At 38.9% G+C, this 134,568-nt stretch overlaps 2 protein-coding genes across 4 annotated transcripts; one reads left to right on the top strand and one right to left on the bottom strand.

Moving 5' to 3' along the window:
- The first annotated feature begins 34,959 nt into the window (after positions 1 to 34,959).
- TSPAN13 (tetraspanin 13) lies at positions 34,960 to 66,614 on the top strand. Its single transcript, XM_025379606.1, has 6 exons — positions 34,960 to 35,475; positions 58,590 to 58,757; positions 59,424 to 59,504; positions 60,177 to 60,290; positions 61,401 to 61,514; positions 65,491 to 66,614. Exons 1-6 carry the CDS (start codon positions 35,413 to 35,415, stop codon positions 65,563 to 65,565), a joined length of 615 nt encoding a protein of 204 aa, XP_025235391.1. The 5' UTR covers positions 34,960 to 35,412; the 3' UTR covers positions 65,566 to 66,614.
- Positions 66,615 to 71,830: 5,216 nt separating this feature from the next.
- Positions 71,831 to 85,109, bottom strand: AGR2 (anterior gradient 2, protein disulphide isomerase family member). 3 transcript variants are annotated; one of them, XM_025378691.1, is made up of 8 exons: positions 84,930 to 85,109; positions 81,668 to 81,813; positions 81,330 to 81,393; positions 81,157 to 81,209; positions 79,750 to 79,823; positions 77,647 to 77,710; positions 74,948 to 75,031; positions 71,831 to 72,971 (listed from the first exon to the last, which is right to left on the bottom strand). In XM_025378691.1, exons 2-8 carry the CDS (start codon positions 81,804 to 81,806, stop codon positions 72,922 to 72,924), a joined length of 528 nt encoding a protein of 175 aa, XP_025234476.1. In that variant the 5' UTR covers positions 81,807 to 81,813; positions 84,930 to 85,109; the 3' UTR covers positions 71,831 to 72,921. The 3 variants fall into 3 exon arrangements, with proteins under 3 accessions (XP_025234476.1, XP_025234477.1, XP_025234475.1); XM_025378692.1 differs by having other exon boundaries at positions 72,654 to 72,971; positions 84,948 to 85,101; XM_025378690.1 differs by lacking the exon at positions 71,831 to 72,971 and having other exon boundaries at positions 74,684 to 75,031; positions 84,948 to 84,990.
- Positions 85,110 to 134,568: the final 49,459 nt, after the last annotated feature.

Genomic DNA, 134,568 nt, shown 5'->3' with positions numbered 1-134,568 from the left:
ATTTATTGCACAGAATTGGTTTATGTGTTGTAGGGGTGACTAGGCAAGTCTAAAGTTCACAGAAAAGGCAGGCTAGAAATCTTTAGCAAGAGCTAAGATTGCAGTTCATGGGTGGAATTTCTTCCTGTGAAGACCCAGGAAACCAGAAAAACCTAATTTTTGCTCTTAAAACCTTTCAACTGATTGGATAAGTCCTACTCAGATTATGAGGATAATCTCCCTTACTTAAAGTCATCTTATTGTAGATCTTAACCACATCTACAAAACACCTTAACCAAGTTGACACACAAAGCAAACCATCACATATTTACATATTTAAGAACATTAAGTACTAAATAGGACTAATCATGGAATAACCAAAAAAAAAAAAAAAAAAATACTGTGAGTTACAGACCTGCTGGAAATGGAGAATGTGTAGCCTAGTAGGAAGAAAAATAAGATTTGTTTGTTATGGCAAAAGTCCCAATACTGTTGAAATCCTCCCCTGATAAATTACTCTACTTCTCCCCCTCCACTCTCACTCCCTATGAGGGTCCCAAGAGAACCATACACACAAGAATCAAGAGTAAATAGAAATGATAATATCACAATGTCATATATATTACAATATCTTTTACAGGGTGTGGGTAAAATTAAGAGAACACTAATACATTCTGAACCTACTCCTTCCCTTTGCCTCCCCACATCTGTCTATATCTTGGTTGTAGCATATTTAGAGGCATCTTTAGACAGAAGGAGATTATCAGGCTCCCAGAGAGACCCTGATTCTATTTACCTGACAAGCCACATGGAAAAAGAAGAAGAGATATTACTGGCCAGAGGGCAGGCCCTGCTATCTGTACTTACAGCATGAGGCAGGAAGAGGTTCAATACTGAGATGGTCACTTTCTGACACATACAGTGTTTCTACTCATGAGCAACTATTTCCTCATCCATGGCTTTAAATACAATGGTGAGATCAGCAGCTTCTCTTCTCTGGAAGTAAGGATGAGGCATAAGTAAAATGTGGACAGACACAGGGCTTAGCATAGACAGAGGAAGTTTTACGATCCCCTCCTCCTATTCGACTTTTAGTAAAAATTTAAACAAACAATATCCTTAGAAATCAGGGCAGATTACTAAAATACTTTCTTGGTTTTTAAAAATTCTTATTAATTAATTAATTAATTAAATTTCTTATGAAAATTTCAAATTTCTAACAATCTCATAAAATACTACTAAAATATTTCTTTTAGTGCATAATTAAATTTGGCAAAAGAAATGGATTTTTCACATTTCTCTACATTAGAAGCAAATGTATATTCACAGGTTGTTTTCATTTAAGGTTAAATTCTAGTGCTTAGTAAAAGGAGAATGAGAAGAGGTAGGTAGAAAAACTCAGCAATGACAAGATTTCCATTTTTCTCTTTTTAAATTCCATATATTCTTTTCCCCTTCTCACTACTGTACTTGACCAGTCTTTTAAAAAAATAATAAATTTTTAGGCCGGGCGCGGTGGCTCAAGCCTGTAATCCCAGCACTTTGGGAGGCCGAGAAGGGCGGATCACGAGGTCAGGAGATCGAGACCATCCTGGCTAACACGGTGAAACCCCGTCTCTACTAAAAAATACAAAAAACTAGCCGGGCGAAGTGGCGGGCGCCTGTGGTCCCAGCTACTCGGGAGGCTGAGGCAGGAGAATGGCGTGAACCCGGGAGGCGGAGCTTGCAGTGAGCTGAGATCCGGCCACCGCACTCCAGCCTGGGCGACAGAGCCAGACTCAGTCTCAAAAAAAATAATAATAATAATAATAATAAATTTTTTTTTGAGACAGAGCCACTAGCATCCAGGTAGTGAGGGCTTGCCAAAAGTAGCTCATAGAAGTTACTTATAGCCAACAGCCTGCCTCCCATGTGAAATGTATGTGCCATTTTGAATATCAGAGTCTCTTTTTTTTTCTTTTATTTTGAGATGTAGTGTCTCTCTGTTGCCCAGGCTGGAGTGCAATGGTGTGATCTCGGCTCATTGCAACCTCCACCTCCTGGGTTCAAGGGATTCTCCTGCCTCAGCCTCCTGAGTAGCTGGAATTACAGGCATGCACCACCATGCCTGGCTAATTTTTGTATTTTTAGAGATGTGGTTTTGCCATGTTGGCCAGGCTGGTCTCGAACTCCTGACCTCAAGTGATCCACCCACCTCAGCCTCCCAAAGTGTTGGCATTACAGGTGTGAACCACTGTGCCCCGCCTCACTTGAGTAGTTTTAAAAAAATAAGTTCCACATATTGATGCATACAGATCTTAATTATGGCCAAAGCAAAGAGACTTGGAGACTAGAAATAGCATATTTTAATGCATAAGAACACTGATCCTTATTACGTTGTGTGTGTGTGTGTGTGTATCTATATGAGTATCTTTAGTTATCATCCTTTTAAAAAATTAGTAACCATTGATCTATTAATTCTGTAGTTTACTTTCAGTTCAGATTAGCTTCTTTTTTAGTTCATTTCATCAGGGGTGAGAGTAGATGAATAGCAACAAAGGAAAAAAAACTCATTTTCTCTGACATATCATATCTCTCTAAAGACACATTCTTACTTGATGGCAAAATTAATGTCTTTCTATATTTATTAACAACAATAAAATTAATAGTTTATATTTATTGGGTGACTTCTATATTTCTAGCAATCATGTTCAACATGGTGTATGCCTTATTTTATTTGAGCTTCACAAATTTTTTGAAGTCAATGTGATTGATTATATTTTCACATATTACAAAGATAGAAAAGTTAAGGAACACACCCAAGTTCATACAGATAATAAAAATGGATCCAATGCAATCTTATTTCAGAAACCATGTTCTTAACCATTATGTGGTTATTCCATTTGATATGGTTTAACTCTGTGTCCCCACTTAAATCACTCCTTGAATTGTAATAATTTCCACGTGTCAAGGATGGGACCAGGTGGGAGGTGATTGGATCACGGGGGCGGTTTCCCCCATGCTGTTCTCATGATAATGAGGGAGTCTCACAAGATCTGAGAGTTTTACGAGCATCTGGCATTTCCCCTGCTTGCGCTCACTCCATCCTGCCACCCTGTGAAGAAGTTGCCTGCTTTTCCTTTGCTTCTGCCACGATTGTAAGTTTCCTGAGGCCTCCTCAGCAATGCTGAACTGTGAGTCAATTAAGCCTCTTCCCTTTATAAATTACCCAGTTGTGGGTATTTTTTCATAGCATTATGAGAACAGACTTATACATCATTACATGGGGATAACAAGATTACAGTTTTTAAGTGCTGAAAATATTATGAATTCACGTTTTCTTCAGATCAAAATTATATTTCCCTAAACCGTCCAGAAAAATCTCTAAAATAGATATCACAACCTTTTTATTCTTACAATAGCTTGTGGGGAACCATGTTTGTTTATGTTCAGAGTCCGAATTAGCATAATTTCGGAGACAAGTGCATCGTGTGGGGAGTCAAAAGATCACAGCTTCTCTGTTGTTCATTCTTATCTCCTCTTGTCTTGAGTTCCTTCTCTTGCAATGTCAGAGGTTAGACATGATGACCTCTAGTATTTCTCTGAGTCTTTCTAAGAACTATTCCACACTTCCATAAATAAGACCTGAGACTTGGAGATGATCCAGAACTGCCTTCTGACCTGTTTGAATCAACACTCACAGGATACCCTAAAAAACGATTATAAGAGTAAGATTAGACCGGACATGGTGGCTCATGCCTGTAATCCCAGCACTTTGGGAGGCCAAGGAGGGAGGATTGCTTGAATGCAGGAGTGTGAGACCAGCCTGGGCAACATAGTGAGACTTGTCTCTACAAAAAATAAAAAATTAGCCGGACGTGATGGTGTTTGCCTATAATTCTAGCTACTTGGGAGGCTGAGGCAGGAAGATCGCTTGAGCCCAGGAGTTTGAGGTTACAATGAACGATGATTGTGCTACTGCACTCCAGCCTGGGTGACAGAAAGAGACCCTATCTCAAAAACAAACAAACAAAAAACAAAAACAAAAACAAAAACAAAACACAGAGAGATTGAAAGATTTTCTAATTCCACAAATCACAATTTTTTAACAATTGATGAAATTCATAAAAGCCACTAATATTCGCCCCCTTCTGTTAAAAAAAGTTATTTCTATATACAATGACCAACAAAGTTGGAAGCAAACAAATTAACTCCCCAGAATCTATTATGATTTGTGCATTATGTTAGATATGGGGAAAATATTCTAATTCTTAAAATCATTCTGAAAGTAAAGAATGATTCTAACAGTGAAAGATTTGTAACTGAAGCAATACAGTAGATGCCTTTGAAAATTGGACTGCAACATATGCTAAAAATGTGTGCACTCAGGAAAATTACATAGGACACATGAAAGAATATGCCACTTCTACAAAAAACAAATAGCACCCAGCTAGTGAGGGCTTCCCAAAAGTAACTCATGGAAGTTAGTTATAGCCAATAGCCTGCCTCCCACATGAAATGTATGTGCCATTTTGAATATCAGTCTCTTAACTGAATCTCATTTTTGTCCTGAGGGCTGTTCTTCCTTCTGACATGTTCTCACAATGGAAAAATGAAGAAGAAAGGGGAAAATGCGGTGTGAAGAGTAAGAGAGTTACAGAAAGGAATTGTATGTCAATCGGTGCTGACATAACGAAGTGCCTGCTCCAATGGCCCCTTTCTCCTGTTCACAACTCAGCAATTAGCCTAAGAACACTGCATAATACTGTTTGAGGGGAAAAAGATTTTAAAAAGCAAAAGCCCATGTTCTAAGAAATATGATAACTCAAATTATATTTTTGTTTTTAAAAACTCAGGTAATAGGTCCAGTGCAGTGGTTCACCTGTAATCTCACACTTTGGGAGACTGAGGCAAGCCGATCACTTGAGCCCAGGAATTCAAGACCAGCCTGGGCAACACAGTGAGACCCTGTCTGTACAAAAAATCAAAAAAAATAACCAGGACCTGGTGTGGTGGCTCACGCCTGTAGTCCCAGCACTTTGGGAGGCCCAGGTGGGCAGATCACTTGAGGTCAGGAGTTTGAGACCAGCCTGGCCAATATGGTGAAACCCCATCTCTACCAAAAATATAAAAAATTAGCCAGGTGTGGTGGCTTGTACTTGTAATCCCAGCTGTTCTGGAGGCTGAGGCAGGAGACTGCAGTGAGCCGAGATTGTGCCACTGCACTCCAGCCTGGGCAACAGAGTGGGACTCCATCTCAAAAAAATAAATAAATAAATAACCGGGCATGGTGGCATACACCTGTAGTCCCAGATACTTGGGAGACGGGGTGGAAAGATCACTTGAGCCTGGGAGTTCAATGCTGCAGTAAGCTGTGATTGTACCACTGCACTCCAGCCTGGACAACAAAGCAAGACCCTGTCTCAAAACAAAACAACAACAGCAGCAGCAAAGCTCAGGTAATAAATTTGAATTGTCCTATAATCAATTAAGGATTATGGTCTAGTAGTGTTTCTTTTGGATGCATTCTTCTTTTCTTCCCCTAAACACTGAAAACAAAATTTAAAAAATGAAAAACAGTGTTGAAGATCTCAGTTTTGCAACGTGACTGGCATGGTTAGAGGTGGTGCTAGTTCCCAGGATTGTGATACCCAGAATGAACTAAATTTAACTTTGTGCCTCGCCTTTTTTAAAATGTGAACTCCCACAGCCCATCCTTCAGCAGGATTGTAGCAGAAAGTGCTGGAGGACACACACAGCAGAACAACCCTCCGTTTACTGCCTCAGAACATAAATGAGGCCAGGACGAGAGAGCAAGCACTGAATTTGGCCTAGAGAATGAAGGGGGATGGAATAATATTTTTATTCTACGTGGAGGCAGAAGTAAGCAGTAGACAATCTGGGCTCTGAATCAAATAGGTGAGAGGATAGTTAGAGGAAATTTCCAAGATCAATATTTAATTAAGGAAAATAAAAGTATTGCAGTGGAGAAACATTTTTTATATCAATTTGGTCTGACGGTTCTAGACTTATCTCAAATAATGAAGGTTCAGGGTGAGTTAATTCTACTCAAATTTGCAGGAAACCCAAATTAGATTCAGCAGGGATGAGCAGTTAACATTTCCTGATAAGAGTCACTAACTGAGTCTAGGTACTGGCGTTTCCTTGAATCGTCCTCTAAATTGTCTGTCTTAGATTAATTTGTTAGTGATTTTGTTATAGTGAATAAGCCTTCTAATCTATATCTTAGCCACATGTAGGAGAATCCTAGCTTTTTTTTTTTTTTTTCTTTTGAGATGGAGTCTCACTCTGTCGCCCAGGTTGGAGTGCAGTGGCACGATCTCAGCTCACTATAGCCTCCGCCTCCTGAGTTCAAGCGATTCTCCCACCTTAGCCTCCCAAATAGCTGGGATTACAGGCACCCACCACCACACTCAGCTACTTTTTGTATTTTCAGTAGAGATAGGGTTTCACCATACTGACCAGGCTGACCTCAAACTCCTGACCTCAAGTGATCCGCCCGCCTGGGTCTCCCAAAGTGTTGGGATTACAGGCGTGAGCCACCCTGCACCAGCTTCTAGCTACATTATAAGACAGCTTAGGCAACACAATTCACCTGAGACTTCGACTACCTTTCAGGTTGGTCAGCAAATGGAGGCAGTGACTTGAACAGCATTAATCTCACAAACACAAACCTAAAAGCGACACCACAGACTAAATGTGTAAATCCCACAACAGAGATGACTGATAGCTGATTACATACAGATCATTGCATTTGTTTCCTAATGACATTAAAACAAATTACCACAAATGTAGTGGCTTAAAATCACACAAATGTATTATTTTACAATAGGCAGAGCTGCTGTATTCCTTCTGGATGCTTTAGGGAGGAATCCAGGTCCTTTCCTTTTCTAGCTTCTACAGGCTGCCCACATTGCTTGGCCAGGGGCTCCTTCCTCCAGCCTCAAAGCCAGCAGCATAGCTTCTACCTCTCTGGTCACAGGGCCTACTCCCCTTCTTAGAGGACCCTTGTGATTCTATGGGACCTACCTGGATAATCCAGGATACTCTCCCCATCTCAAAATCCTTTCTTGATCACATCTGTAAATTACACTTTGCCATGTAAAGTAATATATTCACAAGTTCCAGAGATTAGGAAAAGGACATCTTTGGGAGCTATTATTCAACCTACAACAACTGTCAAAATGTGAATCAGAATATAAAGCAGTTTTATTACAATGCTCATTCACAGCGAATAAGGTAAAAGAAATTATAATCCCCAGATACTTTAATGAAGCCTTGATTAAATTAAGGGGAAAGAAAAGGTACTAGACAAAGATTTCTAAAAGCAAACCTGTAAGGAAAAATGGAAAGGTGTCGAAATAATAGACTGAGAATGCAAGGTACTAGGTTAGTCATTACTATGTGCTTAGAGAGGTAAGGGAGAAAGAGAATGAATGAAGATATTTAGACTTTATTTGCCATAAAAAATAAGTTAAATCTACATTTAGTCTGTCCCTTATCATCCTAAAACAGAATATCTTAGTCCATTTACCAAAAAAGGGAAGAGAAATCTCCCTTAATATGTCAATTTTGGGTTTTTTTTTTTTTTACATTTATATTATTTTTATTAGTTATGCTGTAAGGACTATTGACCTTAGAACCCTTTCATCTTATGAAAAACACTGTTTGCGAAAATATTCATTTTAGAGAATTGTTTATTCACTTAAAGTTGCGAACAATGTTTGCTTAGGAGGTTGAATTTACTCACCAGCCTGGTGATCATTATTGACTATGACTTCATTGATACTGTTGTAATCAATTCAGCCAGTTAAAAAAATAGAAGTTCAGTCACATAAGTTAAGAAGGCTATTTACTCATAGCCTTCTTACTTGGAAAACTTTATTTACAAATCAATACTAGTTGATTTTTTAAATTGTCATTTTTAAAACACAACAAAAAAATCTTCCCATTCTCTGTAGCACAATATGTTTGTGTCTTCTGATCCTTCTGACTCTTCTCAATAGACTGCATTTGTGCCTTGCATGTGGATGTCCAATTCTCCCAGCATTTCTTTTTTGTTATAGGTTTGAAATTTTCATAATTATAATTGAAAAAATTTAAACTGTGCTTATGACCATTCAAAAATATACATTTGAAAAGAAACAAAAATATACATTTGAAATTATATTTTAAGAATCTAATGGCACTTCACTTCTTTCATTGCCACATGTGATACTGAAATTTCTGTGATAATGCAAATGGTTTCAAATCCATACAAACTTTGTAAATGTTAAGTATGTCAAAGCAATATGGAAGCTTTGATTTGCAACATGGATTTTAGAGCAATGACACTTCTGCAAACCTAAAGCCCACTAATAGTGCACACCATCTGTTATAAATGGAGAGAAGTCCCAAAGCATAGGATCTTTCAAAAGTCCTGCTGCAGTTTTAAGTTTTAGTAATTTCAGAAGAATAAATCCTTCAAAATTTAAAAAGTGAAATGTAATGATTTAAATATATTACAATCAGGACATTTTGAGAAAGTTTCAATAATACTTTTTTATTGTAGTAAAAAATATGTAACATAAACTTTACCATCTTAACCATTTCTAAATGTATAGTTCAGTAGTGTTAAATATATTAGCATTGCTGTGCAAACAATCTCCAGAACTTTTTCATCTTACAAAACTGAAACTCTGTATCCATTGCAGTGGACTGATATTTGTATCTCCCCAGAATTTATAGGTAGAAATCCCCCAATGTGAAGTATTAGGGGGCAGGGTCTTTGGAAGAGAATTTGAGAGGTGATAAGGGTGAAGCCCTCATGAATGAGATTAGGCCTTATAAAAGAGACCCCCAGAGAGCTCTCTAGCCCTCTTTCCCCTTATGAGGTTACAAAAAAAGTCAACAATCTGCAACCTACAAGATAGCCCCCACTAGAACCTGAGCATGTTGGCATCCTGATCTCAGACTTCCAGCCTCTCTGTGAAATACATTTCTCTTGCTTATACACCACTTAGTCTATGATGTTTTGTTGTAGCAGTCCAAACGAAGACACCATTAAATAATAACTCCCCATTTACCTCTCCCCTCAGCCCCTGGCAACCACCATTCTACTTTCTAAATATTTGACTACCTTAGTTACTTCATATACGTGAAATCATACAGTATTTGTCTTTGTGACTGGCTTATTTCACTTTGCATTATGTCCTCAAAGTTCATTCATGTTGTTGCATGCGTCAGAATTTTTTTCCTTCTGAAAGCTGAGTCATATGCCCTTGTGTGTATATGCCACATTTGCTGATGCACTCATCTGTTGATGGACACTGGGTTTCTTCCACCCCTTGGCTATTGTGAATAATCCTGCTATGAACACGGATGTACAAATAACTCTTCGAGACCTATTTTCAATTCTCTCAGATATATGTGTAGAAGTGGAATTGCTGGATCATACAGTAGTTCTATTATTAGTTTTTTGAGAACCACTGTGTTTTCTAGAGCAGTAGCCCTATTTTACATTCCCACCAATGGTGCAAAGAGTTCCACTTTCTCCATATCAGTGCCAGCACTTGTTCTTTTCTTTTCTTTCCTTTTTTTGATAATAGCCATCCAAATGGGTGTGCGGCGATATCTCATTGTGGTTTTTCTTTGCATTTCTGTAATGATTATTTCATAGACTTAGCCAAATAATACATTTTTAATTTAATCTTTAGTGATGTCAGTGTCTGCCATCTTTAGAGGGATTACAATGTTTTAAAAATTAATTTTTCAAATATCTCAAAACTAAGTACAGATAAATTTAAATAGTCTTCTTCATTTTGTAAGTTTGTAAGCTCATTTTGTACGTTCACAGTATCTGTACTACTAAAGATATTAAAACTGAAAACTGAACTAAGACTTTTGGGACACCATGTATGTAAAATCGGAGATTCAGGTTTGCTGGCTGGAGCCATACCTGGCCTGAGTCCCTACTGAGCCACTGGGTTTCAAGCACTGCCCCAAAACAGTCACACCTGGAACTACTAGACTTGCTTTTGGACACAGGGAATGTAACTCCTACAATTCATCCCTGAGCTCCTTGCCCATGATGGGCAGTGTCAGCCTCTGAAGCTGTCCTGCAGTACATGTCCTGATGGCAGAACACCTCTTGGACACCATCAAGGTATCAAAGAGGAGGGGTGGGTGCCCGTGTTGCTAATTTTGCTCATTGTTTTAGAGGTGCATGGATATCCCCTTAAACTCCTCTCCCTTCAGGCATCCTCAAGGCAGGCAGCTGCCCATGTCTGGAGTTCACCACAATGGGGAAGTCAACACCCTCAGAGCCTACTTAGTCACCACTGAGCTGCAGAGGTCTAGTTGCATTAGATACCTGAGTCTTCTTTCTTTGGCTGTGATCATTAATTAGCTCTTAAAAATCTGTTTGTATGGCTGAGCATGGTGGCTCACACCGGTAATCCCAGCACTTTGGGAGGCCAAGGCAGGCAGATCATGAGGTCAGGAGTTTGAGACCAGCCTGGCCAGCATGGTGAAACCCCATCTCTTATAAAAATACAGAGAAATTAATTAGCCGGGCCTTGTGGCGCATGCCTGTAATCCCAGTTTCTTGGGAGGCTGAGGCAGGAGAATTGCTTGAACACGGGAGGCAGAGGTTGCAGTGAGCCGAGATCACACCATTATACTCTAGCTCTGGGTGACAGAGCAAGACTCCGTCTGAGGAGCGGGTGGGGGGGCGGGGGCGGGGATGATCTGTTTGTATTATCAGCCTAATTGTTCTCTTTTGAGCTAGCAAAATTTTTACAGCTTCGAATTTCTCAGAACTTTTAAAGAAGTATTCAGAATACTTCCAGCATCTCCTTGGCTTTTGATCTCAGCAGAGACTGCATTAGCTGGCAGTGTTCTCTAAAGGCTAATGAATACAAACCCAAAGAAGTAAAGTCACAACAAGACTTTGAATTTACCCTGGAGTTCCTTTATGCCAATGGGCCCAAATCTGTAAAATGTCACTTGCTAGTTCTTCTAAATCATTTGAATACCCTGAGTGGTACATAAATAATTGAGTACTGGCTTTTAATTAAGGCTCTGTAGTGAAAGCTGCTTTATGCAAAATTAAATGCTTTTTAATAGCTAATTTAGAGACCACTTTTTAACACTGGAAGTACCATACCAGGAAACTTAGCACATTGCTAATTTGATCTGGCAGTGTTCCTAGATTACATGTAGGATTCAGTTCCGTTTTATAAATTAATGTTCCTTACACACAGCTCCGAATTTTATTTCAGTATTACCAATACTTCTCACAGAAGAAAGATATCAAGTGAAAAAACTCAGATCACATAATATTTCATAATCGTATGAAAATTAATATAGCCTGTGAACACTTGAGAGCTTAAAAAAACCAGGTTTCATATCCTTATCTAAGCTGTATAGACATGAAAGGTAACTAGGTGTTATGGGTTCAATTGCATCACCTTCCAAATTTATATGTTGGTGGTGTAATCCCCAATACCTTAGAATGTGAACTTATTTGAAACTAGAAACATTGTAGATGTAATTAGTTAAGATGAGGGCATAATGGGCCGGGTGCAGTGGCTCACACTCATAATCCTAGCACTTTGGGAGGCAGAGGCAGGCAGATGGCTTAAGTCTAAGTGTTCGAGACCAGGCTGGGCAACATGGCGAACCCCATCTCTATAAAAAAATTAAAAAGTTGCCTGGCATGGTGGCACGCACCTGTAGTCCCAGCTACTCAGGAGGCTGAGGTGGTAGGATCGCCTGAGTGAGCCCGGGAGGTGGAGGCTGCAGTGAGTCAAGATCACACCACTACACTCCAGCCTCAGAGTGACAGAGCAAGACCTTGTCTCAAAAAAAAAAAGATGAGGTTATAATGGAGTAGGATGGTCGCCTAATCTGACTTGTGTCCTTATAAAGAGGGACAATTTGGGCACAGGCATGCACAGAGGGAGAACAACATGTGCCGATGGAGGCAGAGATTGGGATGATTCAGCAGAAACCAAGGAGCACCAAAGGTTGCCAGCAAACCACCAGAAACCGAGAGAGCAGCATGGAACAGATTCTCCCATGCAGCCCTCAGGAGGAACCCACCCTGCGGCCACATTGATTCCAGACTCCCAGCCTCCGTAACTGTGACACGATAAATTCTATTTATCCCAGCAGCCCTAGCAAAACGTTACTCACTGAATGTTTGTGTCCTGCACAAAATGTAAATGTCGAAGTCTAACTCCCAATGTGATAAAGTCTGGAGATGGGGCTTTGGGAGGTGATTAAGTTTAGATAAGGTCACGAAGATGGGGCCCTGTAGTGAATGCTTATATTTATGCTGCTCCAGTATCTATTTTGAAATACGTTGGGCTTTCCCATACTAAAAGCTTGGCTCAGTCACCCTTGACAGTTTCCAGTTGTATACTTCCTCCCAGTGTCTCTGTGTGGCCGATCCAGACATCTGCCTTACACAACTGCTCCCTGCTGACCACTTGCCTATGGGACTGCTAGAAGCAGCCTAGGTGACTGGCCCGCTGCCCCCAGACCCACTGTGCAGACATGCCACAGTGACCACCTGTCAGTCACTGTGCGACCTCCTGGGAGTCCTGCTTGCTTGCTCTAAACCCACCAATTAAAACTCCCCATGGGAAACCTGTTGGGATAAATGCCCTGGACCCAATAAGGGCACTGGCTCGTAGGTCCCTCTGTCTCTCCTTGCCTGTACTCCCTGACCTCCATGTAGATGGCCTACAGGCATGCGGGAGAATCTGCCTTCCAGAGTCTGTAGGTAGTAAAAACTCTTAAACCTTCACACTGTGGTTGTGTCACTGAAGCCGTGCCCGAAATCCAGCCCCTGATGGCAAGGCCATTGTGAAAGGGCACATGCAGGTGGATCCGCTGCTGGTGATTTTTCCTCTAGACCTCTAGTGGCTGCTGGGGACAGTAGCTACTATCTAGTGTGGCAAAATGGAAGAGAAACTCCAAAAGTTTCATTTCCAACAGGCCTTCATTATGGGACAAGTCTCTCTCTCTCTCTCTCTCTATATATATATATTTATATCTCTATATATTTATATATATATAATATTTATATATATTATATAAATATTTATATATATTATATATATTTATATATATTTATATATATATTTATATATATTATATATATATATATATAGAGAGAGAGAGAGAGAGAGAGAGAGAGATACCAGAGAGATTGTTCTCTCTCTGCCATGTGAGGATATAGCAAGAAGCTGCCCTTGCAAGCTGGGGACGGGGCCCTCACCAAGAACCCAACCACGCTGGGTCCCTGATCCTGGACTTCCCAGCCTCCAGAACTATGAGAAATGAACGTTGGTTGCTTAAGCCACCCAGTCTATGATTTTTTTTTTTAATAGCAGCTGAAGCGAAGATACCAAGATGCCAATTAATACACTATACACTACGAATCCAATAAGGAAGTCCAGATTGAGCATGAAGCACAACAGCTCTGCTAGTATTCTTTTTTCTTTCTTTTCTTTTCCTTTCGTTTTGTTTCTTTTCTTTTCTCTTTCTTTCTTTCTTGAACTGCTGGGTTCAAGTGATACTTCTGCCTTGGCCTCTCAAAGTGCTGGGATTACAACTCTGTAAGCTCGAGCTATTAATCTGACTTTGCAGCTGATGAACCATTTTAGCAAAGCTGAGTAACTCATATAAATCTTTACATAATAAGCCATGGAAACCTGACTTCCAGGCATGGGTACTTAAGTGTATGTTCTATTACCTTAAAGAAAATGCATAACTTTTTTTTTTTTTTGAGACGGAATCTCACACTGCTGCCCAGGCCGGAGTGCAGTGGGGCGAACGGAGTCTTGACCTCCCCGGGCTCAGATGACACTCTCACCTCAACCTCTGGAGTAGCTAGATGGACTACAGGCACATGCCACTACACTGGCTACTTTTTGTGTTTTTTATAGAGATGGAGTTTCACCATGTTGCCCATGCTGGTCTCAAGCTACTGGGCTCAAGCGATCTGCCCACCTTGGCCTCCCAATGTGCCTGGATTACAGGCGTGAGCCACTGCACCCGGCCCATAACTTTCAAAGTACAAATTATAATAAGTTTGTTTTGCAAGCCTATTATTGTACGAATAAAAAACTTAAAAATGGGCCAGTCATGGTGGCTCACGCTTGTAATCCCAGAACTTGGGGGGGCCCACGTGGGAGGATCTCTAGAGCCCAACAATTCAAGACCAGATGGGCAACATGGTGAAACCTCTACAAAAAAAATTTTTTTTAATTAACTGCGTGTGGTGGCATACGCACCTTCAGTCCCAGGTACTCAGGGGGCTGAGGTAGTAGGATCACTTGAACCTGGGAGGTCAAGGGTGCAGTGAGCCACGGCTGTGCCACTGCACTCCAGCTTGGGTAACAAAGTGATACCCTGTCTCAAAAACAAACAAACACAAAATTTAAAAATGAAAATTGTCTTTGAAATTTACCATATCTAACCTGTGATCTCATGGAACTTATATTCTCTTGGGGAAGGTGAACACATAAATGCAGAGGCAACTTTTCCACTGCAATTGTTGGAAATGCTTTGAAGAAAAAATGCAGAGTTAGAGAATTAACTTCAGAACTAAAGGGTAAAAGAAATATAGTCAGGCCTCACTGACAAGAAAGCGGTGTGGGGACCTGGTGTTTAGGGTGGGAGAGGAAGAAGAAGGGTTGAGAGTGGACAATTCTGGTGGAATCAACAATGAATCTGCATGAAGATGCTTTAAGAGACGAGAGATCTGAGGAGGCTTCAGAACAATAAAAGGAAAGGAGGTCAGTGGAGAGACGGAAGCAGGGGAAGTGAGGGCAGTAGACAAGTGGGCTGGGCCTAATCAGTCAAGTTACACAATTTGGATTTTATCCCAGAATTTATAAAGCTCCTGAAAGCTCTTCAGCAAGATTGTATCATACATTTTGTGCTAAGAGAATAAGAGGGGAAGAAGAGAAGCTGGTCAGAGGCCATGCCAGGAACCCAGGTACAATATGAAGGGTGATTGGGCGCCGTGAAGGCAGTGGAGATTTTGTGATACGTTTCTTGAAAGTAAAGCAACAGGACTTGATGACTAAATGTGAGCATGGAGTTAGGTACAGGGACACTCAGGAGGCTTCAGTGAGCTGAGATTGTGCCACTGCACTCTAGCCTGGGCAACAGAGCAAGACTCCGTCTCAGAAGAGAAAAAAGGCTAGGATTCTCCTACATGTGGCTAAGATATAGATCAAAAGGCTTATTCACTATAACAAAATCACTAACCAATTAATCTTAAGATAGACAATTTAGAGGACAATTCAAGGAAATACCAATACCTAAGCTCAATTAGTGACTCTTATCAGGAAATTTTAACTGCTTATTTCTGCTAAATCTAATTTGGGTTTCCTGTAAATTTGAGTAGAATTAACTTACCCTGAACCTTTATTATTTGAGATAAGTTGCAGTGAGCCAAGTTTGTGCCACTGCACTCCAGCCTGGGTGACAGTGCAAGACAAGAATATCTCAAAACAAAACAAAACAAAACAAAACAAAACAAAACAAAACAAAAAACAGCAGTACCCATTCTCTACTAGCTCCTTGTTCTCGAAATTATTCATAAAAACCCTGAACTCTAAACCTTTGGGCAGACTGATTTGAGTGATGACTCCAATTCTTCTGCATTGGCCGGCCTTGTGTCTAGTAAACTCTTTCTCTGCTGAAATGCCCCATTCTCAGTGAACTGATTTTGTCTGTGCAGTGAGCGGGAAGAACTCACCATGCAAATACAACCCCATCATATCATCTTTCCGTGTCAGTTCAACCAAAAGAATAATTTCCCTTTTGGTGAACTGCTGCAGCCAGGCCTTTCAGAAGCCACCTCTAAAAATTTAAGTATACATAATTTGAGGAAAGTCTGTAATCAGTGAGTTAGAATTTCAAGGATCAAAGATAATAGGTCTCTTAAAGTCCCTCTCATCTCTATAGAGCTGTCACCAGGCTAAGAGCTCAGACACTCTTAGTCTCTCTCTTTCCTGTCTTTTTCATTCTCTCTGTTTGTAGCTTTGTGTTCTGTCTCTCTTTCTCTCTTTTCCCCCATCTCTAGTTTTAGGAATATGATATTTGTTTATTTTCCTTTGGTGATTATCCTGTGATTGTCTGTTTCTATTTTCTGTGCCCATCCTGCTGTACTTCCTCCTGTCCCTCCCATTAAACAAATAAACAAATATTTATTGAGCTTCTACTTTGTATTAGGCACTGTGCTAAATTCTGGATATTTAACTAAAAATAGATAAGAATTTTGCCCTCATTTGTAAACATGGTGCTTGCATTTCCCCTTTCCTTCAGTCTGTCTGCTTTCTCTTTCTCTTTTTCTTTTTACTCTTCCAACTTCATTAACTGGGTATAATGTGAAATTAATTTTTTGTATTTTATTTTATTTTATTATATTATATTTTTGAGACAGAGTCTCACTCTGTCACCCAGTCTGGAGTTCTGTGGCATGATCTCGGCTCACTGCAGACTCCACTTCCCAGGTTCAAGCAATTCTCCTGCCTCAGCCTCCGAGTAGCTGGGATTACAGGTGCCTGCCACCACACCCAGCTACTTTTTATATTTTTAATAGAGATGGGGTTTCATCATGTTTGCCAGGCTGGTCTCAAACTCCTGACCTCAGGTGTTCACCCTCCTTGGCCTCCCAAAGTGTTGGGATTACAGGCATAAGCCACTGTGCCTGGCCCCAAATTAAATTTTTTGAAATACCACTTATCTATATTGAATCTAATATTCTACCTCCCACTCCATGTTTTAATGCATTTTTCCTTCAAAAATCAAAGTAAAATGATAAATAAAGCTAATTAAGCAGGATTTGGGGTCTTGCCCAGGATTCAAGAACATTGATAATTCTTAGCAAAATGTATTAAGATTATTTACATCTGGCTGGGCACGGTGGCTCACACCTGTAATCCCAGCACTTTGGGAGGCCAAGGTGGGCAGATCACAAGATCAGGAGATTGAGACCATCCTGGCTAATATGGTGAAACCCCATCTCTACTAAAGATGGAAAAATTGGCTGGTGCCTGTAGTCCCAGCTACTTGGTCGGCTGAGGCAGGAGAATGGTGTGAACCTGGGAGGCGGAGCTTGCAGTGAGCCAAGATCATGCCACTGCACTCCAGCCTGGGCGACAGAGCCAGACTCTGTCTCAAAAAAAAAAAAAAAAAAGATTATTTACATCAAGTGAACTAAATAAAGATTATACTTAATTTCATGTCATTTTAGGTCAAATTTTGCTACCAAAAGAATCTCAGCACTAGATATAAAAATTTGTATAATTTTCGGAGCTTTTTAGTTTAGAATAAGCATAAAGGATTTTTCATTTGCCAAGTGCATGGCTAGTACATAACACAAACTAAAAATAAAATTCTAAGGCTCCCAACTGACTGAACAGACCATGTATTGGCCAAAAGGACCCAGAACTACCTTGAAAACTTGAGTTCTTGGAGATGATGGGACAGGGGTAAGACGTACATCTTATACCCCTTCCCTTGCAACCTATGATTAGATTTTCTTCCACAAGGGCTAAATAGAAACCACCCCTTTCAAAAGATTCCACCACTGATACCAACCAATCACCTGATACTGTCACTCATGTTTTGCCTGATAAGAGAGCACGAACAATCAAGTTGCTTTGGCCAGTCTATACAGAATACACAATAAAGATTTTCAGGTCCTCTGCTTTATCTTTTGATACTCGGATCATGCTAATGCCACCATTTTTTGTACATTGACCCAAGAAGGGGCATGAAGCTCAATTGCACAGGTGCATGTTTCTCCTTTCATAACTATTCATGACGCCTCTTATGGCTTATTGAATATGTATATCTGGGCAGCCTGTTCAACATAAATTCCTGTTCCCCTTGCCCCTCCCTCAAAATATCTGTTTTTGATTTCCGGTTGGAGGTTATGCTTCCCAGCTTGTCAGAATGGCCAACCTGCAGGCTGCAGCCCTTTATGAAAAATAAAGCTCTCCTTTCCAAATTTGTGTATGAACCTCATCATTCTTCAGTTGACAATAGTAAGGAATCTTAGAAATATATGTTGGATGAAATTTCACCTATTTAATTGTCTTGTATACCTAGAGTCAAAATATGTGCATAATGAAAGGACAAATACAAATGAAAACTAAGGGGCTTATTTCTCCCTATTGAAAAGGGAAGCATTTTTTTCTCTCCTCTTATTTTGAGCATTTGCTTTTAAAAAACTTGTAATTGTAGATATTCTCTTCTTCTTTTGAAATGTATATAAATCCTTTTGAAGACTAGATTGAGGTTTCCAGCTTTATGACCTAGGAGTGCCTTTTTCAAGGAACTGGGGGCCATTACTTTGAAATGTAAACATCGAGGGAGATAGCACCCTACATACTGGTTTCAGTGGAGATTATTTAGGTTGGCACCTTGCTTCAAGTTGCACAACTACCTCTTGTCATAAAGATAGGAGAAGTTTGTTTTTCCTCTGTGATTTTTTTTTTTTTTTTTTTTTTTTTTGAGACAGAATCTCACTCTGATGCCCAGGCTGTGATCTCGGCTCAATGCAACCCCCACATCCCGGGTTCAAGTGATTCTCTTGCCTCAGTCTCTTGAGTAGGTGGGATTACAGGTATGTGCCACCACACCCGGCTAATTTTTGTACTTTTAGGAGAGGCAGGGTTTCACCATGTTGGCCAAGCTGGTCTCAAACTCCTGACCTCAAGTCATCTGCCTGCCTTGGCCTCCCAGGGCACTGGGATTACAGGCATGAGCCACCATGCCTGGCCTGCCCCTCTGTGATTTTTTTTTTTTTTTTTTTTTTTTTTAAAGAGGGATTCAAACATCTTGCGATCTGAGACACCAAAACAGATTCCCCTTTATCAGCTAAGAGGAACTCCAGAGTTGAGGAAACAAAATCACCTATAGGAGTTGAGGGTTCAGGGCTCGGCTGGCAAGGCAGATTTCTAAATCTTTATGGCTCTAAACTTCCTAACAATAGGAGCTACTGGACCTCTTCTAACTGTGATTTATAACCCAAACCACTACACTATGACTGGACAAAGGATAGACATCTTTTCTGATGAGCTATTGCAGACTTTAAGCCATTTCAGCCAGTTTATGGAGCCTGCACACACACAATCTATCTCTGTGTTCATCTTTTGAGATAAAGAGCCAAATTTCACTTCATTTTAATGGTAAAACTTCACCACAAGGTGAACATGGAATGTACATGACATATGTGTTTACTCACTGTGCATGCACTCAGCTCCTCCCCTAAATGTGTGTAGCTTTCTCTCCCAACCTGTTGAATATGTATGACTCTATTGTGTGATACAGGCCCTGTGAGGCATAAAATCCAACCTGTCCTTCTCCTTTTCCAAGAGAGAACACCTTTGGCACATGCCAGAGAATGTCTTTTCCGAGTTTGCAAACCAATATTGCCCAAAAAGCTCTCCTTTCTGCCATTTAACCATCCTGGTAGTCTTTTGGATGACATTCTGGATAAAGTCAATTAACTAATATAGATGGTGTGATATGGTAAAATATATATTTGGTTTTCTTCCTTGTTTCCTGGCATACAACTCTTAAAATTCTTAGATACTCCGAAGTGATGTCTTTTTGTGTGCTAGTGAGTTGACTGATGGCCCCTAGGTAGCTTCAGGATGAGGGATGGTCACTGGAAATATTAAGGCAGAACTAGAGGACTGGGACTTTCAGCAACACCCCCGGCCTAAACTCTGGGGAGGAGAGAGGGGCTGAAGGTTAAGTTGATCACCAATGGCCAATGGTTTAATCAATCATGCCTACGTCATGAAGCTTCCACGAACACCCAAAAGGACAGGGTTTGGAAAGCTTGCTGCAGCTGAACAAGTGGAGGCTTACAAGAGGGTGAACAAGAACTCAAGCATGTGCAGGAAGATGTGGCACCCCAAGTCCACGCAGACAGAAGCTCCTGCACTCAGGACACTTCCAGACTTCACCCCATGTGTCTCTTCATCTGGCTCTTCACTTATATCCTTTAAAATATCTTTTGTAATAAACTGGTAAATGCAAGTAAGTTTCCCTGAGTTCTGTGAGCCACTCTAGCAAATTAATTGAACCCAAAGAGGGGGTCATAAGAACCCTAACTTGAAGCTGGTCAATCAGAAGTTCTAGAAGCCTGGACTTGCAACTAGTGGGAAGGAGGGGACAATCTTGGGGACTGAGCTCTCAACCTATGGGATCTGAGGCTATCTCCAGGTAGATAGCATCAGAATTGAATTGGAGGACATAGGGGACACCCTGCTGGTGTCTGCAGCTTGGTGTAGTGGGGAATCCCCTGCCCCATTTTTTCACAGATGTATTTTGTGTTGATTGTTGTATGAGACCAGAGAAAAAACACAGATGGTCACCCCAATTGCTAGGTAAAGCAGGATAAACTATGGTGTGACAAATGGTGTTGGCAGTCCTTTTATTTGAAAACTACTTGGCCAGGCGTGGTGGCTCATCACCATAATCCCAGCACTTTGGGAGGCTAAGGCTAGAGGGTCGCTTGACTGCAGGATTTCGAGACCAACCTGGGCAACATAGCGAGACTTCACCTCTACAAAAGCTAAACAAAATTAGCCGGACATAGTGGCACAGACCTATAGTCCCAGCTACTCTGTAGGCTGAGGTGGGAGGCTCTCTTGAGCCCTGGAGGTTGAGGTTGCTGTGAGCCAAGATCACACCATGGCACTCAAGTCTGGGTGACAGAGTGAGACCCTGTCTCAAAACAAAAGTAGTTATTGCTTATCTTGAAAGCATGTATGTAGTGGATGATATCTGGTTGACGATATAAGAGGGTGAGATTACTTTTTGTTTTTGCAATCTCTTAGAAGATTGCCTATGATGTACATCACATTCTGGTTTAATGTTTATTCAGTAATAAAAGTGTTTGCTTTCTTTCTTTATTATCATTGTGATTATTTCTGGTTTGGGAGAACATTTTTTTACTAAGTTGATTTTTCCCAGTAATTTACACCATGATATAGTAGCCATAGTTTAAAGATAATGTTCAGCTAATTTTAATTCCTTCGTAGTATAATTAGTGGTGCTCACCAATTATTCCATCCATTTGATTCATTCTGGCCAAAGGACTGTGAGCCAAGTTGCATGAATCACTTTTGAGTGGAGGTTTTGACGAGCATGTGTGTGTTCTCCAGGCTCTCTCCCTCTGGTGTGATAAGACAGAAGCTGCTCAGATTGCTGGGTCACTGTACGAAGGAACGCTGCTCTGACTCAATTTTGCACGTGGGAGGAATAAACTTTCTATTACAGCATAGTCTACTGTGTCTGACTAATACAGAGCCTAACCCAGACCTAGGAGTTATAAAGGCCAAGAGTAAAAAGAATATCAGAGAATTAAAAATAGTTTAGTGTGACTGGATCAAAGAGTGCTTGAAGGTCAGTAAGAAGAATTAGGTTGAAATATAGATAAGGTCCAGGTTTTGAAAAACTTTGTAAACTGTTAAGGAATCTTTAAAATGGCAAAGAGCCGTTGAGGATTTTAAGCTAGAGTGACAATCAGGTCAAATTTATTTTTTAGAATGATTTCTTTTGTTGAAGGGTAGAGAATAGATGGAAGCAACTAAAGTCTGAGATAAGAAGACGACTTATAGATGCTATAGTAGCATGTCAGAAGAAAGTGATCCTGAAATAGGCAGAAACTGAGGGTGTAGAACAGGAAGGAATTAAAATATTATAAATAGGTCTCTTCCAAGGCTTTGGGAGGGATTCTGGGAACGTGTTCACACAGTCCTATGCTTTTGTAAAATTTGCAAACTTAAGATACTTAAATTTCAAACCGTTAAGGCTGTTGATTCTACTACAACTTCACCTCTGCCAGGTGGCTTTATTGAGGCCATCAACATATTGGGATTTAGTTAGGGGTAAGTTGAGTTAGGGATATATTTAGTTTGGACTTAGTACAATGTAGTTATATAGCCTGCAGTCACTTCCATATATAGTTAATTTGTCGTTGGTCCCAGGTATGAAGGTGCTTCCACTGTGTCAGTTCATGTGGTGAAACACAATGGTGCCATGCCAGAGATCGTAAAGAAATTTGTCAGGGTGTAGTAACTAGTCTCAAAGATGGCCCCCAATGTTTCCTGGTATTAATGTTGTTGTGTAGTCTTCTGCTCTTGAATCTTGGCTGGCATATTACTTTATTTTGACCCAAAAACTGTGGTAGAAGGATTGGGTGACTTCTGAGACTGAATCCTAAAAAAGTCTTGGAGCTTCTGCCCGGATCTCTTGAAACATGTAGGGGAAGCAAGACATCATATAAGAAGTTGAACTACCCTGAGATTGTCACGCTATGAGGAAGGTTAAGCCAATTATGTAGAGAAGGCCAGTATACCCCAGCTATTTCAGCCATCCCAGCTGAGGCTCCAGAGAAGTGGTAAGAAGGCCATCTTCTATGTCCAGCCCATTAGAGCCTTCAGAGGACTCTAACCCCTGCTTCCAACTAACTGGAGCAGAATGAGGAACCTCAAGTGAGAAACACTGAACTGAGTCCAGGCAATCCACAAAATTGTGAAAGATGATAATAAATTGTAGTTTTAAGATTCTGTGTTTTGAGAGTAGTTTGCTAGGTAGCAGTAGATAACTACAACTGAATCACTGGCCACAAAATCTTTGCTACAACTCCTACCAAGAGGTTGAGTCTATTTCCTCTCTCCTTGGACCTGTGCTGGCCTGTGACTGCTTCGCCCAAAAGAGTACAGCAGAAGTGACCCAATGCCAGTGCTGAGGCCTGTCTTTAAGAGTACTGGCAGCTTCTACTTTGTCTCAGCACAGTGAGCCACTGTGTAAGAAGTCCAACAACCTTGCTGGAGAAACCACATGGAGAGGTCCTGAGGCTGTATGGAGAGGGAGAACATCCCAGTTGAACCCCAGCATGTGAGGCTGGACCCTCCAGACCAGCCTGAGTGTCACCTGAACACCACAGAGTGACCCTGTTGACACCATAGGGGCAGAATTGGCCCTCCAAGCCCTGCTCAAATTCCTTACCTACAAAATCGCAAGGTATAATAATATGGTTAGCATTTTAAGCTGCTAAATTTGGGGGTAATGTATTATATAGTAATAAATAATTGAGACAAAGAATTTCCGCAAAGTTATATAGTATGACTAATAATGAATTGTGACTATAAGTTGTAAAGAAGAAAACAGTTAACGTAAATTATTGATAATAAATAGCTTTAATTAACCATGCTAGAGGAAAGACTTAATTATTTTTCTATTCTCTCTGGAAAATATTACAAAACTATTGTCATACGAAGAAGATATGAAAAAGCAAGCAGCCAAAAAGGTATTAAATGCTGGGTGTGGTGGCTCATGCCTGTAATCCCAGCACTTTGGGAGGCTGAGGAAGGTGGATCGCTTAAGCCCAGGAGTTCGAGACCAACCTGGGCAACGTGGTGAGCAGCCTGGGCAAAATTTCTGAAAAAAAAATCAAAAAATTACCTGGCATTGTGGAACATCCCTGTAGTTCCACTACTCAAGAGGCTGAGCTAGGAGGGTCACTTGAGTCCAGGAGGTTGAGGTTGCAGTGAGCCGTGACCATGATCTTGTCACGGCAGCCTGGGAGACAGAGTGAGACCCTGTCTTAGAAAGAAAAAAAAGAAAAAAAAAAAAGGTAGGAAAAAATGTATTATAGAGCTATTTGCATATTACAAGGCAGTTAATTAGTACAAACTATATAATATTTTTCAGGATTTTGTGAAGGAGGCTGTGGTATATATAATTATATCGTTTGTTTTGAATATTTATAATTTGCTGTTTTTTAAATGTAAATATTCACATTTGTACCAAATTTTGTACTTTGTACTTTGTATTCTTTTTCTGAAAGAGCTTCAGCAAATTTTCAGAACACTGCAATCGAAGTCAAGATTCTACAAACTTCCAAAGGGAAGGAAAAAGATAATAATAATAAAACCAAACCCAAATCACCGCATACAGAGAATCAACATGGCTTTGGACCTTTCTATACCACTGGAAGATAAAATTTAACAGCCAAAAGCCCTCAAACTTCTAGCAAGAAATAATTTCCAACAGTGTAGAATTTAATACACTGTGAAACCCTTGATCAAAAGAGAGAGAATAAAAATATTTTCTGACGGGTGTATATGGCTTTAAACATTTCAACCATTCACCTTATTTCAGGAAAGTACTAAACAATGTGTTCCAGTGTAGTTGCACTTGTGTAAACAGGATATGACTTAACTCTGACACACTTTTATTTCCAAAACCTCTGTGTCTTTGCCATAGGTTGTATCTAGTAGACTTTGTCAGAAATATCATGAACACACAACTGGTACATTTTGACAGTAACAGCCAATATGCAAAGTCCTTTGAAGTGAAATGAGAAACGTCACCTCACCATCTGCATTCTTTAATAAACAGCTACTGTTCTAAAGAAAAATGTGTGTAAGAAATTAAGTTTGAAAAAGTACACAGATGGTTTTACTAATTTTTTCTATGATAACATTATATAATCTAAAACTCAGATTACTGGTACATTAGGCTATAAGTATTTATCTTACATTCTCTGGTCTCTTTTATAGCTTAATCATAAAGTAATCATCTGGGTACATTATCAACATGCAGGGATTCAGACCCTGTGGTCCTTTCCAATTACTATTTTCCCACCCCTGGACCCCTGAAATACGTGACTCCCCTGACTTTTATGATTATCTGGCCCTCATTTTTATTTATAATGTCACTCTTTAACATTCATCCCTAAACACTGTAAGTTTATATGTTTTTGTTCTGTAAAGAGAATCATACAATATATATTTTTGTACTTCTGGTGTCTTTTACTCAACTCTGTCTTTGTAAGGCACATTCATATTGTTGCTGTAGCTGTATTTTGTTTGTTTGTTTGTTTGTTTCTAGTATTGGATAGGTTTCTGTTATGTGAATGTACCATGATTTAGTTATCCATTTCTAGTATTAATGAAGATTTGAGTTGTTTCCATTTTGGAGGATTGCCAGTACACCAGGAGCTGCATTAGACTGATCAATCTCCCTTTTAGGGCTCAGAAATTCTTCATAGATAAGAGACAGAAAGATGTTTTTATAATATTTAAGAACATGTAATCACTCTTATAAACGCCAAGGTTACTTCCATTTTCTTAAACACAATGACAGCTTATTTAAATAAACTCAGCTGGCCACTTGAATTTCACTTTCCCCTGTTCATTCTTACCTATTACTCTCTGATTTATGTGTATTAATTGAGACAGTAATGATGCAGGATTTTTCTTGGCCACTTTGTCAACCAGGGACCTCCACAACTTTTGATGGCCCTCTCCCCTCTTTTTTTTTTTTTTTTTTTTTTTGAGACAGAGACTTGCTCTGTCTCCCAGGCTGGAGTACAGTGGCGCTTTCTTGGCTCACTGCAACCTCTGCCTCTTGGGTTCACGCCGTTCTCCTGCCTCAGCCTCACGAGTAGCTGGGACTACAGGCACCTGCCACCACGCCTGGCTAATTTTTTGCATTTTTAGTAGGGACAGGGTTTCACTGTGTTAGCCAGGCTAGTCTCAATCTCCTGACCTCGTGATCCACCAACCTTGGCCTTCCAAAGTGCTGGGATTACAGGCGTGAGCCACGGGGCCCAGCCCCGCCCCTCTCCCCTCACCTGGGCCTTGTTCAGGCCTAGGCCTGCCACTGGAGGCAACCCACCCACTTGGCCCACCTGTGCTATAGCTTGTACCCATGTTCGGTGGCTCCTGAGCATTTGTCACACGTCCAAGAAGAATGAGGATACACTGACAATTGAAGGGTGAAGATGGGCAGAAAATAATTTTATTGAGCAACGAAACAGCTCCCAGTGGAGAGGGGAAGTGGTGGGGGAGGTGGTCCCACCCCCACAGTCGGGTGATTTCTCTCCCAATGTGGCTGAGGCCAGGACTTCTATGGCCTCAGAATAGGGGAGTGTGTACTGATTGGTTTGTGAGTACGTAGAGAAAGCCTAAAGCAAAGGCACTACTCAAAGGTGGGCACAGCAGGGGAGAAAACAAATTCAGAAAGGGTAGGCATATGTAAAATAGGTGAAGGGTGGAGATCAATCAAAGGAAAGCATGCCAAATAGGAAGACAGGTTCTCAATCTGGTCTGTGGATTTACTCCGGACTTTTAGCTAGGCTTAAACTGTCTTTGGCTTGAAGGTTGGGTTTCACCGGGGACCCTCCCATATCTTCTTAGGCATTTGCCTGCCTCCTGTCACCATCAGCATTATTAGCTTTCAGAGACAAACAACGTGCATCTATTGAAGTGGCCCTTGGACACAACACATTGGCCCACAATATACAAAATGGAAACAGATTCAAGCCTCAGAATCCAAAAGTGAGTAAAAGACCAGTGGAAAGGGAGGATGCAGAGAATAAAGAGGCAAAGAGTAGATGGATTATTCAGTCATTAAAGCTGATTGTCCCCCTCACTGAAGGCAGGTTGTCAGTGGCCAGGCTGGATTTGTCTGGTTTTCGAGCTGGATTTGCTCTTTAGGCTCTGGAATTATATGTAATACTGTAGTAGCTAAATATACCACTAAAAATACTCACTTCTAGAAATTTAGAATTGAGATGTTAGTGCTAATATAATCTAACCAGATGGTCAAATAGATATGTATGTTTTACTCTTGATCATATGAAGGAGAAAGAAAAAAAGAATTTACATTCAACATCTGGCTGGTAAAAGCCAGAAAAACACTTCACATTTAATTTGTGGTTGGAAGAAAAACATTTTCTGAAATTGAATTCTGGTTTGAAGTCCTCTGGTATGAACAGGGATACATCCTACACAGCAAAAGGGAGACTTAATATTATTGTAGGAGCAATGAATGTGTTGCATTTAATTGCTAATGTTTGGCAATACATTAAAAAGAGTAGGATAACACAGAGAAAAGATAGCAAGGGATAGACTTAGAAGGAGAGAGATTTCTGTTGTTGATCAGCTTCTTTGTCTCATTGTCAGCCAAGAAGCTCCCTGCCCATGCTTCGTTCAATCCGAAAGATTGCAAATCATTACAAGGGAACGTTTTCAGTTCTTTTCTTTGTTTGCTTAGGAAGCAGAAGAATCAGAGGAAAAATGGAAAAAAAAAAATGTAATAAAAAATCTATTTGTCATTAGAAATAATTTAACCGAATCAATCCACTTAAAATCATTGACTGATGTTTTTAAAATTGTCACTTAATTTATTTAATAATAATATTTTATTGGCTAAGGAAATATTACACTGAAGTTTAGCGATAGCAATGTGGACTACAATTGAAGCAATTTAAATTAACTATACCACTGATATTTTATGTGACTATAACTTATCTATGATAAACAATTAGATAAGCAATTATAAATTTACCTAATTCATGTTTATATTTCAGAGAAGTCAGGAAAGTATTTTGGTAGGGTAGGTAACAGTGCTGTAAAACAGTTTAGGAGTAATTTTGCTTAGGATTTATTGGGGATGATCAGATCCTAGTGTTCAATTATTATTATTTTTTTTCCTCCTATGGTCTTGTCTGAAAAGGATTGAATAATGTTTGGGATTTTTTTTTGGTTTGTGTTTGTGTTTTAGAGAAAGGGTCTTACTATGTTGCCCAGGCTGGGTTCAAACTTCTGGGCTCAAGTGATCCTCCCACCTCAGCCCTCTGATTAACCAGGACTACAGGCATGTGGCACTGCCCCTAACCGTCATGTTGAATTCTTTAAAAATAAATGTTGACCTTACGTTTGAATAATAAGAATTTCACAAATTCGAGTTAATGTCAAGCTAAACCTTAACCGTGAAAAGAGTTTTACAATAAGAATTGTTAAAATCTGGCCAGGTGTGGTGGCTCATGCCTATAATCCCAGCACTTTGGGAGGCGGAGATGGGCCGATCAACTGAGGTCAGGAGTTCGAGACCGGCCTGGCCAAAGTGGTGATACCTGTCTCTACTAAAAATACAAAAATTAGCTGGGTGTGGTGGCGTGTGCCTATAATCCCAACTAGGCAGGAGGATCCCTTAAACCTGGGAGGCAGAAGTTGCAGTGAGCCGAGATCACACCACTGCTCTCCAGCCTGGGGGACAGGGCAAGACCCTGTTTCAAAAAAAAAAGGAAGAATTGTTAAAATCTGAAATTGATTACCCAGTGAAGTGAGAGAATTTTCTTCCCCGATAAAATGATGAAGACTCCAAAACTGAAAGATGGCTTGAAATGTGACTAGAGAAATCTTTGTAGAATACAGGGAAAAAATGTAATCAGAATTATTTTTCAAGAAAATGTACTTCTAAGATCTATTATGAGGAGCATAAATGAAGCCAGTCCCATGTTATGCTCTGAAATCCATCACAGCATTTGTGCTGATATTTCCAGCCTGTGACAGTGTGGCAGGGACACTAAGACAGGGTCATTCCAGGAGAGCATGTGGGATTTCTCTGACATCTGGCTTGGACTCCCAGTTGGCCTTGCCAAATCTCCTTAAAACTGCACTGCAGTCATAGACCCTTTCTTCCTTCCTCTTTCTCCCCTTCCTTTCTTCTCTTCTCTTCTTCTCTCTCTCCTTCATAGAAGTCAAACCTGCATCGTGGTCTTTTAGCTCTCCCAGCCTCCAAGAGCTCCCTTCCTATTTCTCCTCACGGACATGTCTCCTAATTAACTGCTTGCCCATCTAACCCAGTTTTGGCACCTACTTCTCAGAAGATCTGGACCAATGCACAAGAATTCTCTCATTGCCCTGACTCAAAAACCTGTATATATATGTATATATATTTTTAAAAATGTATATATATATGTATTTTATTATTTTTATATTATTTATTAATTTTTTTTTTGGAGAAGAGTTTTGCTCTTTTTACCCAGGCTGGAGCGCAATGGCACTACCTTGGCTCACTGCAACCTCCACCTCCTGGGTTCAAGCGATTCTCCTGCCTCAGCCTCCTGAGTAGCTGGGATTACAGGTGCCCACCACCACACCCTGCTAATTTTTTGTATTCTTAGTAGAGATGGGTTTTCAGCATGTTGGCCAGGCTGGTCTGGAACTCCTGACCTCAGGCGATCCACCCACCTTGGATCCCTCCCAAAGCGCTGGGATTAAAGGTGTGAATTACCATGCCCAACCTCAAAAACATATTAAATGAGCAGGAAGAAGAAGAAGGAGGAGGAAGAGAAGGAGGAGGGGAGGAAGGGGAGAAGAAGGGGGAAAGGAGGAAGAGGGGGAAAAGAGGAGGAAGGAAGTGTACCGATCTCCTAAATTGCTAGAAGGTCATCTCATATTAAAGATTTATTCAGAGACTAAGAAAGTATATGTAAAATGGATGTTTGTCTTTGTTATTCCTAGTTGAAAATTGTTAGAAATAGTTTGCTTATGTAGTATACGTTATAATTTTATGCTGCCATGGCCTATATTTTGAAGTTGGACTCATATCAGAAGCAGGGCTCAGTTTCCAGTTCTACACATTCCCAGTTTCTCAATGTGGCCGATCCAGACATCTGCCTTATACAACTTCTTCCTGGTGACCACCTCCCAGTGGGACGGCTATTAATAGACGCAGCCTGCCTGACTGGCCCGCTGAGCCTCACACCCTGCATGGACTGTGCAGACATGCCACAGTGACCGCCTGTCAGTCACTGTGTGACCTCCTGGAAATCATGCCTGCTTGTTATGAACTCACTAATTTAAACTCCTCACGGGAAACCCCCGGAACCAATAAGGGCATTTGCCCACAGGCCCCCATCTCTCTCCCTGCTCAGACTCCCGGATATCTCTTTGTGTGGCCTCCAGGCATGCCAGGTACCCAGTAATAAAATCTTTATTTCCATCTTGTATCTCTTCTAATCATTGGAAGGGTACTCTGCATCTTAAAGATCTTAAATTAAAACAGTTTAGAAGACCCAGTTTTTAAGAAATAAATTTCAATTATCCATTCTATTGATTTTGTGGATAAAGACAACTTTATTGTATAAAAATAAAACCTTGGCCAGGCCCGGCATCTCACGCCTGTAATCCCAGCACTTTGGTAGGCCAAGGTGGGTGGATCATCTGGGGTCAGGAGTTCCAGACCAGCCTGGACAACATGGTGAAACCGCATCTCTACTAAAAATACAAAAAATTAGCAGGGCTTGGTGGCACGCATCTGTACTCTCAGCTACTTGGGAGGCTGAGGCAGGAGAATTGCTTGAACCCGGGAGGTGGAGGTTGCAGCGAGCCAAGATAATGCCATTGCAATCCAACCTGGGCAACAAGAGTGAAACTCCATCTCAAAATAAAATAAAATAAAAGCTCTCCTTCCACTCAGAAATATACATAATCTCATAGCTTAGTCTCCAGTATAACTCTAATATAACTGTAGTCCAGTGTCCCGTTCTTTTTTTCCACTTAAAAAAAGCAGTTTTTCATCAAAGGAGCAACATGGAGGCATAATATGAAATAAGGACATTGCCTATGGCAGATTTTATTTTCTAAAGACACCACAGTATGTCTCATCACATACGCTCTTCCAAAATGTGGCCTTTTACCCTTGAAGGAAAATAGAGCCTGAAGTAAATAATATTTACCCCCAGAAGAAAATGGCACATCCCTTATTCTGTCAGGCTGCTGGTGTGGGTGCCTAAGTCCATCTAAACTATAGTTTAGCTGGATTAGGGTTTGCTATAGGTTTAATAGATTCAGTTCATTATTGGCTTCAAATATTCTTGAAGGTGTGATCAAAACTTTCCTTTTACAGAAAGGAAGTCTGTATAGAGATTTCTTTGTGCTTTGCAGCCTAGCCACCAGCAATCTGAGCCTTGGGAGATCTCTGTGTTTTACAACCTTGTTACTTTTTTGTTTGCTGGGGAATAGTCTTTGCTCTCCACTCACATCCTTGGCTTTCTGTATCTTGTGAGATCTCTTGCTGTTCTGCGGTTCTGTTCCAGTCATTGGAGGGCTCTTTCAGTGTATCATAGAGAGAATTTTCTTTTCTGCTGCTATGTTAGCCCTGGAGTTAAAGAACCAGATTGCTTTATTGGAATTTTTCCCATTTTTCCTCACTTAACCCCAGCTTTTAGCCACTATCTTGCATTTGGGGAAGGCCTATGCACGTTGAAATAGCTGGAGATGAAGAATATCTATTAGCACTTGACATGGTTTGGCTATGTCCTCACCCAAATCTCAGCTTGAATTCTACCTTCCAGAATTGCCAGATGTTGTGGGAGGGACCCAGCGGAGGTAACTGAATCATGGGGGCTGGTCTTTCCCATGCTATTCTCGTGATAGTGAATAAGTCTCATGAGATCTAATGAGTTTATCAGGGATTTCTGCTTTTACTTCTTTCTCATTTTTCTCTTGCCACCACTATATAAGAAGTGCCTTTCGCCTCCCGCCATGATTCTGAGGCCTCCCCAGCCATGTGGAATTAGAAGTCCAATTAAACCTCTTTTTCTTCCCAGTTTCGGGTACATCTTTCTCAGCAGCATGAAAATGAACTAATGCAGCACTCTTGCCTGACCACAGCCTTTGTAGCTTATATTTTCGGTTTTAAAAGAAGGCCCATGGGTTACAGCTGGCAAGTAGTTGCAGAGTCATTCTGTAGCTGGGGCTCTGGATTATAAACTGTCACGTAGTCCAGGCAGGGGCATTAGAAGATGGTTAAATAGTCATTTAGTTTCTCCTTATCCCCCTCAAAGGTAGTGTCTCCCTTCCATAGCCAGTCTATAAGAGATGAAAGTGACTATGGGTGTTTTTTCCTCCTCTAATAAAGTCTCATCACTTCTTGGATTTTAGTTCCTTTAGATGCCATTAGCCCCTCAGCTCTTCGATAGTTTTTTTGTTGTAAGTATGATTTGGTAGCTTATCTAGCTCGTTCTTACTTACCTTGAGACGGGGTCTTGGTCTGCACCCCGGCTGGAGTACTGCGGCACCATCACAGCTCACTGCAGCCTTGATCTCCTAGGTTCAAGCAATCCTTCCCCCTCAGGCTCCTGAGTAGCTGGGATAGCTGGGACTATAGGTCTGCACTACCACACCCAGCTAATTTTTTCAATTTTTAGTAGAGATGGGGTCTCACTATATTGTCCAGGCTGCTTGTTCTTATTAGGGTGGGAGCAAATGGTCTTTTGAAAATTTCTATATCCAAATCACGAGAAATCGCAACATATCCATTTGTTTTCTTTTCCTACTTTCAGTAGTTGTTTTGTTTCCTCTATCAAAAGCCGTATCTCCTATCAGACAACTCTCCTACAATTATAGCTCTTGCCTGGCTTCTGTAACTGTTCCCTTAAATCACTTCCTCAGTCTTAGGAGTAATTGGAACTTCCTGCTCTTACCATCTCTGAGCTGCCTCATCATCCTTTGTTGGTTTCCTTTTTTTTTTTTTTTTTTGAGACAGAATTCCACCCTGCTACCCAGGCTGGAGAGCAGTGGCACGATTTTGGCTCACTGCAACCTTCACCTCCTGGGTTCAAGTGATTCTCCTGCCTCAGCCTCCCAAGTAGCTGGGATTACAGGCACCCGCTACCATGCCCAGCTAATTTTTGTATTTTTAGTAGAGACGGGGTTTCACCATGTTGGTCCGTCTGGTCTCAAACTCCTGACCTCACGTGATTCACTACCCTCGGCCTCCCAAAGTGCTGGGATTACAGGTGTGAACCACTGCACCCGGCGGTTTCCTTTAACTTCATCCACACTTTTGAAAATAGTCCCTTATGAAATTCTTCTCAATTATGCTATTTGGATGAGTCATCTCCTTTTTGCTGGGACCCTGACTGATAGGTGGTACTTCTCTGGGAAAAGAAAGTGATTCAGCCTATAGGGAGATAGTGGAGTATTATGCAGAAGGCAAAGACAGAGTTGCAATAGTTGGTTGAGTAATAGTTGAAGTGGTATTTATACTGGTGACACCCAGGAATAGGAAGAGAATGAACAGATCTCACTGCCAATGCCTCATCTTTCGTAAACCTCTGGCTATTAAAAAGGAAAGTTGAGCATCATCAAAGCATTGTTTGTGTTTGAGGATCATTTTCCAGGTTAGTTTTTGGAATATTTCTAGCTGTATATAAAAAGTTAATGTGGGCCGGGCGCGGTGGCTCAAGCCTGTAATCCCAGCACTTTGGGAGGCCGAGACGGGCGGATCACGAGGTCAGGAGATCGAGACCATCCTGGCTAACCCGGTGAAACCCCGTCTCTACTAAAAAATACAAAAAACTAGCCGGGCGAGGTGGTGGGCGCCTGTAGTCCCAGCTACTCGGGAGGCTGAGACAGGAGAATGGCGTAAACCCGGGAGGCGGAGCTTGCAGTGAGCTGAGATCCGGTCACTGCACTCCAGCCTGGGCGACAGAGCGAGACTCCGTCTCAAAAAAAAAAAAAAAAAAAAAAAAAAAAGTTAATGTGGAATACAAAACCTAACAAATCAATGAGGTCTTGTTGGTATGGTGGGGTCGGGGGGGAAGGAGAGGCTGCAAGAGGGAGCAGAGAATTCTAAGAAGACAAATTATTTTATTTTATTTTATTTTATTTTATTATTATTATTTTTTGAGACAGAGTCTCGCTGTGTCGCCCAGGCTGGAGTGCAGTGGCGCAATTTCGGCTCACCGCAAGCTCCGGTTCCCGGGTTCACGCCATTCTCCTGCCTCAGCCTCCCCACTGGGACTACAGGCACCCACCACCACACCTGGCTAATTTTTTGTATTTTTAGTAGAGATGGGGTTTCACCGTGTTAGCCAGGATGGTGTCGATCTCCTGGCCTCGTGATGCGCCCGCCTCGGCCTCCCAAAGTGCTAGGATTACAGGTGTGAGCCACAGCGCCCGGCCGACAAATTATTTTAATCAGCTGCAATGTTTAATACAAATTTAGCATTTACAATTACATAATTTACTCCATATAAACCTTTAGGTTAGATACAGTATTGTAAACTTGCAAATCTCTTTATAAAACCTTTTTCTTTGGTAGAAGCTACTATAAAATAACTAAACCTTTATTGCCTTAGCTTAGTGCCTGGAACACAGTAGGCCTTTACAAAATGTTAGATCTACGAATACCAGCTGACATTTATTGAGGCCTTACCCTGTGCCAGGCACTATGCAAAAAGTGCTTGACATACTTTTAAAATCCCAATTTATAGCTGAAGAATTAAGGATACAAGATGCATTTCTATAGTAGAGAAGCAGTAAACTGATAATGAATTAATTGAGGGGAAGTCTGAGTTATTTGAAGATTTTCACAGTTATTTTTGTGAAAAAGTAAGTTTACCGAAATTCACGACCAGAACACAAAATAATCTCTCTTGATTTTCTTTTTTATTTTTATTTTTAAAAAACTTTTGTTGACACATAGTAGGTGTATATATTTACGGGGTACATGAGATTTTTTGACACAGGCGTGCAAGGCGTGCAATGTGAAATAAGCACATCACGGAGAACGGGGTATCCATCCTCTCAAACATTTATCCTTTGAGTTACAAACAATCCAGTTACATTCTTTAAGTTATTTAAAAATACACAATTAAGTTCTTATTAACGACTGTCTCCTTATTGTGCTGTCAAATAGTGGGTCTTATTCATTGTTTCTATTTTTTTGTACCCATTAACCATCCCCACCTTCTCCCTCTCTTGATTTTCCTTTGCATGCATGTATTCATAACGTTTATTAGTATTCTGCAAATCTTTATAGGATACGTCTGACCTGTCACAGGTCACAATTATAGGGCACATATCTTATTTTCTGAGAGAAGCAGGGATTTTATTCTTTTTTTAAAAAAATTGTTTCACTTATTTTCTCCCTTTCATTTCCCTCTACTTCGTTCTCTTTTAAATCTTTCACATGTTTTCATTCATTACTTGCTTCCTGCCTTCCTTCCTTGAATAAGACCAGGTGCTTAGTTTTGAAATCTCATTCAAAATGGTGCCACGTCATCTGCCAGGACCAAGAATCCAGAGGTGCTGTCATATTTCTCCTTGCCAGCGTGGATCTCCTCCGAGCCCCGCCCTCCCTCCTCACCTGCTCCTGGGGAAACCACGCCGATGTCGCCTACACCAGTTCTGGCCTGGGGCTCCCTCCTACACTGCCTTGGCCCCTTCCCCCTCTCCCGGGGACCGCTCCGCCCCTCCCGGATCCCGGCCGGCGGAGCGCATTTATTTGCATATTTCTACCTTTGTTCCCTGCCAGCGGCCAATCAGCGCGCTGGGCGAGACGAAGGGGCTGGGCGGGGCTAGGGCTCCGGCTCCGACTCCGACTCAGCTGCGGCGGCCGCAGGTTCCAGAGCTGGTCCGAACCGCCGCGCGCGCCCCGCGTATTGCAGCCCCAGGCCCCGGCCCCGGTCCCCCACCCACGTCCGCGCTGCTGCCCCTCCTGGGCCAGGCCCCAAAGGCAAGGACAAAGCGGCTGTCCGGGAACCTCCGCCGGAGTCGAATTTACGTGCAGCTGCCGGCAACCACAGGTTCCAAGATGGTTTGCGGGGGCTTCGCGTGTTCCAAGAACTGCCTGTGCGCCCTCAACCTGCTTTATACCGTGAGTATCCCCAGTCCGTGCCTGCCCGCTTGGGGGTTTTGCACCTGCTTGGGCGCTCTTTGGCTTCCCTGTCTGACCAGCGACTCACTGGTTGCATCCCGCGCCCCCTTCCCGGCTTCCCACGCTCTGCGCGCCCCCGGCCTCACCATCCGTCCCCGCCGGGGACCGGGCGCCGGCGCTTGTCGCAGTCTCTTCCTTTCGTTCATTGTGAAGCCGCCGTCTTTCAGGCTCGCTGGCCGCGTCTCTGCCACATTGCTCCACCCCGCCCCCTCACCCACCGCCTTGTTTTTCAAACATTTAACCGGACCTTCCCGCTTTCCCACCCCGAACCCTTCTGCTGCTCGCTTCTGGCATCCAAACGCGTCCGGGCCAGGCGTGGAGGCGCGAGAGCGGTCCGGGCTTGCGGACAATTTTGCAGAATGGCGTGACCTGAAACTGACGAGGCGGCATATGGCTGGTGTGCCCCTGGGTTAGCTCTACGTGCCCTCCGGATTTTAATTGAGGCCACTGAGTAGGTTCACAGGATGTCCGCTGCTTCCGAAGTTTGTTTCGTGCTCGCAGTAAAGGGATGCCTTTTTGTTGTTGTCAGTTTTGCTCGTACATGGTGCTTTTTCTGCGTGTCTTGTCCATGATCAATATCCTAACTCCATTTTAAACCAAGTCCTCCAGGAAATAAGCGAGCCCCCACCCAAGTCGTTTCTTTCCCTGCCAGCCAGCTTGGGCCTCTTAGTTTTAACGCTGCAGGCTATCTTTGTGATTTTTTGAGGCGCAATTCTGGGTGAACAGAAGGATGGGCAGGACAGATCGACGTTTATTGAATGCCTATCACGTCCCAGGTTTTACGTACACAATGTTCGTTCATCATGCTGCCAACCTGCAGAGGGAATGGGGCATTGTCTACATTTTATACATAAGGTAAACGACCAAAAAGGTTTTAATAAGTTTACATAGCTGGTAGTTGACGAGTCAGGAGTGGAACCTAGGCTGTGGAATCCAGATCTTTCCACAGGCTGCCTCTACCAGGCGGAAGAAACTTCCTCTTCTGTCATCATCCCTCCATTGTAGTCTTGCTCCCTTCTATAAATATACCTGGAGCTTTGCAGCACCCACCCTGAAAACGAACCCAGCACCGCTGCATTAGCAGAGAGCTAGGCCATCTGTGCAAGCTTAGATTACATCCTTGGAATAGAGAGGCTGCCTTGTGGTCACCAACAGGAGAAGGAGGTTGGGTCTTTTTACCATTATTCTTCCTTTGTATATGAACATGATTGCAAGCTTTGAAGGCAAGACAGAAACAGGCATTGAATACGCTTTTATGGCTGGTTAGTAAAGAATATAGTCAACATGGCCATTAATAGTAGACTTGGGGGAAAAAAATTTTAGAACACCTGGTGATACAGTTAGTTCCTTGGAGACACATGTCAAGTTTCAGATCAAAATTCATCTGTATCAACCTGAGGCATGCTTATCACCGTGGCTGTTTATTAAGTAAATGCTGACCAGTTCTCTAGTTTTTTTGTTTTTGTTTTTTTTTAAATCAATTTGAATGGCCTGCTTAGAACTTTAAATTCCTTATTTTGTGCCCTGAGTTCTGTTTTTTTTTTTTTCTGCCAATGATTTAGTCATCTATTTGCCAGACACTTAATCTTGCAGTGTCTGCTTACACAGAGTGGAATGTCTACTTTGCATACTTACTTGACTGAAGGGTCTATATAAATTAATGTATAATATTTTTTAGAAAGGCAAGTTATTTAAAAATGAAGTTCCACTGCTTTCTAGACTTACCATTTTTAGTTGTATTTAGAGTATATCAGGAAAGTGAGGCAAAAGAAAGGTGATTCTAAAGGGACATATTAAGACTATTTAATATCTATTCTAAATCATTGACCTTCAAAGTGTGTATTCTATTGGTTTTAATAGCTGCGCAGTAAAACTTAATGAATTGGAAATTCACGGGACAATAAAAATGGCTAGCTCTTTTAAATCATAGACTTTTTAGACAAAGGGACATTTCTTAAAATGAATTAGTGACTACTTGGTTCTTTTACATTGTAAATAGGCTTAAATAAATGTAGCAATTTAAAGTGGAGGCAAGTGACAGGTAAGGTGGATCAAGTCTTAGATAGATACTGAAAATGTGCTATGGCCGTTATTTAGCTTCTATTTCTCCCCTGATCTCTTTCTCAACATTTTAAGATGAAAAAAATGTGAGGCAGTTGGGGATGGTTTGAGCATGAAGATTTGGGAGATATTTCTTTATAAGTCATGAATAGAAACACTCTTTGTAGGTTCTAATCCCACCCTGGTCACTGTCTCTAAAATGTGCTCCACACTACAGGATTACATTTGAGGTCATTTCTAAAAGTGTTGGTTAAACCAGGATTGCATGTGGGAACAGCTGGTGCAAAAACCATGGCTGCCTGAAGCATCATCAGTGCTGTGTTGAAGCATTTTCTCGAGGAACTTAGGACTCTATCAGCTGAACTGTCCGCATGCTCTGGTAGCTTGCTAATGAGCCTGAGATTTGTGCCACGTTCATGGTCAGCTCAGAAAGCATGTCACTAAAAACAAGTTGCAAGTCCCAAACAAGGAAATTTGATCACTAGGCAGAATTTTTTTTTTTTTTTTTTTAAAGATGGGGTCTGTTCTGTTGCCCAGGCTGGAGTGCAATGGCATGATCTTGGCTCACTGCAACCTCTGCCTTCTGGGTTCAAGCGATTCTCCTGCCTCAGCCTCCTGAGTAACTGGGATCATAGGCGCACACCACCATGCCTAGCTAATTTTTTGATTATTAGTAGAGACAGGCTTTCACAATGTTGACCAGGCTGGTGTTGAATTCCTGACCTCAGGTGATCCACCTGCCTTGGCCCCCCAAAGTGCTGGGATTACAGGCATGAGCCACAGCACCCGGCTGGCAGAATGTTAGCAGTTGGTTTTTGTTGTTGTTTATGGCTTGATTATTTTAGTTAATAGGATCGCCAGTACTGAGCAAGCTTAAATTAGTGTAGTATGTGTTAACAGTTTGTAAATATAGAAGAAAAGGGGGAAGCTACATTCCCGAATTCACCTTCACGGTATTCTAAGAGAGTGACTTGCCTCAGAACTTCCTGCATTTAAAGAAACTTTCAGTTTCTTCATTCAACAAATACTTGAGTGCCTATTGTGTGCCAGGCTCTATTCTCAGTTTGGAAATACAGCAGCAAACCAAACAGGGCTTAAAAATCAATACGCTTTTATGAAGCCTCGTTTTTATTTACTCCCTTTTCTACACATGTTTTCAGGAGTTGTATTCAGTCAATAAATATTTGCCTACTGTGTGCACTCTTTTGAGAACTGTGGGAAATAAATACCTACAAAGGCAAATGCACCCTGAAGACAGGATCTAGATGAGAGATATGGAGTGGGAAAATTAAATGGTGTATAAGGAATATACTGACTTTAGGCACCATAAAATTTAGGAATGTGGGAGATATTTGTGGGTTAGAGAAGTAGGGGGAATAAAGGAGGTGTGATTGAATCAAGGAAATGTAGAAATAGTGTGTGGGTCTTTTTGATACCATTTAGGATATACATAAAAATGAAAATGATTTGGGAAAATGACATTTTTAATAGTTTATAGGAATATTTTAGGCTGAAAAGAGTTTGACAAATAGTGAAAAAACTTTTGAAAATTATGCTTAGCGATATGTGGGAAATTTTAGAAAATATGAAATAAATTTCGTATGAAAATATGTAATATTTTGGAGCTTTATAATATGTCTCTTTGTGCTTCTTAACCAGAGAAGAAAGCTCTATTGAAAACACCCAACCAGAAAAAAGGTAGCTGACTTAGTTAAATAGAACCAAACTGAAAAATATGACCAAGCGTCTATTTACTGGGACTTTTTAAGAGTCGCCCTGCCGGTTTTAAAATCAGGAGGGAAATTTCAGAAGTTACCGTTTTGTTTCTCCTGTGTGTGTTCATTCTTCTAACATCTGTCCATGTTTGTTTCTTTCTCTTTGTCATAATGCTTTTTCCTTATACTTTTGGTTGTTTTGAGAAAAATTCTCATGCAGCATAAAAATTATACCGAATTACATTATTTTGAAAACACATTAATTTATATTTTTATCATCTCTGAAATTGGGATGCATTTTATTGTTTTTATTTTTATTTTTGAGATGGAGTTTCACTCTTGTTGCCCAGGCTAGAGTGCAGTGGTATGATCTTGGCTCACTGCATCCTCCGCCTCCTGGGTTCCAGCGATTCTCCTGCCTCAACCTCCCGAGTAGCTGGGATTACAGGTGCCCGCCACCACGTCCAGCTTATTTTTTCTATTTTTAGTGGAGACAGAGTTTCGCCATGTTGGCCAGGCTGGTCTCGAACTCCTGACCTCAGATGATCCGCCCGCCTCGGTCTCCCAAAGTGCTGGGATTACAGGCATGAGTCACTGCTCCCAGCCTGAGATGCATTTTATAGTAGATAAAGTGTGCAATATCTATTAGATAAAAAAATATGACCATACAATTTATGGGAAGAAAATTCTGTTTTTTAATCTGTTAGATAAAAAATATGTCCATACAAATTATGGGAAGAAAGATCACTGGATTTATGAAGAAAACTGAAACTTTTCTAACTCTATTACTAGACAGACAGCTTACTTTGAGTTTCAGTTTCTTCATGTGTAAATTGGTGATGATATTTTTCAGTCTTCCTTCATGAAGCTGTGTATGGATAAAATCAGATAGTGTATAAATGCTTTAGATGTATAATAGAAATAAGTTGTTACAGCTTCAGGTGGAAAAAGTTGAATTTTGCTGAATTTATAGACTTGGCTGCTTCTTTGCAGCTATTCTTCACAGGTAAAACTTGCGTAAAGAAAATGCATATAAAACAATATTTTGTTTCTTTTAGCCTGTAGTGATCAAGATTAAATGCAGAAGCACAGCTAAATATTTTAAAGCATGAAAGTTAGCATTAGGTTAAAAAGTAGTAATATTAAGTAGGAATTACTTTTACTTATCCACTGTAGAATTGGGTATTTCTTGTAATATCCTTTTTTTTTTCCCCATTATTGGCCAACCTTTCAAACATGTCTGTGGATTTCCTCTACCCTCTCTCTTGAACAAATATATTTCCTGCAAAATTGTATTATAATTGTAACTGGTTGGGGTTATTTGTGAGTCTAATGCAAGTATAAGATGTGCCCAAGTTATTTTCTTTCTGTTCTTTATTGTAATCATGAATATTAATTGAGCATCAATAGCAGTGAATGAAACCCCAATGGCGTGCCTTCATGGACTTTACGTTTATGGGGGCAGACAGATGATAAATAAGTAAGTAAATTATATATCATATTAGAAGGTAAATAAGTGCTATGGAGAAAAATAAAGCAGAGTAAAAGGAACGATGGGTGGGGCAGTGGAGTGGATGTGGGAGGATGGGTACACAGCTTCACGTGTGGTGGTCACGCTTGGCCTGCATAGAAAGAAAACAGTGTAAGAAAGGTGTTAAACTGTTCTTGCATTGCTATAAAGAAATACCTGAGACTGGATAAAGAAAAGAACTTTAATTGGCTCATGGTTCTGCAGGAAACATAGTGCTGGCATCTACTTCTGGTGAGGGCCCCAGGAAGCTTACAATCATGGCGGAAGGGGAATGGAAGCCTCTGTGTCACATGGGGAGGGTGAGGGGGAGGTGCCAAACACTTTTCAAACACTTTAAACAACCAGATCTCATGTGAACTCAGAGGGAGGGTTCACTTATCACTGAGGGGATGGTGCCAAACCATTCATGGCAGATCCACCCCTACGAATCACCTCCCACCAGGCCCTACCTCTAACATTGGGGATTGCATTTCGACATGAGATTTAGAGGAGACAAATATCCAAACTATATCAAAAGGCTTAAAGGAGATGAAGAACAGTTATCTGGGAAAAGTGTTTCAGGTAGAGGAAATGGTCTTTGAAAAGATCCTGATGGAAGAATATTTCTGCTTTTTCTTTTCTTTTCTTTTCTTTTCTTTTCTTTTCTTTTCTTTTCTTTTCTTTTCTTTTCTTTCCTTTCCTTTCCCTTTCTTTCCTTTCCTTCCTTCCTTCCTTCCTTCCTTCCTTCCTTCCTTCCTTCCTTCCTTCCTTCCTTCCCTCCTTCCCTCCTTCCCTCCTTCCCTCCTTCCCTCCTTCCCTCCTTCCCTCCTTCCCTCCTTCCCTCCTTCCCTCCTTCCCTCCTTCCCTCCTTCCCTCCTTCCTTCCTTCCTTCCTTCCTTCCTTCCTTCCTTCCTTCCTTCCTTGTATTGCTCTGTCACACAGTGGCATGATCTCAGCTCACTGCCGGAGAGCTGTCTCCTGGGCTCAAGTGATCCTCCCACATCAACCTACCGAGTATCTGGGACTATAGGCATGTGCCACCATGCCTGGCGAATTTTAAAAACTATTTTGTAGAGACAGGGTCTGTGTTGTCCGGGCTAGCATTGAACACCTGGCCTCAAGCAATCCTCCCACCTTGACCTCCCAAAGTGCTTGGATTACGGGTGTGAGCAACTGTGCCTGGCCAGGAGTAGTATTGCTGGTTTATGCAAGGGACAGATGAGTCAAATATGAGTGTGACAGAGCAAGCAGGCAGTGCAGTGTAGGAAATGAGGTCAGAGAAGTAATGGGTGGACCCAGGAGAGCACTATAGGGACATGAGCTTTTATACCAAGTGAAATAGGGAGCCAATGGTGTGTTTAGGTTTGAGGGCTGATATAGTCTGATTTTTATATAAAAGGCTATATGACTCTTGAGTTAAGAATAGATTATAGATGGCACAGGTGGGAGCATTGAGACTAGTTACAAGGCTATTGCTACAATTTGCGCATGAGATGATGGAGGCTTGGATTAGTATGGTGGCAACAAAATTAAAAGAAATAGATTCTGAGACTGTTTTGGAGGTAGGGCGACCTGATTTACTGAAAGAGACAAGTCACAGATTACTTATGATTTGTGGCTCAAGGAACTGGCAGGATAGATTTGCCATTAACTAGGATGGGGAAAATGGTAGGTGGAGCAGGCTTTGGGATGAATTAGAGGATTCAGTATTAGATGCAATGCCAAAGAAACCCAAGTGGAAATGTCAGGTAGCACTTATAGTAACCACACTGTCTTTCAGGGGAGAGGACTTTCTGGAGATTTAAGTTCAGGGAGCCATTTAAAGAGTTGGGATTGGATGAAATCAACAAGTTAGTGAGAGTAGATAGAGAAGGGCAGTGGTCCATGGATTGAAGCAGTGCCATTCATACATCAAGAGATGCAGGAGATGAGGAACATTCAGCAAGGGAGCCTGAAAAGGACTGGCCAGTCAGGTAGGAGGAAAATTGCAGAGAGGTTGGTGTCTCAGAAGTCAAGTGCAAACCCTTTCAAGGAGATGGGGACCAAGAGTTGGTTCCTGAATTTGTCAGTGAAGAAGGCACTGAAAAGAGCAATTACCGTTTTATTTTTCTTATAATCCTCTGAACAATAAAGGCCATGTCCCAGTCATTCTGGCTTTCCTGCCTGCCCGCCACAGCCCTGGCATGTGGTTGGCATTTAGTTAATTGAATGCAGGAATCAGTACAGGGTTCTTCTACCCATACTTCATTTCTTGACTTCCAGAAATGCTCCAAAGAAGGAGGTGGTAGGGTGGGGTTGGAACTTTGTTGGCAGCTGTGGAAGTCACCTCAATTAGTTGGAAAGTGACAAGTGGAGGTCCCTTACTTTCAGTCACCTTTATATAATTTCCATATACCTTGTATTTTTTGTTTAGTAAGTATAAAAGCAATGGCATCATAGAGAACCATAATGAAGAAAAATATTTGCAAGAGCACTTCAGGCTTTCTGTGTCATTTGAAGAATGATCCTAAAGCAATCAAAGAACTGAGGTTTTGGCTTCAACACTCAATGTCTGGCTATTTAGCAAAATCTAGATTATTTATAGAGTTTTCACATTTCCATCCAGACGTTTGGCATCGTAGAAACACATGCTTGATCTTTTCGGAATTGCTCTTTAGTTTTCCACATTAAGCAGAAGTTCAGAAGAGAGGTCAGTATTCACACATAATTCCTCATTGTGAGTGTTGAGGCACATTGAGGAAGATAGTCTGGGGCTTTGTTTTCTTTTTTTAGGGGCAGGGTCTCACTCTGTCACCAAGGCTGGAGTGCAGTGTGTGATGATAGCTTACTGCAGCCTTGAACCCCTGGCTCAAGCAATTCTCTCACCTTCTCTCCTTCTGAGTAGCTAGAACTACAGGCATACTCTACCCTACCCAGCTAATTTAAAAAATTGTTTTTGTAGAGACAGGTCTTGCTATGTTGCCCAGGGTGATCTTGAACTCCCGACCTCAAGCAATCCTCTCGCATTGGCTTCCCAAAGTACTGAGATTACAGATGTGAGCCATTGAACCTGGCTACCTTTGTTTTCTTTACATGTCTATGGATGCCATATTACATTTTGTTGGTAGAGTCCTTCTGTATCTTACTGCTGTTTTAAATTTGCTTGCCTTCCACTACCGTCATAACTTCTCTCTTGCTTTAGTGCTAACAAAACATTTTTGAATAATTTACAACATCTAATCTGGCTTTTTCAAATGTTTTAAATTCTTTCATCCTCAAAGCAATTCACTTACCTTGGAAGAATTTTGATACTCAAAAAAAAAAAAAGGTAGTTGTTTTCACAATATTAAAATCTGCCTTTTCATCTTGTTTTTGAAATGTGGTGGATATTTGATGAAAGATTGAAGGTTACGTAGACAGAGAATAATATGGAACATCATTAGGCTGACTTTCTTCCCCTCCAAATATTTTATAGATTGGAGAATTAGCATTTCCTTGTCCTGAAAGGGTAATGAGCAATATCATATGCTCTTTCATTCAACAGTATGTTTTGAGCACCTCTTCTGCTTCACAGTCTTGGCCAGGTGCTAGGAATATAAGATAACTTGGGCCTTGATTGTCTGGCGCTTAAAGTGTAGAAGGCCCATCAGAAGAATTCCAAGGATGGCTGGGAGGAGGAATGGTGGCTAATGAATAACCTCGGACGATAATCCAGGCCCTTCACATCTTGGGATTTGTCAGCCTTGGAGTATGGACTTTATCTCGAGATCAGAAACAAAGGACAGCCAGCGTAGAAGTGACCTGATCTGACTGGCTTTAAAACAAAGACCACAATGTTAGGAAAAGAGTTTAGCCCAAAGTAATAGAAACCCATCTATCACTGCTTAAAATGGTAAGGTTTATTATTTTCATGGAAAAAGAAGTCAAGACCCAGGTAACCCAGGGCGTGTGCACAATTCAAGCATATTGTCATGGGCCTAGTCTCCGTCAACTTTCCTGCCCAACTGTCCTTGGCATGCCGCCAAATTACATACAAAACTCTAGGTACCATGAATTGTTCCATGCCAGGCAGAAGATGGTCTAAAATGTCTTTCCTTGTAAAGCTTTGTCTTTTGGGGGAAACAGATCTATTGAAATATTATTGACACAGTAAGGTGAATATACTTAAAGTGTAGCATTTGATAAGTTTTGGCATATGTATACACCTGTGAACCCATGACCACATTCAAGACCTCTGAAAATCTCCTCATCCTTCTTTGAAATCCCTTTTTCCCACCCCTAAACCCCCCTCCTAGTCTGCAGGCAACCATGGACCTGCTCAGTGGTAAAACTTACATTGGTGTTAAATTTAGTAACGCCAAGGAGGGTGTTTGTAGAAAAAAGATGGGACATTCCTCTGGCTCATTGATTCCATTCTTCTTTTGATGGCAGAGTAAGAAGCTTTAGGGATGTCTTTTCAGCTAAAAGGGAGTGCTCATGGTTTTAAAAACTTATTGACAAGGTGAGAATTTAGATTTGGGGTTGGTAAGGAAGGTGGTCTCAATGGTGAAGGTAAATAGGGTCAGTGCAAATTTGCAGGTATTAAAAAATTGTGATAAACACAAGATGAAGCTTATATTAATCAGGTTACTTCATGGGTTATCGATGTTCTTGAAACAATCATATTGGCTCATATAACTGGGACATCCAATAGTTGGGTCATAAGCTTTTGCGGGATCAAGGGACTCAGAAGTCGCTCGCCCCTTTCATCTGCTTTTCAGCTTAGCTTGCCTCTGCTTGGTTTCTTTTGGGGGCTAGATCTTTCCCTGTACATGATGGCCACTGGCAGAATCAATGTCGTCCTTATAGCTTGCTAGGTTAGATGAACCTATTGTTTTTTTCCTTTCAGTATTCCTTTACCGATCTTACAGGACACGCTTATTGACCCTGTTGGCTTATGGACCCATCCCTTGGATCAATCACTGTCGATAGAAGGATGGGCAACCATGGTTGGTAGGCCAGAATTTTGTGTGTCTGCTGCTGATGATGGTCAGAGGGGCCAGTCATTAATGGTTGTACTGGAAATATATGTGTTAGGTTGCAAAAACAACACATGTCTAGGACAGAGGTCATTCTTATTCTGGGCAGCAACTTTCCCAGTTCTTCTATTCTTAATTCTAGCATATCCTAGCAATTTCTTCATCATCTGCAAGGCTTAGTATAGTGGTTTAATATTTCAACACCTGCATATACTGGATTATAAAGAACATTATGCATATATCTTTCTTTGTTCTTTATTTTTCTTTATTTTTTTTTTGAGGCAGAGTCTCGTTCTATTGCCAGGCTGGAATATAGTGGCGTGATCTCAGCTCACTGCAATCTCTGCCTACCAGGTTCAAGCGATTTTCCTGTCTCAGCCTCCTGAGTAGCTGGGATTACAGGCACGCGCCACCATGCCCGGCTAATTTTTTTTTTTCTTTTTGTATTTTTAGTAGAGACAGGGTTTCACCATGCTGGCCAGGCTGGTTTTGAACTACTGACCTCGTGATCTGCCTGCCTCGGCCTCCCAAAGTGCTGGGATTAAAGGTGTGAGTCACCGCTACTGGTTCTCTTTGTTCTTTAATACCATTATTGTATATATCAATCCGAAAGATACATAAACACTTGTTGCTTTATGTTAAAACAATGCTGTTTGCTAGAGTGATCTCAAATATATTAAGTTTCTTAATTCCAAGCAGAATTTCTTGTTCTTCTATTCTAGACAACACACAGTGTGCTCTTCTGCTTGTATGTGAATGTACGTGTATGTGACAAAATTTCTGAATCAGATAAAAGTAAAAAAGCACAAAATGAATAAGCTTAACATTTTGTAGTTAACTAATGGAAAGGTCAAATGAGTGGAGGGCGTTACTGGTCCTTAACACATCACTGTGTGACCAAATCTCATAGGAAGTAAATTAAAGAAATGCTATTCAAATACCTGTTGATATGCCTATAAAGCAGGAACTACAATTTCTTATGCATTATAATAGTGTCTTTAATATTACATCTCAGTGTAAAAAATTTCTTAAATATATTCCTAAGCACTATGATGCAGTTCTATAGGAAGAAAAAAAGTCACATTACTCCTCACCTATAAAATGAAAGGAACAGATTAGGATGTCTAGCCAGGTACTTCAGTGCCGTGGCTCTCTCTCTTTTTTGTTTTTGTTTTGAGACAAGGTCTTGCTGTGTTGCTTAGGCTGGTCTCCAAACCCCTGAGCTCAAGTGATCCTGCCTCAGCCTCCCAAAGTGCTAGGATTATAGATGTGAACCACTGCGCCCCACCTGTGCTGTGGTGTTCTGTGTTTGTGCTGTGAGCCCTGGCTAAAAATTTCTTTCTTTTTGAGACAGGGTCTTGCTCTGTTGCCCAGGCTGGAGTGCAGTGGCATGAGCACAGCTCCCTGCAACCTTGACCTCCTGGGCTGAAGCTATCCTGAGTCAGTCTCCCAAGTAGCTGGGACCACAGTTGGTTGCCACTGCACCTGGCTAATTTTTTTATTCTTTTGGTAGAGACAAGGTCTCGCCATGTTTCCTAGGTTGGTTTCAAACTACCTGGGTTCAAGCAGTCCTCCTTCCCCGGCATCCCAAAGTGCTAGGGTTACAGGCATGAGCCACTGTGCCTGGCCTGGCTGAGAATGTCTGTGTTCCTTGCTGTAACACCTTCCTGTTTATTCACCTTCATTAGACTCTATTCACCTGTACACTTGCAGTTTTGCCATTGCCACTTTCTCTTGGGGTTTACTTGAGGAAGAAATGCTAGTTTTAGACACTTTTTATGACCAGTTTTATGATCTTGCTTTGGTATACCTTTTCCATTACAGCTCCTTTAGTTCTCTTTTTAAAACTCTTTTAATATGATTCATCTTTCTTTGTCTTAAGAGAAAACGGGAAAGGTTGGTGCTTCCTTGCTTATAAAAACATTACTAGCAATGAATTAACAGATGCTGCATAATTCCTTTTTTATCAGCATTCTGTCTCCCAAAGGGAAGGAAACTGTTTGTCATAGGTGTACATTTACTTTCTATTACAGTTGATTTCACAAGAAAACTGTTATTATAATAGAACAAAAGATTCTTTGGAGTCCCTTTGTCTAGCAAGTTCTGGTGACAAACCTAGGCTTTTTAATTATGCAGTTAGAGTTAACTATTTGAATCAACAATTTTTAGATCACTAGTTTGGAAGACCTCATATAGTCTTATTCTCTTCACAGTTACAAACCAACCATAACAAATAATTATCACTACTGAGAAATAAATTGTTTTATTATTATCTTTAAAAGTCTCCTTTTTAGTAAAGTTAAAGATACGCTGATAATCAGATCTTATTAGAGGCATATTATAAATCTTTAGGTGTTATAATTTTAAAAGTTAACTTGGATATTTGGGGGATTTTTGAAATAATGTGTTAGAAACACCAGTCATACACAAGAAAACACATTGTTTTTGACTTTTTAAATGAACAAATCCAACATACTTTTGGTTGTTTATTAGAAAATTGGTTAGCACAAACAAGTTTATGATGTACAGTTTCACTGTTGCTGTAATAAGTGCAAAATTTGTTTTGGATTGGACAGTTGAATCTGTGTTTTCTTTCACCTTTGGGAATGGCCCTTACAAATGAGAATGTGTATTTGCATGTGCATGTGTGTGTGTATGTGCACCTAGGAGTTGGGCATGAAAATGGGGCAGGGCAGTGTGTTGGTTCACATTTGAGACCATCTGAGTGTGATGAACCTAGAGCATTGCCTTCTGTTATAAACATGTGGAGAATCAGCAACTTACTGCCTGTTGCCTTCAGTTGTATACCACCTTCATTCCCAAGCCTCCTCTTTCCTAAATAGGAACAAATTATAGGAGGGAATGTGGACTGCACTTGAATATAAATAGATGGGAATCGATGTGAAATATTTGAGAGAGAAGTGAGAATGTCTAGATTTAAGTAGCTGGGTTTGGGAGATCGTGGGAGCTAAGGCTGGATGAGGAAAAGTTGAACTAATTTACAGAGGAAAGCAAAGCAGAAGAATTTAGAATTGGTGACTTAGTAAGAAGGGGGTTGTTACATTTTTCAAGGCTAGTTTTAATTAGGAAATTTCTTGTGTGCAGGAAATAATGCGGTAGACCCCTCTGAACTCACTGGCTTTATAAATTTCACATATGCCAGTGTTTTTTTTTTTTTCTCTCTCTTTTGAGATGAGGGTTCTCTATGTTGCCCAGGCTGGAGTGCAGTGGCTATTCCCAGGTGCAGTCACAACGCACTACAGCCCAGGACTCCTGGGCTCAAGCGATCTGCCTCAGCCTCCCGAGTCCCAGCTACTGTTGAGACTATAGGCATACCACTGAACCCAGCTAATCTCTCTTTTAAGAAGTTAAATGTTACTCTATAACTAAAGGCCCACTCTCCAGTCCCTTTCCCATTTTCCCCTCTCAAAGGTAGTCACTGTCCTGAAATCAAGATCTGTCATTTGCATGAATATGCATGACAGTGTCATATATTACATACATTAATCATCTACAAACAACATATAGTATTGTTTTTTGTGTTTGAAAATTTATATAAATAATATGTTTTATCTGTATTTATGCAACTTCTTGGATTTTCTTTACATTTTTGAAATTTGTCAATTTAATAGAAATAGATAAAAATCATTTGTATTCTATTGTGTGATCACACTAGAGTCTGTGAATTCCCTAGTCATGATGTTTGCAAATGTTTTTAATTTTTTACTGTAACAAACAAGGCTGTGGCAGAATCCTGGTATATGTCTAGTTGGGGACATAGGTGTTCTCTTGGGGATTAACCTAGAAACAGAATTGCTGGGGTAGTAAATGATACATATCTTTAATTTTCCTAGGTGTTGTTAATTTGTTACATAAAGTGGCTACAACAATTTATATTTCTACTTATACATGAGTTCTAGGTTCTTTACATTCTTGGTGTCATCAGGCTTAATTTTTGCCAGTCTAGTGCATGTGAGATGGTATTTCCTTGTTTTAATTTTTGTTTCCCTGATTTTTGATGCGATTTAACATTTTTCATGTGTTGGTTGACCTTTCGAATTCTTCTTCAGTGAATTCCCTCTTACTGTCTTTGACCACTTTTCAGTTTGCTTTTTGTCTTAAGTTCATTTGTAGGCATTTTTATTTTATTTTTATTTTTATTTTTGAGATGGAGTTTCGCTCTTGTTGCCCAAGCTGGAGTGCAGTGGTGCCATCTTGGCCCACTGCAACTTCCTCCCCCCGGGTTCAAGCAATTCTCCTGCCTCAGCCTCCCAAGTACTTAGGATTACAGGTGGGTGCCACCACACCCAGCTAATTTTTTGTATTTTTAGTAGAAACAGGGTTTCACCATGTTAGCCAGGTTGGTCTTGAACTCCTGACCTCAGGTGATCTACCTGCCTTGGCCTTCCAAAGTGCTGTAATTACAGGCCTGAGCCACCGTGCCTGGCCTTGTAGGCATTTTTAAATATTCATGTGTACTGGAAATATATTCTCCTAGTCCTAGGCTTCTCCCACATTTGTCTTGTATTTTTCACTGTACAGTACAGAAGTTTAAATTTGTAACAGGTAGGATGGTATGGTAGGCAAAAACACAGATCTACAGTCAGGTAGCCTGGGTTCACATCCCAGCTCTATCCCTTCCTTGCTGACTAACCGTGAGCAAGTTACTTAAGATCTCACTCTGTGCACAGCTTTTCCCATCTGGAAAATGGAAGCAGTAGTACCTACCTCTTAGGAATTTTGTGAAGATTAAATTAGTTAATAAATGTAAAATCCTTATAATATTTTCTTAAACAGAGTAAATGCCATGTCAGTGTTATTTTTTTTAATTTTATTTTTTTTTGAGACAGAGTCTTGCTCTGTGCCCCAGGCTGGAGTGCAGTGGCGCTATCTCGGCTCACTGCAAGCTCTGCCCCCCGGGTTCACGCCATTCTCCTGCCTCAGCCTCCCGAGTAGCTGGGACTACAGGTGCCCGCCACCACGCCCGGCTAGATTTTTGTGTTTTTTAGTAGAGATGGGGTTTCACGGTGTTAGCCAGGATGGTCTCGATCTCCTGACCTTGTGATCCGCCCGCCTCGGCCTCCCAAAGTGCTGGGATTACAGGCCTGAGCCACTGCGCCCGGCCATCATGTCAGTGTTATATGTGCGTTTTTTGAAACTTGTTTCAAAGACATTTTTCCTTACCCACAAAGTCATTAAAATTTTTTCTATACTTTTAAGTTGTGCTTTTAAGCCCAGAGTTTATGGTTTGAGGTAGGGATAAATAATATCAGTTTTCAAAATGAGAAGGTGATTGTCACAAGGCTTCTTATTAAAGCCTACTCTTTCTCTACTGACTTAGAATTTTGCCTGTCTCAAAGACTACGCTGCTGGCTTATTTAGATCTGTATCAGTTACCTGCTTTAATGACTGACCATTAAAATGAGGTATTTGTCATATCTCTTATTTTATTTTATTTTTTTGAGACAGAGTCTTGCTCTGTCACCCAGGGTGGAGTGCAGTGGCATGAGTGCAAACTCTGCCCCCCAGGTTCAAGCTATTTCTGGCTAATTTTTGTATTTTTAGTAGGGACGGGGTTTCACTATGTTGGCCAGGCTGGTCTCGAACTCCTGAACTCAAGTAATCTGCCCGCTTTGGCCTCCCAAAGTGCTAGGATTACAAGCATGAGCCACCATGCCCGGTCATTATAATAAGTTCTGATATTTTTAGATGGTTTTTAACTTACTTAGTTTTAAAATTTTATGTATTTAATTTTACTTAAAAAAAAAAAAAGGAAATACATCCAAAATTTGTAGAGTCAGGCTCAAGTTTTACAGACATGGGTGAAAACAACAAGGGTGGCATTCGGGACAGTTAGATTGAATCACTGACAGGACTGATTTGATACCCAGGAGCATTTCTTCTTCATGGTTCTGGTGACAGTGCAGCTGGGCTGAGAAAACGTGCAGCAGATACAAGCTTTTGTCCTTAATCTTTATCTCTGTTTATTTTAGGTCTTTTTTCATATGCTTCAAATACATTTCACAATTTTCTTCATGAAGATCTTGGACTACTTTTGTTGGATTTCTTCATATATACCTTATATTTTGGGGGCATATTACAAATTATAGACTAAAAAGTACATGAAAAAATTTTTTTTGGTGCATTGGCATGTTGTTGATTTTTGTGTATTGATTCTGTTTCTAGCAACTTTGCTGGTTCTTACCAATTTTAATTTTTTTTTTATTTTTTGGATTTTCTTTGTAGATACACCTAATAATTGGTGAATAATGAAAGCTGTGTTTCTCTCCTCCCATTGTTCTTCTGTATTTACACTTAGTTGTCTAAAACCCCACTATAGTGCTGAATAGACGTGGTGAAAGCCCACATCCTGAATTTTGGAGAAAATGTTTACGATTTATTTTTATCTTTACATTGGCTAGAGTAATCTTTCCTGTCTTTTGTCACTGAGTGTGATTTTCGCTTTGGGGTTTTGATAGGTATTTATCAGTTTAAAAATTTGGAAGGATTTATTATTAATCTTTCTGTTAAATAATTTTGCCACGGGCTGTTACTTTTTTCTCCTTTAATGAAGCTTTATGTATTCTTTCTGTTGTAAGTTTCTCTTCTTTCTCCTACCATTGGTTTGTTTTATGTGGCTCTTTTTTAAGTTTGCATTTGTAAAAATATCTTTTTTTTAATAGTTTTTATTCCCCCTTTATCTTTTTATTTTTTTTTTAATATTTTTAAATTTTTTTTATTATTATTTTTGAAACAGAGTCTCACTCTGTCACCCAGGCTGGAGTGCAGTGGCACGATCCCTGCTCACTGCAACCTCTGCCTCTCGGGTTCAAGCGATTCTCCTGCTTCAGCCTCCCAAGTAGCTGGGATTACAGGCGCCCACCATCACACCCGGCTGTTTTTTAAAAATATTTTGGTACAGACGGAGTTTCACTGTGTTAACCAGACTGGTCTTGAACAACTGACCTCAAGTGAGCTGCCTGCTTTGGCCTCCCAAAGTATTGGGATTACAGGCATGAGCCACCACGCCCAGCTCCCTTTGATCTTTTTAGTCAGTTTAAAATGTTTTGTTTTAATCTCCTTCAGTTAGTTCTGTCATCTCAAGTTCCTGGGAGCTTTTATCCTTCTTTTGTTATATTTGTCATATCTCTCTCATGGTAAATTTTTTTCTTAGTCATTTTGTGATTTATTGATTGGCACAATGTTTTTATTTTTTTCTCTGGAAATCCTATAAGGGCTGGGATTTGGAAGGGTCCATCCTGAGCATATTTTGGATATGCTTTTATGAGCTTTTCTCCACCAAGTGCCATCAGCTTTTATTTGAAATGTTTGTCTTGAGGATTCCTGCATGCCTGAGGCAATGCACTCTTAGACTGCAAGCATGGTCATGGTGGGCTCTTGTTTGATAGGCTCGTGTTTCTCTTTCTTGCAGACTTTTTGAAGAGACTGACAAGTCTTTACTGTCTTTCTGGATAGATTGTTGTGGTTTTTCTCCAACCCCTGACACTAAAAAGACAGCTTTCTGGACATCCCAGTTATGCAGGAGTCTCAGTTACACTTCCTAGCTCTGCTACAAAACCTAAATCCATTCCCGTTAGGGACTGTTCTGATGCAGGAACTCCTTGCCCACCTGCTCATGGGACCCCAGAGCATCAGCTGTATGCTTGCAGTTCTAGCTTTCAGTTCTCCTTTCATTTCTGACCTGCAGGAATTTCCCATAGTTTCTCTGTGCTCAGTTACATATTTAAATAAAATGTTACAATCTTTTCAGTGTTTTAAAATATTTATAGCTGTAAGGATTCTATGGTAGCTCAGTTGCCCATGTTCCAATAACCCTCTGTGGTGGGCTAACACACTCCAAAAAGTCGTTCATATCCTAATCCTTGAAACCTACAAACACGTTACTTTATGTAACTGAAAGGGCTTTGAAGATGTGATTAAATGAAGAATCTTGAGATGGGGAGATTATTCTGGATTATCTGGGTGAGCTTTATGGAATCACACAGGTCCTTAGAAGAGGGAGGAAGGAGGGTCAGAGTCAAAAAAGGATGTGCATATTTGAGGGATTTGAACATGGTATGCTGCTGGCTTTGAAGACAGAGGAAGGGGTTATATGCCAAGGAATGCAGTAAACCCCCAAAAACCAGACGAAGCAAGGAAACAGATTCTCCCTCTGCAGTTTTCAGGAGTACAACCTGACCAACACGGCCTCCAGAACTGTAAGGCACTACATTTGTGTTGTTTTAAGCCACTACACTTGTGTTAATTTGGAAAAGCAGCAATAGGAAACTCTCTTTGATGGTTTTAGAGGACTGCCTGGTAGTGGTAATTAGGGTAGATGGAAAATTATATTGAAGACACAGCAGAATCAGCTTGGTGAGGAATGCCCTTGACAGAGGGTTATATAGAAGGAAGCAGCCTCTTTTTTTCCCCTATCTGCAGGAAAAGAAAAAAACAGAACAGAGGTACTTGTGAATATTCTAGATAACATTCTCAATAATAGCATAATGCCTAATCTGAGAATTAAACTAGTGCTCTTTTTCCTCGTTTTGCTTGTAGAGATCTTTTTTTTTTTTTTACATTTACATTAATAGATTCTCATTATTAATGAGCCTATTAGTTGGCAACTGAGTGAGCATTGAAGAGTTTCCTCATTTTGCCAAAACGGTGAGGCAAATAGTGTATTTGCTTTGCTGGGAGGATGCTGATGAGGGCACCAGAACTCTTTACCCCAGCTATATGGTAAGGGTTCCACTGATGGTAAGATTCCAGGCAGGTTCTATAAGAGTGAGAGGTTCCTGATTTGTCAAACTCCAAATAGATGAATTGTTCTGTATTTCTTTTCTAGGACTGCTGTAGCAAATTACCACAAACATGGTGACTCAAAACAACAGAAATTTGTCCCCTCTGGACCTGGAGACCAGGAGTCCAAAATCAAGGTGTCCACAGAGTCAGGCTCTCTCAGGGACCTCAAGGAGAATCTGTTCTTGCGTCGTTCATTTTCTGGTGGCTGCTGGCATTCCTTGTGGCTGCATTAGTCTCTGCCTCTTTTTTTTATGTAACTTTCTACATTGTGTGTCTCTCTCTCTAATTTCCCTGTGCCTCTTTCTTAAGGATACCTGTTATGACATTTAGGGCCCACTTCATAAAAGGATACAACATTTAGGACCCACCTCATAATCTAGGATAAGCACCTCCTTTAAAGATCCTTAATTTAGTTCCATCTTTTACCATATATGATAATATTTATTCTTGGCCAGGCATGGTGGCTCATGCCTATAATCCCAGCACTTTGGGAGGCCGAGGCAGGTGGATCACCTGAGGTCAGGAGTTCAAGACCAGCCTGGCCAACATGGTAAAACCCCGTCTCTACTAAAAATGCAAAAATTAGCTGGGCATGGTGGCATATGCCTGTAATCTCAGCTACTGGAGAGGCTGAGGTGGGAGAATCACTTGAATCTGGGAGGCGGAGGTGGCACTGAGCCAAAATTGCACCATTGCACTCCAGCCTGGGTGAAAGAGCAAAACTCTGTCTCCAAAAAATAAAATAAAATAAAAATAAAATAAAATAAAATAAAAAAATAAAATAAAAATTATTCTTTTACTACTTAAGGTTATATTCACAGAGGGGTCAGCTGGCCTATTCTGTTTTTCCGGATTTTGTGTGTGTGTGTGTGTGGGAGATTATTGTTCTGTACTCTGACTCACCTTATAAAAAATCTCTGGTGTAGCAATTATTTGTCCTATTGTAATTTTTCATTTTCTTCTGTACTGACTTCTAGAGCAAGGGTCCAAAGACTATATAGGTCACAGCCAGATCCATCTCATTGAAACTGTTTTTATACAGCCTGCTAGCTTAGAATGGTTTCACATTTTTGAATGTTAAAAAAAAAAAGGAGGAATGATATTTTGTGATACACTACAATTATATGAATTCAAATTTTGCTATGTATAAATAAAGTGTTATTGGAACACAGCCCTGCCTGCTCATTTGTTCACGTATTGTCTGTCACTGCTTTTGTGTACAGTGGCAGAGTTGAATAGTTGTGGCAGAGACCATGTAATCTGCAAAGCCTGATAATAAATAACTGGTCCTTTGCAGAGAAAGTTTGCCAAGCCCTGTTCTAATAGGGATGTCTTGTCTCTGGCGTTTAACACACAGTCAGCATCAAGTACTTGTTAATGAATAATTAACTTTTAATTTAACATTTAAGCATGTGTAACTTTTAATATTCTCATATTTAAGAATTTCAGTAATATGGTAAGGTTGTAGTATAATTCCCAAAAGGATTTAAAGAATCTTTTAAAGATCTTAAAGAACTATGGGGTTAGAAGAATTTTATTAATAATACCAGGTTGTTCATGCTTCTTATCTTTTTGGCTCTAAGACTTAAAGGATACAGTGTAGTTCTCCCTGTGAATTTAACTGAATTAGGATATGCACCACACCCAGGACTTGGATGTTGGCAAATGTGATGGTTAATTTTATATGTGAACTTGGCTAGGCTATGGTGTCCAGTTGTTTGGTCAAGCACTAGACTAGATGCTAGTATTTTGTAGATGTGACTAACATTTACAATCAGTTGACTTTAAATCGTATTACCTTCCATCATGTGGGTGGGCCTTATCCCATCAGTTGAAGAGCTTAAGAATAGAGATTAAGATTTTCTGAGGAAGAAGGAATTCTGCTTGAGTTTCCAGCCTGCTGGCCAGCCCTACAAATTTCTGACTTGCCAGTCATCACAATCATGTGAGCCAGTTCTTTAAAATCTCTCTGTCTCTGTCTGTTTCACTGTTGGTTTTTCACTCAGTAGATAGATAGATATAGATATAGATATATTTCCTATTGGTTCTGTTTCTCTGGAAACAAATACAGCAAGCTGCTCTGATGTCTTGCACATGTGGACCGTCTTCAGTGTTTGGTACCATGATGCAGCAAGGATGCTAAGCATAGCCCTCCTGCCACGCATCATCCAGCTCTCCTTCTTCCTTCGCACCTCCTTCAGGCTTCTGTCTTGTACAGCTCCCGAAAGGAAATGTGTTAAATTTGAATACCACAGAGTCAGAAATAAGCTCACTTGTGAAGGGGCAGAGGACTTTTCCTCAGTCCAAGACTGTTTGAAGTTGTGAGAAGACTGTCAGTGTGTATGATAAAATGAAACAGAGGCAAATGGGCCTGCTGATGAGGAGCAGTTGGGAAAATGAGAAGGACTAGGTGAATTTCTGAGTGGCAAAATTTGTGAAAATTTTTGCCTCTGCTTGTCCCTCTGAAAAGAAAAGCTTGCTGGGTGTACCAACTGCAGTGGAGCCCACCAAGTCCATATAACGCTCTAATTTGATTCTATTATGCTGTAGATGGTTCCTTTTATTTTCAAGTTTTGTCTCTTTGGCAAAAAAATACAAAAAAAATTTTCTGTAAGAGTACAAATAGACACTCATGTAGCAGTTTTGCTTGTATCTCTACATATGTAAGAAGGTTTACTATACCAGTAGATGTTAAATTTGCCTGATAAACTGTTATATTACATATGAAAATTTATACATTTGAGCAGAAAAAGATCCATTTGAGTAAGTGGTAATTTATGTTTATATTTCTAAGCAAAGTTTATCAGGCTTTTAAATGGTACTAGAAAATAGATATTTTGTGTTTTGATTCTTCCTATTTGGGTATTATGCTGTCAGATTGCTCCAGAAAATGGTTGATCCACGATTGAAGTGAAGATACTGTTTCCTTCCTGTTCAACAACCTGTCCCCCATTCCTCCCCTAATATCTATGGACGCTTCATCTTCTATAAATGAATTATCATCTTTATGTGGCATACTATTTTTAAGTGGGATTTTAAAGAAGTGATGTCATTTTGAGTTTTACAGGTCATAACCACTAGGCATGTGCTCTTCAGCCAGTGTTGTTTTATAAATATATGGATAAAACAATTGGAATATCAAATAATTTCTTTTTGCTCAGAATACTGGTTCCCTTTAAATAGCTAAAGTCTCTTACATTCTTTTTATTCTGCTAAGAGTTTTAATGATCTGTCTATATATGATTTTTAATAAAAGATGATGACATTTAAAGCAATTAATTTCAGCAGCAATTCTATGAGCAGTTTTTGAGTATTCCCCAGGGACCTGGTCTTGTGCTAGATTCTGGGGCTATATAGCCAGGTGAAAAGATGTGGGTCCTTGCTCTCAAGTTGCTGTCAGTCTTCTGGAGAGTCAGGCTTGGAAACACAATGTGTGATGAAGGGAACGAGAGAACCATGTTCCAGGAACAGAGATAGACCAGACAATGGAGGGATTTATTTAGTCTGTTGGGGACTAGGGGGGCTTCCCAGAGAAAATTACAGTGCATTTGGGCTTTGAAGGAAAGATAGGTGATGTCCATTTGAAGAGATCAATATGTTGGACTGAAATTGGCATCTAGAAGTTTTTGCGTGTATGATTTCTTCAAAATCTTAAGTAGCATGCGTTTAGGCTCTACAAACAGATGACTTCTGAGGCTTTGTGAGAATTTTGGGTGTTAGTATGTTAGTCTTTTTTTTTTTTTTTTCTTTTGCAAGAATAAAGCACGACTGGGGATTAATGTAAGTTGTTAAGAAAATACTGCCTACTGAGATCTTCTGTGTGTTCTTGTATTGAGTTTTAGGTGCTTATTTGTAAGAGACTAAGTAGGCGCCTGAAGGACGTTGTTGATATTTAATTAACTGGTGTTTTCCTCATTCTCTCTCTTCTCCTTCATCCTGTACCCCTGTCCCCGGGTGTTTTTGCAGTTGGTTAGTCTGCTGCTAATTGGAATTGCTGCGTGGGGCATTGGCTTTGGGCTGATTTCCAGTCTCCGAGTGGTCGGCGTGGTCATTGCAGTGGGCATCTTCTTGTTCCTGATTGCTTTAGTGGGACTGATTGGAGCTGTAAAACATCATCAGGTGTTGCTATTTTTTGTATCCTTTTTAAAAATCAAGATTTTACCCTTGATGACTATTTTAATGGTTACAACTAATTTAATATTATCACTAGGAAATTTATTGCCAGAAAGCAACTCTAAGCAAGCCTTATGCATATTTGTTCAAGAACTATTTGAAACATTTCTTGGGGTAATGTTATTGTATGTTTTCATATTCTCATCTTGCCCTTGTGACATCCTGAAGAACATATTCTGCAAGTTCAGTGTAGTCCTATTTATCATGTATTGTAAATTCAGAGTTAAATTGAATTGATTTGGTGACTTCTAGGCCCTTTTTTACACATTCATGTTTGGTTGAGAATTTCAGTGTTTTTTAGACTTAATATTAAAAAGCTTACATGTATTTATCTATACTTATTTCTGTTTTGTATATGTAAGAATTTTTATTTTATTCTGAATGAAATTCTAATCTATTTTTAGTTATGTAATTATCATGACTAGTATTTTTCTATATAAATTTGATACAACTGTGTATTACCAAAATAATAATATGTGTATCCTTTTTGAACTTTCTCTAAGTGCCGTCTGTTCTGTATTCTGGGTTAATTGCTTCTCGTGCCATCTAAAGTTGCCGGTACCTCTGTACCTCTGTTTTATGCCATTTAAAGAATATTTAGAAGTATCCTTAACTTCTAACTCTCAGTATATGATTATTCTCTTAGTTGTATTTATTGTTCAGTTTTCTGTGTCTTGTGCTTGTTTAGCCCTGAACCAGGAGCAACAGGTAAGCTAAGACTTTTTTCTTCTACTTTATTATACCACGTAGCATGAGTATGAAAAAAAGGAGAGAAATGATTAGAATATAAAATAATTTCATCTTGCGCAGAATGCCACCTTCACTCTGGATAGCAAAACTCTGTTTTTCCCTTTGCATTCGTGCAGCAGGTTGGAGCCGGACACCATCAGGTGTTGCTATTTTCTGTATCTTTTAAATCGGATTTCGCTCTCACTGGGTAAAAAGTGCTATGGCTATAAGATGTTCCCCCAATCTTTTCCCACCATTATGCAATGAAATATTTGCTCCAGAATGTTTGTGGCTCCGTTCTAGCAATGACTGTTTTCAAACTCTAATTTGTAGACAAATTCAGGTTTCTGTCATGGAGCAACAGAACTTTTGCCTTGTTAACACCCTGAGAATTATGCCTTTGAACCAAGTGCTTCTTTTAAATTGCATGTAAATTCTTTTAAATGCATGTAAAAAATTAGGAGTTTTTCATCCTTGGGATAGAAATAGTGCCTTAATTTTTGCTGCAAAGTGAGGAATAAGCCTTTGAAGAGTTTTATTGATTTTTTAAATAAAAATTATTTTAGGTACACAGTACTAAAAGTTACAGGCTCCAGCTTTATACATTTTCTGCAGGGATGACACATTTTACATATTAAATACATTTGCTAGGGTCAGCTTCTGGAGGTTGGTTGGAACAGTACGGCAAGCGCTCGAAATGACATCCAGAGAAATCTAAACTGCTGTGGGTTCCGAAATTTTAACCCAAATGACACCTGTCTGGCTGTAAGTACATTGTATATTATATGTTTTTGGAAATGTATTACATACAGATAAATAATGATTAACATGGAAGAAATGGACTTTCTGATGCTGAGTTGTATTTCAGAATTATTTTATATATATATTTACATTATATTTCCATGTCCTCTGTTATATCATTTGCCTGTTCTCAAATACCCACTCCAGAGAGTGCTGAGAATTTCAAGGCCCTGTTGGACACAGATGCTAATGGTTTATCGTCCCTAATTTCTTCCCATCCTTCTCTTCCTAGAACAAGTTATTAAAGAAATAACATTAGGTCAGTTCATGTGTTCATATTTTGGGGAAACTCCTGTTATCACCTCCCTGAGCCCTAAGCTGAATATTTCCTCAATGAGGCTTCTTTTGTGAGATTATCTCCTTGTATGGGGTCTGTGTTATGTTTCTGTTGCTGCATAACACATTATTACACAGCAATAGAAACACATGGCTTTACAGTTTAGTGGCTTTAATATCCATTTAGTGGCTTTAAATACCCATTTATTATCTCACAGTTTCCCTGGGTCAGGCTTGGCTGGGTCCTCTGCTCACCTGGCTGAAATCAAGGTGTCCCATCTGAGGCTGCAGCCTCATGTGAAGCTTGAGGTCCTCTCCCCACGCTCAGTGGTTGTTGGAAGAATTCAGTCCTTGTGGCTGTGGGACCACTCCTGTTTATTTTGCTGCCTGTTGGCTGGAGGTCTCTCTCTGCAACTAGAAGCTGCTGTCAGGGGCTATGTTACTCTTTCACAATGTGGCAGCATCAAAGTCACCATGAGAATCTCTCCATTCTGTTAAGATGGAGTCTTATGTAATGCATAATGGAGTCTTATCTAATGTAACGTAACACGGAAGTGACTGTCCTATCATATTCACAAGTTCCATCCATACTCAAGAGCAGTGATTGTACAGGGTGTGTACACCGTTGGGGTGGGAGTGCAGGAGTCTTGGGGGCCATCTTAGAGATTTACACACTAAAAAACCAAGGCCTCAAATTGGATGTAATACTCTTAGACACTAATTTTGTGTGTATGCAGTTTTTATGTGCTTTTTATGAATGTATTTTGAAGTAAAAGTGTTTTACTTTAATTGGTGCAGAGCTGTTTTAAAAGTGGCCACCCGTGCTCGCCATGTGCTCCGATCATAGGAGAATATGCTGGAGAGGTTTTGAGATTTGTTGGTGGCATTGGCCTGTTTTTCAGTTTTACAGAGGTATGTGCAAATAACAATATTTTTCCTCCTTTGTCACAGAGGTTTCTGTTTTGTATGGCAAAGGGCCTTGATTCTTGTAATGTTATCAGTGAGCATTTTCATTGAGAACTAGCACTGTAAAAAGAGGAACCTTGGTTCAGAATTAAAAGATCTTACAAGTCTATCAATAGCACCAACTTTAGGACCGGGTGAAATGCTTGATCCGTCTCCTCTTACGTAAAATTTAATGAACTAATGAGTGAGGTTAGACCGAATTATCTCTAGGATCTCTTCTATTTCTAGAGTTGTATGATGAATTATAATTTTAAGTTTAATTTGGAAAAGGTAGGAGATTCACATTCTTTAATGATTCACATTCTTTAATATGTATGTTAATATCTATAATACACAGACATACTTACATAAAAAGATATGCTTTGAAAAATTACCTTCCTACACCATTTTTCATTCCCCTGTTCCTAGCCTTCTAAAACCTATGCATAATGTCTATATGTGTATAATGTACTGTGTATAATATGCAATATATAGTACATTATATATATGTGTATTTATCATATATTTTATTCAAGTTTAGTTTCTTTTTTTCCTCATCAAGAATGAAATATGCACATTTGGCTGTCATTAACAGCATAGGAAAAAAGAAGACCGAGATTAGTATTCATTTTTGATTTTTATTTATTTTATTTGTTTGTTTTGAGACAGAGTCTTGCTCTGTCGCTTAGGCTGGAGTGTAGTGGTACGATCTCGACTTACTGGAAGCTCCACCTCTTGGGTTCAAGTGATTCTCCCACCTCAGCCTCCCACGTAGCTGGGGTTACAGGCATGCACCACTACACCCAGCTAATTTTTGTATTTTTAGTAGAGACAGGGTTTTACCATATTGGCCGGGCTGGTCTGGAACCCCTGGCCTCAAGTGATCTGCCAACCTCAACCTCGTGCCCGGCCCAGTATTCATTTTTTTAAAATTCCCTCTGACTTCCCTTTTTAGTTTGACCATTTTTTCATTTCACTTTTTCTCAGAAAAGAACTATCTGACTTATGAGTTGGTTGTGACATTAATTCTAGAAAAATGATATACAACTTGAAAAGAATTCTGTGATTTCCCTTTTTTTGTTTAAAAACCATAGATTTTTGTTATGAAAACTAAAAAACACAGATAGAGAAAAACTGGAGTGAGTAATGCCTCTCCACACACCAGCTAGAGTCAGCAGTTATCAGAATTTTGCCACGTGGCTTCTTTTTTATATCTGGAATTTATTTTGAGAATTTAGTTCTTTTGAGCAGCCCAGTTTTCTTGTCATCAGATCACACTGCCTTCAGTTATGCTATTTTTTAAAATAGAAGTTCTTTAAAAATAGAACTCATGAGTCTTAGATTTCTAAAGTGTTCTTTCATGGAATCCTGCTTTATATCTTACATACTATCTCCTTTGGAAACCTGGCTAGAGATTTTTATAACTTCTGCAACCTGATATTTTTTGGTTAGTGATAGTGGTAGCCTCTCTCACTTTTTAAGTTTATATTTTGCTCAATATTTCACAGAATCACAGATTCTCAGAATTTGAAGGGATGCGGTTACTTAGCTGATGACTTCTCGTAGGTGAAATAGAACGATTTGATTTGAACTATTTATTATACCTTTAAGCAAACCTAAACCATGAGAGAAACATTGATTTAGAATCTGAAAAAATGGTACGATGATTAATATATGTTCTTTGTAGTAACTTGAGAAAATACAAAAAATTATGAAGATGAAAAATTAGATGTAGCTACTAAAATTACCTACTCAGAAATAATCATTTATCTTTTGGCATATTTCCTTCTGCCTGTTCTATATTTAATAAAATGAGTACCAACTTATTGCCTGTTCTACATATAATTTATTTTTCTACATATATGTTTTCATGTTATGAGCAGTATATTTTGGTGACCTACTGCACACTGGGTGTAGGTTCTAGAGACCGCATAGTTGATGATGATGTTTAATCAAAGTTACCTTTGAAAAGTGCTCTCTTAATTATGAGCACTTTTGTAAGCTTGAAGTTCAATAATTATCCAGTTTTGATCTTTTTGCATTTTGGATGTGGCCTCCCCTTCCATCCCTCTCTGAACAATGGGGCAAGGAAAGAGAGAGATTTTCCTCTTTTGTCACTTATAGCCAAGTTGGAGGAATACAATTCTGGTAAAATGTGGCTCTAGATTATGAGTATTTAGTATGTTTGATTGCTTTGCTTCCCCTAAGGACTGTGATTTACACTCTCAGCATATATCCAGGGGTGATAGTCAAAATATTAACATCCTCAAAAATTCTGACCAGAAGCTCCCTGTGCCAAAAACTTCCAAGGTGGGGAGCTTTGGCAAATGATGGTTGGGCAGGTTGACATGGGGGCGGGGGGTGTCAAAGAAGTAGTTGTTTAACAACAGATATGTAAGTATTTCCGTGTTGTAAAAGCTGGTGTGGTTGAGAACAGCCAGTGACATGTCAGATTGCTGAATAAAACCACAAAAGTGGGGTAGTTTATGGGCTCCAGGTTTGAACATGGGCTCTACCACTGAGGACCTGTGTGATGATTCTGTTTAACCTCTTGTTGCCTCAGTTTCCTCACTGGTAAAATGACAATATTGTATCTATTTTATGAAAGCTGTTGGGAGGATTATATGAATTTGTAGTTTGTAGAATGGTACCTTTCATAAAGAACTCTTTGTTATGTTTGTTAAATCAATTTCTTTTCCCCCGTTAGATGGATTCCAAAAGAGATGACTTTCCACGTCTTCAAATCAGGCTTACCTTTCCTTGATTCAACCTGCAGACCTCAGTCCACCAGCCCATACATGTTGTAGCTATAAACACTGCCAGTTGTGAACCTTACAGTAATTTGTGGATTCTTATTGTGGTCAATGGAGAGAATCTGGGACTTAGCTAATTCTCTAGAAGTAGTTTAAAAGGGCTAATGGTGGCTACAAAGTCACATAAACAAAATTTAGGTTAAAAGTTGGCACACGTGTAAAGTGGAAGATACAGTTTAAAATTCATTTTATTCTATTAAAATTTTGGATCTTTTTTAGTCTAAAAAGTTAGAATTTTCATTTATTTAAAATAAACCAACTTTGAAATAGAAACAGAGCACATGTTTCTTAATTTAAAAAACTGTACTGGCTAACAATTTAGTGAACGTGGTGTGGGAAATGGCACGGTAACAGCTTAATCGCTTCCTACCAAGAGAGGTAGGAATTATACCATTTTAAATTTCTGTGTTGGAAAATTTATTCATTTTAAGATTTTTGCTGTTGCTTACATTTTACTGAATCTAGTTTATTCCTGAATTATCCAAATATATGCTATTTTAGCTGTTTAGACTACTGAGACTTTAGTTTTCCATATTTCTGCTCTAAGAAGTTACCTTGCACTTAGTCGCCTAAAACAACACAAATGTATTGTCTTACAGTTCTGGAGATCAAAAGTTTAAAATAAAGGCACCTTCTGGAGGCCCGGATCACCAGCCCCCCGTTTACATCTTCAAAGCCAGCAGAGTTGCAGCTTCTCTATTTCCCTTTACTTCTGCTATCACGGTGCCTTCTCTCCATGTTTCTGACTCTGTCCTTCCTGCCTCCCTCATATAAGGCCCTCTGTGATTATGTCATTGAGCCCACCTGGGTAATACTCTCTTTATCTCGAACCGCTTAACCACACCCACGAAGTCCCTGTTAATCTGTAAGGTACCAAATTTGCAGGTTATAGGGGCTAGGACATGGACATCCTTCGGGGCCAGTCATTCAGTTTACCACAGTGTTCGTTTTAATTTTTTCTTAGAGTGCCTTGTGCGGTTTACTTCATTTCAAAAAGAAAAACAATCCCTCCCTGTTGAACAAAAAGATGCGAAGCAATTCACATGTTCCAGAGTTATGTTATGGATAAACTGAAAAAACATACAGAAATGTTACTTTCTTTTTCTTCTTTTTTTTCCCCCCCATTCCAGATCCTGGGTGTTTGGCTGACCTACAGATACAGGAACCAGAAGGATCCCCGTGCGAATCCCAGTGCATTCCTTTGATGAGAAAACAAGGAAGATTTTCTTTCGTATTATGATCTTGTTCACTTTCTGTAATTTTCTGTTAAGCTCGATTTACCAGTTTAAGGAAGGAAACACCATCTGGAAAATTACATTATTGATAGTGGAATGATATATTTTTACTCTATGTTTCTCTAAATGTTGTTTTCTTTTTCCATTGCTGAAAAATATTTGAAACTTGTGGTCTCTGAAGCTCAGTGGCACCTGGAATTTACTGTATTCAGTGTCAGGCGCTGTCCACTGTGGCCTTTCTTAGCATTTTTACCTGCAGAAAAACTTTGTATGGCACCACTGTGTTGGTCATATGATAAATCTAAATGTACATCTCACTGGTATAATTATATGTAGCACTGTGCTGTGTAGATAGTTCCTGCTGGAAAAAGAGTTGAAGTTTATTAAAATCAGAAAGTATGAGATTCTATTATGTTAAGGGAAATCCAAATTCCCATTTTTTTTTTTTTTGTCTTTTTGGGAAAGATGTGTGGTGGTAAAATGTGTTAGTATAAAAATGATAATTTACTTGTAGTAGTCTTTTATGATTACACCAATGTATTCTAGAAATAGTTATGTCTTAGGAAATTGTGGTTTAGTTTTTGACTTTTATAGGTAAGTGCAAAGGAGAAGTAGTTTCATGAAACGTTCTAATGTATAACATTTACCTTCAGCCTCTGTCAGGATGGAACGAGTTTTGAGTAATCAGGAAGTATATCTATATAATCTTGATATTGTTTTATAATAATTTGAAGTCTAAAAGACTGCGTTTTTAAACAAGATACTATTAATGCGTTGGCCCACGTAGCAAAAAGATATTTGATTATCTTAAAAATTGTTAAATACCTTTTTCATGAAATTTCTCAGTATTGTAACAGCAACTCGTCAAACCTAAGCATATTTGAATGTGATCTCCCATAATTTGAAATTGAAATCGTATTGTGTGGCTCTGTATATTCTGTTAAAAAATTAAAGGACAGAAACCTTTCTTTGTGTATGCATGTTTAAATTAAAAGAAAGTAATGGAAGGATTGATCAATGAACTAAGTGAGGTGGAATTCTTTTCTTTCTCCTTTAGGTTCTCTCTGTTGGACTTAGAGCTGGGTACTGCTATTTTAGTGTATAATCAAGCTGTGGAAATACATTTCCAGCATTAATGTCTATTGGTAGTCATCCTCAAATCCTTTCTGGAAATGTTTCAGTGGCTAATGTTATCTCCATAGTGATGAAGAGTTTTTCTAAAAAGAGAAGCCATTAATATTCATTTGGGAAAAATATGTAAGTTCTTTCCCATTACTAAAAATTACTAATTTCTTGTTTTACATTCTAGGTAGCATGTGGTATTTTATTGTCTTACTGGGTTTTTAGACCGAGAGAGGGTAAATGGTTGATCTATAGAATTTTAGAGCATTTTGTAGGTTTGTCACTTCTATGACTTTGCAACACTAGCTAGTCTTCCAAGGAAACAGAATTGTGCCATTTTCATAATGTCATATGAGCTCTGGGGTAGCCCTGACAGTGTCCCCACTTATACCATAAGATGAGATTATAAGTGACACATGAAGGGAGATTTTATTATTATTTTGTGTTATTATACTATACTTTAAGTTCTGGGATACATATGCAGAATGTACAGATTTGTTACACAGCTATACATGTGCCATGGGGGTTTGCTGCACCTATCAACCTGCCATCTAGGTGGGAGATTTTAAAATTCTATCTTCCTTTGAGGCATTTGGCATTTTCCATGTTTGTTTTGTTACATTTTGAAATTCTTATAAGGCTCTGGGATCTCCTAATGTGATACTTTCCTTGGTACAAATGATTATATGTGGAAAGCGCTATTCCATAGAGAATCAGCTCTTACCTTGGTTTGTGCTCTAATTGCAGTGCCCTTATTTGGGTCAACCCAGTATGCTTTGTGCATCATCTGAAGTTAAATGATGCATCCTGGAAATTCTAACAAAGGAAGATCTCTCTTCTGTTCAAATATAGATTGACTGATGTCAACCCGCCTCAAGTGTGTTACTTAAAAAGCAAGGTGCAAAGAGAACAGCTGTCAGGGTGAGAAGTCTAAACACATTTTTGAAAGTAGCCTGGTGCTGACAAAATGCATTTAATCATGCTCAAGACTTCATGAAATTGAGTTCATTAAATTAGGATTTTAAATCATTATGGCTAAGCAAAACATGTGTATCTAAATATTAAATAAAACAAAATGTAAAGATATCTAAGATGTTAAGATTTTAGTAAAATAAGTTAATGAAAAAGAAAGTCAGGGTCTGGGAAGTATGAATATTTAGGACTACTAAACTGTAGGATTATAAGAGTGGGTATTGACAGCCACTCAAGTAATACACATTTTCAAGCACCAAGGTTGTCCCTATCAAATGAGTCTGGGCTTTCTGTTTTCTCAGGCAGATCTGAAGGTGATAGATTACCTAACACCTTCTGTGATGCGTCCTGTGATCTTTGTGTCTGGGTGCATATTTAGTGGAAAAAACCTCTGAATAAGTCCGTCCTGAATTCCAGATGGCCCTGCTATGATCCTGCAAAGGTCATCCTGATCCCAGGATTAGAGAGGGCCACTGCCCACGTGCACAGAAATGCTGCCACAAACACGTAGTGTCAGAGGAGGATGAGTTTCAGATCAGGGTCTGTCCTTGAATTACAACAAAGGGCTGTAAGGCAAACCAAGACCCTAGATGTCCTTTCTTCCCAAACCTAGCATTTCTTTAAAAAGGAACTGTACTACTTTAAAAAAAAAAAATCTCTTATTCTCTATTTGCACATTCCATTTAGAGGAATATTTTTTGGAACATTTGCCGAGTCAGCCTTGATGTTAAGGGTTAAATTTTATATAGAGAATATAATACTGATGCAAAGGAAAAAAGAGTTCAGCTATAATTTCTAAAATCTGAGCTCGTTGTAGCTTAAATTCACCTCAGATACTCTGTTATCTAAGCAACAATGTGTTTGGTATGAAAACCAGTTTTGCATGTTCAGCCTAAGTTACATGCTGCTGAATGGAACCTTTCAGAGAAGGAAAGGAAACCAGAAGTGTGGCTTTTAGTTCTTAGTTTCCTTGAGCCAAAACCTCCTCCTACAGTTTTTCTAAATATTTGTTTAACTCTGTTAAAGTTTATTCATTATTTTGCAAATACACTAAATACGTGAAGCTGTTTCAATTTTTAGCTGGTACTAAAAAAGTTAGAACCAAATTTTTCCATAGTATTTCATAGGAGAAAAACACTTTCAGTCATTGTGATTGTACAGACGTGATCATTCACATGTGAATTGTTTTTTATTAGAGATGACAATAAAGTTAAAACCCAGCTTTTCCAGGGACCTGGATAAGTGGGGGGATTGGTATAAAGTTTTGCTCTGTATTTGGTACGTTTGGGGCTAACAGATAACTTTTAGACCAGGCTTTCTATGCCAAATGAAATTATAATATGTGTTAGTGAATGTGTTTTAAATAAGTTTAAGGGAGCAACCCACCCTTTCCCTAATACCTCCACTCCACAAGAAGAGGAGAGGGAGAGAAGGGAACGGGGCTCGTCACATTGATATTGTTCTTAAAAATGTCATAACTGAGCAATTGTAGTCATTGGAATACCTCTTGAAAATATGAGAAAGGGGAAAATCAAACTCCTCTGCCATGTGCCAGGCCCCTTCTCATCCCTCTCCTTAGGAAAACCAGCTTTTGGAATTCATTTTCAAATGAGGATTTGAGGCCTGTGAGTTAAAATATACGTCAAAGAATGGACTTCGACATCCCTTGGAGGGTGAAACCACTTTGCCTACTTTTAGGATCTTGCTTTTCGTAGGTCATGGAGTCCTAACTTGACAAGTAGCCTTTTAATAGGTTAAGCTGACTTGAATTGGACTTTGAAGTCAAGGTCCTTGAACTGAAGGAAGTTCCATTCTTGCCTTAGAGCTTTTAATGATTTTCTCCTGACTCGTATTCTTATCAGTGATTGCTAGAGGGTTCTCAGTAGACTACTTAGAATTACTGAATTAAAGAAAGGAAGAAAACAGAGTTAGACAGTCACAGAAGATCATTTGAAGAAGATCGTTGCTCTGAAATCAGCAAAAATGGTTTAATTAGGCATGTTGACCGTCTGTGTAAATGACTTTTACAGATGATTTATGTTAGCTACATTTTTTTTAACATTTAATTCCTGTTTTTTTCTCCCTAAGCTGTTGGATCTCAGATAAAACTGAAATTTTTGTTATTGTGGTAAATACATATAGCATAAAAGCTATCATTTTAACCATTCATAAGCTTGTAGTTCAGTGGCAGTAAGTACGTTCATATTGTTATGCAACCATCGCCACCATGCATTTCCATAACTTTTTATCTTCTGTAACCATTAAGCAATAACTCTTCATTCCCCTCTTCCCCTGGTGACCTCTACTCCACTTTCTATATGAAAACTATTCTGAGTACCCCATATAGGTGAAATTGTATAGTAGCTGTCCTTTTGTAACTGGCTTATTTACTGAGCATAATGTCTTCAAGGTTCATACACGTTGTTACAGGCTGGTCTTGAACTCCCAGGCTCAATCAGTTCTCCCACCTCTGCCTCCCAAAATGCTGGGATTACAGGCATGAACCACTGCGCCCAGCCATGAGTTTTCTTCTTTAAGATTGGATAATATTTCATTGTATGTATATGTCACATTTTGTTTATCCATCCATCCATTGGTGGACACTTCAGTTGCTTCCACTTTTTAGCTATTGTGAATAATGCTATGAGCGTGGGTGTATAAATATCTGTTCCCTGCTTTTAGTTCATAAGCATATACCCAAGAGTGGAATTACTGGGTTGGATGGTAGTTCTATGTTTAATTTTTTGAGGGACCACCATATTGTTTTCCACAAAGCAAAAATGGCTGCACCATTTTATATTCCCACTATGTTATTAACATTTTTATTTGGCTGTTTGAAGTAGCACTCTTCAGTCTTCTAGTACTCTTCTACTTCTCTGTAGTCAGAGAAATAGTCAAGATATACTTTCACTTGAAATTTATTTAAATGCAAATGAAAGATTGTGAGATGACAGAAGAGGGATTTGGTAGAACAGGCATTGCTAATATTTCAGTGAGTTTAGAACAACCATTTCCATGTTCGTATCTTCTATTTTTTTCATTTTTTTTTTTTTTTTTTTGGAAACAGAGTCTCTCTTTGTCACCCAGGGTGGACTGCAGTGGTATAATCTCAGCTCACTGCAACTTCCGCTTCTCTTGGTTTCTCATGCCTCAGCCTCCCAAGTAGCTGGGATTACAGGCATTGGCCACTGTGCTCGGCTAATTCTTTTGTATTTCAAGTAGAGTCAGGGTTTCTCCATGTTGGCCAGGCTGGTTTCACATTTCTGGGCTCAAGTGATACGCCTGCCTCAGCCTCCCAAAGTGCTGGGATTACAGGCGTGAGCCACCACGACTGACCTCAATTCTGTTTTTAACTCTGTATGTACACATTTCCTGTAGTTGCAATTATAGCATAGAAGGTCTTAAATTCTTTTTTACTTAGGCCTTTTCTGTTTCACCGTTATGTTTATTATTTTTTTAGATGACAACATAATACATTTCGTCTTAATATACCATGTAGCCATTATGTTTTCCGGAGGTTGCTTTTCTTTGGTGTATTTAAATAATGTTACCATTGGCCTCGTGACAGAACTGTTTCTGTTGGATGATTTCCTTAGGATAAAATCTCGGTAGTAGAGGAGACTGATGGGACAAAGTCAATTAATGACTCATGCTTTGTGTTTCTCCAATGCTTTTAAAAGGGGGACTTATTTTCCTTATAGCTGCAACATTTGATTTCCTAAATATTTATTTATATTTAAAAAGTATTTGTATGTGTTAAGATGTTTTGCCATTCAATACATTTTAAGAAGTTAATCTTACTTCACGTCAGCCCAATGAAAAAAATATTTTGCTATACTATAGGAGAAACTTGAATCACTTAGAAGTTGTCATTTAAAATATTTGTTTATGGAAGGGAAACCTCTTTTTCCTCTTGTTATCCCTCAGAGAGCTTTTTAAATGGAATGTGTTACCTTTTTCAGCACGTGTAAGTTATCTACTTGTGAGAAGGGAGCTGATTAACCTGTGATATTTTTGCTGAAGATTTGTATGTCATTAAATCAGCAGTATATGCTCAGCACCTACTAATCATAGTAGTCACTATGAGAGATAGAAAAGATTGAAAATATATCCCTGGAAAAATTAATAATGCCAAAAGATCTGTTCAAAAAAGGATCTATCCAAAAAAGTTAATAAAGACAAGCAACAGATACTGCAAAGCGTTATATAGAGCACCATAGTCCAGGGGCCAAAGAAATCAGTAGGGGCTGGGCAGTAGAGGAATTCCATATATTAATGAATGTGAGATTAAGTATATAGTGAAGAAATTAACACACAATTCTAATTTCTGTTAGGCAGAATGCTCCTCTACCCCGATGCCACCGCCTTTCACGTTTCCTAAACCCTAGTGACCTCTGATCTCCATCTGCCTCATCAACACGTCACCACCCTTTGCTCTTCGTCCAGTTAGTCACATGTTGGCTGAATTTATTTCACTCCAGTACTTTAGGACCTTGACAGACAAACGATTACAAGGCCAATTCCCAGCATTTCTTTAGGGTGTGTTCAGGGGTGCAGATGTTCTTTGGATGACCTTTCTACTAAATTAGACTTCTGAAGGAGAAAGCTACCCTGAGAGAGGCTTTCCCTGAGAGCATTAAGTGGGGCAAAATCTGACTGAAATTTAATTACTAAATGAAAATGTGTACATTAGAGTTCCTGGCCAGAGTTGACTCTAGGTCGTGACATGATTTTCTTGGGATGTTTTTCTAAATATTATTTTATGCTAAAGCACTTGGCTTGATACTTCTGTTGATTAAGCTCAGGTCTACTTATAGTCATCTACTGAGAACCTGTGGTGTGATGAGATAACTTGGTCTTTGGTCTTCATCATTTGAAGTAGTTTTGGTTTTGTCTTGTCCCTTCCTTGAGCATTTTGTGTGTGTTTAATCCTATTTGGTAAACGAACCACTGTGAAAGACCAAGTTGGAAAAAACAGAACACCCCCAAAAGGATTTATTTTTTTAAGAAAATCATGGCTCACTATGGTAGTATACAATGTTGTTTTCACACATGTACACTTGAAACCAGATTTCTAAAACTTGTTTTTCTTAAAAAACAGTTGTTGTAACATTAAACCATAACCTAATCAGTGTGCTCACTATGCTTCCACACTTGCCAGTCTTCTCACACTTCTTCTGGTTTCAAGTCTCAAGGCCTGACATAGACAGAAGGGCTTGCAGATTTTTTTCTTTACAATTCGGTCTTCAGCAACTTGAGAGCTTTCTTCATGTTGTCAAGCACTAATGGGGGATAAAAGCAGGAGAGTCAAGACACCGTCATACATTATATCGATATAATAAACCCCAAACTTGGATGCTTAATTCATTATTTAATGGGGTGCTTTTTTCGTGAGACAAGGTCTCGCTCCTGCTCAGGCTGGCGTGCAGTGGCGCAATCTCTGCTCAGTGCAACCTCTGCCTTCTAGGTTCAAGTGATTCTTTAGCCTTAGCTTCCTGAGTAGCTGGGATTAGAGGTGTGCTCCACCATGCCCAGCTAATTTTTGTATTTTTCGGAGAGACAGGGTTTTGATATGTTGGCCAGGCTAGTCTCGAACTCCTGAGCTCAAGTGATCCACACACCTTGACCTCCCAAAGTGCTGGGATTACAGGCGTAAGCCACTGTGCCCAGCCTGATAGGATGCTTTTTAATCATGAGGTGAATAATTGGTAATCTTATTGTAATTTAAAAACATTATATGAAATGGCTTTTGTGACAATCTAGTTTTCTACTGTATTCATTCCTTCCCAGATCCTTCATCTCCAATCCTCACTTCCAAAATATTCCTTTTATAAGCTCTATCAGCAGAAAATAATTTTGGCTCATTTAGAAGTAAATTTAAATCACGTTTAAAAGAAATGTCTATTGGTAGGTGTGTGCACCTACTGTAAGTCGTTTTAGAAGTAGGGGAAATATAAATAATAGCAAATCAAGTGCTTTATGCACATGAATTATTTAATCCTCATACAAACATGATTAGAACTTTACGTACACATAATGAAACAGGCAGAGAGAGGCTGAGTAGCTTGCTCAAGGTCACACAGCTAACAAATAATGGAGCTACTGTTCCAGAGCCCAAACTCTGGGTCACTGTTTCTTCAACAGCAATTCATCAAAATGAGATGTGTGATCTACTAAAAATAAGATGTCCATGCGACAGGCACTGAACAGCTGCTTATTCACTCCTCCTACAAATATTTATTAAGTGCCTGTTCTACAAGGCATTGTGATATTACCTGTGTAGGACATCTGCCTTTAAAGAGCTTAGTCTTATTAAAATGTATGGTATTATCTCAAGAATGGCTGACACTACTTGGAATGTGCTTCCCCTGGTCCAGCACACACTGGAAACGTTGCTAATGGACCACGATGATCTCTCCTGCTTCCTAGACATGGCCTCATTTCTCTTCACAAAATGACGTTCTAAGTCACCACTGGCTAATAGAAATTTCTGTGATGATGGAAATGTTCAGTGTCTGGGCATTGAGCACTTGGAATGTGGCTAGTGTGGAGAAATGAATTTCTAACTTTAACTTAAACAGCAACATGTGGTGAATGGTTAACATATTGGACAGTGCAGTTCTAGGCAGCCACTACTAATTGATCAGAGTTGGTTCCTAGGATAAAACCCACTTTTCTTCCCAGAGGACTAATCAGATGTCACAGCTAGCTACAGCCTTGCATTGAGGTACCTCATCTGCCTTAAGTCAGTCTCTCTCTCTCTCTCTCTTCCATTCATGGCAACCACAGGGAAGGTGATTTTCTTGGCAATCATTTGGATCATCTTTCCTACTGATCTTTACATTGAACCTGAATTTAATTTTAAGCTGGACCGCACATTCTTTCACTTTTGTTATTTAAAAAATTAAGACATGCAGATAATTACAATTATTACACACAGTTCTGTGATAGAAGGAGTGTGTGCTAGTATACCTAAGAGAAAACCTGAAAATCAGGTAATGTGGTCATAGAATCCTCCTAGAGAAAAAGATACCTAATCTAAATAATTCATCTTCAATTGAGATTAAAAACAAACAAACCTGAGATGGAAAGAGAGTGTGATTTGCCTGAGGATGCAAGGCTAGTTAGGGTCAAACTGAGTCTGAGGCGTCCCTAAGCCTAGCTCTCTCTCACCTCACCATGCAGCCTCTAGTCCCATCACTACAGCAATAGAAGTGTTCAACTCTTGGGCAACATCCAAATTGAAGGTAACACTTACACAGAGCTGTATCTGCAGGTTCGTAAGCATAGAGACGATTTGAGTATCTTCCAGTGATATCGGCTCTAACTGTCAGAGATGGGTCTGCAAAGATAAACGAAGCAAAAGGGAATGGAATGGTTTATTTTCAAAAAACCTCTATTTAATGCCATGGGGAGCTGCAGTTCACATATTCATGTCCCGTGAAGGAATGAAGTGCGTCTGCACTCACAGGAGCTCTGATCCATCCACTCTACTACCCAGCCCCTGGCAGTTAGTAGCAAATGCAGGGCTGGAAACATCAACAGCTGTGCAGTGCTATTTGTGGAAAATGTTATGAACCCTTCTGTTCTATCTATGGCAACCTGAAAACAGAATAATACATATTTAGGGGTGACATGGTGTTTAGTTTTTTGGTGAAAACATTAACATTTTGTACTGCAAAATTATTTTAAATTCTTGAAATGATTATGTTGTAGTTTACATGTTTCTAGATCATTGGAAACCCACATCCAATGCTAGTTTTTAAAACAGTTTTTTTTTTTTAATTAATAGAGGAATACAAGTCCTTAACAGCAAAGTTCAAATAAACATATAGTACCTTCACTATATTTTACTTTATTGTTAATTAACTGCATTTTTAAAAGTAGAGATTGGTCTTCTCTTATGTGTACATATATCCCTCTAAATTTAAATCCATCTTGCCATGTTTTATATTTAACTTGAAGTGATCTAATTAATGAGAAAAAGGGGCATTTTAAAATTAAGGTGCATCCGAAAGGGAAGCGTGAGGATACAGAGAGATCTGGAAATCTTGCCTTGAGAGACGTAATCGAAAGAACCTAGGACACGTGCCCTGAAAACGAGACAAGGAGGACATGTGAGAACCATCTGCATGTTTGCAGAGTCTGTCGCTGGTACTGGAGTGGGCAATCTGTCATTTCAGAATGTTGGACTAAGGCCAGACACATAAATTACAAGAAACAGATGTACATTTATTCACCAGATTTGAGACCGACTATACTTCTGTTTGGTGCAGAGGATACAAAGACACGGTCTCATCTTTGTAAGAAATTAACCTAAGAAGGGCCTTTTAAATACCCAACTAGCAGCTCACAACCCTGGCTGCACATTGGAATCATCTGGAGAACTGTAAACACTACGGATGCCTGCGTCCCACCCCCAGAGATTCTGACTTAATTGGTTTGAGGTGTGGCCAGGTCAACTTGATCTTTAAAATCCTCCAGGTGATTCAAACATGTAGTCAGAGTGGCTGCTGCGGAGCTAGAAGAGCAAGCTGCTTTGGAGCTGGTTCTTAGGACTGAAGGAATTGAATGTGGGTTAAAATGCCCTTCCACAGGGATGCTGTAAAAAGAATTCCTGTACAAGGTATGACCGGACAATCTATAAATTCCCTTTCACTGTTAGGATGCCAAATGTTCTAAATTCTAACAAAACTAAACCTATAAAATTAGTGCTTTAGTTCAGCCTTCCTTTTTCCTGTTGTTTTCTTTGCCCTGCTTTATACATTCAGTGTAAACTTTAATGAATTACACAAGTGAATCATATGATTAACATGAATTCTTGTAAGTGATAGATTTCATTATGGATTGTCCTTAAATCAGTATGACTTTGAACAAAGCCAAACTCAGTACAATCATCGAATAATTCAACACATATTGATGGAGAGCCTACTGCAGGGTCATGTTGGGAATAGCATGGTGAGCAGAAATAGGTACAGTCCCTGCCATAGGGGCTTATAGTCCATGGTGGGGTTTATTACATAACCACCCCCAAAATGCAAAATTATACCTGAGGAAAGTATGACTAAAAAGAGAGACATGGTGCCACAAGAGCATGTAGTAGGGATTTGACCGGGTCGATGAATGATGATGATTGGGGAGTTAATGATGTGAAATTGGGGGACAGAGAAGGAAGTGGGAAAAGCACATGAAAAAAGTACCAGTGGCAGGAAGGAGCATGTGGCTCCTTTCATTTCTTTTTCCCACTTCATATTCCTTTTTTTTTTTTTTTTTTTGAGACGGAGTCTCGCTCTGTCACGCAGGCTGGATTGCAGTGGTCCTGTCTCGGCTCATTGCAACCTCCACCTCCCGGGTTCAAGCAATTCTCGTGCCTCAGCCTCCCAGGTCGCTGGAATTACAGGCTCCTGCAACCACGCCTGGCTAATTTTTTAATATTTTTAGTAGAGATGGGGTTTCACCATGTTGGCCAGGTGGTTTCAAACTCCTGACCTCAAGTGATGTGCCAGCCTCAGCCTCCCAAAGTGCTAGGATTACAGGCGTGAGCCACCCAGCCTTATTCCTAACTTTCTTAAAAATAATAAAAAATGTCAGATAGAAAAATCTAGTACACAAAGTGAAAGTTTGCTGGGTTAAAAAATAAATATTTGCAGTCCTCTTGTATTCAGGAAATGTATCAGTACGTTTAAATAGCGAATAGGGTGCTTTGTTATCAGATGTATTATAGCAGAAGATGAAAAGTTACAATTAGCATGTGAGAAAAGAAAGTGTTGTGTGGAAATAGGTAAAAGCTCACATTTTCTAAAGAAAATATGTTGTGGAACTTAAAGGAATGTCATACTCCTTGCTAGAGCTTAGTGATGACATGGGCCATGGCAAAGTGGCAAGGGACAGTGGGGAGGAGAGAAGATGTCAGCACTAGTATGAGCTTCTGAGTTATCTCATTGTACTTCCACTTACCAACAAACATAATCCTGGGGACATACTGGCCATCAGGAGAAAGGTGTTTGTCAGTTGTTTCATACTAAGGTAAAAAGAAAAACGTCTTTTAGTTTACTTTTACTTTTCAGTCATTTTCAAACTTGTTAATACAAGAATCCGTCCATTTCTGGCTAGGCATCTTACGATATCATAAGGCACCTCTCTTCCACAAAGAGTTTATTGTATAGATGAGGAGACAAGCTGCAAGCACGAAATAATAAATAAGATAGAGAAGAACATGAGATAAAGTGCTGAATGGATGTGATACAGAGCAAAAAAATTAAGGGAGAATTTGGAAGGAGTTGTGTTTGGGGAAGACATCTTGGATGAAATAAGAGGCTATTAAGGAAAAAAGCAGATGTAATTTCTAGAGAAATTACAGAGACAAATACAGGATTTTCTTGAGTATTCATTTATCCATTTACCAATTTTTATTTAGAACTGTATTTAGCAAGGCACAGTGCTAATCTTTAATGAATGCACACTATTGAGAGATACAGGTAGGAAAATGAATATTGAGGACTCAGTGGGTGAAATGTTATGGTGTAGGATATGCAGGTTTGCTGGTTGCCTTGAGGAAGACATTTAGCCCAGAATGCAGATTCCACCCCGACTAGGACTTTCTGAAGTGGATAAGGAGGAATCTTTAAAAATGAAGAGGAGTCAGTTATGTGGAAAAGAAAGACACTATGCAGGAGGAAGAGTATGGAGAGGACAGGCGGAGCATTTTCTCCCATGGCGAAGTGCTGGGGAAGGACTGAGTTGGGGGAATGCATGAGGGCAGTGGCGAGAAAAGGTGCTAGAGCTGCTTCAGGGGCCAGCTTAGGAATGACATTGCACACCTGCCATGGTGTTTTCCTTTGTTCAGAAATAGTTAAGAACCACTGGAGGGATGTTACAAGAGACAATGTGACCCCAGTTTGGTCTGTAAAGCAACTACTCTGACAGCCATGTGGGATTAGACAGGGTTTATCTTGTAGACTGGGAGCCATTTAGCAGTATTACAGTAAGCTAGGGAAAGTGAAAGAGGCTTACTAAAATAGTGGTCCTGAGTTTATGGAGAAGTGACTAATAGCAGGAATACTTGGAATTTAGAAGCTCAGGGCTTACTGAATGCTGTAGGTGAGTAGGAGAGTCCAATCTAGCACAGTACCACTTTCAATAAAATAGGGAATAGAGAAAGAAGAGCTATTGGAAAAGCGCAAACCAAGATGATTAATGTACAGTGAGGAACATTCTGAGTTTAAGGTGATTATAAGATATCTGGAATATGGTTGGATAGACAAGTTGGAAGTTGTTTCATGTTTGGGTAAGATGTAGGAATTATTAGTGTGTCAGAATTGATTAAAGGCAGTTGTAGATGAAGTTGTTCACTGAATACAAAATATGGAAAGAGAAAAGGGTCAAGTGGAGATTCATCATGTCACTCACATTAAGGAATAGGAAGAGGAACCCATGGAAGAGAGGCAAGGAAGAGCTACTGGTGTGAAGTGCTCTTTCAGGAAGCCAACCTGTGAAGAGGAAGGGCAGCGGGGCTCAAAAGGACATATGACTAGGTAGAGTCATTTTTTGTTGGCTTTCTTTTAGAGGGAACATGAAATGTTTGTATACAGTAAAAAGAACTTGCCGAGACAGAAAGCTTGAGCACCATGAGGGGTGGTGATGGTGAAGTAAGGTGGGAATGCATAAAGCTAAAGCACAAGAGGCATGATTAGAGTTGGAAAGCCAGAATGCTGTCTCTTCCTGAGAGGTGACCAGGATCAAGAATGGGTGTAGAGAAGCCAGGACTATAGAGGGATGGGCTCAGCAAGTAACAAAAACTTTCTAGCAACAGAAAAATTCTGACTACAGGACAGAATTTTTCAGACAAACTGAGATGATTAATTACTAAATAAAAACAGACATGCCAAATGGATTATTAACAAAATGAAATATCTTTTTTTTCTCTCTAATCTATGAGATGGGATATTTGGAAGCAATCCCAGTTAATGCGGTATGACTAAGATGTATAGGAAAAATGAATCATCTATTTCAAGTAATGAGCCATAGAGAAATGTTAGTAATGATGAAAAGGAAACTTACAACCAGATTGAGGAGGACAAACTGCTCTGCCAATTTCTGGATTTCTTTATTTTCAGCAAACACTTTCTTTAAAGCTATAATATAAAGAAAAATCATTAAGCATCCATCTTAGCGTTGGTTAAAAGCTTTGTTCTATTTTAAGTTAAATTGCATTTTATTTATTTATTGAATTGCATTTTAAATACAATATTCTACTTTGGCCTTTTAGCAAATGATTAGTGAAGTAATATCTATGGCATTGACTACCTCTGCTTTTTATTCACTCATTCATCCATTCATTCATCCATTTATTTTTTTCGCCAGCTCATATTTATTGAATGGCTGCCATGTGTTAAGCACTGTGTTATACACTAGGGATAGTACAGTGGAAAAAAAAAAAAAGAGCATGTGCGTTTTTCATAGAGCTCAAATACTTGTGTGGGAGACAAACCATAAACAAAGAAATAAGTAGATGGTAATTTCAGGTAGAGATACGTACTTTGAAGAAAATTAAAGCAAAGGGTTTAAAAACTGTGAGCGGTCCAGGCAGATCTTCCTGAGGGGCTAACACTGAAGTGAGGGAGTGATCCATTCTGGGCTAGGCCACTGGGCAGCGGAACTGCAAAGCAATAGCTGTGAGGTGGGAATGAGCTCAGATGTGGGAGGAACAGCATGAAGGCCAGGCTGGAGAGGGTGAAGAAAGCAAGAGGAGAGTGGTAGGAAGGGAGAGATAGCCAGTGGCCTGATCCTGTCAGCCTCATAGCTTGTGGTCAGGAATCTGGATTTAATTCTGTGATAAGAAGCCACTTGAGCACGTGAGTGATAGGATCTGATTTACGTCTACCAGCCTCACTCTGGCTTCTGTGTGGACTCCACTGTAGGGTGGCCAGTTAGGTGACTGTTATGGTAGTCTAGACAAGATCTGATCTTGGCTTGGACCAGGGCAGTAGCATGGAGGCAATAGGAAGTGGTTGGATTTGGGCTCAGTGCAAAATGAAAGTGTAGAGCCCCTTATTGAAGAATTACTAAGACTTTTAAGACAATGACAGCAGAGTTTAAACCAAGTGTGGGAACCTTCTAAGCTCGGGGCCCTGTGAGATGGCACAGGCTTCATGCCTGTGGATCTGGGGCTGGTTTAAGGATATATTTTGAAGATAAAGCCAGTATTTGCTGGTGTATTGAATGTGGACTGTAAGAGAAATCAAGAAGTTGAAGATGAATCCTAAAGCTAGTTTTTCAAAATATGTACCAACGGTTATCACAAAACATGGAGATATTTGAAGTCACTTTTAAATATGTTTTTACTATAGGAAATATTCATTTTTCTAAATGCAACTGTAGTTCTAAAGATACAAACATGAGTGATCTGAACCCTGGCCCTAAGGCTAAAAGCCTATAAAGGAAATCATATTTAGAAGAATAAATTACCTTGACTGTGTGGGCATTCATCCAAGTGATGGATAATCATCAAGGGTTTGTTGCTTTAAAAGACAAAGAGAGATGAGACAAATTTTATTGAGTAAGATTTCACATATATCTAGATGTCAGTAGGTGGTGCTCTTGAGAGCTTTGAGGGACCTCTGAGTAACCCTGATCTTTACCTTGTCTTGGATTTGTATAAAGCTTCTTCATATGTCTGAGTCCAGATGAGTTGGTCACCCCAACCTAGAATGAAATGAATCAGTATATTTGAAGCTTTTCTAAATTCACACCCAAAGCTGTTGCAAAGCAATGGTAAAGACTGGGATAATAGACCTGATACTAAAGAAGAAGAAAACCCCCTAGAGAAAGTAGAAGTAATTATAAACAATGATAAATCTAGAAGGAACACAACCCAAAATAACCTGGCACCAGGTTAGCACCAGGTTTAAGCACCAAGAGAGAGGAAATCTTTTCCAATTAAGTAGCAGTTGGAAGCCAACAAGAAGCTGACTCCTACCTCTGGAGAGGGTCTGGGGCAGTTTGGGTCGAGAGTCCTTTGTGTCCTTTTTAGCTCCAGGTTTGACTGTAGTATCTCTGGCCAGAGTGTAGGAGAGGGCCACAAGGAGCAAGAATGCTGACACTGAAATTTTCTCCATGGCAACTCTAGTATGGAAAACCAACCAAAATCAGTAAACAAAAATGAACTAGCAGTCTTCAGGGTCTGCAGGTTGCCCCACAACGGTGGAATATATCAGAAACTGAGGCTCTGCTGAGACTGGACATATGAGATTGGAGTAAACAGCTCTGTTCCATGGGATTTTCCTAAGAATACAGGTGGTCTTTGACTTACAATCGAGTAATGTTCCAGTAAACCCACTGTAAGCTGAAAATACTGTAAATCAAAATGCATTCAGAGTAGTCTCTCCTTTCCCAGGGTTTTACTTTCTGAGGTTTCAGCTATCCACGGTCAACTGCATCCAAAATAGGTGAGCACAGTGCAATAAGATATTTTGAGAGAGAGATCAAATTCACCTAACTTTTGTTATAAGATATTGTTGTAATTGTTCTGTTTTATTATTAGCTCTTGTTAATCTCTTATTGTGCTTAATTTATAATTTCGACTTTATCATAGATATATATGTATAGGAAAAAACATAGCATATGTAGTGTTTGGTACTCATCTGTGGTTTCAGGCATCCACTGAGGGTCATGGATCATAACCCCCACAGATAATGGGGCAACTACTGTAATACACCTAACCTAATGATCACCACAGCTGAACCTACCTTAAATGTGCTCAGAACACTCACATTAGCTTACGGTTGGGAAAAGACATCCAACACAAAGCCCATTTTATAGTAAAGTGTTGAATATCTCAAGTAATTTTTATGAATACTGTATTGGAAGTAAAAACCAGAATGGTTATATGGATACTTGAAATACAGTTTCTACTGAATGTGTATTGCTTTTGCACCATCATAAAGTCAAAAAATTAAGTCAAACTACTGTAAGTTGGGACTGTCTGTATATAGTATGGATAGCTGTCTATCGATCCACATAGATAGAGACAAAAATATAAAGATCTCTATAGATATAGAGTTATCTATATAGATATACATCTATATAGAAATAATATAGTTATATTTTAAGAAAATAGATGTATATACTTTAGTAGCTAAGGAAATTTACATTTACATTTTTTGGAGACAAGGTCTCACTGTGTTGCCCAGGCTGGAGTGCAGTGGTACAGTCTTGGCTCACTGCAACCTCCACCTTCTGGGTTCAAGTGATCCTCCCTCCTCAGCCTCCCAAGGAGCTAGGACTACAGGCACGTGCCACCATACTTGGCTATGTTTTTGTATTTTTTAGTGGAGATGGACTTTTGTCATGTTGCCCAGGCTGGTCTCAAATTCCTGACCTCAAGTGATCCTCCTGCCTTGGCCTCCCAAAGTGCTGGGATTACAGGAGTGAGCCACCACACCTAGCCGATATCTTAGTTAAATTACTTTTTCTTTCTGGTATTCCACAGTTGATTCCCAGGAAAAGCTAGAGCCTATGAACAGGAAAATAAATGACAAGATAAGTTTAGTGAGTGAGGAGGGGGGAGGGAGCAAAGTGAGTTACTCTTGCAAGTCACTAAGGTTGTCCACGGAGCTGTAACATGGAAGGCTGGAGATTTGGGATCCTGATAAAACCAAACACTGAAAGTGCTAAAAAGGAAATATGAAACCACAGCACCTAACTCTAGTATTGGTGAATGGTTTTGAATGAAGTCAAATAAACTCTGCAAGGAATGACTATTGTTAAGCGGGAATTTTTTCATAATCTAATATCTTGAGTGGAAACCTTTGCTAAGCATTAGCTGATTTTTTTTTAAAGGTGTTGCTAAGTTACCAGATCGAAATGACATTTTGTATTTAACTGACCAATTATTAACTAATTCATAGTACATCAGCACAAAATGTCTTACTCAGAAAAGATGTAAGCAAAAATCAGGGATATACTTTGTTCATTTTCTATACCCATAAAGATGTGGAAATGCCAATAACTTTTGTCTTCTAGAGTTTTGCAAAACAACCTAAGTGTACACTGTAAGTCAACAATTCTCAGCCTTCTTTGTGTAAAGACTTCTTTTTAATGTTAAAAAAATCAAGAACTTTTACATGAGAATAATTATACTTTTAGAATACTGGTTGGTTCAGAAACATATGGCAAATAACTTCTTTGAATCTATCAACAAACATTGGATTTTGTCCTTTATTTATAACGGCATCTATGTATATTCTAAAAAATAGTAAATTGATGGTAAAGCATTTTTATTTACTTAGCCCATTTACAGTTCTTGTTTTACAAGTAGCTATTAGGACCTTGCAATATCTCCAAAGGTTACAGGTTGGAACTATTGATATATTGCTTGTGTTTTACGGCAGGATGACTCAAGGAAGGCTAATATAACTCCTGCTGTACAAACATCCTGCTCCGGGGTGACTTTCTGAGATTCACTCCACTGAGTTTTTGTAATATGAATGATTCTGCTCTGCAAATTTCCTGCATAAACCACCTCAAAACACAATTCCAACCATGGAAAATACTGATAATTTGGAGACACACAGACACGCACACATAGGGACACACACACACACACACAATGTGAAGCCAGCACTTTTTACTCGTCACCATATCCCTGTCTTCTCATCTTTAGCAAAGAATGAACTTGCAAGACATTTTAGTGTCCGTGTTTGTAAATGCTTCAGGAAAGCAACCAGCCCTCTCCTTTAACAGCCTATCCCATGAATTTAAAGATTGCAGAGGCAACAAGAATGTCTTTGCACCAAAAAGAGAAAGAAAACTGTTTTCTGATTTGCAATAATATATTCCAAGCGGACAATCCGGGCTGAGGTGTCATAGTGGAGATGCGTACGGGGCTTTGCTTTAGCCTGTGGGAAAGAAAGCTTTAGATGGTGACAGACGAAAATCCCTGGACCCTGTTCCAGGCTTGAAAAATCCTAGGATTCACCTACTCTTGGAAATTTTGTTTCCCAAAGGAGAAAGCCTTTCTCTGAACTAACTCAGGAACATCACACTGTGCCAGCTCTAGCCAAAGAAAGGCCCCAGTAAGCCTTTGGTGGAAATTCCATATTTCCCTTCCAAATTCTACTTCATTGCCCTTGGAAACTTGCAGTTCTCTGTTGCTTGATTGCCTACAACTTTATATAGCAATCAGAGGCCAAAATTCACTCCAGCAAGTGCCCATCTAAAGCTGCTGTCAGGAGCCTTACCTGGATTTCCTCACCCACCTGCCTTGTGTGAGCCGGCGGCTAGGATGCGGTCCAAGCTTCTGAGTGTGCCAGCACAGCTGAGTCTCTATTTATGCACCAGGGCACACCTCAATCCCACCCACTAGTGCTGCATTTACTTGTTGCTAACTCAGAAACGAACCTTCTTTTTCCCAAGGGATTATCTTCCCTGGGTTAAAGAGTTCCTTGTTTTTAAAAATAACATTGCAAAAGTAGGCTTTTCAGTATACATGTTTTTAACTATTTGTGAAGTGTATTGTTAAGAGGTTTTGAAACGATGGGCAGAGTGCCAAATCCAGGTAGACTTTGAATGAAGACATTTGATTTGCCTGAAGGCTGATTTGTCTTTATGTGATTGGACGGGTTTGTAGTTTGTAGATTTTTTTTTGTTCTGCCCCGTGGGCAGATTGCCTTTATTTACTTGAAAACACACAAGAGATGATTCACAATTCTGATCCTCACAGTCACATAACCTGCCATACTCCATTATGATAAAAATTGTTTTCTACAATACTTCCCCACTCCTGTCAAAAAAAATGCACCCTAACTTCTGCAGGTATGAAAAAAATACAAATCAAGTAACCCATATAGTATTTCAAAACTGAGGAAGTATTGGGAAAAAAAACAGCCTAATACTGGGAGCTTGTAATAATTACCTTGCCATTGAATGTGTGCAGCAACTTCCCTCCACAGAGTTCAAAGGTATTTTACAGATAATTTCTTACTTAAAGGCAAACTTTCCTGCTACGCAAGCAGGAAGCCATTTACTCCATTTTTTCAGACCTAAAAACTAAGATCTGCAACTAATTTTTTTTTCCACTCAAGATTATTTAATTACTCCCTGAAGATTTTAAAACTGGAATTTAAATTTTCTGTCAGAAAATGTTAATCCTGTATTTTGTTCATGAAGTTGCGTGCAGTCTTTAAAATCTCAGAATGGAGAAAATTTTAACAACAGAAAGGTAACGAATGGGATGCAAGCCCTATATAAATGACTTTTTAAAATGAGTTAAGGTCATAATATTTCAAAAATATTTGCAAGTATGTATATTTTTCCAATAAATCCTTGAATTCTGTGGGCAAAATTGTGATTCTCCAAATACTGAATTTCCTTTCAATTCTAAATGAATTTACAGAAATAATTTCTTCAGGAGTTTGAAAACGATGATTTGAGCAAAATTCTTTTTTTTTTTTTTTTTTTTTAATTTATTTATTATTATTATACTTTAAGTTGTAGGGTACATGTGCATAACGTGCAGGTTTGTTACATATGTATACTTGTGCCATGTTGGTCTACTGCACCCATCAACTCGTCATTTACATCAGGTATAACTCCCAATGCAGGAGTTATATAGACCCTTGGAATGTTCAATTCCATCCCCTCATTTTACAGATGAATAAATGAATAGCAAAAGATTCATAACTTTTTGAAGGTCTCACAACTAGTTTAGGGCAGAGTTGGGACCAAAGTCTATCAGTCCCTTATCCCCTGAAAGTAACAAGTAGATGGGATTTGGAGTCACGAGATTCCCATCTGAGTCCTGCATCCTGGTGCGTGCTCATAGGAGGATCTGAGATCTCATTTAACATCCCCAAAACTTCAGCTTCTCCATCTATAATATGGGGATAATATTAACGTATGGGACCGTTTTGAATATTAAATGACTTAAGGAATATTAAATGTTTTGAATATTAAATGACTTAGGGAATATGAAATGTTTTGAATATTAAATGACTTAGGGAATATGAAATATTTTGAATATTAAATGACTTCAGGAATATTAGATGTTTTGAATGTTAAATGACTTCAGGAATATTAAATGTTTTGAATATTAAATGACCAGGAATATTAAATGTTTTGAATATTAAATGACTTCAGGAATATTAAATGTTTTGAATATTAAATGACTTCAGGAATATTAATTGACTTCAGGAATATGAAATATTTTGAATATTAAATGACTTTTCCCTGTGTTGCCACATGGTTTTTCCCTCTGTACCTGTCTGTGTCATTTTTTTCCTTTTCTTATAAGGACACCAGTCATGTTGTATTTGGGTCCAGCTAATGACCTACTTTGACTTAATTACCTCCTGAAAGACCCTATTCTGAAGTTTTGGGGATTAAGACTTCGACATATGAGTTTTTTGGGGAACACAATCCAGCCCATAACATTTGATAAAAATAGCTAATGCATGCTGGCTTAATACCTAGGTGTTGGGTTGATCTGTGCAGCAAACCACAATGGCACACGTTTACTATCCTACACATGTACTCTGGAACTTAACAACAAGTCTCTGATTTGTTATAATTAATTATAGTGATATAATTATTCTATACTCCTGTGCCTAATCTCATGTTAGGAAAAACCCAGAGTTTGTCATAGTGGCTGAGGGATGGCAAGGAGGAGGTAATTATTAGAACATATCCTACACATGCTATTGTGGCCGTGGAATCTTTGGCATATCTGTCTTGGTGTGAGGTAACTAGGGTTCTGTAGATGGTACATATAGTATGCTTTGAGACAAGCAAAGGAGGTGTTTTTCTTTTATGCTATTAAACTTCATCACTTTTAACAGTGATGCCATGTGATCAGTCCTTCACGTTTGCCTGATATTGTAAAAATATGTTGCTATCAGGTAGATATTTTGGATAATACCTGAGTAGGACTTCCTGAAGTAGGATTTGATAATTTGATATACAGGTCTAATGTTTAGTAAGTAAAACTAAGCTTGGTATCAGGGACCCTGACAATGGTTGTAATTAAGTGGATATTATACCTTTGTGTTTTAAACATTTATGTCATTATAAGTTTAGAGGCATTTATTCAAGCATATTTTATTTTACTTTTTAATTCAACTTTAATTTAGGGGGTATATGTGCAGGTTTGTTACATGGGTATATTGCGTGATGCTAAGGTTTGGGGTATGTGATCCTGTCACCCAGGTAGTAAGCATAGCACCCAATAGGTGGTTTTTCAACCCTTTCTTCCTTCTTTCCCTCTACACTTTTGGGGTCCTCAGTGTCTATTGTTCCCATCTTTGTGCCTATGTGTACCTAATGTTTAACTACTACTAAGGGAGAACATGTGGTATTTGGTTTTCCATTTCTGCATTAATTTGATTAGGATAATGACCTCCGGCTGCATCCATATTCAAGCATATTTTAAAGTGGATTATATCCTATTTTTGAGTTAAATCAGGAGACTTATAACTGACTATTATTGTGTGTCTAGTATGCATGAGTAGTTGACACATCTCATTTATTCACTCATTCATTTATTTTCTTCACCAAGTATCATCAGTTCTGTTTATGTAGCAAATATTGTGCCAGGCATTAAAAATATAAAAATGAGAAAGTGATGGTCCGTTATTGAGGTAGCCAGACAATCATACATAGATAATTGCAATTTGGAGTGATGGGCAATGCTATGGGGAAAACACATAGCAGTTTACAACACTGTTTCTGCTCTAAGGTTACTTACGATCTGATTGAAGAATTAAGATGGAACAACACTAAAAATCAGCCATTCACATGAGAATGGCATGCAACAAGAAACAAGTAAATGAGACAGACATCAGGTGTGATTATTTTTTTCAGAGATAGTAGAGATTGTGACCTACTAGAGTGCTCAACTTGATGGCAGAAAGCAAGATTTCCAAATAGAGACAGTGATATAGAATTTGCAAAATATATTTGTGGGATATTTAAGGACCAGCCTAGTTGAAGTGAGAGCCATCTGGGTAGCTCATAGACAATAGGGTTGGAGAGATGCTTTGGGGCTATTAGCCTGGGCCTTTAATGCCATTCTGAGTTTAGACTTTACCCTCAAGAGGAAGAATGTGAGGGTTAAGAGGGCAAGCTGTAGATTCAGATTGGTTCGAGTTTGAATCAAGTTTCCTGACTATTATCTACTTTACTAATCCTGGCAACTTACTTAACTTCTCTGTGCTTTAGTCATATCACTTGTAGGTCTTCCTATCCCCACTTTTTTACTATATAGGATCTGTGAAAGATTACATAAGATTATATATATACACACACACATATATATATACACATAGTGCTTAGAATGGTACATAGCACATAATAAGCACCCAAAAATATAAGTTATTAATACAGAATGTATTACTTCTCTGTATTATGATCATTTAGGTCTCAGTCTATGACAGCAGAATCTTTGTTTGATTATCCTTTGATTATAGCTTATCACAAGGTTTAAACTTTTAACATATATTTATTGGAAAAATTAATTTGTCATTATAACAATCTCACCAGACTTCATTATTTTCTTAGAAAAAAGTAAAAAGGCCCAGGTGAGTGGACGTAATTAGCCCAAAGCCGCAAAGCTGATGAGCAGAGAGAAGACCTAAAATTTTCCGTAATTGCTGGTAATTAATCCAGTATTTCTTTCAGTCCATCAGGCTGCCTTCTGATGTCAGGAAATAAAGAGATAAGCCTGTAGGTGCATATAATTCCACATTACTGAATTATTATGAGCCTTATGCAGAGGGAAGTGCAAATGACTTCTTGTACTCAAAGGGTTTGCCTCAAAGAAGACTTGTCAAAACTGCTGACCAAGTTGCTGAATAAATTCTCCCTAAACTCTAGCTTAGAGAAATAGACACATAAATATTCATGTTTTGACAGAGGAAAACTTGGATACCATTTGAATTTATTTTAATTTCTGAATTGGACTTTTGTGCACAGAAATAATGGTTTATAGTTTCTGGAGTTTTAATTGCTATTCCGTAATGAAATTGTTAACAATAGTTCAAACTGTACTTATATATCTAATTCTCCTAAACTTTCTAAATGCCTAACAGAGCAGATTTGCAAACATAATTACCAAAACCTTTCTAAGCATTTTAGCAACTCTTATAAACATTATACATAAAAATTACTGAATAATAATCAAGTTCTATTAGTTATTTGAATCTTGCTTCACAAATAATTATTTTGTACTTTTAAAATTAAAATCCAAATTATAAGCACAAGACTCATATTTGCATTGTTAAAATATAAACTTCTTTTATATATTACAAACACTGAAATGACAAACACATAAAGTTTATTGCAATACTTTCAAAACTTAAAAGTCTTAGTACTATAGAGTATTGAGGGTTAGGTTTGAGTAAGCTTATCATCTTTATTCTTTGTATTCTTTCCTGAGACTAGTGATGGAGGAGCAGATTTACTGCTTGGGTGGACGAGGGTTCCTGGGTCTAAAGTTTGGGACCATGATATGGGTCAAAGGCTGAGAACCAGTCATTGATATGTTAAACTTAATGTCATGCAATTAGATGTGTTTCTTGCAGGAAAGTATAGAGCAAAAGGCCCAGCATACAACTTTGGTAATAATTGTCCATTTAGGAGTGAGGAAAAGAAATACTCGCAAAGCACGAAAAGTAGAAAGTATGCGGACAGGCAGGATAGTGCCATAACCCTGGATCCAAGTCCAGTAGGAGCTACAAATCTCAAGGCAACAACTGGTGCCAAATGCAGCGAGACTTCTAACTAGACACTAGGAGAATACACTGATTGTATAAAAATCAGTGGCCTTAAATGAAAATTCATGAAGTGTGCTTGGGTTGAGATAATGAAAAGCTAAGTGCTCTGGTGTAGTAGTGTATTACCTTTTGGGGTTATGAATGAGGTGATTATACTTCTCAATTTGCCCAGGGGAGCCTCAGTTTAAGCCGGTTGCTGGGTATAATAAATGAGAACGTCTACTTTCATTCTCAAAAGCATCATGATTTGGACAATAAGTTACATGATCTAGATGATGAAATCTATTGAATTTATCTGCAGGTGAGATACACGTGTATATGCATATGCATAATTTTACAATTACTTCAGAGGGTTCACTTATATACTGAATCCAGTCCTAGGATCTCTTTGAGGGATTTATAAGCCCTCAAACATTTGCCCTTGTGTTCAAGTTTCTATGCTTAGCCTGCAGGTAAAATCCTGCAGGTTAAAAACTTTTGCTCTTGTGTTCAAGTTTCTATGCTTAGCCATTCTCAAGGAGCCCACGGCTCACAGCTTGAGATTTGGCAGGTAACTCTCCACACGTGTTTTACAGCATAATCTAATGTTTCTTCCTGGTGAGCAGAAATTTTATACCCTGTACTAAGCTGGAAGGCATACTAGTCTCACAGCCATTCAAATATCTTGTTTCCCCGAATAAAGTCCCACAGCCTGAAATCCTTTCAGATCATGGTGGAGGTGTGCTTTGTAGAGAAGGAGGAATGAAAAGTAATTTAAAATGTAAGAACACCCAAAGTTATTAAGTGATTTCCCCATGAACTCTAATCTTTTAGAAGATGGATATTTATAAAGCAGACATTAAGATCTTTCTTTTAGAATTTGCAGTGAATAATCTCAGTCAATACTTAGAATTTTCCATCGAAATGATATGCTGCTAATGAGGTTCAATAGGCTGCAAATGGAGTGCACTAAAAACAAATTGGATTCAGCAACTACTTTCACCATACATGAAAGGGAGATTTTGTACAGATTAAGGCGACGTGTCCTTAGCAGTTTGAGTCTGACCCTAGAGTCAATATTGTTAGATGACAAATACACTCCTTCGGGTGGAGCACTGAATAAACAGAGATGCTGTCAGAAGATGTCATTCTTCCTTAAGCATGGAAGACTTTTAAAAAAAAAGTCTAATTCTACCTTGTAAGACAGCTTTACATTGACTGAATTCCATGAAATTTCTTCTGATTCTTTTTTTTTTTAACCTTATTCCTTCAAAAAGCTATTATATAGTTATAATCCAATGTAAACAGTTATCTTGTGGTCATCACTAGATCTAGAGTTCTCTATCTCATTATCTAGTCATCTGTACACTGAAAAAGCAGGTGTTTCATAAGGAACATTAGTAAATAAAAACCAACTTATGGAAATAATAAGTGTATTACATATCAATATTAACTTGGTAAATATAACACATGGTATACTATATAGTGTAATATAATACTTCAGTTTATGAAGTTTTCTCTAACAGGCAAAACCCCCCAAATTTTAGTATTTTAAATCCACAGCAGAATACACACTTTATTATTAAATAGGCTCAAAAGAAAATATTATTATGCCTATATTTTTCTCGTCTTTCAAATAGTAATAAGTAACTTTCTAAGACCTCACATTCTGTGTGCATGTAATTGAATGTATTTCTAGGAAGGCCAAACTATTTTTTCTGTTATCCATGATTCCAAATTTGCCTCTAGTGAGTGGGCTTGTGCTTGTCTTTCATACCAATTGATTTTCTTGTATTATTTCTCCAAATGAAAGAATTGGTTTCAAAGGTCAGAGTTTGGGTAACCTTGGGCTTTCAAAAAATCCTGCCATATTGTTACTTAAAGATGCAGACTCACTTATTGCTTTCACAAATTGTTTTGGGATTCTTTACCCTGCTTTTTTGTTTTATCCTTCATGTTAAATACCAATGAGAGAATAACACGTACTATGTTCTCAATATTCTTCTATTTGCAAGTGTTTTCCATATGACTCATTCTGTAAAAACTTTTTTTTCTCATAGTCCTCAGCAATAGGTCAGCCCAGAAAGCAAACAGAGAAGAAACTCGTCACATTTACTTTCTTCCTGATTTCTTTAAGTCCTCGTCATCATTTGAAGACTAAGCTTTGCTATATTCACTGCATTCCATTTTTGTTTTTCTAATCTGTGATTTTAGGGAAAGATCACACTTGTTCATTATTTATGGGCCTTTAGACTCTGTATAATGGGGGAAAATCGGTTTCAATTCAGTGAATATTTATGATGTAACTTTATACGTGTCTCTTAATTACAGTCAAACTAGTTTTCTATTATTCCCAGTTTATGTTGACTTGCCGAATGAAAGGATCTCTTAGTCCAAGCAATTCAACCAACTAATTAGTATAAATGGTAAATTATTTGATGAACTTGGCGAATTTTCTGAGGCTGTCAATATGGTTTGAGAGATATCCGAATGTATCCAAGGCATGAAATGTAGATATTCCATAAGGAGATTTCCATATGAAATGATTAAGATCACTTTGTTTAAAAAACCAGAATTAGCACTAAGACAATTTTTTTGTTTTTTAAGCACTAAACTATTGATAGGAAAGTAACTTAAAAAAATTTCAAATGAATATATGGACATTTTGTTTGTGACTTAAAAATTGGTCTCATTAGATTCATTTTTACTGGCATGGCTCAGGCTGATTTTATACTGCTCTTAAATGAAAATCTTTTTTCTCAGGGTACTTTCAAATTACTTTTACGTGACATATCCAAAGTGTATCATTTACAGTTCAGATTAGTTTGGAAAACTGAGATTAAGGACTTCCTGAAGACAGAGAAAGGAAATAAAGCAGAAAAGCTGTGAAAATTGTGATAAAAATTTCTGAAAGCACACCTTCGTATATGTCTTAAATTGTTATTAATATCTATAGGTGTGATTTCTGAAGTTTTATTATGGTACTTGTTTATTAACCATGATACTCTCAAAATGTAATTGGTCACTTACATTCTATATTTTCATTATTATTTGTAGTGAGTTGGTTGCCATAGTTACTTCACTTTCAGCACTATTTGTCAACTTTTTATCATAAGGTTTTTCTGCATAATTTTGCCTATTAGGTCATTTAGATAATTTAGTATTACTGGACGGTGGAAAAGTTGATTAAAGGACAAGAAATGATTGCTTTGAGATTACTAAGATATGAATTTGGAAGATATTTTTCTATAAAATGACTTTTATGTGTAAAAATGAAATTTATATTTTTATGGGTTATGAGTGTTACTTTTATAACTATTTTGAACAGTATACACTACTCAATTTTGGCAAAACTGCCTTCCTTTGTTGACTAACTACATGTTCTGGGCCAGAGTAAACCAGAGACCATGTATAAAGTAATGTAATATTTATTCTGGCATATGTGATCCAAGAGAAATTAAACTTTAAAAACTAATCTCCAAAGCAGATTCTACCAGAAACAATAGTACATCCTGTGGCATCTTGTCACCTGAAAACACCACAGATTTCAGTGGAGCTAAAGATTGAGTCTAGCACACAAATTTTTTTTACATGACAGTTTTGACATGGGAATTTTGCACACATTTATTCTGAGGTTCAGAGTTTGTGGCCATTTTCACGTTGGTAAGGCACTCTGGAGGAACATTTCAGGTTAGGCAATAACCCAACACAAATGTATTAAGCTCAGAAGAAGGAAGTTACCAATGCAAAAGTAGTGCCCAGGGGGCCAGTTTATGCTTGTAGCTAATTGCCAGAATTCTAGGGTGCTGGATACACACAAAGAGTTTTATATTTTATTTCCAACCACAGTTCAGCATCAAAGATACGACCACAGAAATGCATTGTTTAGTCTGTCTTACCTAAAGTTGGAGAAAGAAGTAGTTCCAGAATCATAAATGGGCTCAGTGCTTATTGCAAAAGGAGAATAAATAAGGTAGTGCTTCCTCCACCTCACAAGACCTGGAAGACCCCTTGGTTCTCTATACACTCTCGGCATCTGTCCCAGCAGCTAGACTGGCTATCCTCAAAGTTTCCTTTGCAAGGATGCCTCTGTATTCAGTGGGCAAAGTGCTATGTTATGACCGAAAAAAAAAAAAAGTGTTGGGAGGCCGAGGCGGGCGGATCACAAGGTCAGGAGTTTGAGACCAGCCTGGCCAATATGGTGAAATCCTGTCTCTACTAAACATACAAAAATTAGCCGGGCATGGTGGTGGGCGCCTATAGTCCCAGCTACTTGGGAGGCTGAGGCAGAAGAATCGCTTGAACCTGGGAGGCTCTTGTCCTTCCAGAGGGTTGCAGTGAGCCAAGATTGTGCCACTGCACTCCACTCTGGGCAACAGAGGGAGACTCCATCTCAAAACAAAAAATTTGGAGAGAAGTATTGTGCCATCTCATTGCTAGAATTGGGGCAGAGTGCTGTCTTTTTGACATCTGGGGAAGGTTTCCCCTTTATAGAATGCAAATGAAATTACTTCAAGTCCTCTCATACAGTATCCGAATGATATTCCACTTTCACCACCCCAAGGTGTTGACCTGATACACTCTCAACATGTTTTGGTGGTTTTATTTTTCACTTATAGACATTTTATTGGGTTCTTTCTCAGCGTACCTGTTTATTTTTATAGCCTTCTACCTCTATTGTTTCTTTTCTTTTAAACTTTTCTTTAATAAGTGTAAATAAATTTAAAGTGGAAGTACTAGAGAAACCTATTTGTTTTGCTCATTGACTCTCCCTTGAGGGGATGTTTTTCTTGGAATGGTCCATTTTTTTTTTTTATTTGTGAACTCCTCTTCCTTGTGGATTATTTTTCTGTTGGAATCTGGTGTGCTGGGTTGTAGACAGGTTTCCATAGAGCCTTTTCGAGTTTGCGTCTGGCAGGTGCCTGAATGGTATCTCTGGTCCACAGCCATTTTTATGTTAATTACTTTCCTTAAAAGATTTCAGCACAATGAGGATAGCATAAACTTCACTTCCAAACCCACACTTAGGACAGACTTAGAATTTTGCTTTTTCATAAGAGCATGTTTTGTTTTATTTTGATTTTCTCTACCAGGTCTCTGAAAAAGACAAGTTTCTCTTCTGGGTTTCTTGGTCATTAGGTGGTATTTTCTAGCTCTCTTTCCCCAGGGTCCCTAGTCTCAGCAGAGCTCACAGCTTTAGCTCCCTTCCTTGTACCCAAATCACTTTTTCTGAACCCACTTGACATTTCCAAATGTTCTCTGCAACTGTCAGTTGGAGGGGAGTAGAGATAAAAGAAATCTTGTCTCCTGGAATATCCAGGTCTGAATTGATTTGTGTTAATGTGAGCTCTCATGATTTTTTTTTTTTTTAACCGAGTATCTGCTCCCTGGACAAGAGGATCCAGGGGGACAGCTTGGAGAGTGTTGTCTAAGGCCTGATTATTGCTATGGTAACACAGGAGTGGCTTTATTTAAAGTTTTGGTGGAGCCAGTGCCAGGCTTTATTCATATTGATTGGTGAGAGGGAGATTGAAGAAGGGAAGTAGGTGAGGTGGGCAGTCGGGGGCCAGCCAGGGCCAAGTCAGATGGTGACTATAAAGGTGGTGAGCAGCAGATGGGTGCCCAGAGAGAGGCCTGGTTTAGGGTGGGTGAAATCACAATAGCACCTCATACTTCTCGTAGAAGTGGAAGAAGGCCTCTATTTCCTGCTTTTATGTATTTGTCCTTGGAATGAGAAATGATAACATTCAGGATATGTGTGCTCTAGTGTAAACATCTAAGAAAGTAATCTCGTGGGATAGAGGGTAAGTCGGCAGATTTCCCAGGATGTGCCGTCTTTATTCTAAGAAAACTCAGTGTTTAATACTAAGCATGTTTTTAATATATCTAATATACTATCCAGGGGTGTGTGTGTCTATGTCTGCATATTTGTGTGCATGTGTATGTGTGTGTATATATATATGTACGTATGTGTATGTGTCTGTGTGCATATAACCAGGTAGTATCTTTGGTGTTGATGACTGATTAGTAATGGTGAAGGAAACTTCATCCAACCAAAAGGTAATTGTGACACGTCCACTATTTCCAGGCCCTTTTTTAGGCACAGAAGATTCAGCAGCAAATAAAACAGCAACATTCTTGGCCTCCTGGAATTTACATTCTTGCACAGAGAGGCACACAATAAACAAAATAAGTTAGTGAAACACCTAGTGTGTTAGATAGAACTAACAAGGATGGAGAAAAATAAAGCAAATAAGGAGGACACGGAGCGTTGGTAGAGGTGTTTGCAATTTTAAATAGAGGGAAGGGTGACAGCCAGGCAGAGGAGAAGGCAATGGCGGAAGTCTGCGCTGGGGGTGGAGGAGGCCATTTGGTTGGAATCACATGAGCTGGGGCGGGCGGAGTAGAAGATGCAGCCAGAGGAGATGCTGATTTTATTGTGCGGCAGACAGCCTGAAGGGCAATCTCTGTGGAACTGTGAACACGGGGCAAAAACTCTAGTATCTGCGTAAACTGATTCTTTGGATTAAAGGGTGATGCAGGATTATGGGTGGGTGTCGGAGAGGACACATTTTGTTCCCAGGGTCAGCCTCAGGAAAGGCAGAGTCCATGAAGCGTTTCTCTGAGGCCCGTCTTACCTACTTCAGCAGGCTCAGCTTGTCCTGACTCCCAGCACCATTCCCTCAGCATCCTGTGCTCAGCTGTGATGCTTCCAAAGTCACTGACAGACTCGTCCCTGAACAGCCAGGACCTGGCTGACACTGATTTAAGGTCGCCACTCACTTTGCCTCTTTAAGATGCTTGAAGATGAACATCCTTTAAGACTCAAAGATAATTTAATTTGATTCCTTGTACACAGAAAGTTACCTTTGTACTTAACTGTGTGTGTGGCATTGTACTAGGTACCTCAGGGAGATACAAAGAGGAGTGAGACATGATACCTGCTCCCAGGGTACTTGATGCATAAGACAGGGATGGGGAGGAAAGAGACTTTCACAACCAACCATGAAGTCCTGCTAATGATAGCACTTCAGAAACGGTTAACAACCAGTGTAGAAGATATTTTTTGGGACGGAGAACTTGTAATTTTTAAAACGTTAAGGATCCCAGCAACTGCAAAAGCTGGTCTTGTGTTTCGCTGTGATCTCAGCCCCCTATTTTAGCCTGGACAGCCTGCAGCACTGCTGGGTGGTGTGAGGCAGTGGGAAGAGCCTGGGCCGGTAGGACTGTTCCCGGGGTTTGATCCTGCCTGCTAGCTGAGGGGCCTTAGGAAGTTTCTTGATCTCTCTGTAGCTCAGTTTTCTCATGGGCAAACGAGGAAGAACATAGTAGCTACTGCACAGGGTGTTTCAGAAGAACAAGCGAGTTAACACCTGTCATGTACTAAGAATAGTGCTTGGAACACAAGGCCTCTGCAAATGTTACATATTATCCCAAGCAGCAAACCCACTTCTTCCTCTTTTCTAGCCACCAATTCTCGCTAGTTATTTTATATTTATTAATAATTGATGCTTGCATGAACAAATAACACAACTTTTTCTTCCATTAGGAGCAATCTGGAGACTTTCAAGAGATAAATATGTGGAGAGATCCTATAAACCCTGGGGGAAAAAAGTTCTTAAATTTCAAAATTGTTCAGTGTTATAGGAGTTTCTGGATAGGTGAGCTTCTAGAATTAAATGTTAACGAATGTTACTTAGCAGTATTTCAATATAATTTTCTTTATAGCAAGTGTTTTAGTAAATAGAAAAATAATTAAAAGCATGAATATATGTATATATAAATTACAAGTAACTTCTGTGCTTTCCAGTTATTTATAAATTAAAACTTAGAAATTTTTATCTCACCTGCATCTGTACAGAATTTTTAAAGGGTGTTTCGAAGGTCTTAGAATCTGTAATTCATGACATACAAGGAAGCTAAAAATGTTTGATTTGTTCAGAAGCTATTGTAGGTTTGTCTAGTCACATTTCACATCTGTAATCTGAGAATTTCCTAAGCTACTTGCTTATGAATAAGCTGACTCACAGCACACCCAATTCATGCTTGAGTTTGTAAAAAAAAAAAGTCTTTTGTAGTGGCATAGCTGCTACCAAATAGAACTTGACTCAGAGTTTTTCTAAAGGAACATATGATTGAGGGAGGACAAAATATGAAAAGTAGTTGGCAAAAAATTGGGGAAATATATGATCTATGAGAAGTGAGTGAGAGAGAGAGAGAGAGCGCGCGTGCGCGCCTGTGTGTGTGTGTGTGTGTGTGTTCAAAGCATAGTATTTGTACATCAAGGGCACCTTAAGGTATTTTTACAGAATCTCTGAAGGATCCTGTGGAGGAAGAGAAAAACTAGGCAGTCCCAAATCTCATTTAGAACAACTCTCACTTTTTGTTTTACACAGTGGACTTTGCGTGAAAACTTCTTTTGAACAAATTTTTTTAGAAGCAAAACATTTGAAAGTCCCTGTTACAGACCAAACTCTTCATTGCTAACCTATTTTGCCCATCCTGAAAGGGCCAGTACCTTGCATGATGCCTCGCACAAGAGGAATTCAACAAACATGCATTCAGTGAATAAAGAGAGAGAGAAAAATGCACCCCATCCATTTGGTTGCTGCATAGAATATGTTTAGGGGAAAAGTAGGAACCAAGATTTCAAACAAGGCAGCTGCAGCTGAAGCATGGAAAGACATGGATTGCCGCACTAGGGGTTTTACACTTGCTTTGGTCAGTAGTGGGAAGTACTTGTTAAATTAAATAAACAGGGGCGGACACGGTGGCTCATACCTGTAATCCCGCACTTTGGGAGGCCGAGGCGGGCGGATCACGAGGTCAGGAGATCGAGACCATCCTGGCTAACACGGTGAAACTCCGTCTCTACTAAAAATACAAAAAATGAGCTGGGTGTGGTGGCGGCGCCTGTAGTCCCAACTACTTGGGAGGCTGGGGCAGGAGAATGGTGTGAACTCAGGAGGCGGAGCTTGCAGTGAGCCAAGAAAGTGTCACTGCACTCCAGCCTGGGTGACAGAGCGAGACTCCGTCTCAAAAAAAAAAAAAAAAAAAAAAAAAAAAATTAAATTACATTAAATAAGCAGAAAGAAATTAGCCTGAGGCTGTCTTCATACTTTGAGTTTCTACATAACAAACTGCAACCTTAGTATGTAAACAAACCAAAACCTAATTTAGGAGTATGTTTTTTGTAACAAATAGCTAGGTTTTAGCCAGTCACAGGTGGCCAACTCATCATACCATGCCCAAATAAGGTAAGTGCCTCATCACACTATACCCCAATAAGGCAGACACCTAGCTGTAGCCAATCAGGTGATTTCTCTACTTTCCTTTCACGCTCAGCCTATAGAAGCTTGCTGCTCCCATTGGTGAGCAGATCTCTTTGAACCTCTTCTGGTCCTGAGTATTACTCAATTCCTAAATTCTTCTTCACTCAAACTCTATTAAATTTAATTTGCCTACAGTTTTTAACATACCTTTTTTTTTTAATTTTTAAAGTTTTCAAATTTTTAGATAAAAATGTGTTGAGATGTAATTCACATACAATTTACCCATTCCAAGTGAATAATAAGGTGTTTTTATTATACTCACATGTACATGCAAGCAACATCACAGTCAATTTTAGAATACTGTTATCACCTCAGAAAGAAACCTTGTTTCTATTAGCTGTTCTCTCCTATTTCCCTATCCCCCTCCTCCAGACCTAAGCAACCAGTAGCCTACTTTGTCTCTAGATTTTCCTGTACTGGACATTTCATATAAATAGTCACATGTAGACTTAACACAATATCTTTAAGGTTCTTTTACTTAGCATAGCATCTTCAAGGTTCTTCATGTTGTAGCATAACTCAGTACTTCATTCCTTTTTATGACTATTATAATAATTAAAAAAATTTAGATGCTGATTTTAAAAAAATTCAACTTTTATTTTATAAACAGGGGACACGTGTAGATTTGTTATATGGGAATATTGTGTGATGCTGAGGTTGGGGATATGGATCCTGGCACTCAGGTAGTATGCACAGTACCAATAGGTAGGTTTTCAACCCATGCCCTCCTCCCATTCCCTCCTCCCTCCCTCCCCATTCTTGTAGTCCACAGCGTCTATTATTCCCATCTTTATGTCAGTGTGTGCTCAATGTTTAAAGGATATTTAAGTGAGAACGTGTGGTGAGAACGTTTTCTGTTCCTGAGTTAATTAGCTTAGGATGATGGCCTCCAACTGCATCCATATTGCTGCAAAGGACATGATTTTATTCTTTTTTAATGGCTGCGTAGTATTCCATGGTGTATATGTACTACATTTTCTTTACCCATTCGACCATCGATGGGACTTGGGTCGATTCCATGGCTTTGCTATTATGAATAGTGCAGCAATGAACATACAAGTGAATGTTCCTTTTTGGCAGAAGGATTTATTTTCCTTTGGATATATACCCAGTAATGAGATTGCTGTGTGGAATGGTAGCCCTGTTTTAAGTTTTCTGAGAAATCTCAAGACTGCTTTGCACAGTGGTTGGACTAATTTGTGTTTCCACTAGCAATATATAAGAGTTCACATTTCTTTGCAGCCTCACCAGCATATGTTGTTTTTTGACTTTTTAATAAGAGCCATTCTGATTGGCATGAGATGTATCTATTTGTGGTTTTGATTTGCATTTCTCTGATGATTAATGATGCTGAGCATTTTTTCATGTTTGTTGGCCACTTATATGTCTTCTTTTGAGAAGTGTCTGTTCACTTCCTTTGCCTATTTTTTAATGAGATTATTATTTTTTTGCTTACCAATTTGCTTAAGTTCCCTGTAGATTCTGGATATCAGGCCTTTGTTAGATGCATAGTTGGTGAATGTCTTCTTTCATTCCATAGATTTCCTCTTTACTCTGTTGATAGATTCTTTTGCTGTGCAGAAGCTCTTTAGTGTAATTAGGTCCTACTTAGCTATTTTTGTTTTTGATGCAATTGCATTTGGGTATGTAGCCAAAAATTCTTCGGTCAGTCGTTAGCTAAGAGAAAAAAAATTCTTTGCCAAGGTTAATGTCAAAAAGAATATTTCCTAGGTTGTCTTCTAAGATTTTTATAGTTTAAGGTGTTACCTTTAAATTTTTGTTTGATTTTGAGAAAATTTTTATATATGGCGAAAAGTAGGGATCAAGCTTCAATCTTTCGCGTATGGCTAACCAACATACTAATGCTTCTCAAGGAGGCTCATATGATTCAGGTTGGGCTTTTAATTAAAAGTAATTTATGTTGTTTTGAATAGGGAGAAAAAGTGGTATAGAAGACTATTTGGAATTTTAGATGATACTTTAGACTAAATTGGGTCATGCCAGTGGGAATAAATGTGAGGAACAGAGGAGGTAGAAGAGATTGAATTGGCAACTGATTTGGTGTAAAAATGGGAGAGATATATTTTACTTTGAGATTTTTTCTTTCTTCTTTCTTTCCCTCCCTCCCTCTTTTCTTTCTTTCTCCTTTCCTTTCCTTTTCCCTCCCCTCCCCTTCCCTTTTCTTTCCTTCTTTCTTTCCCTCCTCCCCACTCCCTCCTCCTCCCCTGCTGCAGCCTCCTTCTCCTCCTTATCCCCCTCCCTTCCCCCTTCCTCTTCCCCTTCCTCCTTCTCCCCCTCCCCTTCCCCTTCCTCCTCCTCCTCCTCCTCCTCTGCTGCTTCTGCTGCTTCTGCTGCTGCTTCTTCATCTTTACAGTTGAGGAAAAAACAAACTTCAAGATTTTTAACCTAAAAGATTTCTAGTGATGAGGTGAAAGAATAAATGTGGGATCGACTTATTGTATCTGAAGGGCAGTGGATGATGGAGAACGAAAACAGGCCATGAGAAATGGAAAGAAGCAGACCTTTGATTTAATGTTTGGAGCAAACAGTTTGTTTTTAACTTCCCTAGTATTTATTCTCTGCCACTCAAAACTCAGACTCAGGAGTGAGGCCCCACGAGATACCTGGATTTTGGTAAATGAATTTCTGTGTTATTTCATTTAGGTCCCTTTGCCTAAGTTTCACCTGCTGTGGTCCTTCTGAAATAGGACCTCATCCTTATTCTTCCAGAACCTTCCTAAAACTAGCATTCAGTAACTGGAACTCTGCTATCTGCTCTCAGAATTCCCTTATGCTGTCTGTTGGGACATCTAAATGTTGCCTGCTTTTGGGTATTTCCATGCTCTGTTTTACTTGTTGGGGCCCCCTGGCTCTCCGAGTTGAATCTCTCCTCTGGAATTGTTTGTCTGAAATTGACTGCCACTTCTAGGTAATGTTTTCTGCTTGGTTGATTGAATTTTCTACGAAAATTAGCATCAGAGTCTGAACATTCAATGCTGCCTGGCTCTCCGAGGTCTCTTTCCAGGGTCCTTGCTCCCTCACTTTATGCCCTGCACACTGAATTGGACTGGATCATTCCTCAAAGGCACCAAGTGCTTTCCTGCCTCAGCTCTTTGTATAGCTCATTGCTCTGTTCTAAAGGGTCGTTCTACTTTCTTCTTAGAACAACTGGCTATTTTGGTTTGGTTTTGTTTTTGTACAGGGTCTCGTTTTGTCACCCAGTCTGAAGTGCAGTGGCGTGGAGTGCAGTGGTGTGACCTTGGCTCACTGCAACCTCCGCACCCTGAGCTCAAGTGATCCTCCTACCTCAGCCTCCTGAGTAGCTGGGACTACAGGCGCGTGCCACCAAGCCTGGCTATGTTTTTGTGTTTTTAGTAGAGATGGGGTCTCGCCATGTTGCCTAGGCTACAACTGGCTATTTTTGCCACCATTTCAGAAAAGCCTCTGTAGGCATCGTATCTAAGAAAGTAGGCTTCCCTTGCCGTCATCTATCCTTTTCCCATTTCTTTCCTTCATGGCTGTTTCACAGATACTTTAATATCTGCAAGTATTTTTTTAATCTGTTCACCTGTGTCTTCATTGTTTCCCCCACTATATTGTACACTCTGTATCACTGTTGCACTTCCAGCGTTAAGCATAGTATGTGTTCCAAAAGTATTTGCTGATGGAATACATGTGCCCTTTTATATGATGTGAAAGTTGGTAATTGGGAGCAAAAGTCAGTTTTTAGGGCTTTGAGATGTGATTGGGTCGAGAATAATTTGTGGAAAACTAAATACCAATAACTCAAGAAATGGGTGGCAAGAGAGGATGATAGTTTGAGAGAGTAGCAGGGTGGATAAAGGTTTATTTTAGAGTAGATGCCATCTGAGCTTGTTAGAGATAACAAGGAAAGGATTTCCAAGGACTGGAAGAATTGAAGAGACACAGTGATTGAAGAAATACAATGATCCATGGTGAAGCAGTGGAAAAACTTAGGAGGAAAGGTTTTCCTTGACAATCAGAAGGTAGACTATCTCTTCTTCAGCAGCAGATAAAAATTTGGAGGACAGCAGGAGGGAAGCTGATGGGGTTCAGTATGGTTGTTTTTCATCACCCATGTAGGTGGGAGGTAGTTTTGTCTACTTAAACAAGTTTGGGTATTGTAGAAGGAAAATACTTGAAACAGTGGCTGAGATTGGAGAGCCTGACTTCAGACAGCCAGGGTTTATGACCTTTCTTCAGAAAAATCAATTGCTTTTCAATTAGAGAAGTTATACAGTAGAGATTGTGGAGTTACCATTCACTTAGGGACTTTTCCATTTGTTTTCTTTTTTTATTTTGCAGTTTCATATTAGTGTGAGATAAACTGACAGCATTTTGTGGGTCATTTAGCAGATATTTGGGATAAGGGGAAAATGACATTAGAGAGAGAAAGGAGAGTTCCTGCTATATTAAATAATATAGTAATTTTTTTTTTTATTGCTTGACATGGGGTGCATATTCTATTTGAGACATTTTTTTTTCCTGCTAGAATTAAATCTTCTTTGCAAGGTTAGTTATACTTAGGGGATAATTTTTTTTTTAAAGCTAAAAGTGTTATTCAACTTGATGACTTCTCACTTGACTAAAAGAGTGAGAATAACATTGGTTGCTAAATTTGATAAATTGTGTATGCATTGGGGCCTCAGCCTCTCCATTTTAAAAAAGTGTATAATGGTAATGAACTACATTGGGTTGCTAGGAAGAAAATAAACAATGATATTGTAAAGGGCTGGCTAAATATTAAATGCTATACAAATACCTTTGGTGCTGCTATCCAGGAAGGACTCATGACCTGTTAGATAAAGTTTATTAAATTTCCGAGGGAAGAACATGAATGAACAACAAAGTAGGCATTGCTATTGGCAATCAGTCCCCTGATACATTACTGATAAGCAAGACTGGTTTTCAGTTATACTTTCCTGTTGAGGAACTGCAAACACTTTAGTACATGATTTTACAAATAGTCTTAGTCTCATGAAGCAGGGGGCCATTTTTACAAAGAAAGAAAGCTTGATCAGAGAATATGAGACTTGATAAAGATCAGCAAGATGGCAGATGAGAGGGGAAATTTACATTAACATCTGGTTCTGTAGGTAATGAGTCACATGCTCCTTGATTCCAGCAGGCTTGCACCAAGAACAATTCCTGGTACCTAGTAGGTGTTCAATAAATGTTCATTGCTTCAGTGAATATTATTTTTAAAATGTCCCATTGTTTAATCGCCAGTCCGCTAATCAGTGTGAAATACATTCTGCTCTCCTCTGCAACAATAGATTTGTTCATGACTCAGGGTTTCATATGGGTTTTAGGATTAGGACTGTAATTTTGAGGTTATATCCTATCCCCCAAATAAAATAAGAAGTGATCTAAGTGGAGTGACAGTCAGTCTCTTTCCTGAGTGTTACATGTTACTGTTTACAGCGTACTTTTATATTCATTTTCTCTGCCAACCCTACTAGGGTAGAAAAAGTGAAGTCTCTACCCTAGTAGGGTAGTCTCTATTTAACTTTGCTTAACCAAGCATGAAGGGTAGGTAATAGTTCCATTTTTCTGAAGAGTAAACTGAAATTTCAAGAGATTATTTTCCTGCCTAACATGTTACCGTTAGTACTTTGCAGAAACAGGGCTAGAAATGAGATCTCCTAGTTCATAGCCCCATGTTTTTTTCTTTCCTAAAACAAGAAACAAAACAAAACAAATGAATACATAAATAAAACTTCAGGATAAGTCCTTTAATAAAACTATAAATTACAGTAGCAAGAATCTGTGTTAAATAAGAATAAAATATCTAGAAGTCTATTATTATTTTTATCGAATATTGTATTAGCTAGAGTAATAGAAATAGCAAACACTATTGCCAGATACTCTCATAAGTGCTTAATTTAGTGCTCATGACAATTCTTTGATGTAAGTATAGCAAATATTGCTATCAAATCTATTTTATCATTGAGTTTGAGTAGCAAAATTGGAAAATGACAATATCATACTATCCAAATCAATTTGGTTCCTCATTTTAAGACAGCAAGTAGTAGGAGTTTAAATAGCAAGATATTTATTCCAATCCATTTAGTTCGTATATTTAGACAATGAGGATACTTACATTATTATATTTGCTTTATATAAGAGGAAACTGAGGCCAATGGAAGTGAAGTAACTTGCCAAAGGCCACACAGGGCTTCAATCCAGGCAGTCTAGCTCCAGAATAAGTTCTTATTTACTAGACTATTCTATCCTTTACCAGGTCCCCCAGTAATATACCAGAAAGTTCAGGGCCTTAAGTTCTGAGGAGAAGGAAAAAAATAGTGAAAACAAGGGATGATTACAATATAGTCAGGAAATGAGAAGGGAGAACAGCTCTAATGATGTGGGTAGGTGAATTTGGACCAGATGACATTCACTTACCTATGGTTTTACTTCAAAACCTGGGAATCAATAGATGCATTTTCTCTAAAATATCTGCTGCTCAGAAACCCTATGTATTATAATGTTATTAGAAAAGTGATTAACCCAGCTGGGATCAGTATTAGCTACTTTACCTTCCTTCTAGGTGTGTGTCTGAAATTCCAGCTCTGGAGTACATGCTGAACAGGTTCTGCTTCATTCTACCAGAGAAAACAATTTATTAGTACTGTTTCCTAAGTGATACTTGCTGGGCAATATTTCCAAGAGATGTTCTCTAGAAAAATGGTTCTCTGCTCAAATAAGCTTGGAAATCACTGTATTATATAGTGAGGATCCCATGGAGGATTGCATATTAAAGGTTTTATGAAGTTTTGCAGGAAAGAAGTCATTTAACTTTGCTTAACCAAACATTATTCAGCCTATTTAATAAAACATTTTTTTTAAGGAGCTTCATTGTTGTAATTATCTATTAACATTCATGGAACAAACTTCAAGAAATCTTGAATTAATGTAAAAAAAGTATCATTAAAATAGATATTTTACAGACTCAGACCACAGCTTAGTTGACATGATAATGTACAGTCTATTCAGAGAAAAATACAGTACTTACAGTCTTTAATGTCAATAATGCTCCCAAGTGCACAATTTCTTTTATGTACATTATATCATTTGACTCTTAAAACCACTACTTGAGAAAGTAGAGTAGATATTATTAAAGTTAATGTAAGAAAAAATGAGGCTGAAAAGGGTAGCATCACCAGCTACTCAGACGCTCAGAGATATGGTGGTTGATGACAAGACACTGCTTCACAAATGTACCAAACCACCTTATCTCTTGTGATCTTGCTTGGTTGGGGGGACTTGTGTTTAGAGTTGTATTTTGCATAATGGTTGCTGTTTTATGTTGATCTAGCAACATCCTCTTTGGTGATTCCCATTAACAGTCATTGGAAAACACCTTACATAACATCTGGCTGCAGTGGAAAGAGAAGTTTACGGTCATAGAAAGAAAAATACAAAAACAAATAATCTATGAGAAAAGATTAGTATGAATTTGTGTTCCAGAGAATTGAAATAACTAAAAAATACAGTATAAAAAGAATGATAAAGATTGGTTATTATGGAGTTGCATTCACTTTCACAAAAATTGCTGAACATTGAGTAATAGCCCACAAATGAATAAGAATTATAACTACAATGTTCTTCAAGCAAGTAGGTGTAGAGGTTTGTCTCTAAAATTTTTTCAATAGAATTACAGAATTTTACATTTGAGAATGGTTTTAGAGGTCAGTTAATCCAGATCCTTTATTTTACAGATAAGGAAATAGGCCAAGATGAGTTAAGGGCTCTAACAAACACTTACTGCTTTAGTGCAAAACTAGACAAGATCCCAAATCATCTCACTCTTCAAGAAAAGGCTGCCTGGAAATTTGGGAGCAAGATGGCCAAATAGAAGCCTCCAGTGATTGTCCTCCCCACAGGAATACCAAACTGAACAACTATCCACACAAAAAAGCACCTTCATAACAACTAAAAATAAGATCACAGTGCTTGGTTTTTACATCATATCAAGAAGCACTGAAAGGGGTAGAAGACAGCCTTGAATCACTGACATCACCCTTCCCCATTCCCTGACAGCAGCCATGTGGCACAGAGAATCTGTGTGCTTGTGGGGGGAGGGAGAATACAGTGATTATGGGACTTTGCATTGGAACTCAGTGCTACCCTGTCACAGTGAAAAGCGACACAGGACAGAACTCACCTGGCACCCACAGAAGGAGCATTTAGACCTGCCTGAGCCAGAGACAAATCATCCATCCTTGCAGTTAGAACCTGAGTTCTAGCAAGCCCTGCCATCATGGAGTACACTGCTCTGGGGTCTTGAATAAACTTGAAAGGCAGCCTAGGCCATAAGGACTGCAATTCCTGTGGAGGTGTGGACTTGGGTACATGTGACCTAGTGAGACACCAGCTAGGGTGGCCAAGGGAGTGCTTGCACCACCCCTCCCCCAGCTCCAGGCAGTGCAGCTCATAGCTGCAGGAGAGACTCCTTCCCTCTGCTTTAGAAGAGGAGAGGGGAGAGTAAAGAGGACTTTGTCTTGCAACTTGGATATCTGTTCAGCCACAGTAGATAGGGCACCATAGTCCTGAGGCCCCCATTCCAGGCTCTAGCTCCTGGATGACGTTTCTAAATACACTGTGGGCCAGAAGGGAACCCACTGCTTTGAAAGGAAGGACCCAGTCCTGGGAGGATTCATCATCTGCTGACTAAAGAGCCCTTGGCCCTGAATATTCAGCAGTGATGGCCGGGAAATACTTGCTGTGGCCTTGGGTGAGACTCAGAGCCATGCTGGTCTCAGGTGTGACCCAGTATATTCCCAGCTATGGTGGCTATGGGGAGGAACTCCTTCTACTTGAGAAAAGAAGAGGGAAGAATAAAGGGGACTTTGTCTTGCAGCATGAGTACCAGCCCAGCCACAGTGGGGTAGAGCAACAGGAGGGCTCCTGGAGTCCCCAGTTTCAGGTGTTGGCTCTTAGACAGCATTTCTGGACCTGCCCTGGGCAAGAGAGTAGCCCACTGCCTGAAGGGACAGATTCAGGACTGGCAGCATTCACCGTAAGCTGACTGAAGAGCCCTTGGGACTCGAGGAATAACACAATGGTGAGTTCCCTGGGGTTTTTTTTTTTCCTCAAACATTCTAAAATCGAGACAGATGAAGCTGGTAACCTGAAAGTTCCAATGGGCATAGACAAAATGAGCTCCGATAAAGGCAAATCAATCAATGTGTGATACATTATATCAACAGCATGAAGGACAAAAACCATATAATAATTTCAAATGATGTCGAAAAAGCATTTTATACGATCCAACATTCCTTAATGATAAAAACCTTAAAAAAACTTGGCATAGAAGGTACATACTTCAACACAATAAAAGTCATATTCGACAGACCCACAGCTAGTATCATACTGAAAGGGGAAGACCTGAAAGCCCTTCCTCTAAGCTCTGGAACATGACAAGGATGCTCACTGACATGTTAGCACTGTTATTCAACATAGTACTGGAAGTCCTAGCCAGAGCAATCAGACAGGATAAAGAAAGGGAATCCAAAAAGGAAAGGGAGAAGTCAAGTTATCTTTGTTTGCAGCTATTATCTTATATTTGAAAAAAACTAAAGACTCCACCAAAAAACTACTAGAACTGAAGAACAAATTCGGTAAATTTGCAGGATACTAAAATCAACATGCAAAAATCAGTATTATTTATCTCTCTCTCTTTTTTTTTTGAGACAGGATCTCACTCTGTTGCCCAGGCTGGAGTTCAATGGCATGATCTTGGCTCACTGCAACCTCCGCCTCCCAGGCTCAAGTGATCCTCCCACCTCAGCCTCCCAGGTACCTGGGACTACCAATGTGCACCACTATGCCTGGCTAATTTTGTGTGTGTGTGTGTGTTTTTTGTAGAGACAGGGTTTCATCATGCTGCCCAGGCTGGTCTCGAACTCCTGAGCTCCAGCAATCCACCTGCCTTAACCTCCCAAAGTGCTGGGATTACAGACATGAGCCACTTATGGTAACCTCAAATCAAAAAAACTACAACAGATACAAAACAAATAAAAAACAAGGAATTAAAAAAAAAAAAAACAAAAAAAAAAACCACCGGAGAAAATCACCTTAACTAAAAGTAAGATGCAAAAAAAGGGGAAAAGGAAAAGAAGATAAAAAAAAAAAAAAACCAGAAAACAAACAAAATGACAGGAGTTAGTCCTTACTTACCAATAATAAAATTGTAAATAGACTAAACTCTCCAATCAAAAGACATAGAGTGACTGAAACGATAAAGAAAAAAAAAAATCTGCGCCTAACCCAGCAGCATTTCCACATACTAATAGTGAACACTCCAAAAAAGAAATCAGCAAATTAATTCCATTGACAATAACTACAAATAAAATGCATAGGAGTAAATTTAGCCAAAGAAGCGAAAGATCTCTCTAATAAAAATTATGAAACATTGATGTAAGAAATTGAAGAGGATATAAAGGAAATGGAAAGATACTCCATGTTCATTCACTGAAAGAATCAGTACTGTTAAAATGTTCATACTACCCAGAGCAATCTATAGATTCAATGCAATCTCTATCAAAATACCAATGATTTTTTTCACAGAAGTAGAACAAACAATCATAAAATGTATAGGGAACCACAAAAGACCAGAAGAGCCGAAGCTATCCTGAGCAAAGAGAACAAAACTGGAGGAACCGCATTACCTGACAAACCTGCACATTGTGCACATGTACCCTAGAACTTGAAGTATATTAAAAAAAATAATAAAGTCCTTAAAAGTAAAAAAAAAAAAAAAAACAAAAAAAAACACAACCACGGGCAAAAGATCTGGATAGACATTTCTAGAAAAAAGACTTACAAATGTCAAACAGGTATATGAAAAGGTGCTCAACATCATTGATCATCAGAGAAATGCAAAACAAAACTACAATGAGATATCATCTCACCCCAGTTAAAATGGCTTTTTCCTCCGACAAAAGATAGGCAATAACAAATGCTGGCAGGGATGTGGAGAAAAGGGAATCCTCATACACTGTTATTGGAAATGTAAATTAGCACAACCACTATAGAGAACAGTTTGGAGGTTCCTCAAATAACTAAAAATAGAGCTACCATATGATCTACCAATCCCATTGCTAGGTATATAAATATATGCACCTACTATGCACGTACCCCATAAATATGTGTGCCTGTTATATACCCATAAAAATAAAAAACATGCTGCATGTTATAGTGAAAGACAGTAGGAGAATTCCCAGGGTCAGATACGATAGCTTTTGACATGCAAATATGTCTCCAGAACCTGAGTAAAAACCTAGCCACTGTACCAGAATCTGACTGTAACACTTGTTCTTTCAATTGTCCTCTTACATCTAGGAACATTTAATTACCTGCTATCCTGAAATCTGTAGAATTCCCATACCTGATTTTCTCTTGCCTTGAGTAGCTTGACTCAACCTCAGTGTAATTTAACATCTTGTTCTCCTAATTCATCGTGGCTGAAAATATTTTTCTCTTGTTCTGTCTTCATTGAGTTTTCATAGATTCATTCCGCTCTCATGGTTTAAATACTTTGGGTTGTCTGTTGGCCTTGTGAATCTAATTCCTGTTAGCAATGTTTCTCTCTCTTCAACTCAGTTTCTTCTGGCATTTCCTCCTAATGAGAACACTGAAGTAATAAATTCTCTCAATAAAATTCTCTATACAGTCACAGTCTGAGTAAGTGGAGCCAGACTACTTACTTAGGTAAGCCAGGTATAAGCACACCTTCTGGCCCAGACACTTGTAAATGAGATAATATCTGCCTTGCGGGGCTTGTTTTAAGAATTAATAACTTTTACAAGATGTCTGGTATGTAACAGGTACCCAATAAATGGAAGATACCAGTATTATTGTTAACATTAGGTGCAGGGGTATCTCTTTGAAAAGCATTCACATTAATGTACCAGAATGAAATATTTATATAATAAAAGCTATCCTGTGTGTGTACAGGGAAGCTAGGAGAGGGGTACAATTCAGTGAAGTCTGATTGCCTTATCTCTTGTGATCTTGCTTGACCCAGGGTTACATTAATTCTTTGGCGAAACAGGCCCTTTGTTCCTCAGACAATCAGCCATAAGTATTATTTTCCTTAATGTACCTTCTGATTAATATTGAGTGTGAAACTGTAATGGCTATTAGTGGGGGATGCATTGAGTATTGACTCATGTTAAAAATCAGTATTCAGAATAGAGGGATGTTGAAGCTGAGGTATAACTTACATTGGGGAAAGCATGGCTAAGCCATTAGCAATTTCTACCTAAATGTAAGAAGAATGAGACCTTTTTCCTGTCTTCCTATAGATTATGTGAACAGTTTTTAGAATTCCATTTTGACTTATCTATAGCATTTCTGAGTGTTTCTCTTTGTTTAGATTTTCTAGTGGTTGCTCTAGATACTACATTCTCTCTATCTATAATCTTAATAGTTTACTGTCACTGACATTTTGCCAATTTGAGTGAAGGGTAGAAACTTTACCTCCCTTCAAGTCTCTTTACCTTCTCCTTTTAAAGATAGAGTTGTCTTAAATATTTCCTGTATATATCTTGAGTATCTCATAATATGATACTATAATTTTTGCTTTAGCCATCAAACGTAATTTGGAAAACTCAAAGGAAGAAGGCAAAAATATTGTACTTCCCTATATGCTTACTGTCTGTTGCTTTTTCTTCCTGATGTTCCAAAATTCCATTTTTAGCATTTGCATTCTGTTTTAAGAATTTTCTTTAGCCATTCTTTTTGGGTGTAGATGCTGACAACAGATTCTCTTAAATTTCATTAACTGGAGGAGTGCTTGATTCTCCAGATGCAGGATGCTAGGTTCACAGTTTTTTCTTAAAACATTACAAAAATGTTGTCCCTGCTCTTGTCCTCCAGGGTTTCTGATGAGAAATCTGCTGTCTTTTCAATTATTTTTGCCTATATGTCATACATTGTTTTTCTCCCTGCTTTTTAAGTCTTTGTGTTTAGTTTTCAGAAATTTTATTATCATATCTTAAATTTCTGTAGGTTTCTCTATCTGGATTCTGTGGATTTCTGTCTTTTGTCAAACTGGGAATCTGTCAGTCAAATTATTTTTTTCAAATACCTTTTCAGTCCCAACATCTCTTTCTGTTCCTTCAAAGATGCCAATGACATGAATGTTAAAACTTTTGTTATGATCCCACAAGCTCCTGAGGCTGTGTTCATTTTATTTTTTCATCATATTCTCTATTGTTTAGATTTAGTGATTTTTTTCTTCTACTTCAATTTTGCCAATTCTTTCCTCTGTTTTCTTCATTTCTCTATTGAGTTATTGCTTTTTTAAAAAATTTCAGTTGTACTTTTCCACTTCAAAATTTCCATTTGGTTTTTCTTTTTATTCATTCTTCTTCTAGTTCTTTGCTGAGACTTTCTAATTGTTAAATTTGCCTTAAGCATGTCTGTAATTGCTCACTGAGGCACCTTTATGATGGCTGCTTTAAAATCCTTGCCAGGTAATTCCAACATCTGTGTCACCTCCATGTTGACATCGGTTGGTTGGCTTTTCTCATTTAAGTTGAGATTTTCATGGTTCCTTGGTATGATGAATGTTTCTTGTTTTTGAATGTATTCTGGACATTAACTCTGAGAGTGGTGAAAGTCCTTGCTTCTCAGTTGGTCTTGACACCATCACCTGTGAGAGGTGGTGCCTCATTATCCCCAGTGGTGGTGGATATCCTGGCTTTCCACTTGGCCTTTGCCGACAAAAGTGGTAGTAAAGCCATAACTTTTCCAACAGTGTTTGGTTGGAGTAGAGTGGTTATTGTCCAAAACTTTTTTGTCTTTCTGGGCTGTGCCTGTCTTGTTTCTTTGGTTAGAAAGAGCACGTCTTTATTGGAGCTTATTTTGTCTATGCCCATTGGAACTTTCAGGTTACCAGCTTCATCTGTCTTGATTTTAGAATACTTGAGGAAAAAAAAAAAAAAAACCCAGGGAACTCACCATTGTGTTATTCCTCCAGTCCCAAGGTCTCTGGTTTGCCTTCTTCTCTATCTCTGAGAGTCTTCTTGTGTTTGTTTTATTTATAATTCCCATGATTTTTAGCTGTACTTAGTGAGAAGAATAGAAATAAGTATATTTACTCCATTTTGTCTAAAACTCTAAAAGTTTTTCTCTTAGATTTTTATCCTTGTAAAGACTGAAACAACTCAGTTTAAGACTAAAGTTTAGAATTAGGGAGAAATAACATAAAGAACTTTAATAACATTACTCCAAGCTATTGAATGCCAACTATATGCCAGAAATGTATAATCATTTATTTCTAATCCTTACAATAATATTATAAAGCAGTTATTACAATTCCAATTGTATAGATGAGGTAAATAAGTTCATAAAGATTAGTCATTTGTCCATGATTTCTCAGTGACTACAAATTGAAACCAGGAATCAAACCCCTATCTGATTCTAAAGACTGAGCTTTTATTCATAAGTTAAAATATAAAGATGAGCCTACCCAGCAGGTTCACCTAGCCCACTGCCTAGACAGAGTCAATTTATCAAGACAGGGGAATTGCAATAGAGAGTTTAATTCACACAGAGCTGGCTGGATGGGAGATCAGAATTTTATTGTTGCTCAAACCATTCTCCCCCAAAACTCAGGGATTGGGGTTTTTAAGGATAATTTGGTGGATGGGGGTTCAGAACATGGGGAGTGCTGATTGGTCAGGTCAGAGATGAAGTCACAGGGAGTCAAAACTGTCCTCTTGTACTGAGACCGTTCCTGGGTAAGAATCACAAGATCAGATGAGCCAGTTTATCCATGTGAGTGTTGCGGCTGATTCACCCAGAGCAAGGTCTGCAAAATATCTCAAGCACTGAAGTTAGATTTTACAACAGTGATGTCATCCTGAGGAGAAATTTGGGAGGTTTAGAATCTTTCAGTTTCCAGCCACATGACTCCTAAACCATAATTTCTTATCTTGTAGCTAATTTGTTAGTTCTGCAAAGGCAGTCTAGTCCCCAGGCAGGAAGGGGGTTTATTTCGGGAAAGGGCTGTTATCATCTTTGTTTCAAAGTCAAATTGTAAACTAAGTTCTTCCCAAAGTTAGTTCGGCCTATGCCCAGAAGTGAATAAGGACAGCTTGGAGATTAGAAGCAAGATGGAATTGGTTAGGTCAGATCTCTTTCAGTATCATAATTTTCTCAGTTATAATTTTTGCAAAGGCAGTTTCAGGAAGAATGGAGGTTGGGCCTGCAGACGAAAAGGAGAGTGGGTATCTCCAAGTTTCAAGCTATTATCATGATGATATGACAATACAAATATTCTAAGATACTCTCATATACAGATAGTGTGTGCTGGACTATATGTATGGACTGTCAGAAAATATTCTTGTTAGTGGTGATTAAAATATTTCCTCTTTTTATACTTGGGTTGTTGCAGTGAAGAGTTCAAAATACATGAAGATTAGGAGGGAATTCAACTCAATTTATTCAACTCATGGTTCTTTGCAGCTCATAATGGTAACATTGGATAAATATTTATTGAATGAATAATTACTATTTATCAAACACTTGTTAGGTTCTAAGCTTGGTGTTTTGCTACATTATCCCTCTTCCTTAAAACAATCTATCAAGTGGGAATTATTATTATTAATACAATTATAATTTACATAAAGCAATGGAGGTTTTGAAACAAATTAGGTGATTTATCTAACATAGGTTAAAAATGGCTGAACTGGAATTTGAATCTAGCCCCTCTCTAACAGCTGGGTTCTTGGACACAACACACCCTACCAACAAGTGCTGAGAGAAACTAGAGGAAGTCTGACTGCAGAGATGAGACAGGCCCAACAGACAGCAGAAACATTCCTGTAAATGCTGCTATACTGAAGCCAGGAATCAGATGATGTTGTTAATTGACACCTATTGGTTAGAGCCACCTAGGTAGATACTTCAAATTCTCCCTTTTAGAATGGTTGGTACTTTGTCTTTGTGCTAAGATCCAGTGACATTTGCCCCTAATTTACCTTGCTCTGTTAGTTCTGTCTGGAAAGCTCCACAATCACTGCATAACTCTTGAGGAGAGGATACCATTATTTATATTATTAATTTTCTCTGGTTCCTTTTGTTCTTTTAATCTAATCTAATCCTTTGTTATTGATGAGTCCAAGTATCTAGGTACAGCAGAGGGAAAAAAAAAAGTTAACTTTGGGTTGAACACTTTTAATGCTGCAACTCCATAAATAGTGAAGTGCCACTTTGAAAGTGTCTTTTGTGTTGCTCTGATGTCATACTGTGAATTATCATTATTTTGGACTTTATGATAATATATATCCGGCTAGGTGACGTTGAACTTTGATTAATGTTTAGAATCAAATGCCTTCGGAAAAGTGAGTCTATGCCAAAAAATGGTGTAAATAAGATTTCAAGTAGGAACATTTACTTATTTAAGCCAACAAACTAATTAAAAACTTGAGTAGTCATAAAACCAAATAGTATTAGGTTGAAATCACTCTGTCTATACAGTTTATCTTATATATTAAAAACAGACCATTTTTATCCATTCGCTAAAGTGAAGTCTTTAATAGAAATTGGATAAGCTAGATCCAGTTACTGTCTAAACTTGAAGGTAAACTATACTTATTTTTAGCTAGTTCATTTTGTATTACTTCCTGCAGTACAAATGAGCTATTCACTGAGAATCTGGGGAAAATTCCAGATCTGTTAGCCAATTCAGCAGTCTGCACAGTGGTTGACTGATGGTGTTGATTGGTGTCTGTGAGATTTTGAGAGCTCTGAAAGTATCAAACAGAACGACACACACACAAAAGTAGGGAATGGATTGGAAGACCTGGGAGTGTTTCTAACCCAAAGGACTTTCTATATCCTTTAGTATCTAAAAAATTCTTGGCCTTCTATAAAGCTGTCCCCAGCAGCAGATGAGGATGGCGTTCTGCTTACTGGTTACCTTCCCCTGGGGTCCTACTTGTAGTTCCAGATCAGAGATTGGAAAACTGGTTCAGATGACCTCCTACTCAACAATGGATTTGAATTGAGAACCTTAGGTGCAAATGAATAATTATGTTTATTCCAAAAGAGAGTGTTTTTCCTAGTTTTGAAGATAAGTTGAAGATTACAAAGGACGGCCCTTTGAGTAGTCATCATTTACTACTGGGTGAATGTTTATCAGTGTTAGGGTCTGAAATTATTACTTCCCTTTTCAGGTATTAGTCTGAAGCAGCCAGTGTATTTAAATAAAGTAGGTAGCTCTTGATTGGCCTCTGGTGATTTTGTTTAAGTTCATCCATCCTGGGTCAGATGACCTAGAGGTAATTGCAGAAACAGATCTCCTGGTAATCGTTGCTAGCTGCAGAAATATTTTAACTGCTGGTTTTCTTTAAATTACGATTTACTCCATGGTAAAATGGTAAAGACCGCACTCTTAATTCCAAATTTTGAATCTAAAGGTTAAGAAAAAATCAGGGTCTCAGATATAGAAGCTTTTGGAATAGGGAAGGATTTAAACCAAAGGTAACTAGCTTTAGGTAATACATAAAGACAGTTAAAAAAAAAAAAAAAAACCCAAAACAAGAACGGCTCCCACCACCCACCACTGTTTTATTTCTTGGCTCACTCTATTCACTTGTTCACATTTAAAATTACTCTCAAATGTGTTCAATTAATAATTTGGTTCTAAAACTAGTCGGGGTGATTTTGGCATTTTGTTATAAGATAGTGATATGTAAACTCTTACTGGGTAAGGCTTCAGAAAAGAGTGTTTCTTTTTTCTTCTTTTAAATAGTCAGAACTAGCTTATTTGTGGAAAGAATGTAGTTTAATATTCTTAACTTGCTTTTGGATTTTCTGCTTGTGCGTCTGTACATTAAAAGTTGGTCATGCTTCTCAATTTAAGAAGGAAAAGTGTTTTCCTAACTTCAACAAGATCTTAGGTAAATAGTCAACTTCATAAGAGAGCTTTATGCACTACTTAGATGGAAGTATCAGCATCAGATTATCTTTTATAAAGTTTTATCATTTGTTTTGTGCTGTGACACATTTTTGAAATACTCAGGATTCCTTCTGGCTTACATATCAAACTACAACAAAAATCCCTTTATTTGACTATACTGAAAATCTTTTGAAATAACAAAATCTTACTAGCTCAATAAAATACTCTATTATCTGAGAGAAAGTGGAAAGGGCATGTTAATCTAGACAATAAGAAAAATGTAGGCTGGACCTGGTGGCTCATGCCTGTAACCCCAAGCACTTTATGAGGCTGAAGTGGGCAGATTGTTTGATCATAAGAGTTTGGGACTAGCTGGGGCAACACGGTGAAACCTCATCTCTACCAAACAACTACAAGAACAGCAAAACAAAAAAAAACAAAAATTAACAGGATGTGATGGCGTGGGCTTGTAGTCCCAGCTACTTGAGAGGCTGAGGTGGGAGGATCTCTTGAGGCCCGGAGGGGGTGGTTGCAGCGATCCGTGATCCTGCCACTGCATTCCAGCCTGGGAAATAGAGTGAGACCCCCTCTCAAAAAAAGAAAAGAAAAGAAAGATACAAATCTAAAGGTGTCCCTGAGGGAGGTTCAGGTCACTACTTAAGGAGAAGTCAAAGAAGAATAAAGAAAAATGAAAAAGTCTTCTATGTTAAAAGTTCTGAAACATTTTCCTGTAAATGTCTATTTTTTTAATGGCAATATTAAGCTTCAGAAACACTGGTTCAACATTTATATTTGTTCTTCCAGCCAATCGATGCAGACAGCTTCAGATGTGTATATCTATTGCTTTTTTGTCTTTATTGATTTCTGGAACTATCTCTGAATATTTATTTCTTTTTGTTCAAAATTTGTGTTTTGTCACGTTAAGAAATCTTCCTGAAGATATCTGCTATCCACCCATTTCAAATTAATTAATTTTTTTCTCCTGGTTCATAATCTTCACAAAAATACTCAGAGTTAACCTGGCCCTATTTCAGACTCCGACCAGAAGTGTCTGGGTTATTTTTAACTTAAGTGTCCTCTGGAATATAATTTTATAAACAAACCAAAAGTAGTCTTTGATAATAGAATGTGCGTGAATTTGGGATGCAGGTAGAATTAGTTAAATTATTTAGACTAAACTTTAGCTTTCTTATTTATAAATTGGAGAGAAATATACTAATTTCATAAAGTTACAAAGATTAGGTATTTAAAAAGTGCACATTCCACTCTTTGCACACGAGTGCACAATAAAGGACCACTATTTTTAAATCATAAGAATGTTACAATTTCATCCTGAAAATGAACAGAATGCTTACAAATAGAGTTGTTTTTATTCATTTTCTAGGCACATGCTAGCTTGACTGAAGTTTTCTCCCTACCTAGTTTATGATAAGTCCTGATTATCTATATGTCTGAAAAAACCTTTGTTTGTTACCTTTGCATTGCTTAATTTGAGAAGTGGCTTTGAAAAATTTGTGATAGTCCATTCTCTTTCAAAGTATAGAAGCCTACTATGCTTTCAATAGTTCTGAATGAATTGTTGTGTTTAGGCAATCGTTATTTGACCCTTCAAAATTAAGTGCATCCTCGAGTTGTTTTGTCATATGGCTGTGCCATTAGAGGTAGTCATCGTTCAGGTTGTCTTAAAAGTTTGTCTCTCACTATCTCTCTTACTCTCCGTCAGATTGTGTTTTCTCAATAGCTTACAACAGTATCTTTCATTCCACATGCTCCTCTTTCAATGTGACTTTGACACTCCTTCCATTTGAAATGTGGGTTTCTTGTTTCCTCTTTATAAATCTGGTGGTACTATTTGACACTATGTGACTTCCAACATGAAGTCATAAAAGCATTAAGACTTCTGCCTGGCTCTCTTGGGATGCCTGCTCTTGGAACCCAGCTGCCACGCTGTGAGAACCCAAACTAGTCCACGTTGGGAGACCACATGGAGAATACACAGGTATGTTTTCTGGCTGACAGACCAGCTGAGGTCCCTGCTGATAGCCAACATCAAGTGCCGGACATGTTAGTGAAGACTGCTTAAGACGATTCTAATCCTCAGCTGTTGAGTCTACACCCTCCTCTCCTCACCTTCAAATCTTCCCAGCTGAGGTCTCTGACATCAGGAACTGTGCTCTGTGTGAAATACTGACCCACAAAGTCAGTGAACATTAAACAATGGCTCTTTTAAGGTACAGAACTGTGTTTAGAGATAGTTTGTTACTTAGATATAGCATCTGGAACACTTTGTTTTCCTTTTCTCTGTTCCTCCTTCCACGGGCATGTCAATGGAACTTAATTCTGCATTACTGAGGTGCATAATTTGAATGGATGTGCAGTGATAAAAATGGCTCGCCTTTTCTCAGAGCATACTATGTGCTAGGCACCATGCATTGTAAACACTGTATATATATATGTGTGTGTGTGTGTGTGTGTGTGTGTGTTTATATATATTTACATCTTCCAATAATACTACAAGAGAACTACTATTACCTGCATTATTATCCCTACCTACAAATGAACAAACTGGGTCATGAAGATTGTATAACTTGTCAATGTCAAATATCTACTAAGCTTTGGCTCCAAAACCCTCACTTGAACATTGGAATGTATAGAGGTAAGTGAAAGTAATATTAAAATTCTAGGCAGGGAGAGTTCAGTTTACTTTTTAGGTGTATAGATTGAAAATGTTAAATTCCAAATATACTAAAAACTTTTTATGTATTTATTTATTTTTGAGACAGGGTCTCACTCTGCCGCCCAGGCTGGAGAGCAGTGGTACGATCTCAGCTCACTGCAACCTCCACCCCCGGGCTCAAGTGATCCTTCCACCTCAGCCTCCCAAGTAGCTGGGACTACGGGTATGTGCCACCATGCCCAGCTGTTTTTTAAAAAACATTTTGTAGACACAGGGTTTTACCCTGTTGCCCTGCCTGGCCTCCCAACACCTTGGTTCAAGTGATCCATCCCTGATGGCCTCCCAAAGTATTAGAGTTACAGTTGTATACCTTTTTTTAGTAGCTTAACAGTTTAGTAACTTAATCCACAGTTTCTGGGATCCAGGAAACTGTGAATTAGTAAATCTAAGCTTAGAAATCAAGATTAGCTTTAAATTCTGTCTTTTACAATTATATTTCTTCTATCCTCAGATGCTCATTTTTTCAACATTTTGCCAACTTTGAAATGAGAATGCCTTCTACAATTGGTCATGTTTTGTCATTAAGTTGGCAGTATTTTAAGCCATTTTTAGTGTTAAATGTAACATAATGATCCTTCTTACAATAGATGCTGTCTTATTTTGGTAATACGCATATATTTTACATTTTTAACCTATTAGATACTGGAATCTGACATACACTATTGTTGCAACAGTGGCATACATAGAAAAGGACAGGACAAATAATTCAAGAACCCTCCTAAGTGGTTGCTGCAGTGTTAAACTGAATAGTGAAAAAGTGTCAGAGATCTAGCAGGCTCTAAAATAAGGCCAGTGTTAGCATCGTTACCTTGAAAGTCTATGTATGAAAGCCTATTTCCCTTTGGTAATTGTCTTCATATACAGACAATTGGTGATCAATATTTTAAAAAGTCACTGCTAGAATTAGGTTTCATAGGGATACAGCCCAAACACAGCCCAATTTACTTGGGGAACTGCTGGTGTTGCCAATTAGTCCACTCTTCTGTACATAAAAGCAGCTCCTGCATCAAAGTTCTCTGGTACCTCATTTTATTCTGACATTTTTCTTGTAATATTTTTTCCTAAATTGATAATCTTATATTTAGCTTTTTCCAAAATATCAGAGTACTTTGTAAGCGTTTGTATCAACTTACAGTTTTTTTCGTCATTGGTAGTGGTGAAAGTGCTAAACATTGCTGATTCTTGTTTTCATCCACTGTATCCAATTTTCAGAGTTCAGTCATGTTCCTACAGGTTTAACTTAGTGATTTTCATGTGTTTAGTGATTTTCATGTGCCCTAGTGGGCCAGTCCAAGGTCCTGATAGTCATTAAAAGAATGATCACATTATAATAAGAGTTGGGATTCTTTTAGATAGTGCTTATAAAAGGAAGACATGTAGTGACCAACCAGGTGGTAAATGGCTGATCTACTGGGGCCATTGTAGCCATAATCCCTGACTCAATAGCTCCACATCTTTTTGTTTACATTCTTTCTTTTTTTCAGGCTCTTGCTCTTACAACTGACTTTCTGGTCTGCTGAGGAAGAAAGGTTTCAAGAGATTGGTTCCTTCTATACTCCTCTGAGAATTTCCTTTTGTTTCAAAGGGAAAAATAGCGAGTAACTTTTTAGATTAAATTAAGCATCTATTTCAGTTCATAATGTATAAGTTGTAGTAATTAAAGGTAGAATGACTTTTTAAGTAATTATATTGCATGTGATGCAATCCCAAAAAGATGTAGTGCTTTCTAAGACTGCACATTTAGATGGTTGGTGTGTACAACTGCCAGGGTTTACTAAAGCCAAAGAGGCAGTGTTCTGAGTTTAGATTACAGAACAAAAGGAACCAGTCATTTGAAGAACTGCCTGGGAAAAAGCATTTCAGGCAGGAGCAGCAAGTGCAAATAATCTGAGGTAGGAAAGAGATTCTCAGCATGATAGAACAAAGTAAGCAGCCAGTGTCCCTGACATCACAAGAAAGCAAGAGAGAGACTGATATTCAACTGATGGAGAGAAAAGCAGGGAAACAGAAATGGATCATAAGCACTTGACCTGCTAGGAATCATTGATATTGTTAGTTGCCTCCTTAACTTCCATTTTCCTCTTTTTTGATGTTCCCTACTTTTCGAGTATTACCTTCCTTTATGCATTGATCATGTACTTCAAGAGGGAGCTGACTCCTCTCCATCTCCATGATTGGGTCCTGGTTGGCTTGGGCCTATCAGCATATTTCAACTCTGTGGTCACGACATTGTTTCCAGGGTGAGCCTGTGACTCAAGAGAGCCAATAAGGGAAAGCCACAGGACCCTTGTTCCTTCCTTTTGGACATGAAAACAACCTGTTGTCCTGATTGCATTTTGTAGACATCTTATGAGCTGTCATTGGGAGAAATTCAACATTGTGGATAGCAGAAGAAAGCAGAAAATGGGACTTTGATGACAATTTTGAGCTCTGGATTTTTAAAATGTAAGTTAATAAATGTCCTTAATTGTTTAAGCCAACTTGATTTGGATTTTCTTGTTTTGGCCTGTAGAGTCACAGTCCATTGAAAAGTAATTACGTGGTTTTATGCCAGGGAATGGCATTGCCCTTGTGCCATTTGTAAAAAGCTTATTATAGTTTAAATAATAAAGGTATCTATTGACTCACAAAGGGAAAAACCAGAGCATGGAGAAAGGGTAAGATGAAATTGTAGTAATGTATGCAAACGAGTAGTGATTAAACCTAGGCTAGTGACATTGCAAATAGAGAAAAATACATATGGAGAAAAATGTATTTTGGCACTAGCATCAACAGGACTTGTTAAAGGGTTGCTTTTAGGAAACAAGGAATAGAAATAATCATGGATGATCTCTCCAAAACCGTAGGAAGGTTTTGGTTTAAAAAATTAAGATGATGCCATTTACTGAAATAGGAGTAGCTGGTTTGGGGATGGGTGGAAAACAAGGATTTCAGTCCACGATATGTTAAAGTGTAAAATAAATGTTTTTCTTTGATGATGATATGTCAATTATATGTAGTTTTATATATGAGTGTGTGACTCAGTGGAGAAATCAAGGCTGGAGATATGGTTTGTGAGGCATCAACATGTAATTGGGTTTTAAATAAATGAAATGAAATGAAGTAATCTATGGAGAGATTGTAGATAAAGAGTTAAGGAGAGCCTAGGATAGAGCTCATGCACTTCAAATTTTGGAGGTTGACTAGAAGAGCTTGGGAGGAGATTAGGGAAAATTGGCCGGAAAGGCAGATGGGAAATGGAGGATGGAGAGTTACAGTAACAAAAAGAGGAATTGTTTCAAGAGAGGTAATAACACTGTGAAATCCTGATGAGAGTTTGAGCAGGGAGTGAAAGATATGTAAATAATCAAAGAATAATTTAATCATGTTTTATATTTAAGACAGGTATGTTCTAATATCTATGCTTTGAAGATAATATTTCATGAATGATGAATCATAATTAAGCAGAATGTCACTTATATAAGTGGCATTCTTTCTTTTATTCGGGCTGTAGCTCCACATCTTTTTGTTTACATTCTTTCTTTTTTTCAGGCTCTTGCTCTTGCTCTTACAACTGACTTTCTGGTCTGCTGAGGAAGAAAGGTTTCAAGAGATTGGTTCCTTCTACACTCCTCTGAGAATTTCCTTTTGCTTCAAAGGGAAAAATAACAGGTAACTTTTTAGATTAAATGAAGCATCTATTTCAGTTCATAATGCATAAATTGTAGTAATTAAAGGTAGAATGACTTTTTAAGTCCATATATTTCAAAGAAAAATAAATAAATAAAGTAAGCAGAATATTTTACCAAAGTAATGATTCTAATTCAAATAGCTGTCAGGCACAATATGGCTCTATCCAATAAAAAGAATTGAAAATATTCCCATATTTACTTGCAGTTCTCAAAGAACATTGATGGAGATCTATGCCATAGTTCATAGCCTCGTTTCTCTTAAGTGCCTTTCCTTTTCTCCTTTAATTCTCTCAAATTTGTAGAAGAGAGAGGGGAGAGGGGAAGAATGAATGTGTGTATATACATATGTGTGTTTGTTTGTCCCTAATATTTTTCCCACATCTCTTGCAGATACCCATCTCTTTCGTTTCTCTTTTATTCCACCTTCCCCCACGTCTTACCACACTGCCATCTCCCCGTGTTTGCTGAGATTTTTGGTCTTAGTACCAGCCATTGGAGACCATTCTTGGAGGATTAAAAGACCCAATTATTGCATTTGTCTGAACTTTCCTCCTGGAGGGAAATGCAAGTTCCTTGGAAAATGTATATTCTTCTTTCACTCTGATTGATATTTCCTTGCAGAGAAACTCAGATGAATCAAATTATCTTTCTTCTTAAATCTAATTTTCTAGCCATGTTGGATGAGAGAGTTTAGGGTTCAAATGCCTTCTCTTTTTGGGGGAATGTTCATTTTAAATAAATTTTCCTACTCATTAATTTCAAAAGTCAAAATGCCAAATTTTAGAGGACTTAAAACATTCACTGAATTTGTGAAATAGTTTTTTCATTCCAGTGACTCAATCTTGCTTTTCTTTTGTTGCTGCTTTGGAGGAGGTTAATGTGCTTCCCATAATGTCATCACCTTGTTGAAATCCATCTGTCCCATAGCTCGGCAGTGGGGCAGCCCTTTCAAGTTCTGCAGGGAAACCAGATCAAATAAAAATATCCAGCTCTTCAACAAGTATGTGAAGAACAAAAAGAAAAAGCCTATTAAGAAGAGACAGAGCAGATACCTTTGCCCTAAAGGTGTAATGTGAAACTAATATTCTGTTAAATCTGTTGAGCATTACTCAGATTTCTTCATGAGTACATTCACACCTGGAGGAAAAAAAATGATCACTGTCATACTATGGAAAGAAATAACAGAAATTGCTAGAGAAAGAAAAGTAGAAAGGCTCCATTTTCTGGTTCCAGTTGGAAATTTAACTCTTTTTGTTAGAGCTAAAATATGCTTAAACTGTACATTTCTAAGAGTTCTCTCAATGGGAGAAACATAGCAATTCCTGAATATAACTCACTATGCTTGTGCCTTTCAAACATTTTCTTTCGTTTTTCAGGGCAGGTTTTAAGCAGAAGAAAAAGGAAAGATCGGAGTTGTGGCTCATTCACTCACTTCCTATTATAGTTTAAATGCTGAGGTGTCCTAAAACTTCTGATATTCTTTGGAAGCTAAGCTGAAGAATTTTTTTTATTTATTCTGGTCCAGTACAAATATTTGTCCATTGAGCAATATACGGCACATTAGAATCATAAACCCACCATCTGCTTAAAATGAGCCAACACCCACCTGTAAGGAGACGGTTACAGGCTGGTATCCTGTTCCTCTAGTGCTTAAGTGAAGGCCACTGACGCTGCGGGGCCCTGCTTTGTTTGAGCTGCCCTGTGCTAAGATTGCCTGATAAAATTCCAAAAGGGTGTGTACGTTTGCTGCAACCCACAAAGATTACTTTCAGGTTCCCTTGGAGAAATCTTTTCACAGTAATGGGGGCCAAAATGCTGTCAGCTTCTGATATGTGGGTGCATTTGTGGATTCTCCACTCTGATATTCTTGTGCAAGGAATGAAACAAATGAATAGATCATTTGGCATTCTGTGATTATGTTAGCAGGCATGACTGCTGTCACATTAACTGAGCAAGAAAGGGATCTTCATTACCTTATTCCTAGCAAGTACCGACAGCAGGGTAGAAAAAAAGACACTCTGCTCATAGTATTTTATTTATTTTTTATTGATTTGTTTAATTTATTTTTTGAGGTGGATCCTCACTCTGTCACCCAGGCTGGAGTGCAGTGGCGTGATCTCAGCTCACTGCAGGCTCCACTTCCCTGGTCTCAAGCCATCCTCACACTAGTTTATCTTTTAAATGACCGTAAGTCCCCATTTTAAACTGACAGACATTCGACTGATACTATGCCTTAGAACCATGAAATATTTGTTCTTGCTACTCAACGGGAAGCTTATAGAATCTGGAAGATGAATTTGTAGTGGAGGCTTGTTCCTTGAAGTAGCTACTATTGCTTTTAAAAGAAGCCCTCCTGGCTGGGCGTGGTGGCTCATGCCTGTAATCCTAGCACTTTGGGAGGCAGAGGCAGGAGGATGACTTGAGCCCAGGAGTTTGAGACCAGCCTGGGCAACATAGTGAGACCCTGTCTCTACAAAAATATAAAAAATTGTCTAGGCACGGTGCCATCCACCTGTGGTCCCAGCTACTAGGGAGGCTGAGGTGGGAAGGTGGCTTGAGCCTGAGAGGTCGAGGCTGCAGTGAACTGTGATTGTGCCACTGCACTACTGGGTGACAGTGAGACCTTGTCTCTTAAAAAAAAAAAAAATGCTCTTTAGAAGACAAAAGTTTCAGATTCACCATAACACATTAAGTGTTCCCCTAAAGGGCTTGCCTCTGAGATTATTCTTTAGGAAAACACTAATACAAAAATGAAGGCCAAAAATCCACTAGTTATTGTATTTTAGATTTTGAAAGTTGGTTGTCTATGACTCCTGGGTGATTTAGACAAATTTATACATGTTATTTGCCAAATCTAGGTAAGAAAGCAAATCAAGCAAAACCTGTTCATTTGAGGTGTAGTGCTTTACTCTGCAATTTTTTATTATGCAGGTTTGCTACATGGGTACATTGCATGATGTAGAGGTTTGGGCTTTTAATGATCCCATCATTCAAGTAGCAAACATAGTACCTCATAGATAGTTTTTCAACCCTTGCCTCTCTTACCTTTTGGAGTCCTCAGCATCTATTGTTCCTATCTTTAAGTCCATGTGTGCCCAATAATTAGCTCCCATTTATAAGTGAGAACATGCAGTATTTGGTTTTCTGTTTCTGTATTAATTTGCTCAGGATGTCAGACTCTATTGCTACTCTATTGCTCTATGTTGCTACAAAGGACATGATTTGTTCTTTTTTATGGTTGTGTAGTATTCTATGGTGTGTATGTACCACATTTTCTTTACTCAATCCACTGTTAATAAGCACCCGGATTGATTCCATGTCTTTGCTATTGTGCATAGTGCTGTGATGAACACAGGAGTGCAGACGTCTTTTTGGCAGAAGAATTTATTTTCCTACGGGTATATACCCAGTAATAGGATCTGCTGGGTCACAAAGTAATTCTGTTTTTAGTTCTTTAAGAAATCTCCAAACTGCTTTCCACAGTGGCTGAACTAATTTGCATTCCCACCAACAGTGTATAGACAGTCTCTTTTTTCCAAAGCTTCAGTCACATCTGTTATTTTTTGACTTTTTAAAAATAGCCATTCTGACTGGTGTGAGATGGTATCTCATTGTGGTTATGATTTGCATCTCTCTAATGATTCATGGTATTGAATATTTTTTCATATTTTTGCTGGCCACTTGTATGTCTTCTTTTGAGAAGTGTTTGTTCTATTCATATCCTTTGCTAGCTTTGTAATGGAGGTTTTGTTTGTTTGTTTGTTTTTTTGTTTGTTTTTTTCTGGTGTGATGGTTAATTCTGCAAAAAGGCATTTTATTTTACAGGCAGCATGGACTTCATACACATACAGTATCAGTGCCTTGAAAACCAAAGAATTTTAAAAGTTAGCAGTAGTTTCTAGTTTCTGCAGAAAAATACACATTTATTTATTTATTTATTTGAGACAGAGTCTTGCTGTGCAGCCTAGGCTGGAATGCAGTGACGTGATCTTGGCTCACAGCAAACTCTGCCTCCCGGGTTCAAGCGTTTCTCATTCCTCAGCCTCCCGAGCAGCTGGGACTACAGGTCACTGTAGGCCGTGAGTCTGGGCTGGCCACATACTCCACAGGCCAAGAGCTGGTCCGCAAATATTTTCTCCCGTTCTGTAGGTTGTTTTCAGCTGTGCTGATAGTTTCTTTTGTTTTGCAGAGATCTTTAAGTCTCATTTTTAATTTTATTGTGTTTGCTTTTGGGGTCTTTCTCATAAATTCTTGCTTTTTTTTGAATACCAGAGCTGTGTGATTAGTATTAGTAAGATTCTTAAGTGTTCCATACAGGTAATAAAATCAGAAGAGTATGACTTCAATATGGTACAAGATCCAGGTTTTGGTAGATAGAATAGGTGATTTTAGAGTGGATTAGTCTGTTTTCACACTGCTATAAAGAACTACCTGAGACTGGGTAATTTATGAAGAAAAGAAGTTTAATTGACTCACAGTTCCACAGGCTTATCAGGAAGCATGACTGGGAGGCCTCCGGAAACTGACAATCATGCCAGAAGGCAAAGGGGAAGCAGGCACCTTTTTTTCACAAGGTGGCAGAGTGAGCGAAAGGGGAAGTGGCACACACTTTTAAACCATCAGATCTGGTGAGAGCTCGCTATCTGGAGAACAGCATGGGGGAAATCTGAGCCCCCATAATCCAATAACCTCCCACCAGGCTCCTCCTTCAACACTTGGGGATTACAATTCCACATGAGATTTGGGTGGGACACAGAGCCAAACTATATCATAGAGGTACTTGAAAGCCTCACTTACTACCTTTTATCACTTAATATTGGGACCTGGAACTTCAAAAGCTTTGATTTCCTCAGCTTTCCACTGTTAAATATAGAAATCCAGGTGGGAATACTGTCAATTGCAAATACTTTACAGAAGATATTTGCTACTTTAATCATGAATGATTTCTAAGGGGAATCTAGACAAAGGGCAGATAAGATTTTGAGAGAGATTGGGGCAGGGGTGGCGAGGAGGGGGCAGGAGGCTTGAGGAAAAGCAAAAGAGACTGAAGAGTGCAAAAGATCCCAAAGTAAGAGTTTACCTAGAGCAAGTGTGGAGGGGATGGGGTTGAGAGGTGAGTGATGTTAACAGGGCAATGAATGACTAGGGAAGAGGTCCGAAAGAAAGTTAAGAATGCTGCCAAAGATCACTTGTCTTCTTAAAAATTCTTTTATGGGTAACATTGCGTAGCATTATAGAGTAAGAACACTGGGGCATTTAGATAAGGGATTTTAAAATGAGGGTGCATGTGTACATGATATTAAAACAATACTACCTTCTCCCTCCCCTCCTGGCCCCCAAGCCTCTCATCTTGAGCATCACAGTTACACTGATCCGCCAAAAACTGATAGAACCTCGCCCTTTGGTTTGTTGGGGGGCGTAGTGGAAACTCGGGGCTGGGGAAAGAAGAATTGCCTATGATTTTGCTATAAAACAATTAAAATAGATGTTAACTGCCTTTCTTTAATAAAAGATATACTCTAAAGATTTTCAGTCATTGTGAGAGGCAGGACTAGCTGGATTTCCTAGGCTGACTAAGAATTCCTAAGCCTAGCTGGGGAAGGTGACCACACCCATCTAAACACAGGGCTTGTAACTCAGCTCACACCTGACCAATCAGGTAGTAAAAAGAGAGCTCACTAAAATACCAATTAGGTTAAAAGCAGGAGGTGGCCGGGCGCGGTGGCTCAAGCCTGTAATCCCAGCACTTTGGGAGGCCGAGACGGGCGGATCATGAGGTCAGGAGATCGAGACCATCCTGGCTAATACGGTGAAACCCCGTCTCTACTAAAAAATACAAAAAAAAACTAGCGGGCGAAGTGGCGGGTGCCTGTAGTCCCAGCTACTCGGGAGGCTGAGGCAGGAGAATGGCGTGAACCCGAGAGGAGGAGCTTGCAGTGAGCTGAGATCCGGCCACTGCACTCCAGCCTGGGTGACAGAGCAAGACTCCGTCTCAAAAAAAAAAAAAAAAAAAAAAAAGCAGGAGGTAAAGAAATAATCAAATCATCTGTCACCTGAGAGCACAGGGGGAGGGACAATGATCGGGATATAAACCCAGGCCTTTGAGCAGGGATCAGCAACTCTCTTTGGGTCCCCTCCCATTGTTTGGGAGCTCCATTTTCACTCTATTAAATCTTGCAACTGCACACTCTTCTGGTCCGTGTTTGTTCCGGCTCAAGCTGAGCTTTCACTCACAGTCCACCACTGCTGAATGCCGCAGTCACAGACCCGCCATTGACTTGAACCCCTCCAGATCTGGCAGGGTGTCCGCTGGGCTTCTGATCCAGCAAGGCGCTCATTGCCACTCCCGATCCAGCTAGAGGCTCACCATTGTTCCTGCGTGGCTAAGCGCCCGGGTTCGTCCTAATCAAGCTTAACACTGGTCACTGGGTTCCACGGTTCTCTTCCGTGACCCACGGCTTCTAATAGAGCTATAACACTCACTGCATGGCGCAAGGTTCTATTCCTTGGAAAGCGTGAGGCCCAGACCCCAGATCAAAGAAGGAAAGGCTTGCTGCCATCTTGGGAGCTCTAAGAAAAAAGAGGCACCGGTAAAAATTGTACAATGTCAATTTTGATTGTCTTCTGTTTTTCACAATATGTAAAATAAAGCAGAATAGTATAAACTCAGGAGCCAAACTTGCTGGGTTTGAGCCCTGGCTCCACTCATTAGCTGTGCAACCTTTTTACCACGTTACTGAAAATCTTCAGTCCATAGCTAACTCAGTAGTAAAATAAGTATAACAATATTTCACATTGATAGTAAGGTATTAATCAGATAATCCATGCAAATACCTCAGCACAGTGACTGGAACATAAAAAAGGTTCAATATATGTTGGTTTTAATAATAACAAAAATACCAAATATAGTAATTAGCTCTTTTTTTTGAGATGGAGTTTTGCTCGGTTGCACAGGCTGGAGTGCAGTATAGTGATCTCAGCTCACTGCAAGCTCCGTCTCTCTGGTTCAAACGATTCTCACGCCTCAGCCTCCCGAGTAGCTAGGACTACAGGTACATGCCACCACGCCTGGCTAATTTTTTTTTGTAGTTTTAGTAGAGATGGGGTTTTGCCATGTTGGCCAGGCTAGTCTCAAACTCCTGACCTCAAGTGAGCCACCCACCTCAGCCTCCCAAGTGTTGGGATTACAGGCGTGGGCCACCGCGGCCGATGATAATGAGCTCTTTCTCTGAGAATGACTGTTTCTTTTGAAGTAAAACTACAGCATTGACTTCAGGTATTTCATAGACTTGATTCACTTAAACAATGACACAAAACTCTTTGAGTACTGAAATAATACTTAATAGGGTAGAAGTTTGTTTGAAAGATAGAACAAAAACCTGACAAACTTATTATGAGAAATGATTTGTCCATTCTAGCATAGCTCCTTTTGAAGTGTGTGATAGGAAGTTTTGGTGTTTCCCCACCCATAGTGGAAATCATGTAAATTGGAGAAGCAGGGAAAGAGCATCTGTATTGGTTTGCTAGAGCTACCATAAAAAGTACCACACACTGAGTGGCTCAAACAATCAATTTATTGTTTCACAGATCTGGAGGGTAGAGAGCTGAGATCAAGGTGTTGGCAGGGTTAGTTCCTTCCGAGGGCTGTGAGGGAGAATCTTTTCCGTGCCTGTCATCCAGTATGTTTGCTGACAACCTTGAGCATTCCCTTGGCTTCTGCTGCATGATCACACTCTCTGCTTTGTGCTCACATAGCATTCTTTCTGTATGCATGTCTCTGTATCCAAATTTCTTCTTTATATAAGGAACTCAGTCATACTAGGTTGGGGGCCCATTCTAGTATTACCTCATCTAATAACATTTTCCTTTAAAAAATTTAATTGACACATAATAATCATACATGTCTATGGGGTACATAATGTTATGACACATATAATGTATAGTGATCAGATCAGGGTAATTCAATATCGGTCATCTCAAAGGTTTATCATTCCTTGTATTGGGAACATTCAATATCTTCTAGCTATTTGAAATTGTATATTGTTGTTTACTATAGCCATCCTACAGTACTAAGTACACTAAAACTTATTCCCATTTTTAACGGCCTTATTTCCAAATAGGAAATACCTCCATTCTGAGGTACTGGGGGATAGGACTTCAACCTATAATTTTTTTGTGTGTGTGAAAGGGACACAATTCAACCTGTTACAGTATCCTATCCTGGAAAGTAACTATGATATACTTCCGGAAGTTGCAGTAATCACTACTTAGCAAAAATCTAATTGCATTCCAGTTAATTCATTCCAGAAAAAATGTTCAGAAACTGATTCACTGCTAACACCAGGGGAGTCAAGTGTTTAATGACCTCCTATTGTGGGTGCTCCCCACAATTCTGTTGCCCTCCTAACATTCACAAGACTTATTTTGTGAGATTGTGTGTGGGCGTGGGTGTGTGAAAGAGAAGGGGGTTGGGGACAGGGACTTTCTGCTCCCAAGGACTTTCCATTTAGTGAAAAAGATGGATGTTGCACAAAAAGCAAATTTTAAAAGAAGAAAAAAATGCTTATCTTTCTTTACTCAGTAAGGAGGTTCATGAATATACATACTGTATGTAATTGCATTTTAAGAAGTACTACTTGTAAACTCCAGTAATCTTTATGTGTGTGAAATCATTGGGTTAAGAAAGTACGCTTCCCTGAGGCTTGGCCTACTCTTATTAACTCTAATCTAGAAGTCTGAAAGATGCTACCTAGAAAACTTTGTATACTTACGTATTTTAAGATTATACCAATGAACAATACTTTCTTTGGCCCTTATAATATACCTGATTTTCTATTTTTTCATGTTGTTTTCCATGATGTTGAAATACATTCTCCTCTCATTCAGGATTCATGAGTACTGCATCTTGTGTAAAGCCTGATAGTTCTACTAGAAGGTTGAGCTGTTTCTCTACTGATTTCACATTATTTTATTAGCTTATTTAGTAAGGAGTTATTTCCCACCAGTGATATATCTTACCACTAGACTGTGAATTTCTTTTAACCAGTCTATCTTTGGATCCATAGCGGTTAGTATCTGGCAGAGTGAAAATTAATCATTGAATAATTGGGAAAGATTAAATGCTAGGAAATAATTTAGGTTTTATTTTGATCTCAGGAATTGAGAGCTTGATCTGAATAGAAATGTTGCTATTTTAGGAAAACAAATGGGAAGGAGGACAAGGAAGAGGTGAAGGATCTAGTGCAGTAATTCTAAACTAGTATCGACAATATTAGCAAATAAAAATACAGGTCACCCAGTTTAATTTAAAATATCACATAAACAACAAATACATTTTAGTATATCTCAAATATTAAACAGGACATGCTTATATTTTGAAAATGTTGTTTATCCCTTATTTAAATTTAACTGGATGACCTGTACTTTATGTGGCAATGCTGGACCTTATCTAATTAATCCTTTTTGAATGTATAACTTTTTTGACTGTTATCTCTTTGAAATGCAAATGAAAACTCTGAAAGCCTGCATTAAAATGCTTTGCATACTATTTCAGGTAGTTGATGTTGGTAACTTTTTAAAATGTTGGATGTGCTAGGAAAGGAATAATTTCTTGGAGGTTATAAGGGTAAAAACAAATGGAAGTAAAATTATACACATACACACACACACACACACACACACGCCTATATGTACATACACAGACACAAATTCAGTAAACATAGTCCTACATTTCCAAAGTAGAGGTAACCTAAGAAGGAATGGAATCCAAACAATTAATTTTATAAAATAGGGTAGAAATATCAACTATAATATAGAAAGGGTTTTTTTTTTTTTTTTCCTAAAAAACAAGTTGGGGTCTCACTATGTTGCCCAAGCCGGAGTACAGTGGCTATTCATAGACTTGATCATAGCTCATTGCAGCCTCAAACCCTTGGGCTAAAGTAATCCTCCTGCCTCAGCTTTACAAGTAGCACAAGCCACTGTACCCAGCGAGGATTATAGAGTTCGTTAAAGTGAGGAGAGAAGGAAAACGAAATGGGTTACAAGATTACAATGACTGAAACTGATTATCGAATATTTATATGTAAAATATCTACATATTAAATGTTGGCATGCATGTAATTACATGCATAATAAAAGTATATACGTAACAAAATAACAATATATGCATATTAAAATGTAAAGGTGTATGCATTTTTATTACAAAGAAGAATTTATCACTTAGTAACATTTTTATGCTACTTGAAGCAAGATAAGTGAATAATCAATTTTATTTATTCTTAAAAAAACTAAATTGTCAACTGATCTCTTTTATAGTTCACTGCAAATAACTGCTAACATTTGGATCCTCTGAACTATTTATGCAACCATGGAATCAGCTATATTTCTTTAGTCTTCATATGTTAAACTATTAAATCAGAGAATGCCAGTGCATTCTGATCTCTTAGCATCCATT

Source organism: Theropithecus gelada, chromosome 3 (assembly GCF_003255815.1).
Source record: "Theropithecus gelada isolate Dixy chromosome 3, Tgel_1.0, whole genome shotgun sequence".
Lineage (NCBI taxonomy): Eukaryota > Metazoa > Chordata > Mammalia > Primates > Cercopithecidae > Theropithecus > Theropithecus gelada.
This window is presented reverse-complemented; position numbering and strand designations above follow the sequence as displayed.

What these genes read in the sequence shown, in the direction of transcription:
- TSPAN13 (XM_025379606.1), top strand. Translation starts at nt 35,413, where the DNA reads ATGGTTTGCGGGGGCTTCGCGTGTTCCAAGAACTGCCTGTGCGCCCTC. An exon ending in ATCAGGTGTTGCTATTTTTT is followed by an intron (nt 58,758 to 59,423) that starts GTATCCTTTTTA and finishes TCTAACTCTCAG; the next exon opens with TATATGATTATTCTCTTAGT. An exon ending in CAAATGACACCTGTCTGGCT is followed by an intron (nt 60,291 to 61,400) that starts GTAAGTACATTG and finishes TAATTGGTGCAG; the next exon opens with AGCTGTTTTAAAAGTGGCCA.
- AGR2 (XM_025378690.1), bottom strand. Translation starts at nt 81,806, where the DNA reads ATGGAGAAAATTTCAGTGTCAGCATTCTTGCTCCTTGTGGCCCTCTCC. An exon ending in TTATACAAATCCAAGACAAG is followed by an intron (nt 81,210 to 81,329) that starts GTAAAGATCAGG and finishes TGTCTTTTAAAG; the next exon opens with CAACAAACCCTTGATGATTA. An exon ending in TGAATGCCCACACAGTCAAG is followed by an intron (nt 79,824 to 81,156) that starts GTAATTTATTCT and finishes TTTATATTATAG; the next exon opens with CTTTAAAGAAAGTGTTTGCT.